Raw genomic sequence first — 122,101 nt, 5'->3', positions numbered from 1 at the left:
AATATTCTAAGCAGAGTTTATTGATTCATTCCGCAATAGATTTTAAATCAGCTGTACAGATTAACTACGTCTGATACAGAAAGACATTGGGGGGGGAAAAGCAGGTGAACTTGCTGTATTGCAGAACCAACTAAACTGGCTCGGTTGTGGGTTAAAGGCCAGACCTGCTTAATGTAGAACATTTTGTACCTTAACAATGACGTATGAAGAATGTGGCTGACAATAACAAAAGGTGCAATTTTGTTTTCTAAAAAAAAAAACAATACCGAATCACAATTACGTTTTGAAATCTTCAACCTTCTAAACATCTACGGATTTTCTAACTTTGATAAAGCATTAATGACATTAAACAATTATTATTACGCAATAATACAAAAAATACAACTAATAATCATGATAATAATAGTAAAAATAAAAGTTATTTATTTCTACTTTTAATTGATTTATTTGACTCTTTTTTTATGATTATTTTCTTGCGTTCTATGTGAAAAAATCGACTCGGCCTGTACTGCAACTACTTTAACAGTGTGACAGATTAAAAACGTGGTTGCCCTTTAACCCACAGGACAGCGTGTTTAGTCTGGACACTTTTTTTCCCCCCAACACAGCACTGTGTCCACCTGTCCACCTCTCTTTCTCCATAATGTCCACTCGACCACCAAATCATCTCCTCCGTCACTAAGTGCAAACAACTGGAATCAGTTAGTCTGAATTCTCAGATGATATATTTTCAACCACTCCAAGAAAAAGGTCAATTTTTCCAAAGTTTTCCTTTACGTCTAGACGTCTGCTCTTCCTTACATCCTGTACACAGCACTCTATGGGCTTCTCCAGATACTGCTGCATTACTCTGAGCAGGGTCTTGAAAACTAAATCTGGAGCGAACAGCAAAAAAGCTTTGGATCACGCCTGAGTCTTGGGCTCTTTTACAACACGTCTACCACGTTCCTCAGAACTCTGGTGTTAGTCTGCACTTTTCCTATCTCCAATTCCATTGAGAATGTGAGGTGTACTGTATGTGTGTACTGTATACTACATACTTGTACGTATTTGACATGTAATTTGCACTTATATATTTTTGCTATACACTATAAGTAATATTTACTTGTATTGCTTTTCATTGTTACTATTTTTTTTTAAAAAGGTGCAGACATTAAAGAGTTTAACAAACATCTAAAAGTAATTGCTTGATAAAAAAAAAAAAAAAGCATTGTTCTATCAGAAGATATTACACAACACAAATCAGTGTCGCATTAATTCCCAGTGTTAATATTGACATAAGCATTGCACTGTACTTTGTGTATCCAGTGAACACTATAATTAAAACACAGGAGTAAAAGTATACAGGTTGGTCGACACACTAAATCGTATTAAAACACACATTTCACGTGTACACCAGCATAGGAACTGATTACTTACAGCAATGCCATGCACGTTTCTTACACATAAAGCACGACAAGCACAAAAGCAGGCGCGAGACACCACACGGAACACGTATTTTCGGAAATCCAAAATATGGGGAGGGAAAAAAGAGATACACCGCCTTTAAGGCTAATCCTGCCGAAATGAAAAACACAAATGAAGCCCTGCTCTTTGTTTTTTAAGCTGCAGTCCGCACCGGAGATGAACAAAGTGGAAAGTATTTCTGGATGAAAAAAAATAAATATGAGCAAAGCGACTGATTGGAGAAATAAAAAAACAAAACAAAAAAAAACCACGACTGGTCCGTGTGAAAAGGAACTCCCGTGTATAACTCGGTATAGTGAATTTGCTGTTGAGGGTTTTATCACGCCAGGCGAATGGACTCAGCATAGCAAATTAGTTCTGAGAATTTTGAGGCTGGGCTTAAACACGCGGGCTACGCCACCGTACTACACCGCGTGGCCCTGCAGCCTTTCACATACTACTTAGTACGATAGTATGCGGCTTTAGACGTCGCCTCCTCGGCTTACGTCGCCAGGCGTTTTAGTCTTTTTTTCTTCGTACCCGGGGTCACGTGACCGTCTGTGTTCGGAAGAGTCCAACTCAGAGGTAGCAAAGCGAAGTACTCGGCGCGTCTTCCTACCAAATTAGTGGGATTTTTTCCAATTTTTGATACGTTGACAGCACAATTAAGACGTCGAAAGACTTAAATCGCTACATATTGTGGAATGAGTTAAAACGTCGTGTCAGTATTCACGAATTAGAAGGCGGTGTAAAAATCACGCACACCCCCGCCCTGTAAAAATGGTACGTCCACAAGCTCAAATTCCGAGAATTGAGCTCGGCTGATTCTTAGAACAGGGGTTCTTAGAAGTGGTGATGCAAGAAGTTTCTAGGAAAGCACTACCAGGTGATGAATTTTTTTTTTTTTTTTATAATTCTTTTTTTTCTTTCTCAATAATGTGCCGCTTGTTCTGTGGTGCTGTTGATCCGCGCCGGTGTTTTATTTAATCAAAAATTTTTCGTAGGATAGTTTTTTATGATTTATTATGATTGTGATTGTGTGTGTTTCATTGCGAAGCTGTTCTGAACTAGTTGAAGTGCGGGGTAGTGTGAGTGGTTGGTGACAGGGGCGCCGCGGTGCTATTTGCCCTTGGCCGATCCGAGCGGGCAGCACGAGACACTGTAACGGCTTGAGCTCGCGCTCTGTGTCGTGGGCTGCGCCGCGAGTTCGTGTGTGTGCGGGCGCGCGCGCTCGCGCGTGAGTGAGTGTGTTTGAACAGGGAGAAAATGTTGACGCGTTGCGTATTCGGCCAGAAGGATTCACTAACTACATTGTGAACTTTCAAATCACTGAAATGTGCAGTGGGGACGGAGTGTCGCACTGCTCTGTTCTGCTTTATGAACTGTTTGAATGGGGGTGGAATGTCTGTTTGAAGGCTTTTTTTTTTTACATGTATTTTCCTTCTCGTTCTGTTTTACAGTAACTCTGCATGTGGTGTGTTTTGTTGTTTGTTTCCAAACACTTTTCTGTGCGTCTGTTTTGTGTTAAATAATGCCTCACGGCGGAGCTGTCAGTGTTGTCTGAAGCGCGTACTAATTTGGTCGCTAGCTCGAAACTCTCCCAGCTAAACAGCGCCGTTCAGCCTTCACCGCCACCATGTTCAGCTTTTTATTTTTTACTCCACTTTCCAGCTCACGCGCCGTAAATACGCCTTTGTGTGTGTGTAAAAGTCAAAAAAAAAAAAAAACCTCTAGTTCAACCTGTTGCATGAAAAAAAAAAAAGCCGTCAGAGAGGATAACTGGTTGTGTAACCACCGGTACCTTTTTTGACACAACAGCTCGCGGTGTTTTCACAAACTTTGCAAGTTCACTTGGTCCGAATCCAACAGCGGCTCGGCGCGCTGCCCTTCTGCCGCGCGCGCGCTGGACCTGACCCCCTGTTCTCGTGCGCGCTCTTATGCCCACTTTGGAGCGCGCGCGCGTTTCGCCGCTTACACGGACATGTGCTTATTTCACTGTGAGAGTGTGTGTGTGTGTTTTGTTTTTTTTGTTGTCCTTATGGCCCGACGTAGATATTTTGTGCGTTTGGGGCTGCGTCGTTATTAACGTAAGACCGAGTCGTTTGTAAAAGCAGGTCGCGCGCTAGACTTTGGCATTTAGCACGAGGGTCATAAATCAGTGTTTTCCGAAGGCGCCGCTCGTGCTCGCTATTTCTGGAGCAGAACTAGCCAAAAATCCGCGACTTGTGTAGTTCAGAGTCGAGTAGAAAAACTCCTCTTCTGCACGCGATCAGTGCGCGCGCGTGCGTCAGTTTCCTAACAAAATTACCGTGCAAACATTTGCTTGCATGGATGAATCGAGGTGCAGAGTCTTGCGCAACCGTTAAATGTTAGAAAAATGACTGGTGCTGTTTCTGATTTATTATTATTACAATTATAATTGTTGCTGTTGTTTTAACCCATAATGAGTTAATTCACAGGTTCCCAGCCCAGAGTTTGCATCTATTAATGTTTTCCCTGAACACACAATCTTCACCTAATTAACAGGTGAAAAAGGGGTGTGTTTGAGCAGGAAGAGAAGAACATCGACATGGACAGAACCTGGGCTGGGAACCTGCGAGTTAATTGCATGGAGTTGATTACTGAGCTGTCAGATCAGTGTTAAAGACCTGGTGACACCTCGTGGTCGCAGAACAGCAGAAGGAGAAGAGAAACACCAGAAAGTGCGCGTGCTGCTTTGAGACACACCGGGTTGACCCCCTGCTCTTTGGGGTTGGAACTAAAGCACCATGACATCAACCTGCCTTTCGGGTTACGTCCCAATCCGCATTTGCTCCCCTCTTAAACGGTCTGTCAAGATAGAATGCTACCTGTGGTTACTATGGTAACGCGTGGTCGCGTTCTGTCTTGGCGATCTACTAAATTACTTTCCTTTTGTTTGCATTAAAAAGGAAGTTGTACTGAGCCAAGGGATTACATGGACTACATAGTGTGCATGCTGGGGGCGCACTAATAAATTTAGATGTATGAAAGGATAAATACTGTGTGTGTGTGTGTGTGTGTGTGTGTGTGTGTGTGTGTGTGTGTGTGTGTGTGTGTGTGTGTGTGTGTGTGTGTGTGTACACAATCTTTAAAGTACAGAGTAAAGTTGAATGAATGTCACTATGCGCAAAAGTACGCTTATGCAGCCTGAGAGGATGTGCATTTCTTATGACAGCGAAGATTCATCGCAGTAAAAAAAAAAAAAATCAAATCCGATAAAGAACATCACGTTCACACTGCTGAAAATCCAGAATAGTCTGAAATACAAGTTAAGCTGGTAGATGTTGTGTGGAATAAGTTTTTGAATTACTGCCACTGTAGTAACAGGTTTTTTTTTTCCTATTCATTTTTTCTGGACAAAAAGAAAACACAACAAGGAAGCAATCAGGACAATCACAATAATTAAACCCAATTTAGTTGGAAGACATGGACTGAGTTCTGCTTGTGTGTTTGGTAGCTGGTAAATAGTCAATATATTTGATGAATTATTTATTTGTAGTGTGTTTAGAAATATGCTATTCTGCATGTTTGATCTCTTGCATTAAAAATATACCTGTTTGATTTTATGCGTGCGTTTTCTCGTCTCTCGCGCACGCGCGTCCCCTCGGAGTTTGAGCGTTGCTAGGATACTAAAGCGGAATTTCTCTTAAAGCGGAAACAAAATGTCTTAAACACGCAACGCTGGTTTACGGCACCGTTTCAAACACTCTGGTTTGTATATACATTTGGTCGATGTTCAATCCTAATTAACTACCACATGTGTTCTTAAACAATAAATCGGAGTTTTCTGACCAAGAAACTTGAAGTAACTTATCGAACTGAAACTGCTGACAGTAAACTTTTCTTCTTTTTTTTTTTTGTAGCGGTTTGTCACGGGTTGGAGCAAATATTTTCTGCATTTAATCCCATTTTTACATCCTAAAAAAATTAAGATTTCGTATCAAATATTGTTGCATTTTGATTTTCGTTTATTCGGTCTGTGGCGCCACCCAGTGGCCATATATAAAAACTACAATTTGGCATAAACATCAATAAAAAACAAAGATTTATTCTATTGAAGTATTTCTTTAGTTTTTATGCAGCTGCAAGATTTTTTTGGAAGTGTTTTGATCAAGAATTAGAGGTAAAAACTAAATGCTTTTGATTTGATTTTGATTATATATGAAAAGGCGATGACTTTGAAATTGGACCATTTCCTCCTAAACAGTGAGATGGGGAAGTAAAAGTTCATATTTTTTAGTTCTCACTGGGCTTGCACTAATCTGTCTACATCCAAATCTATCAATGAAAGGTTAAAATGTTAATTTCATTAATTTCTGTCCAACCATTAGTGGTTATCAGTGGTGCTTTGTGTTTATTCAAGTGTGACATGTTACCTTCATTGTTATTGTCACGTGTTAATGTCAGTTTGCCAGGCTGCTCCCAATTTATGTACGTACAGAAATGAGGCACCAAAACTCATGGCTTGATGTTTCATTCCAGATCTTGACAAAATGTCTTGTGCAGCAGACAGCTGCATCCAGTTCACACGCCATGCCAGCGACGTCCTGCTCAACCTCAACCGGCTGCGCAGCAGAGACATTCTCACAGACGTCACCATTCTGGTCAACAGACAGCAGTTTCGTGCTCACAAGACTGTCCTCATGGCCTGCAGGTACACTAAAGTTATTCATTTTAAACATTTTAATCGTTAGGCACTGAAATTGTCTTTAAAAAAAAATAAAAAAAAATGTATATATCATTATTATCTCTCTATCTAGGGACCCACAGGGAGAATATGTTCTAAATTTGCAAATGTCTTATTTTCACAGTGGGCTCTTTTACTCAATATTTACTGACTCCCTAAAATGCAACATGAACGTCATCAATCTGGACCCGAAGGTTGACCCAGAAGGCTTTGCAGTCCTCCTGGATTTCATGTACACATCCCGTCTCACGCTGAAGGAAAGCCTCATTGTGTCAGTCATGAACACAGCCATCTACCTGCAGATGGATCACGTTGTTGACACCTGCCACAGATTCATTAAGTCCAGGTACGTCTTACAAATGATTTGCCAGGGTCTAAACATGGGTTCAACATTCGTGTAATGTATATAGTGGCGGAAAAAAATATATTTGTCATAGAAATCAGTTTTTACTCTTCTAGGCGTTGCTGTTAGTTTTTAATCAAATTGTACTTGATTAATATTAGTAAATGTATGCTTCTTTACAGTGACTCCTCCACCAAACTGCCCAGAGATGATTTTCTGGTCAGTCCTCTGATTTTACCTCAAGATGTCCATGGTTACAGGCCACATGAGATTGTGGAGAACATGGCAGGACGACCAGGCTCTTTCCGTGACGGAAGGTCTTACGGTGCCATATTTAACGGAGTGAACACTCCCAGCGGCTCCTATCATGTTTATGGCCAGTTCCCTATGCAGCCGTTCCCTTTTTCCATCTGTAAGCCGTCAGACACCAAAAACACTTTCCCTGACTTTGCCAAAGGCGGTGCCATCCTCCAACATAAACACTGCCCGCCAGGCGAAGACTTTGTGCGCGGCTCCAATACCAGCCACTTGAGCTCATGCCACTCGGACTCCTATTCTTCTCGAGTGCTGGGGAGAAACGATGAAATGAAAAGGGAGAACCTGCAAGGCTTGGCTCAGTCCATTGTTACGAGTTCTAGAAAGCATGGCCTCACTAGCCTGGCCCAGGATCATCAGAGAGACATGAACAAAGAGCAGGTTCCTTTGGCTGAAGACGGGCTGAACCAGCAGCCCTACTCTGTTGGTATGGCTACCAGCGGGCGCAAGCCTCTGATTGGCAGCCCACAGAGTCCATTAAAATCTGACTGCCAGCCCAATTCCCCCACAGAATCGAGCAGCAGCAAGAACGCCGCACTCTCACATGCATCTCAGCTTCAGACTCCACAGGGCATGCAAGACCCCAAGGCTCGCAACTGGAAGAAATACAAATTCATCGTGCTTAATCAGAGTACCAAGGAGGAAGAGAGCAGCGCTCACGAACCGGAGATGCGCTCACCACAGAGGCTGGCATTTCATCCCTCATCTGAATCTGAGCAACCAGACATGCAGGCTGCCAGCACAAAGATCACTGATCACGGAGAGGACTTCAGCGTGCCTCAAGCCAGCCGTCTCAACAATATTATTAACAGGTGAGTGCATTAAAACTAAACCTTTTTACACACAGTGGCAAGATCTTAAGCAGGTATGTAGAGTTAAACGATCGGAGACAGAGTTTAAGCAGTGTGTGCTTAGCCCATACAGTCCTTCAACTTTTTCTATAATTTCTTTATTGGATAAATACATTTACTGTATATATGTATGACAATATATGATGCAACAATGGTGTAAAACTGTCGCAGTGTTTGGAGACGCACTTTTATCCTCAGTCTCTACAAACTCGGAATGAATTTTCCTTCAGCACATCCAATGACTGTTTACCTCCTTAGCCAGGATGTGTCAAAGTTAAATGTTTGAAAGTATGACAGTGTCAGAAGTGGCTGTGTGTGTGGGGTAAAAAAAGCAGCAAAAAATGAAAAAAAAAACTTTCTTTGGCAGAAGTCTGGAGGGTTCACAGAGGACTGGTGACAGCCACTCTTCTCTTTATATGAGCCACTTAAAGTGCACATCCTGTGGCTCACAGTCCCCACAACACTCAGACGTTTGTCCCAACACTCCCGGCTCCCACCTTAACGAGGAGATGGCCGAACTGCACTCGGAGTATTCCGACTCCAGCTGTGGTGAGGCGTTCATTTTTTTTTTTGGTTTTTATATTTACTGAAAGTGTTCAGAGAAACAGTTCAGCCAAAACATATACATGACTTTTTTTTTTTTTTTTTTAATATTGTCCTATTATTTAGGATATTAGAAGCCTATAACCTTTGCTCTTGACACAGCCCTAACATTTCACACTCTTTGAAGAAAATATCTAATTTGCTTCATCTGTGTATTTTTGTCTACAGAAAACGGTACCTACTTTTGCAATGAATGCGACTCCAAATTTGCAGAGGAGGAAGTCTTAAAACGCCACATGCTTCAGGTGCACAGCGACAAGCCATACAAATGTGACCGTTGCCAAGCAGCATTTCGTTACAAGGGAAATCTCGCCAGCCACAAGACGGTACACACAGGTAAAGGAGGGAAGGATGAAGGATTCATTTCAATGGACTTTCTCCTGCTGTTAAGACCCATCGCTCTAACGGTCCTGTTCACTTTACAGGAGAGAAGCCGTATCGATGCAACATCTGTGGCGCACAGTTCAATCGACCAGCTAACCTCAAAACCCACACGCGCATCCACTCTGGAGAAAAGCCATACAAGTGTGAGACCTGCGGGGCTCGATTCGTTCAGGTACTTCCTAATACTTCCATGTCCAGATTTAATTTAGATTATATTTAACATCTTTATTTGTGATAAATTTATTTGAACTTTATGTGGAAAAAAAAGTCAGTGTTCAATAAATCTCAATAATAATCGAAAAAAAATGTTGCTGCCAGGAAGTCTAACCGTAAGCTTTGGTTGCTAAGTAATGGACCAGGCAAAGATTATATTATTCCATGAATTGAACAATGAGTTTAAAACTGCACATAAATACAAACCTTAATAATTGTGCTGGACAGAATGCACATGGATTTTATATTGGCGCTACATGTCAATCAGACTTTCAATACGTGTTACAATTGTGTACGTTGTGTTACAGTGCTCGTTTTATGTTGTGTCCAGGTGGCCCACCTGCGTGCCCACGTCCTGATCCACACGGGAGAGAAGCCATATCCCTGCGAAATCTGTGGCACACGATTCCGGCACTTGCAGACGCTCAAGAGTCATCTGCGCATACACACCGGTGAAAAACCTTACCATGTGAGTTCACCAGAGAGAAGTGCCACATAAGCATCATATTTCTACTAGTTGAACTCAACCGTTAAGAAATGCTTTGTTTGCTTTGCAGTGTGAGAAATGCAACTTGCACTTTCGCCATAAGAGCCAGCTCAGGCTCCACCTGCGACAGAAGCACGGCGCCATAACCAACACCAAGATCCAGTACCGTGTGTCCACAGCAGATTTGCCAGGTTTGACCAAGGCCTGCTGAACATGCACACAAACACACAAGGGCCGAACCACAGCATTCTCTGAGCCCTATTTGGACAATCATCTGAAAATGTAGTGCCACACTGTGTTGATCAGACAAGAAGGAAAAAAAAGAAAAAAAGAGGCATTTAATGCCATTCTACGGGTTTTCTCTATATGTGAACATAGAACCACATAAGGTCTCTTGTCACTTTATTGTTTATATTTGCATATAAATATACAGTAATGTTGTGTTTTTACCTTTTTGGTTATTGAAAAAGCTTTATTTTGTTGAGAAAAAAAAAGGAGGATGGAATGTGTTTAAAAAAAAAAAAAAATACAAAAAATTAAAAAAAAAAATTATAAAAAAATTGAAATTCCAGTTTTTGAGAGAACAGTATTTTATATCAAAGTTACTTTTCGGAAAAAGTATTGGGATTTTAATTGAAGGTCGGTATATTTTCTGGCGGTGTAAAGACTTGTGTCCAGAGATTTTTATGTGTGCAGGGTACACTACACTAGAATGGCCTCCTTTTACAAAAAAAAATATCTCAACCTGGCTGTGCCTATAATTGGGTTCGGTTGTATACAAGAATAATGGCTGCTCTCTAACGTGTAAAACAATGCATGAGGCGGGTTGCTACTGGTCGACATTCTTTAAAGTAAGAAACTGTAAAAGTGATATAATGCATAGTTCTATTCCCGAGATTGCTCTCTGCTGGCAGAACCAATCTTTTAATTAAATGTTAAAATATGCATTAAAAGCCGATACTGTTATGGTACAACAGTTATTTCACTTCAATTGTGTTTGTATAGAAATGTGACTATTTCTGTTAGCAAGTGAAGGTTTACATTTTTGTCATTGTTCTAGAAGCTACAGTAAAAGTTATTACTGCGCTTTTTGCCCTCTATGTATACACACTGTGTATTCAAGGTGCCTTTCTCAGTGGTGACTGAATTGCTTTCTGTTACTCTGCTAAGGTACAACTGAAGGACACCACTTGTCCTGTTTGTTTTGTTTTCCATTTCATGTGTATGTTTTTTTACATGCTGTTCACCAGTTAAAATTTCAAAGAGTAAAAAAAAGCAACTTCATTATTGCTTGAGCTGTGCATCTTTAGGACTCTCTTTGGGATCGGGCTTTTTCTAAACATGCATTAAGCTAACTGTATATGTGTATGAATGTAAAATAAAAGTATTGAATTTCTATGTACAACTCTGCAGCAATGTCGTTTTAATTTTTTAAGATCGCTAAATTAAAGAACAGTAGTCTGAACTCTATTCTTACATGAATAGCTCCTGTAACATTGAATAACATGCCTTACAATTTGTAGGTTTGCACTCTTATGTACAAGTAACCTCTGGTGGTAAAATGGTCATAAATCTATACAAAAAAATGACACGCTCACATTTTCTTTATAACCTAAAACTGAAAAGGAAAAAAAAGGAAAGCTTTTAGAATGTAGAATTTCATTTTTTTTTTTTTTTTTTTTTAAAACCCAGGACAGTTTTAAGATGTAACAGAGCATCTTAAAATACACTATGGCCAAATGTTTGGACACCTGCTCATATCTGTTTTTGAACATCCTATTCCATATTTATTCTCATATGCTAATAAACAGTTTTCTGGGAAGATGTTCCACCACATTTTGGAGCATGGTTGTTGAGATTTGGGCTCATTCAGACAAGGGTGTTTAGTATAGTTAGATGTAAGGTGAGGAGTCCTGTGGAGCAGTTACCATACCAGTTCAGCCCAATGACAATAGCTTTAAACATAGGGGCATTGTCATGCTGGAACAGGTTTGGGTCTCATGGTTCACGTGAAAGGAAAATCTAAATGCTACCACATCCTAATACATTTTATACAACTGTCTTAAACTTTGTAGTAATATTTTGTTAAAGAGCCATGTATTGCTGGAAAAGATGGGGGTGTCAGGACATTTGTCCATATGTGTATTTTACATACCAAACATACATTCACTGTCAAAAAGAGGTTTACATGTCATGCAGGAATTGCCAGTTAATCTGATGCAAAACTATTTACAAATAACAAGTTTAAAAATTGAGTTTAGGTCTATTTCCATGCCATGGGTCTACAGCAAGGAGAATCAAGGTATACACAGCTCAGTCAGACAAAGTCTCTTAGAGTAGGACAGAAACCAGAAGCACTACCACAAGTATATGCAACCTGAGACATTAACAGTACAGTACACTTAATTGTCATCCACCCAATCATTCATCTTTCCCAAATCCTTTAATCTTGAAAGGTAGGAGTGTCCTCACCAAAGAAATAGATTAAACAAGCTTAGAAACAAGACTGTTTTGGGGATTCTTTCTATCAAAACAAAAAAAAAAAGTGAGCTTTACATAGATTCTTTAACATGAGAATATTCAGAGCTTTACAGATCACGGCATATTGTAGTCAGTGCATTTATATAAAAAGAATTAAAAACAAGATGACAGATACAAAATATATAAAATCACTACAATTGTTTTATTAAAAAAAAATAGCATATAAAAATAAATCCTTTGACTAGGAAAGTCAAGCCTGAGCCAGTGTACTGTTTAACATTTGTTAAATGAATATGAATCATCACAAAGAAAAGCTTTAGAGTTTAGAGAAACAGGAACACACCAGTGATGTCGAGGACTGCATTTCCCTAAAAAACATTGTCACACATTGTCCACAAATGAGTAATATCAGTAATATCATCTCTGTGCTACTATTTACCTCACACAGCAAAAAATAATCTACTTATTTTATTTATTAAAAATAATCTAGGATGTGAGTATGGACAAAAATAGCAATCCTTTACATATACCTCATGATTCTATAAGCTCAAATACACTAGATTGCATCTCGGAGTAGAACCATGTCAGAGGTGTGGTCCTCCAGGATGGGAGTTTGAGGAAGCAGGACTGAATGGTCACAGAAGTACACGCAATGGAAAAGCCATACGCAGGCAGCAACAATAGTGGAGTTGTTAGAGAGTCACTAAAAAAAGTAAGGAACTAAACCTGCACATTAATGAGGTAGTGAAAACCCATAACAGAAACACTACACCACTAATTTCTCGTTTCCCTTTTACTAACACAGTACTGTTATAGGAAAATGAGCAGTGAGGTGGTGTAATTGTTTTCCAATAACAGCATGTCCTGAAGAGTTCTATGCCACAGCCACCTGCAAAATTTTATAATTTTATTTCTTTTACTTTAAATGGTTTAATTAAGTGACTTTACATTTGCATGCAATTCAAAACAATTAGGATCCTGTGAGCTCTTAATCACTTAAGTTGCAGAAAGATTTCACCATATTGGTTAAAATATGCATATTAATATTAATCCACAACCTCATAGTTAGGGGCATCATTAGAAAAGAAAAAAAAAGACTGCTACAACATGTTCTTAAATCTAAAGGGGGCAAGTAAAATAATAAAATTTTTTTACATCCGAAATACATTCACTCATGATGTGTCATTATTTTAATCTTACTTTACATTCAAGTACAACTTTAGAGGATAAAGATCAGCTGCTAAATGAAATGTCAGATAAAAAAAAAAAAATCTTTCATTTGTATTAATCGATTAAAACGAATCTTTAAAGTAAAAAGAATTGCATATTGAATAATGGATTCAAATAACCGATAGAAGGGAAGCAATGAAAGTGTGAGAAAATGCTGGCCCATGACATAGTTGCCCAATCATAAAAGAATGAATTGAACCATTTTATATCGTGGGTGAATTGATCATTTTCAGTAAGAGGCTTTTTGGCCCTCAGTAGCATATTGTAAGTCCAATGCCGCAAAAGGAACATATCCCTTTCAGCTTACTGTAAGAATAGCTGTGCTGGTTTATATTTCCCCCTTCAGGGCACCACTATTCTTGCCCAAAGTCTTCACTGGAGGAAAAAAACACAAAAATAAATAAATGAATAAAATAAAAAGGTTCTTTAGCATAATAATATCAACAAAAGTAAAACAATACTCAGTAAATATAGTAATCTTAAATAACGCCCAAGCCGTAATATAGAACAAAATTTTTAATTGAATTAAAACATTCCAAGCATGTTTCTAATACATTTATACATTTAGGGTGCAATATGTGCGCCCATATTATTGATATGATTTAGTCATAAGGAATGGTGTCATTTAGGTCTTCAGGGCCAAGTCTCAAGTGCTTCTCTTTCTTTGTTGAAATCTTAAAATAAAAAAATAAAAAAGAATTATTAAGAATACACACACACACACACACACACACACACACACACACACACACACACACAGAATAAACATATATATATTATTAAAAAAAAAAAAAAAACCCTTGCTAAAGCATTGCAAAACATACAGGCATATGACTGGTGACGTTAAAAAGATGGTGTCATTATTCATACCTCTTCATCTGATAGGTCACACACTGAGTAGTCACGCATAGAGCTGTCACTGAAATATCCTTCCTTCTAAAAAATTAAACACATATAGATTAGAGTTCAAATTAATGTTTAATTGGAACAAATAAAATATTTTAAATGTCAAATAGCTTCAGTATAAATGTATTTCATACTGAAGATTTCAAGTATTAAATTATACTGAACATGCCGAATATATATAAATATATATATAATCTTCACAAACCACCTCACTCACCTGGTCGTTGTCCATACTGGTTTCTGACACATACTGAGGATTTTGGATAATGCACTCCATGATTAAACTCTTGTCCAAAAAGATCTCTTCCCTACAATTAAAGATAATAGTATTTTTTAGTCTGACCTTATACCTAATAATTCTTGCACTTCCATACCTCAGGTATGTAAAATGTGGAAAATGTAAGAAAAATCTAAATATACACACACACACACACACACACACACACACACACACACACACATACATATATATATATATATATATATATATATATACACACATCAAGGGCTATTTGACCAAGAAGGAGAGTGATGGGGTGCTGCGCCAGATGACCTGGCCTCCACAGTCAACGGACCTGAACCCAATCGAGATGGTTTAGGGGTAAGCTGGACCACAGAGTGAAGGCAAAAGGGCCAACAAGTGCTAAGCATCTCTCGGGGAACTCCTTCAAGACTGTTAGAAGACCATTTCAGGTGACTACCTCTTGAAGCTCATCAAGAGAATGCCAAGAGTGTGCAAAGCAGTAATCAAAGCAAAAGGTGGCTACTTTGAAGAACCTAGAATGACATTTTTCAGTTGTTTCACACTTTTTTGTTATGTATATAATTCCATATATAATTCCACATGTGTTAATTCATAGTTTTGATGCCTTCAATGTGAATCTACAATTTTCATAGTCATGAAAATAAAGAAAACTCTTTGAATGAGAAGGTGTGTCCAAACTTTTGGTCTGTACTGTACATACATATACACACTATAATATATATATATATATATATATATATATATATATATATATATATATATATATATATATCCTATGTAGATAGTCAGATATATACACAGACCTGCTTCATTACTGTTTGATTTCTGCTTCACTGTTCACTATTCTTTATAATGTTTGTCACACAAACACACCGTTGATATCTTTGTAGAGGTCAACCACATTGTTGAAAATGCAAAGGATGTGTGGTGTAGGTGAATTACCATAAATTAGACAAAGCATGTATCTCCCCTTTCATTAAAAACAAAGCTAGACCTGCTAAACTGTGGCCTGTGGGGAACATAGTCTATAAGAAATTTTACCAAACCTAAACTTTCTGTGCATAATAATAATAATAATAATAATAATAATAATAATAATAATAATAATGTTGGTGAAACCTGAAGTGAAAAAATTTAAAATGTTTGTTCCCAGACTGGGCAACTCTGAACTCCTGAAGAAGGTTTTAAAAGTTTCCCCAGTAACAATGCTAGCTAACATTCAAAAACAAGGCTTTTTGTGAACTGTATAGTTGTGAATGTCATTTAATCAGTGCTAAATGTTAATACATACACATTCATTTCGAAAGAGACACCACAATGTGTTACATGACATCACGTGTTATTTATACTTATACGTTACTCACTGTATATGTTTCACCAGGTGGAAATTAGCCTGTTAGCATTCACCTATAATGGTCCACTTGGTTACCCGCAAAAACATTTAAATAATTAGAAAATAATTATCAGGTGTCAAATTGTTTCTCTGCTTTCACAAAGTCATACTAAGCTCATTAATGAATTATCTAACTAATTGAGTCTGGTGTGTTAAATCAGGGGAAATGTGCACTGGAAGCTCCAGGACTGGAACTAGACAAAACAACCATAGATTGGTGGTTTTGCATACTTTTTATTTTTTCCTGCTTTAACACAACCACTTTAACTTAGGAATCTTTGTTAATTAGCTGATTATTCACACCAGCTATGTTGGGAGCAGGACAGACCCTTAAAGGACACACAAATGCACCATGTTTTGTGTTAAGATGGCATCAGACACACTAAATTGTTAATGTATTAATCATCAATTAATTCATGCTTGTAATGTTTTTCCTCAAAGAGCCAGTGTGCATGCAGGTTTTCATTCCAATCAAGCAAGTCCACACCAAATTCTACCTGTTTCAATCTAATGATGTTTATTTTCAATGACCATCAGGCGTGGCCCTTGATTGGTTGGACTGAAAACCTGAGCCCACCCATGCTCTAACAGCTAGTTATTAGTAAGTGGGAAGAATCTCACATGTTCCCAATATACCAGAATTATAATGTGGCCTATCTAAGACTCCTTGGACAAGAGGGAACCTTTTCTCTGAAAGACCTCTAAATATACCACAAGCTTTTAAAGAAAAAGTGCACATGAAGGGAGCTATGCCGGATATATAAAAAAACAAATTCAGAGCAAACAGATGTCAAAATAGTTTAGACAGAAATTACCACAATTATTCAACATGGTATCGGTTTTATTTTCATTTCAACAAAACAGAAGTGGGACACTACTGTGTCTGATTATGACTAAACATTTTGGGGCTCTTCTTGTTTTCCTGATTGAATAAAAAAAAAAAAAAAAAAAAAACTAAATGTAATAAAATGCATTTAAACATAGAAACATTATACCTAGGTCAATTCTGCATTCACAGGCTGAGTACTACAACTTAATCTGGAAAAAACCCAGGTAACCCCATGTGCCAAGTGAACGTGTACAGAAAAACATCGTCCACTACATTCCTTAGACCAACACAATACAAAATCTGAGCTTAAAAGAAAAGTGTAGTCCGATTTTATTTTTTTTTTTTTTTTTTTCCACCAAGAAGGGAAAAAAAAAATCATTGTTTCTGTTGCATGGCTTCTTTACGCGCTGCATCCTGTAACAGCTGTGTGTCCACCTCATCTGCCGGGAGCTGGACGTACCTCACCACTGACCCCCGGATGAAGCAGTTTTTCACAGACAACTAAAGACAGCAAGGACAGAATTAGATTAAGTAGAATTAACATAATATAAAGAGATTTTTTGGGAGACATATGAACTCTTACTAACCATGTGAGGATACTTTTCAGGGTCAGTGACACTAATATCTGTGAGTTTGATGTTCAGATACTGTGAAAAGAAAACAGCATTACAGTGTATATATGCAATACAGAAACTTACATATATAAATAAATAAATTATATAAATATATAATTATATAAATAACCTCTAGAAAAATACCTGATCTACCGAGTGCAGGGTTCCACATATACTGCAATTCAGACAGACTAAAGTTAGCAAACATCCTGTGGTAGATTTTTCAAGTGGCTCTATGTAAAAGGACCTTGTTGTTTAGTGTTTATTAGTGAAGTCTCTCAATGCATGTACAAATACAAAAAACAAAAAAAAGACACCACACCCACCTCAAGTCATTCTTTAACTCCACCACCACATCTTTACCCACCAAGGATTTGAAGAACGAGTAGAAAAGCTGTTAAACAATGAGAATAAGAACAGAGATAAAGATCAGATAGAGAGACACAAAATATATAATGGTCTTTAACAGGGGCTCTTAACATTTTGTACACTCCTCCCAGAGTAAAATAATATCTTCCGGTTTTATCAGAGTGGAGATTCGTTTTTACACGCAAGTGAAAATTACAGCTTACCACATTAACAGCAATTCCGGGTTAAACATTTTATAGGTAATATTTAGAACTGCCTTTTAGATAAAGCCCATTTTATGTCACCATGCAATTAGGCTCTAAACTAGCATAACTTAAATAAGAACCATATAAACCTGGATACTATTTCCCCCATTTATCTCATAATCAGAATCTGAAACTGGAACACACCCAAGATGGAATCTAAAGGCACAATAAACACACCTTTATTCACAACAAAAAGAATTTTGGAATGGATAATCCAACCGTCAACCTGCACTTCACAATGTGGGAGAGAAATACAAAACCCAGAAGAAACCCATGAGACATAGTGTGTATATCACTTACTGCAAATACAGTAACATTGGGTTTAGGATTGAACCAGAGTCCCTGGAGCTTTGAGGCAGAAAATTGTGCATCGTTGTAGGACATTCTTTCATGTTTGGCTTGGACCATGCCTGTAGCAAGGTGTGGGTACTACTTAATGCTAGCAGACTGTGAGCTCTACTACGGTCTTGTCTGTCCCCTGGATTTCTACACATCACTGTAAATGGTGAGAAGATTCTCAAGCTCAGAACACTAGAGAGTTAAGAGTACTTCCCAGTTCCATCTATCTATCTATCTGTAAATATATTTAGAAAAAATAACAGCTCTGAGCAGTGTAAAAATGTATATATATAATAAGATTGTGCGTGAGATTTGTGTAAGGCACAATAGATGTAGAAAAATATGGGATATAAATAGAGATATACATAAATATAGATGTACAAAAGTCAAGAACTGTGTATCTACAGATAATGTATAGATATGTAGAAGATAATATAGGATATCATATGAGTTTACAATTATATACAGTTAGAATTATCCAGAGATTATTTAGAATTATTTAGTTTAGAACAGAAATGCAGAACTACATGATGATTAATAGCCAGAGGAGGCAAAAGTACACACATCCTTCACTCGAGGTGAAGTGCAGATACTCATGTTTTAAAATATTCTGGTAAAAGTTGAAGTACTGACTATACTTTTTCACTCAAGTTAAAGTAAAGAAGTTTGGGCTCTGACAATGCATTTAAGTAAAAAGTAGCCATTACTACTACCTGTTTTAGTGTCATGCTGGTTACTGGACCTCACATCATATTAATATAAAAGATTCTCAAATGTTGTTATGTACTGAATGTATCCAGGCAATACATCCACCATATAAACACAAGCAGAGAAAAGATGATGATCAGGAATGTCTTTGTTCTCAGTCATGTTTACATCACTGACTCCCTCATCCATGTTAGCTACACTTCTTGTTGTCTTCTGCCCTGCTCATTGTTGGCTTTGTAAACAAGCTTACTTCTGTTGTGTGAGAGAGAGAGCCAGGAAATGATACACCTGTGGTAGATTAAAGAAGCAGCACAATGACAAAAAACATGTTGATGGGCTGAAATTGGTGCACTGAAGAAAAAAATATTGATCATGTGACCAAATATTGGTGGTTTAAAAATGTAAGAAGTAGAAAGTACATATATTTGTGTAAACAATTTAATGAGTAAAAGTAAAAAGTTGTCCGAAAAATAAATAGTGAAGTACTGATGCCAGAAAAATCTACTTAAATACAGTAATGAAGTATTTGTACTTTATTACTTTCGATCTCTGTTAATGACAGTAAAATTAGTAGTAGATCAGTGAGCTATCAGTGTCCTAACGGTGTAGTGTAGAGTTCAGTGAGGTGATGATGGTAGATGGGAAATGCTGATCCTGAACTTGCTGCTTCCTAGAACATTAAACAATTTGTGACCGGGATGTGAAGTCCATAATGATGATGATGATGATGATACTAAGTATCCTTCAAGGCTCTTCTCTGTTCCGAGGTGGTGGAATGAACTTCCCCTAGACATCTGTACAGCAGAGTCCCTGACTATCTTCAAGCGACGATTGAAGACCTACCTCTTCCTGAAACACTTAAATAAGCACTTTCCAAGTTTGCCTTGTAGAATTCAAGAGTTATATTTATATTAAGATTGTAATCTTGTGTACCAGTGTAGATTTATTCATTGCTATATTACAAGCATGCATATTTTATTTTATTTTATTATATATATATATATATATATATATATATATATATATATATATACACACACACACACACACACACACACACACACACACACGTATGTGTATATACACATACACAAACATATATTATATATTATATATATATATATATATATATATATATATATATATATATATATATATACACACACAAAGTCGATAGATCGATAGATGTGCAAAATGCTCTGCCCTATATACTGTATTTATAACACGGTGCGAAGTCCTGCGTGCATTAAGTGTAAGCTAATCAGCTAGCTAGCTACTATAACTTTCCCGAATTATAAATGAAAGAAAGAACTCAATGGACTCCAGAAACGTATAATTATGCCTACAAGGATATCAATCTCAAAATATCAGTGCCCTTCACCCACACGCCCAAAAAATTATGATATTAATACATAAATATAAACATACATAAACTCACCATTTTCACGCGCTGTTTTATGCACACGCTTACGTCATCAAATACGGGCAATAGCAATAAAACTATCTTCCTATTGGTCAACAGCTTCAGGAGGTTTTTATTTATTCTTTCTTTTCATTGGTCCGTACTGTATTCGTCATCATTAGGAGACCGGTGCTATTTGAACGCTTACGATTTCAAACGATTTTTAAACCAAACCCTTTTATCGTCTCAGTGCATCCATACAGCCTTACAATCCACATGTTTCTAAGTTGTTATTGGTATAATGGAAACATTGTAATACAATTGATTTAGGAATTTAATTGTTTGTATGTGCTATAAATGGCTATATGCGCGATGATGAATCCCTGCATTCAAAATAAAGGTCGAACATGTTAGGAACGTGTTTCATCTCTCAGCACTTGATGGCAGCATTTACAAAACAACTGCAAAACCGAACGTGTGGGGTTTCACGGTCAAAGTAAAAGTAGACTCAAAAAGAATGAACAAATATAATTATTTTACAACTAATGTCTTAGATGTCTGTCTGTCTGTCTGTCTGTCTCTCTCTCTCTCTCTCTCTCTCTCTCTCACACACACACACACACACACACACACACAGATCTTCCATATAGAACACACAGTTTAGTTTATAGACGCCTTATTAATCGAGAGATTCACAAAAACTATTTCAGATCAATTGATATGTTCATCCAACTGCCGACACTTTTGACCTGCTGAAACAATAAGGAAACTAATTTTTGTTATGTTAATGACACACATAATTAATGTTTGTTTATACTTAGCAGCTGATCATATAATGTTAAGAAATACAAGACGACACTGTGGCTTTCTGTCTGTATTGCACTGCATTATCCACTGCATATTTGCACAATCCTTAACGTTTTTCAGTGTACTGTATATTCCACCCACATTTATTCTGTATATACTGTATCATAAAAACACTAATATATGTTCATATGTATAAGTTGTTATTTGAGCATGTTATCTTTTTGACATGCCTTATCCTCTGCACAAACTTTGCACAGTATATATATATATATATATATATATATATATATATATATATATATATATATATATATATATATATATATATATATGCATCTTCTGTACATAAATCCCCCTGTACATATGGACCCATACCCATTTAACATATTGCTATTTATTGTAAATAGTCAAGTCAAGTTAATTTCAATAGCGCTTTTCAAAACGGACATTGTCTCAAAACAGCTTTACAGGATTTAAGGGTTAAGGTGGACAATAACTAGACCAATTATGCATAAGTCTTATCAAATCTAAATAATCTTTTAACCAACCTCACATTTTCAATTAAATTCTAATCAATTTCATGAACCTTTCAGTTACATTATTGCCAAATTGAAATTCTAAGAATGAGAAAACATAATATCTCTCTCTCTCTCTCTCTCTCTCTCTTTCTCTCTCTCTCTCACATACACACACACACACAAACACACACACACACACTTGCACACACACACATCCTTATGTCAACACAATAAACTCATAGAACATTCAGTTCAGTTTTAAAATTTTTATTAGAAATGTCATTTTTATTAGAAATTTCTTTCACCAGAGGGACACCTTATTAATCGAAGGATTTACAAAAAACGGTACAAAACAGTCAATATGTTCCTAAAACTGCTGACACTTTTTGACCTGCTGAAACAGGAAGGAACAAAATATGCTAGCGTTCAAGCTCGAGCGCCAATAAAATAGGTTGCCCACTGGCTTCATCAGAATAAACTCATTGCCAATCTCAAATAGTGTTAGTGGTCGAATTATTTATTATACTATTTCTATAAAATTAGCAATTTTTTTGTCATAATACAAATTTGCACATCCGGTCCATGAACATCTGTTGGTTTGGCTACATACTAGAAAATCAGTGTAGGTATTTAATGTTTCGTGTCTTGACAGCTTTTACAGTAAATGTCAGACTGGTCAGACAGTCAGACTGGTCGGGGGTGTAGGAACCATTTATACTGCTTCTCTTAATGTTAGTCAGATGTTAGGATTCAGCTTTAAATCATTTGAAGTGCTCGTTCTTAAAGTTGTACTTTCGGACATACATAGTAAACTCGCTCTGGTCACCGTGTACAGACCCCCAGGACCCTACGCTGATTTTCTTCAAGAGTTTGCTTGTTTTCTATCAGATCTCTTGATCAATTTTGATAAAGTGCTGCTTGTAGGAGACTTTAATATTCATGTAGATGATGTAAACGATGCTCTAGGATTATCATTTGTTGACTTATTAAACTCTTTTGGGGTTAAACAAAACGTCACCAGACCAACTCATCGCTTTAACCACATACTAGACTTAATAATATCACACGGAGCAGACGTCACTGATATAGATATTTTACCTCAGAGTGATGACATCACAGACCATTACCTCATACTGTACACACTACCGGTAGAGCAGATTAGCCGTGTTGCACCACGTTATCGACCTGGTAGGACTATTGTTCCAACCACTAAGGACAGATTCGTAAATAACCTGCCTGATTTATCTCAATTTCTCACTAAACCCATAACTACTATTAATCTTGATGAGATAACTAAGAACATAGACCTTATCCTCACTAGCACATTAGACACCGTTGCCCCTATCCGGTTAAAAAAGGTTAGAGACCAAGCACCTGCATCTTGGTATAATAGTCATACACATGCCCTCAAGAGAACAGCACGTAATCTGAGAGAAAATGGAGGAAAACTAAATTGGAGGTATTTAGAATCGCGTATAAAGACAGTATGCTCAGCTACAGACGGGCGCTAAAAGCTGCTAGAGCTGAACACCTGAGCAAACTTATAGAAAACAACAAAACAATCCCAGGTTCCTTTTCAGTACAGTAGCTAAACTAACTACAAATCAGGGCTCTGAAAATTGTGTTCCATCACAGTTTAGTAGTGAGGACTTTATGATTTTCTTCACTGAAAAATAGATAACATTAGAAAAACAATTGTGGCAGTTCAACCTCTTACAGCATCTCCTGAGACAGTGTTACCTTCAACTCCACAACTCCACTGTTTTACATGTATAGGACAGGAAGAGCTGTATAATGTTATTGCCAAAGCTAAATCGACAACATGTCAGTTAGATCCAATTCCTACTAAATTACTGAAGGAAGTGTTATATACAACTGGTGAGCCTCTTCTAAATATTATTAACTCCTCACTATCTTTAGGTCACGTCCCTAAATCCCTCAAGTTAGCAGTTATTAAGCCCCTCATTAAAAACCTAATCTGGATCCAAACACGTTATCAAATTACAGACCAATTTCAAATCTCCCATTTATGTCTAAGATTTTAGAAAAGATTGTCGCTGCACAGTTATGTTCCTACCTGCAAGAGAACAATATCTTTGAAGAATTTCAGTCAGGTTTTAGGCCCCATCATAGCACAGAAACTGCTCTAGTTAAAATAACTAATGACCTGTTTTTAGCTTCAGACCAAGGCTTCATCTCGCTGTTGGTTTTACTAGATCTTAGTGCTGCATTCGACACTATAGACCATGATCTCCTCCTAGATCGCTTACAAAATTACATCGGCATTCAGGGACAGGCATTAAGCTGGTTTAAATCCTACCTGTCCGATCGTTACCATTTCGTAGATTTGAATGGAGAGCTATCCAGGCTAATGCAAGTAAATTATGGCGTGCCGCAAGGTTCAGTTCTAGGACCCCTGCTCTTCACAATATACATGCTTCCGTTAGGAAATATTATTAGAAGGCATGGAATTAGCTTCCATTGTTATGCTGATGATACTCAGCTATATATTTCATCTAAACCAGGCGATACAGCTCAATTAACCCGGATGACTGAGTGTGTTAAGGAACTAAGAGATTGGATGACCCATAACTTTCTACTTTTAAATTCTGATAAGACTGAGATTTTGCTCATCGGCCCAAAACTGGTATACAGACGCTCCAGCATCTCAACCTGCATTTAGACGGATGTTCTGTAACCACTAGTTCAACGGTAAAAGACCTGGGTGTTATTTTAGACAGCGACTTGTCTTTCAAAAATCACATCAATCAGGTTACAAAACAGCCTTCTTTCACCTTAGAAATATTTCTAAGCTAAGAAATATGTTGTCTATATCCGATGCAGAGAAGCTCGTCCATGCGTTTATGACCTCCAGAATAGACTACTGTAATGCGTTACTAGGTGGATGTCCTGCTTCATTAATAAACAAGCTTCAGTTAGTCCAGAATGCAGCAGCCAGAGTTCTTACAAGGTCAAAAAAATATGATCACATAACCCCGATCTTATCGTCCCTACATTGGCTTCCTGTTAAGTTTCGAATAGACTACAAACTATTACTTCTCACTTATAAAGCACTAAATGGTTTGGCTCCGTGTATCTATCCAGTCTTTTAACACGCTACAATCCGCCACGCCCCTGAGATCTCAAAACTCTGGGCTTCTAGTAGTTCCTAGAATAGCAAAGTCCACTAAAGGTGGTAGAGCATTTTCACATTTAGCTCCTAAACTCTGGAATAGTCTTCCTGACGGTGTTCGGGGCTCAGACACACTCACCCAATTTAAGTGTAGATTAAAACGTATCTTTTAGCAAAGCCTACACATAACACACATCACATCATAACCTTGTGCTCCAGAACATCTGATCACATGCACATTATCAACTTGTGCTGTTAATATCATGAACAGCAGCTACGCTAATTCCTCTCCACTGCTTCTCTTTCTCTCCCCATCCCGAGGCATCCTGAGGTTGCTCCAGCTCCAGTCACCTCCCACCTCGTGATGATTACGGACCTTTAAAGAAGTAGATGCCGAACTCACAAACATCCTGAACCATCTAGAGACGTACCAGTGCCATTTGGATCCCGCTACATGTGTGGAGTTTTGACATTGGACCTCCTGGAGTGTTTAAAGGCTCTGGCATGGAGAAGCTGATGCTGGATCTGTGGTGATCACAAATGCTGAGCTTATAAAACTCGGAGCTACTAACCATATAGACTGTTTAAGACTGCAGAAAGAACATTACTTATAATCTTATACTCCAGTAATCATGTTAGTTCTCACTCTCCAGTGTTCTGTATTGTTGAAAGATTTATGATCAAACTCTTGATGTCACCCAGATGAGGATGGGTTCCCCTTTTGAGTCTGGTTCCTCTCAAGGTTTCTTCCTCATAACATCTAAGGGAGTTTTTCCTTGCCACAGTCGCCACGGCTTGCTCATCAGGGACAAATGCACACCATTCACCATCACTGTTGATTTGTGTAAAGCTGCTTTGAGACAATGTCTGTTGTGAAAAGCGCTATACAAATAAACTTGACTTGACTTGACTTAAATGTTGGATTATTGTATTACTAACCCCTTTCTTTTAAATTCCATAATATTTTTTTTACAGTTTGCATAGGTTGACCTAGACAAATCAATATTTTGCTGTAGAAGACATGCTTCTAGCTGTGGATTTCTGTAGGACTATCCTACTAATTTAAGTTAAATACATCTCTTTGTTTCAGATCATAACTCTAGCATTATCTACAAATTTAAGGTAATGTATCATATGCTAAATCTACAAGCAACAACTAAACTTATCAACAAATGTACAACCTCATGCCTCACTGTACAATAGATATCTATTGTCCTAGTTTTTAGATATGCAAAATCAACATTTGAGGTACAGTTAATTGTAAATGTGCTTCACTTATTACCAGTATTGACAACTGGCATAAACAGAAAGCTGGAAGAAAAAGAGAAATCCAAACACAGCATGGTCAAAGAGACATTTGAGATTTAATGCAAGGGGTTAAATGCACAAGATGAAACTGACTGGCTGATCACAGCTCATCAGAAACAGATGCTCAACACCCATAAATGTAAATGGATGACTGATTACAAACCTCCAGAAATTATGTAAACACTGCAAAATTGTTATCCTTACTACCTTATAATCATTTATTTATTTATTATTCATATTTTTATACTCCCTCATACATTTCTCTCCATTTATCAGCACAGCATCAGGGAAATTAAAGTGTCAATCTAAATGTTTTACTTTAGCCATAAGTTCTATATAGCATGTGATTAAAACAGTAAGCATCCACCGTTCACAAAAGACACCAGTAAAAACATGTCGGTGAGATTTTTTGGGTTTTATCAGATGAATGATCATTACACATAGTCTCTTAATTCTGATAAATTGTGTGCACTGTACATTCATTTGTTTTATAACAAAACAGTTTGTGCCAGACAATGGCACTGTTTCTGTAGGTTTTTTTTTTTTTTTTGCTACACATAAGGCAAAAGCTTGTCAAGCTTTTTAATGCACCCCTTTGGACTTTTGCAAGTATCTGTCAAGGCTCCAGTGTCATGTAGAACTCCAAAAGTGATGGCCAACTGGAGATTTTAAATGCAGGCTCATTTCAGAGAGCGACCTGTCTTTGGGCTTGGTGTTGTCTCAGGATGCACTGAAAAAAGACAAAACAGATGTTTAAGAAAGGAGAGGGAAAAGTCCAATAACAACTAGTAATTATTAAATAAATGTTTCATTACCACTTACTGATCTCAGAGTAAATTCAGAATGATTTTAGTGGGTTTTATGCTTAAATTGGCCAACATCATACCTACATATGCCTTTATATGAAAATATTTTTTTTTTTGGAAAAAAATATAAAGATATATAAAAATAAATAATAAAGATTCCACCCGGAAACATGCATAAATCTGTTAATACAGCATGTGACACTTTTATACAGGTTGTCATGCTATAACTTCCACTTCTACTGAAGGTCTTATACTTTATATTAACAAAAATATGTCATCTGACTAGGTCTTATCTGTTTTTTAAATAAACTTTTATACAAATGTACTTTGAGCACAGTGGGTAGTGTTGGTTGAAACAGCTTCTGAGTTCCCATTTCAATCCTAAGCTCAAGTGTACTCATACTCTGCTCTGTGTCTCTGTGTTTTTTCCAATTTCCTTACCACCTCCAAATACATAAAATTAGATTAGATTTAATTAGATTTGATTAATCATTATTTTAATTGTGCAGAGTACAAGTAAATATCCACTGAAAGGCCTGAAATGCATGTAGGTAGCATTGTGACCATAAACCCAAAGTTTTTCCCATAAAGGGTCAAAAATCAAACTCCATTAAATAAATAATAGAAATTATTATTTTTTTCATATAATTTTTTTTTCTGTTATCTGTGTAACTAATGCCGTTTTAGTTTTGGAGTTCTAATTCAGTGAATCTTATAGTACAGTGAGAAACAATTTATTGTAAACTAGAGTTCAGTGCCTCATACAGCTATTCAGTGACCGCTAATGGGAGACATAAAGCTACTTTTTAAAATTTTTATTTCCAAATGGCTTTTCCTCCTTTCATTTTCCTCGTCACATATGGTGGACCAAATTAAAGATTGGCCCACAGACCCTAGTTTTGGCATCTCTGCTATAAACTGAGTGTGTATGTACACTACCCTAAATTAATAATATTAATAATAATGCAGTTGATACTATATATATATATATATATATATATATATATATATATATATATATATATATATATATATATATATATTTGTATTATAACAATAATTATTATTAATAAACATAAAAACATACACAACAATGCCAGTGGTATAAAAAAAACTAGAGATTGTGTCACTGTGGACCCTCACGCTGTACCGGATTTGTTTTGCGCGTACATGAAACGGCTAAAGAGTCCATAGCCCTAGCGTTAGCTGCTAACCAGGAAGTGGTGGATGGAAGGAATGAAGACATTTGTTAAACTGAAATAAGATTACATATCTTTAGAAAATAAAATGTAACACACACACACACAAATTGTGGAAATTGTACTGAACCGTGACTTAAAACCCGAATATATATATATATATATATATATATATATATATATATATATATATATATATATATATATATATATATTTTTTTTTTTTTTTTTTTTAAGAAATCGAATTTTAGCTCAATTACAAAATAATGATCCCTCAGAAACGTATTAAGTGGCGGACCACAAATTTCTTTAGTCTCCGCCTCACACTTTGAGTGCATTTTTTGTTATTATTAAACTTGAACACCACACAACAATGTCAGGGGTATAAAAAAGAAACTAGAGTTAGCACAGTGTCACTGTGGCTACTCACTCTGTACTGGAAATAAGATTTGTTTTGCGCATACGTAAAAACGCTAAAGAATTCATTAGCCGCTAACCAGGAAGTGGCTAATGCTAGCACTATGGATTCTTTAGCGTTTAATGTCCAGCTTCAAGAATTTCACTTAAAAGAAAAAAATCCTGACAATTTTACATATTGAAGGAGTGAATGAAGGATGGAAGGAATAAAGACATTTGTTAAAGTATGTTAAATAAGTAGAACAGTTAAGTATATCATATGTTTCGAAAATAAAATATTAAATGTAAAAAACACACATTTACCATACACATCTGTGTTAACCAAATTAGGTCTAACAAATGTAAACTATTTAAATTAATGAAACTATTAAAATGTAATTAACTCTATTAATAAATTTTTATTTGATCAATTTAATTTGTGCCAATTTAATTGATTACCCATTTTAATCAATACAATAAAAAGTGTGTTGTATTGATTTATTCTATTTATAAAATATTACTTCTTTATATATTTAAAAAAATGATGTAATTGAACAGAATCGTGACTTAAAAACCGAGGCACATACCGAACCGTGTATTTTGTGTATTGTTACACCCCTAATATATATATATATATATATATATATATATATATATATATATATATATATATATATATATATATAAAACCTTTACCTTGACTAGCAATTTCATAACAGGTCTTTTGTGTTGATCTTAAATATACCAAGTTTGCATTACCATCTTTGTGGAGTGGTTGGCATGTCCTTGCATGAGGCCGCATTTTGCCTGGCAACTCTGAGGAGTCTCTGTAGTCTCTGGGCTTTGAAGGGGGCTCTGGGGTTGGACCTTGGCGAGCTTTTATAGGCAGTGGTGGCTTTCCAGTCATCATCCCGCCTCCTTCAGATCGAGATGGCACCACAGGCTTCTTGCTGAAGGACTGAGGCTGTAGATTGCTACTGCTGCTGTGGTTGTTGCTGCTGCTGGAAGTTGAGGGAGGATTCTGGCCTTTGGACTCAGAGCAAGTGAAGGAGCGAGTGCGAGGAGTAGGGACTGGAGGTGCACGATCAGAGTCAGACTCACAGCCTTTTGGAAATGCAAAAATCTCAGGGATTCCCAATTGCTCCTTTCTGGCAATTTCATGATCCTTGCCACATCCTGACTTCCCCATTGATCCATAAAGTGGGTTGTCAAACATTTCTGCTGGTTGCTCACCTTCCGCTCTAACAAGTAATTTTTCAACACACAAACACCACATATAATTTAATAGTGGCTATCAACTATGTGTAATTCAAATTCTTTTTTAAGATAAAATATACCTTTTATTCATACCACAGTGTGAAAAATCCCGAATTTTTTAATGCTTATAAAATACATTTATTTGCTAAAATTCAATCAAATTAAAGTTAATATATGTGTAAAGTCCATATGTTCACACATATACTGTGTGCCAGTCTGGGGAAATCTTTTACCATCTTTTCCCAGCTTGCCATATACTTTTAGATAGGAACACATAATTCTTAATTGCTGCCCTTTTTTAAAGACTATTATATTTTTTTATATTATTAATTTTTTATATTTTTGACAAGTAGTACAAGCAGTGTGGTAAATGATCCTGATCAGGCAAATCATGTGTTTTTAGTTAATTTGTTATTTTTTTTGTAAATAAATAAATAAATAAATAAACAAATATATAAAATCACATAAAAGTATTTGTTTTTAAAAAAATAATGAAAGAGATTATTGTTAGAGGTCTTGCTTTGAACCTTAAGGAAATAGGTTATAGGTTAAGGTTATTGATTATAGGTTATGGAAATGGGTTATAGGTATGGGTTCTAGGTTTCTAGGTTATAAGTTAGGGAAATATTTAGATGCACTCACTTTGGACTGGACAGCTTTCCAGTGGGGCTGCAAACAGACTGATCATATGCAATCTTTTTAGGTGAGGTGTTGCCAGGAGCTGAGTCTTTAGCCATGTGTCCAGAGGAGGCTCCTGGTCGGTACCCAGTGTAGCTCCAACTTGACTGACTGCTGCTTTTGTAGACAATGTCCATATAATTAGGATTACTAACATCAGAGACCAAAGACCTGCAAGTTATATATTAACCTTAATAAGAATTTGTTTGTTGTTTTAACAATTAATAGAAAACAAACTATAAAATGTCTTGTGGTCGTATTTCCACAGTGTAGTAGCATTAAGTATATTGTAATTAAACTGGACTTTATTTCTGTAACTGCATTCCTTTGCTATATATTATATACTTTTTACATTTTTCAAAAATACTTCACACTAATTGATAGATAAATGAATAATAACAAAAAAGATTTCAAGCCACTGTTAGTTACATTTTACTGAATTATCTATCAAATGCAGGAATGTAAGCATAAAATAAAACGCTTACTTACTTGTTGCTAAAATCTCCTGATTTGACTTTACCAGTTCCTGAGTCATCACTGGTCTTGATGAAATCTGCCGAGAAGAAAACACAGTCTGTTTTTGCATCTCTCTACATGTATATGCATATATACATGTATATACATGTGTATATATATATATATATATATATATATATATATATATATATATATATATATATATATATATATATATAAAACACCCACACTGTGCAGTGTGCAAACGTTTGTGGCATGTGCTTGTCTTACCATATAGTTTCTCTGTCAGTTTTCCTTCTGATGTGCGTAGTTGGATGCCTCCTGATAGAATACCTGTCTGCTCACCATGATGTGTGAGTGGGACATCAAACTCAGTGTAGGCATTCTCTGCACTCCGCAGAGCCACACATGTCTCCCCTGCATGCGATTCAGACAATTAAAGACATTCATAAGTAATTTAATTTTCATTCAAACAGACTAATACAAATTCAATAAAAGTTACATTAATACATTTACCATTAATGCCATTTGGTTAACGTGCTTAGCCAGAGCAACTTAAGGGCTTTAGCAGCTTAATGGTGCTATGATTTTGATTTCTCAACCTTTAAATCATTAGTCCAACATCTTAGTCCCTGAGTCCCACTTGCCAGCTACACTCAAAAATATATAAAAATATTTCTTAAATGCCACATCATGCTTACCAAATTCAAAATGGACCCAAAAAATTGACCCAAACAAAACTCATCAAACCTTGTTTTGTCTCATTGTGGGTATAGTCCTGTTTATGATTACGGGTATAAGTAAATGGAAACCAAAACCTCTACTGGGTCTCTTTATGTCCTTTTCCTCCATATACATATACAAAAACAATGTTACACCCCTTAACCTAGACTTGAAACAGGACTGTAACAGTTGACCAAGTTAAACAAGGGTGCTCAGTTAAAAAAAGGATTTAGCTGACTTCCTCAAATGGTTTAAACTTATCTAAAGAATCAAACACAATGCATCATATTGTTTATAATCAAAGACAGGCTGGCATGATACAGAACAGACCGACAAAGTTACTGTTATCACCACACACTCAACTATAAAGTTGAACCTTGAGGTAAGCAGTATTTTATATCTTTTGTAGTGTGTCCACAACTGCCAATAATTATTATTATTATTATTTTTAATAAACATGACACAATTTTATCCATTTATGGTTGCGTTTAACATTGTAGAACATCTGCAAAGAAGTTCTTTTAACATTTAAATGATAGCTATAAACAGACATTCCCCTATATGCCACATACAGAAAGATTTAGCATATCTATGATCTATGTTTTTTTTTAAGTGGTTTCGTATTTGTGTATAATTAAATTTGGGTTATGTGGAGCAATGATCATATGTGTCCCTTTAAATCAGCTGATGCAAAGGAACACGTATGTTCATTTCCCCACATATCCTAAATTAAACCAAAATGTGTATATAAACATATATAAACTGTTATATAAAAAAAAAAAGTTGTATAACATTTAACAGCGCTGTAGTATAAATTAGTACATGGCAAAATCATATTCGTGTTTTAAAAACACCTACCATATGATTCATCACTGTCTGTGGATGTTATACTGATGAGTATGCTGCTCTAGTAGGTATTCTGGGTCTGAAATGATGGGAGTAAGCTGCAAATAGATAAAAAAAAAAAAATCAAAAACATTTACTATAATGTTCCAGGATTTAGCTTTACATAATGTGAATACGAAGCAGATTACCTCTACATGTGCTGCAAACCGAACCCTTATGGAACCCTCAGTGCTTTCTTGATTATCTATCTCAGAACTCTTGACAAATTCTATGAATTATTTGCAAAAAAAAGAAATCTTTAATCTGTCAACTCAAAACCAAGCAGATTTTTTGTACATTCGAGGGGTGTAATGGTACACGTAGTCATACGGTGCATATGTGTACCGAATGCCATCCTTTTAACATGTAGAACATAGTTAAAATCTGAGTTACCTCAAGAACGTTTAAGTGGTGGACCTCAAGATTGTTTAGTCGTCGCCTCATACTTTGAGTGCATCTTTTAATTATTAAACTTGAAAACATACAAAACAATGTCAGGGGTATAAAAAAGAAACTAGAGTTAGCACAGTGTCACTGTGGCTACTTACTCCATGCCGGAAATAAGATTTGTTTTGTGCATGCACAAAAACGCTAAAGAATCCAAAGTGATAGCATAAGCCGCTAACAAGGAAGTGTCAAGAAGCTAACGCTAGCACCATGGATTCTTTAACGTTTTATGTCCAGCTTCTGTATTACCCAAATGGGGTCAAAAAAAATCTAAACTATTTAATTTAATTTGATTTATTCGATTTTATTTTTATAAAACATTATAAAATATTATTTAATATATTATTTAACCAAGCAGGCATTTTTATTGAAATTGTTTTAAAAATGTAAACTGTTAAAATGTCGATGATCACAAATGTTAATAATAATAAATAATAAAAAAAAAATAACAAGCACTTCTATGTTTTGCATTTCTTTCCCCTAACGTACCGAAATTGAACCGAAACGTGACTTAAAAAACAAGGTACATTCCGAACCATGAATTTTGTGTACTGTTACACCCCTAGTACAGACTGAAATGAACTTACTTTCCAAGCAGCTTGAATGGTATTCAATGAAAAATCGTGTCTTGGATTTGGTCCTAAGTATAGCAACACAGTTCATAAATTTTATTGCACCCTGAGACTCCTTTGTTGGATCTGAAAGGACAGAAAAAAAAATGATCATCCATTAAGCTACAGAGGTGAAATTCCTTTCTTCCTACGAGTCTTCCAAATCGTATAACGTATTAACAAATTAATCAGCTATGATCAGGCTGTTGTTTCTGCTGATTCTCAAATTCCTCTGGACCATATAAATTAAATTTTAACAATACATTGCCAACAATACATTGCATTTTACTGTAGAACATTTTAATCCAAGAATGTTTCAATAAAAAAGGGTGCTTTATACTTTGTCACATGTACATTACAGCACAGTGAATTATCATCTTCGAAAACCCCGTGGTGTTAGGAAGCTAGGGACAGAGCACAGGGTCAACCATAATACAGTGCCACTGGAGCACAGAGGGTTAAAAGCCTTGCTCAAGAATGCAAGTGGCAGCTTGGTGATACTGGGGCTTGAACCACCAACCTTCCAAAAAGTAGCCCAGAGCTTTAACCACTGAGCTACCACTTCCACCATTCAGTATTAATTAATTTAGTATCACCAAATTAATTAATTACAGCAATACATTTTGTATCACTGATTACAATGTGTTAATGAAGTTTAGTAAAGTATTTAATTAAGTAATCCGATTCCCATTGATTCTGGAAAAACAACAAGCATGATACATTTTATAGATTTAGTCTAGATTCTGGAAGCATTGTAGTATCACTACTGGAAAGTATTAACCATTTATTATAAATTTGGCTTTAATTATAAAAGCCAAAAAAATGCAATATGTTGTTCCACGTGGCTCTACATTAGGCCATCTTAAATTCTTACATGAATAGAAATGTGCATCTGATATTGGGTAATCAGTGTTATCGCAGTATAAATGACTGCAAAACTAAAGCTACAGAGAAGTTTTGGCTTGTACTGTTGACCTATTAATTCCCACAATTCTCACAATTTATGTCACATCTAGGTTATTATAAAGGAAAGACTAAATCTGTAACAAAATGTTCAAAAGAACATGCACATGTGAAGGTCATGTTTTCACAAACATTCTACTCTATAGTGTGTACACCATGAATCTAATAGATAAATAGCATTAACAGCATACCATTCTTAGAGACAAACTGTGAAGACACTCCAACATCAAATGTAGCAAAAACAGGACAGTGATCGCTTGTCATGATGTCATTTGTGCATCCTGAAAATGGATAGAAAGAATGCAAATGTTATAATTGATTAAATGTACTGCTGCACAAGTTTCTGCCTTCCAAAATGTTCGACTTTTAAACTCCTTCAACTAACCATATGAGTGACAAGCCACATGAACCTGTGGGTAGGACTTGCGAAGCACACGGTCACACCATGAGGGCAAGTTGTATTTTGTCTGTTGGTGAGATAAGGAGAGGGAAAGTGAATAGCCTTGTATGTTTTAACCACACAAGTTAAGTAAAAACATATGAGAAATAAACCTAAAATGATTGTGTGAAAGAGACCATAGTACTCTTTGGATTTCCTTTTAGAGTAACCTGGAGTTTAGTACATAGGATCAATATACAGTATCTGTCTGTGCAGGGTGACAATGTATATATTGTATTCTTTAAAATGTATGTAGCTAACTTTCTTTAAACTGTCTTTCAAAATTCAATGACAAAAAAAATACCCCTGTGGCTTTGGCTTTGGTATAGACATATCTTTCATGGGTATCTCTCTCAAATCGATATGTTGGGGGAAATGTGATGTCTTCTTCATCTGTAAATGTAAAAAAAACATAGATAGAATAAAAAGTAATTCTTTAAACAACTTGAAATAACATTCTGTAAATCTTTCAAGGTCATCATAGGAAAAAGCATTTGAAAAAGTATTTAACCTAGATAAGCCCTTCATTACAACTGACATAAATAAACATGACGTATTTAATAAGATCTATTGTTCATCAGGTTTTAGCAGTTTATAATTAATTTCACAAACACCAAGTCAAGTGACTAAGATGATTATTAACAACCTACTTAATTAACCTGGAAAGTGTCATAACACATTCTTGTAAAAAAAAAAGATATTTTGTTAACCAAATGCTATATATTCCAGATAAATTAAATATATGACAAAGCAAAAACTGTAATATATACTATCCACATAAAAATCAAGTTACACCATTTTTTGTATTAGTATAGTTACTGAATAGTTTGCCCCAACAAGCATAAATAGTAGTTTTGCAAAGTCATGCAAAGGACAAGGTTTTTGAATAAACTGAAACTCTTGAGTGTATTGGACACTGCTGAGAACTAAAAATATCAGAAACTGCAAATGTGATGGAATTTGGGCGAGAGTTTAACTTCTCATATTATACTATGTATTGTAAATTTCACTTGAGGTCTAGTGTAGAGGGAGATTGGGTCAGAGGTGTTTTTTTTCAAGTTGCATAGTGATGAGTAAACTTGGGCTAGAGTAGAATTTTTCATTTGGTTTAGTAAGATGCTTTAGTCAAAAATAAAATCTGCATAGTGACATAGGCACAAAAATGTAGGGGGGAGGTTTTGGTCCAGGACTGAATTTTACAGGTTGTTTTGTTGTTTTGGTCATGGTCAAGGGTGTAAAGCCAGACTCTCACCATAGTACAGAAAAACCTTTTCATCTGCTCTTTCCATGTTGAGCTGATCTCTGTTTAACAGTTCCTGATACTGCTGTTGTTTGATCTTCATCACAATGTTCTCTGCTTCCTGGAAAATTCAAAACAACAGTACAAAAGCTAGTGTCTCTTCCTGTCTAGTTATGTTAACCTCTTCTGTTTTTAACTGCTCCATTAAATGTGAAACTAAAGGTTTGCAGCCAGGCGAATTATATTTTTAGATTATTAGTTTCTTTTCCATTCTTTTTTTTAAGAAAAATTATAATTTAGGCCTAGCATATTACATTTGATAAAAAAAATCTTACATTTGATATAAAAAAACTATTATAATGTTGTGAACAATGTAAGTTTACTGGACAATAATTTACAGTTAGGATACATATATGAATAATGATTCATTTTTTTCACCCCTGGTGGAAGGTCAATTCGATAGTTGAGATCCCCAAGCCAAAAGAGGTGTGTGAATCGAAGAGTAATGTCAAACGGATTGAGTTTCTTATCTCCTAGGTTCAGAAAGCGCAGGATGCTGACATAGTTCTGATTTCGTCTGGCAAGAATAAAATAAGAAAATAAAATGAATCAAAGAAGTTCATATATACTGTTTAAAATCAATTGCTTTATCATTTTAAATCTTAAGTTATATCACGATGACAGTTTTTTTACGTTCTAGAATGAACTTAAACATTACCTGAGCTTCTTTTCGCTCCCCGAGGTCAAGTGACTGTTAACAAACCCAAACGAGGTGTCATTAAACATAAACGATACTCCCACTGCTCCTTTATTTCCTGAACAATGCAAACACACAAATATAGATTTAAAGAATGTACATATCATGCAACATTAGTCTTGATGAGTAGTGGTTATATTTTTTAGTTGTAGTCAAATGTTAGAGTGGAGATTAACTGACCCAGGGCATTAGCGATTCCAGTCTTAACACTGTCACAGAAGATGTGGGAGATCCGGTTCTCATGTTCCGGCTTAGCAAGAACAATGATTCTTATATTCCACAGTGTCTGAGTGGCAATCTTGTGAGGGATTAGAAAATGGGCATCAAAATTACCAGTCATCAGAAAAAAAAGAGAAGTAAACACTGCAGAGGAGAAAAGCAACTTCTGTAAGCATGTATTATGGAATCCTGGGAAGGATCATCTTTACTGTGGTATTTCATGTAATATTAGTAAAAAATGTCTTAAAACTAAAAAGGACTACGAAACGAAATAGTGATTGTTTTCTTGATGTATTCACACATTCTACTTGGAGAATTTTACTAGAAGACTAAATATGCTTCTTTTTTCACCTCTTTTTTTAAATTCAACCTCAGACCATACTTTCATTCCATAGCCTTTGGGAATGGAAAAATTTGTTTCTTTTGCACATTTTCCCTTGACATCACTGTTCCCATGGCAGTCAAAATTCCACAAATGTATTTTGCTTTTTTCACTTTTCTTTTTTCCTCTGAAATGTCAATGCTTTGTTGTCCAACTGTGTTCACCTGTTCTTTGTTAATCCTTGGTTAGGTTATGTTTATTTGTAGCATTGTACACGTTTGATTATGTTTTCTGTACCAGAAATGTGGTACAGAAAACATAATTGCCTAATAAAGAGTTGGAGAGGAAAAAAGTTGTTTTAAATAACAGAATGTACAGCATGTTGGTCAGTTTTTTTTTTATGCAAATGGTATAGCTGAGTATCGTTTTCACACCTTTAACATTGTTTTACAGTTAGAGTAACATTATATCTTTTATTCCAACACATCAAATGATTAACTTAATCAGTCTTTGATTGTATTGAGTTAATACAGTCTTTGCATTATAAGTAATTATTGGCATTTTCAATAAAAATAACCTCTGTTTTTTGTGTATATTATTCAGGGTACTGTCCTTGTTCAATGACGAAATGTTAACACTCAAAGAAAATTCGCATAGAAATCACATATAAAAATGGATGGATTTAGACATTTTACATGCTATACTTATAATATTTTCTAATGTAATGGACTGTTCACATGTAGTCCACGTTCACATTATTTGTTTATTCCACGTGATTTCTTACACATTCATTTATTTTCACTGGTGGTTTTTGCACTCTTCACTATCACATATTTTACTTGATTTGTTTTTCCCAGTGTAATTACCAGTAACATGAAAAAACACTTACTCCATGTGATTTTTCCATCAGGAAACTATAACTAAAATGTACTATTTTCTAATCTCTTGCCTCACACACAAAAATACAGGTATTATTAGAAAACAAAACAAACTACCCCTTAACACTTATGTTTTCAGTATAAATCAGTTAAATCTTATAATATAAATAAGTAGTGCTGTACCTGTTTAAAGCTGATGTTTGTGATGTCCCTAAGGGTTCCCCTTACAATATCTATCCAATCCTTCTCTCCCATTGCATCTTCCTGTGTTCCAATGACATAGATGTCATGTGGGATCTGACTGGCTGTGTCATCACGAGTCTTTCCTAGTCCCTTGGATTGAAACCATGAGGTAATATTGGGTGGTGGGTTAGCATTTCCTGCGAACAAAAGAGCACATCTAGATGTAAAGTTAAATCCATAGGAACCTTTGCTGGAACTTGAACTGACTTGTCTGTCTTGTAGGTAATACTGTATAGTGGAATTATACTCTTTTCTTTTTTACAGTACTAAGTATGATGAATGTTTGAACATACAGTTGGGTAAAGGCTGTTGAAGTATAAACTTGGTCTGGAGCAATTAATAGTGCAATTTTTAAAACAGTGCTGATGACACACTTACCCATGTTCCATGTGCCAACAAATAAGCTGATCATATCCGGCTCGGCCTTATCTGTATGCTTGTTTTTCATCTGCTGAAGTAATTGACAGAAACCTTCTCGTTTCTGAAAAATTCAGACACAAATATATGTAGATGTATGTGAGAATTTTTATGTGAGAATGTGTGATTTACATGTTGAAAGGAAACAAAAAAATCCCAAATTTGTCATATATATTTATATTAGAAATATATTGAAATCTAATGTTGTCTTAGAGGATATATACATAAGAGAATATATAAATACATTTTTAACATTAAAAAAAAAAACATTTATTCATTGTCATGCTGCACCTTCGTGTCATTAAAGACAAATTCTTTACGCTGAGTCTTCTCCTTCTCAGTCTCCAACACTATCTCCAGTTTGGTGTGCATCTTCTTGGATTTTACCAACTGCAAGACTACATGATGACAAAAATAGACCATTAGTAATTTCTTCCTATTCAAGTTCCAAATTAAGTCATTTGGATGCTTCACACTTCCGTAAATACTCTTTAGGAAATAGTGAGTGTATACAGCATGTTTGCAAATCAAAAAAGTCTTTTGAAAGATCTTTTTTAAAAAATAAATGTTTTTTATATGTCACTGTTATTGAGAGAACTGCATGGGCCAATGAGAAATGACAAGTCATTTCCTTTTTAAAGTTACTAAACACATGTGCCCTTTAACACATTCTATTCTCCTCACAAATGTGCAAAGACGTACTTTTGTTGTGTACAAAGTATTTGTCCTCAGGTCCATCTCTGGATTTCTTGAAGTAAACTTTTCCACTTTCTACATCAACCTTTAGGAACATTTTGTTTGAAATGCCAAGAGAGTCTGATTTTACCTGTTAGAACAGAAACAGAAAACAAAAATAGAAATTTGTCTTATGAAATTTGTCTTATGAAACTACAGAATCAAGTATGAAGAGATTCTGCAGAGAAACAGTGCTTATTTCACAACTACCCAGATGTCACAATACCCCTGCACATTAGGCAAACAGGACTCCCATATTTGCATGTAGCTGTGGAAAGCAAAAAACTAGAGGATCATATGAATGTAACGATGACGTTTATTTATCTACATTTATTTCTATAAAAGTTTTTTTTCTCACTTCAAATGTTACAGGCGGTATGAGTGACTTTCTATGGCCTCCATCATATCCAGCAGATTCAAATACTGTAGTCTTAGCCTGGAATAAAGAATGCATGTTTTATCAATGTTATATTGAAAACAGAATTTTTGTACTATTTAGAGAAAGAAGGGAATAATTAGCAGTGCAAAAATTATAAATACCTTGTCTTCAATTGAATACAAAATCTTGGTCAGTTGCTCAAGCCTAAAACCCATAGACTGGTTGGCATCAAGTGAAAGCTAAAATAAAAAAAGATAAATGTGTAGAAAGGATCAAAAACAGAGATTTTTGTTTAATCTTTAGCTATGAAAGCACACTAACCTGTCCTCGAAGTCTTCCAGCTCCAGGTGACATTGGCTGATCTACAATTTTCTGTAAGGCTTCCAGAGTTGGGAGTGTACGGGAAATTTCACTATGCAAAATAAAAACAAATTTTGGTTAATAGGAAATGGCCTATAAATGCCAGTGTTTCTTCCTATTTTTTAGCATCAAAATATTAGAAAAAAATTTGCTTGATTTATACATGTTGAGGTTCTTGCAGATAGTCTTGAGAAGCTTCTTCAGGTTGGGTAGAGTGGGGTTTCCATTATGTACCTGCTCCACATCCAGACCCACAGCCGAGCTGAAGTAATCCTGGATTGCCTTTTGATGATCTTCAGAGAGGCTGTGTGTTTAACAAGTCAACTGATAACTGATAGAGATGCAGAATAACACTACGCCAGACAAGTAAAACAAAATTAACATGTACTTTTAGACGTGAAACAGATAATCATTATATAGTTAAATTATTCAGTATTGTGAGATATTGCTGTAAAGATGACATGTATAAATGTATAAATCATGCATTACTGTGACATGTCGACAAGTTGCAACCGCTGAAGGTAAGTGTCTTTGATGGACATGCGGCTTGGTTCTATTGTTTTTACAGGCTCAGCATGGCATTCTCTACTTTCGATGAGTGGGAGGTTCCGAGGTGGAAGCTGAGGAGGTAAACTGAATTGCTCTGTGGGAATTAAAATGAACAGACCGGAATGACAAATCATCCACTACTGCATGATTTGCACACAATACATTTTTTTCATACATACATTTATCTAAATCCGAGCCCCAATGCAAACAGAATTTTAACTTTGCTGAAATTTTGTATCTTTATTAATATATGTACTGTAACTCAACAGATTAGATTTTAAAACCTTTTAAAATACTAATTAGGCCATACTGTTGGTGAGTTTTAAATACATACCACCTTCACAAGATACAGAAGGTACAGAACAATGTGCCACCTCACTATTAACCAACAGTACAATTTACTATGTTTTTCTTTCTCACAACGTGTACAAATAATAAATAAACACTTTTAGCAATCCTGTTACCAACCTGGTTCATCCTCTGGCTCCTCCTCCTTCTGCACAGGATACTGCAGATGTGTGACTAAACCCATGTTCTCCTTATAGTAAGCCTCCACCAGCTCTGAGATTCCAGAGAAGAACCGAATGGGGACACCTTCAGATGCCTGAAAGCAATGGGGAAGAGGAGCAAAAGCTTTTTAGTGCATTCACAACAAAGTGCAAAAGTTTACAAACCTTGTTTAAAAAGGTTGTTACTATAAATAACAGTTCAATCATATTGAAAATCAATATATGTTTTAAATCATTTGAAGATTAAAAGAAAATTCTTAGTCCATGTATAGTTATTTCCTGTTTTTCTATAAAATTATAAAAGACAAATAACATCAGTGAGTCAAATTAAGTGCAGAATAATCAGGATAACCAATAAATAAATATATGTTTAAACAACTAATGCTTAAAGAACTAAAATTAGCATTTTGACTAAATTATTATTATTTACTTTTATTTTTAGGCAGAGATTGTATCAAATGTCAAATTATATGTGTTAAGCAAACATTATAGGATGTATACTTAATTATACTTTCTACTATGTACTATTGATACTTCAAGGTTTAATAATCTTAAATATATTTTGTAAAAACCTACTTCTACACTACTGTATATAATGTCCTATTGCTACATTTTTTTTATGTTCATTATTTCTGTAAAAACATCATAATTTAAACAAGTTCAGTTTGAATCAGAAAAGAGAAGAGGAAAAATTAGGTTGTTAGGGCGTGGTTCCTGGTCTCAATGCATGAAAAGTTCTCTCAAGTCGTTGTAGGCAATATGGCATGAAGTATAGCAGTAAATAGTTCAACTACAGTGGAGAACTGCATACACATAGGGGACAAAATAAATTATTAACCAGTAGCTCTGATATGTTGAAAAGATTTTGCTGGACAAATTTGTCCCCTTTACAACAAGTTACCCAACTTATGTCCTGCAGAACCCCCTTATAGCGTGAAAAGAGTGAAAATAATCACATGCCTAGCCTTCACTGTCACCAGATCTCAACAAAACTGAATGCCTCTAGCATTATGAATGCCTGTGGAGTGACAATGCTCTCCACCACCATCATCATAACCAAACTGACAGATTATCTGTTAAAAGAAAAGTCTTCCTCCTTCCAAGACAGATCTTGACTTGTAAAACCTGTGCCAAAATGCATATTAACTGTTGTGGTGGCTTATGAAGGCCCAAAGCCTGACTAAGATGCATATTTGTATTTTCTTTCATTGCCACCCATCAGTAGATAGTTTTTCGGTCTGATAATAGCAAAGAAAAATCTATTCACAATAATGTTCGCTGTAATATTTGACCTAAAACAGTGTTACTTTGGTTGGCGTCCATTTTACTGTTCTTAGTCGCAACATGGCTGTCAGGAGTAGCAATGGCTGCGTTAGTGTTAGAGAGTCTCCCACACACTTTTCACACATTTCAGCATGCCCTGCTAAACCACTTTTTATCAACCCTAATTAGAGATGAAAAACTTGCATTTCAGAAACTTTCCAGTCAGAGCCCAGTGCTAGAAGAACCTGTGGCTTTTCTTACGCCCACGCAAAAGGTTAATTTAAAACTGAAGCACTGCTTTAGTTTAAAACTAAAAGAGGAAGAACTACAAGGCAGACAGATATTAAAGATTATTCTACAGTTTTGCTCATTACAGAGCATCCTCATATCAAATTCCACATAGATCTGAGAATGCTCCTAAGAGCCAAGTAAAAAAATAAACATTACATGCACAAAGTCTATTTTAATACATTTGATTTATGCTTTGTTGGCCGTAAATGTACCTTTTGTAGTCAGTACAGTTTTGCATTGTTTCACACAATGCACAATAAAAGCAACAAGTGGTGTTGCAGCTGCAGTAGTGTGCTGTTAGCTCAGTGTCTGCAGTACAGAGGCAAGAATAGATGCTGCCTAAAGAGACAAGACAACCACACACCAGAGGCAGGGTGTCCACAGCAGCTGAGCTGACAGCTGCCATGAGGCCACACATTCATAGAAAAACTAAAAACACCCTCAACCAAAATCTAAAAAATTTATAGAAGGTTAGATGTCTGATGCTGCTTGCTGTGTTAGTATTAATCGCAGATTTGGGGGAAAAAACAGATTGGAACAGATTTTGGAAAAACATTTAAATAATTTATATATGTATATAAAAATATACAACTTTAGATTAAATCAACTTCATGTGAGGGGAAATCCTAGCCAAATATATGGTTCAAGTTTATAGATTCAGAGGTCAAGTATAAGCATTTTAACAGTCCTAAGATCTAGAATAGACTATGCACTATAGTCTTTTTTTTTTTTTAAAACAACCCACAAATTATTACAATAATACAACAGCTCAGACAGCATGATGATACAATGTTATAAATTTCTTCTGTATTTAATAGAGCCATTCATCAGTGTTGTCCTGTCTGAAATATAATGCACATTGGATAGATAGATAGATAGATAGATAGATAGATAGATAGATAGATAGATAGATAGATAGATAGATAGATAGATAGATAGATAGATAGATAGATGTGTAGTGTATAGCCTGCTATGTATCTCATTAATTTACTTACTATAGACACAATAATGCATTAAGTATGAATTTCTATTTATCTATCTATCTATCTATCTATCTATCTATCTATCTATCTATCTATCTATCTATCTATCTATCTATCTATCTATCTATCTATCTATCTATCTATCTATCTATCCCATGTTTTAAATAATAATATTTTAAAAGAATATGAATATTTCAATTTTATTGAACAAAAGAAAAACTTGACATAACCTCTATGTGCTACTAGACCATTCCTGCATTTTATGCTCATATATTATTGGTTTCAGATTACTTTAAGACCTGAAATCAAACATGTTCTCCTCACAGAGTGATGTTCTTCTGCATTCTCTTACCTGTACAGAAATCTTTTTATCTTCATTGGGTAGAATTCTGTATGTATATACGCAGTTCTGGTACCTGCATATGCACAAACATAATCCTGTTTCAGTAAGGAGCATAAACTAATGAATGGCAGTAATAATGAAAGGTGTGCATGTACAATGCTCTTTTAATCAATTTATATTGTGCATGATTTGGGCTAAACAGGAAATGGTGAACTTTTGTATATGTGCAAGCATTAGCAGTTTACCTCTATGCATAGAGCTTTGAACAGTTACACTGTCAACATTGTCAAAAGTTAACCAAAATTCATATTAGCTCAGTTCTTTATACTCTAGGTTTGCTGGTCTCTATTAGTAAATACTATTTGCAACACATTTCATGTTTGCTGTATATGTAAAACACTGACCTTAAGTGTCATTTGCATGCATTTACATGGCTTTAAAAAGCTACTCCAGTCAGAGAGCAGTTTGGTGTATTCTGTTAGCTAAGACGAAATCTACATGCCATTCCACAAATAAGCAGCTTGCAATGGAACATTTTTTTGTTTGTTTCAGTGTCATTAAAGATCATTGCAATGTCATGGTTGTCATGCATCAGTTCTTTGTTCTACTAGTAGCTGTTGGGTTCTTGTTCAACCTTTCAGCCAGTAGTCTTTCTATCTGAGTAAGACTAAGGTGGTGGACAAAAGGCACTCTAATATACCATTTTACATAACTGTCACAGCATGCAAAAAGCTTAAACTCTCTTTCAATAAATATATGTTGATTTCCTGTTCAAATAGGACAATGATGAAAGTAATCTTACATCTAGTAGTGGGGTGTAAAGAAAGCATTGCTTGTGATATAAACCTAAAAATATGCCCCCACCCTATACCCCCCCAAAAAAAACAGAAAAAGAAAAAAAAGAAAAGCTTATTTTTACTTTTATTCCATGCATGACAGTAATGGAAACAAAGAAGTGACTAAGTCTTTAAATGAAAACACAACAGAAACCTAAAATATTCCATAAACAGACAGAAAACAGAACAAAAACAGACTATGTGATAAAAGGAAATAAGTCAAATGAAGGGTGAAAAACTAAAGTAGAACAAAACAGAAGACTTTCAGACACATTTAAGATTCAACCATAAGCTTGATTAAACAGAATCTTTTTTAAATGATCTGGGTGCTATTTTGTACACATTAGCATTGCTGCATGTTTAGCTGGCCCAGCAAAAATGACCAAGCTTGTTGGCCAGACTGGTGTACTCACAGCACGCAGAGGGCATAAGCTCCTTGTATGGACTCGCTGTCTCTGAGGAGGAAGCTCCCATCCTTGGCATTTTTGGAGAGCAAGTCCTCTGCCATAGAGCGAGTAATATTGCCATGGTACCAAGGCTGATGGGACGACATCCTGTCTAGTGAACCCTTTCTCCCCGATCACTGGTTAAGCTTCAGCAAAACTCGAGGTCAGATTCAGCGTCCCTCCAAGGCCCGTTTCATGGCGTTATTTACGTCAGAGTGCAGCCCGTTCTCTCTCTCTCTCTCTCAAACACACTCTCTCGCATACACACACACATACACACTGGCTCTTTCTGTCTCTCTTCCTGTTAAATAGGCGAAAGCTGCAAAAAGGAAGCTACTACAAACGCAAGGGTGAACTTCCTCATTCTGTGTGCAAGTGAGAGAGAGAAGGGCCAGAGAGCTGACTGGTTAACACAGAAACAGCACTGCAGAAATAAAGACTAGTTTGCCCAAATTGTTATGTACTTTTATACAATCCAATACCTTAAACCTTGCATGCATACTCTGTGTCTACCATGATATTTATTATTTATAATGTAACACAAATGTATTTATAAATACAAATGCACATGGCAGAGATTATGATACTTTTAAGATTGTGATGCAGTTTTGATGGGCTGTGATAATTGCACACAGGCAACAAGGTGATGCAGAACTGCAGAAGGTAGTGAAAGAAGCTAAAGCTGCATATGCAGTGGTTTTTCAGGGCTGTGTGTTTATTTACACAGGTCATGCATAGGCATGCTTGCTTATGATAGTATGATAAGATATCCAGTACAGCTGTGTTTATTTATACAGGCTGAGCTTAAAAGTATAGCATAGAGTGTTCACTTGCACATGTCATGCATAACTGTGTTCTTTCATAATAATATTGTAAGACATGAGCTTTATTTAAAAAATCATATAAATACCTCCCTTGTGACTTGTGTTCATCGGTGTACTCCCATTTTAAATAAGCAATGCATAGAAATGCATTGTTACTCGTTAGATGTTACTCAAAAATCCTTGCTTTTTTGTCATTTTGTGCAATCTTAAGTAACCTGATGGCCACACACACACACACACACACACACACACACACACACACACACACACACACACACGTATACACACACGCCCGCACGCACACACAAACACACACCATTTTTACACTTCCTTTTTAAAAATGGAACTCCCCACAGGTGGTTTTGGGTTTAGGAAATTAGCAGACTTATTGTCATTTATCATTAAATCCAGTCAGCAGCTCAGCAGAAACATAATCATCCTTGAATCCTAAGCTGCTTTTGAGTTAAAGCCAAATAAATTTACTAAAAAAAGGGTCTCAGGAAGGAAAGGGAGGGTCAGTTAGTCAATTTCAGGAGGCTGTAGCAGTTGATAGTAGATATAGTTTAAGGATGATTAAAGGCTTGTAACTATATACTTTACTATATTCTGTGATATTTTAGAATGCTAAACCAAGTTTTGTAAACTCAAGCCAAAATCTTAAATCTTAGCTAATAAAGATAAGAAAGGTCCAGTTAAAACTATGGATTAATAGCGCAATTGTAATGGTACATAGAATAAACAATATTATTGTATTGACCTTTTATTGACAATAACAAAAAGGTGGCTTCCTTAAAAATTAGGTCAATATTATGGTTACAACCATACAGTACTTTTACTACTAAAGACTCATATAGATAGATCTATTAAGGGTAATTGATACTGTATAACAGTGAAATAAATGGACTAGCAGGGCTAACACCTCTTTCTTTCCTGGCATCGTAATGGCTTAAAATAAAAGTTCTACTTTTTATTTTTGAACTGAGAACAACAGCACCACCAATAGTTATTAGTCAAAATATACAGCATGATATAGATGGCTGATTTCTTTCTAGCCCAGACTGTGGAATCATGAAAACTGTGACAGGAAGCCTGAAAGAACATAGATTTGCTATGGATTTGAGTTGATATATTTGTTCATCCTACATATAAACAGCTATTTTCTTGATAGCTGATGTTTCAAAATGCTTGTGGAGGAGAAATTTGAGAATAAGAATTGTTTTATGCCTACAATGAGACCCACAGTCGTGTTTCTAAAATAGTAACAAATTTTGCTGATACATAGTAAACATTTTCTTGTCCTTCCATACAAAATTTTGATCGAGATTGTTCTTTCTTCCGAGTGCTACATATTCTGGTTTTTAACCACAGAGATCCATCCCATGCATTCAAAACCTTATCTGCATTCTCTTATTCGTAATTTGATTTCAAATGCATGTAGGAATCATGAAAGCACAAGATAGGATCATAAGTGAGCGAATCACTCTCCTCAAACTCTAGATACATTCTCTCTATTAGCGGTGACAGGGGAGGATACCTCACTGTGTGAGAAAGTGAGTGAGACGGAAAGAAAGAAAGCAGCTTTCTGCTGACAATCTACAGTTCGAGTCACATGATGTAAAAAGAGAACCCAAGTGCACTTTCTGCATGGGGGTTTCCATACTTCATGCTTCTCTCTTTCTCTCTCTCTCTCTTTCTCTTGCTCTCTTTGTCACACACACACACACACACACACACACACACACACACACACACACACACACACATGCACACATGCACACACACATTCACTTTCTCTCAGCATTCATGGGCACACATTAGCAATAGCCACACTGAAGAATGTGTAAGAGTGCATGTGAAAGCTCACATGCTGTTAATAAACGACCCTGTCTGACGTTTATCTTTCACCTGTTGTAACAATGCATCCTATTTCTACTCTGAAATGGTCACATGGCTCGATCAGGTTAGACACAACAAAAATAGAAAACATTTGATATGTAAAAACTTGTAAGAATCTTCACTGCTGTTTGAAACTCATGTGATACATCTTGCAACCAATATACAATCTCCAAATTGAGTTGGGTAAATATGTACATATAAATGTATTAGCAATAATGTACTTTGCTGTTGTGAATTCCATAAAAAAAAAAACTCTTCAAAAGCAAACCAAAAATAACAGGGTTTAATTTACACATGATTACAAAATGGTGCATCTAGCACGCTTTATACAGCAATATTGAAATATAGTGATATAAGTGCCGAAAACATCACCTCCAATGAAAAGGAACAATAAATAACTTCTTATTCACTGAGACAAAATAAGCACATCAAGGTGATTACATATATCAAATCAAAAGAGGTACAATGTGTTATGTAATGCATATGTACAATTGCAAAGCTACATAAGTACTGCAGAGTATAAAAGGCTTGCTCTAGTACAACAGTATTGCTAAAAACACATTTTGAACAAATATCTGCTCAGATTATATGAAGATCTGTATATGCACATAGTTATTTTCAAAAGCAGCTGTTATGACATTGCAATATCCTTTGCCTTGTGGTGATTTTCTTTACATGACACATGAGTCTTAAACATCAGCAAACATAAAGATAATGAAATAAAAGTAATGGCTAATAACAAATATAAATGCTGGCTAATGAAAGATATATATATACTATGTACCCATTAATTCGATGAGTTAGGTCAGATAAATTTTTTTAATATGTAATGTTTGTCGAACTACAACAGTGTGCTGTGAGCACTACAAAAAGCTGTTTAAATCTTTAAAAATCTTATATTTAATCTTTAAATATAATTTGTCAGCGGATTGTTGTTAGTAAATTAAATGAAATGTTAGATTTAATGTGTCTTCTGATTGCTCACATCTGTTACTTTTATTCGCTCGCTTACTTTTAGAAAGCTATGATGGTCTGGGACACAGTAGATCCAGAGCCTATACTAGAAAATCTGATTATAAAGCTGGATTGTAGATTAAAAAAAAAATATTAAAATGTAACTTTTGATGTTAATGGACAGTATTATGTTACATTTTTCCTTTCTTTTTATTTTTAGGTACAAGTACTTGCAGACAAATTAAAAGAAAAAAAATCAACTGGCTAATGTCTTTGACATTTGCATAACTTCCTCTTTTCATTTCCGGTTAAGAAAAATCACACACCAGCAAAATGAACACTTTTAATTTTGTTCAAATGTCTACAAACCCGAACCCAGTGTCTGAATACTTCATTATATAAAGACCTCAAAAGTATAAAATTAAACAAAACAGTATGTAGCCTGTCTTATAGATAACTGGATATACTGGAATATACATTAAAATGCTGTTTTCTCAGAATTCAGACTTTGCACTTAAGGAACTCTCATGAGTGCCCTTAAGATCTCCACTTGTAGCTGCAGATCCACCTGATTTATCCCTGCACAGGAGTCTTTGTATAGTACCTCTGAATTTCTCTGCTCCAAAAAGGTAGACTAGTGGATCCAGAGCTCCGTTTAGACAGGTAAGGGATGAGGTGAGACGATTAGCGAGGGCAAGACCTCTCTGTGTCTGGCAGGACAAATCAGGATGTCCATAACCCAGGATAAACGTGGCGCGGCTCACATGGTATGGCAGGAAGCACACTACGTAAATTAGCATGACCAGGCCGATTGTACGCAGTGCTCGCACTTTCAGTGCCGGCTCCATCCTCAAACCCTTTCTTAGATTGTTCACTATGAGTACGTAGCACGATAGTGTGGCCAGGAAAGGAGGTGTGAATGCAACAATGAGGGATACTAAGGCTCGTTGGGAAGCTTTCTCTCTATACAACTGCAAGCACACCGTGGTCCCGTTTGCTTCTATGGTCTGCTGGGTCACCAATAGTGGAGCCATGGCTACAATTACAAGACCCCACAGGGCAAAGCTAGTTATATGGGCAAACCGGGCATGGCGAAATTTCAGTGAGCTCACAGCATGTACCACAGCAAGGTATCGATCGCCAGCCACACAAGCCAAAAAGTAAAGACTGGCATACATGTTTACATAGAAAAGGAACCCAGCTAGGCGGCAAGGAACCTCTCCAAATGGCCAATGACCTCCTGTCAAATGGTATGTGGCTCTCAGAGGCAAAATAATAACATAGGAGAGGTCAGCTACAGCAAGATGCATTAAGAAAACATTAGCTGGAGATGAGACTCCTCTCTGACGAGAGAAGATCCATAGGGCAAGGCTATTGCCATTCAGTGCGAGGAGAAAGACTATAATGTAGTAGAGGCCAAAGAAGAGATTCTCCACTGTGTTGTCTACAGGCTCACAACTCTCAGTCGTTTGATTGGACAGCAGTGGGAAAAGCACGGTGGGAAAAGCCTCCATGATCATAACTAGAGGAAAAGAGAAAGAGAAAAAAAAATGGCTGTTTAAACCAATAATTGCTGCAATATATTATAAGGCATTTCATTACCCAAATATATTACAATCTTTACGTCAACCTCATGCAGTTCTGGAAATAAAATTAAACCTGAGACAGTTGAAGTAATAAATAATGAGTTTTCATTAAAATGTCACATTATAGAAAGAGCACTTCTCTAGACTTTCACTTTGAGCACTACATTTCTTATTGTTGTTCTCATTCTTGCTCAAAATCAGTTTTGTAGGTCACACTGATTAAATCTAAAAACAACAGGATTCTCTTCAAGGTCAGAATTATGCTCTAAAGAATCTGTTCTAATGCAAGCATTAGAGTTCACAAGAAGATTTCAAAAGGAGTGAATGTTTTGGTGTTCAATGTGCTTTGCTGAATTTAGGAAGGAGCATGTTTGGGCATTTGGCAGTGATACAGCTCTGAGAAACAGGAGAAGTGGTCTCAGGAGACTGTGCAGATGCAGGCAGATGGTTGTTGGCGTATGGTGGGTTATATATGAAGGCCGCACCTTTGTCTTGAGACTTCAGTGCTACACCCTGCTATTTTTTTTTTATGGTTCCACATAGTCTGTGTCCACACAACCTAATATCATGTAGAACTTACAGTGACAAATTCGTATAACAATTTACTACTGTTAAACTTTTCTTAAGACCTAACATAAATTTTTAATAACGATAGAATTGCATTTTCCAAATTCCAACTAAACTCATGATGCTTTCAGCTCAGGGTATGCTGCAGTGTCCTTTTTTATTATTAATCTAAAACAATTTACAAGATCAAGATGTAGGGATTTAAAAAGCTTATTTTAAAAGTTGTGTTCCAAATTTTGACTTTGGCACTGAAGGACATCAATGCTTTAACAACATTGCAAAATCCGTTTCAGTCACTCTAGATTCATTACATTTTAAAATGTTCTTTTTATTTACATAATAAGTGGAAAATAAATCAAATGGGCTCAAAACAAAGATTTTCATCCAGTAATAAGATTCTTGCCAAGAAACACTTAAAATTGATTTATTGCTGGTTTAAGGAAAAATGGGGAGTCCAAGCATCAATATTATCAAAACTTCCAAAAATTGTGAAATGGGTGTGCATCAAGGAGTGTTTCAAATCTTTAGGGTCTGTGTTGTGAAGATGTTGAAGTGGGTGGTAGTAATTGCGGGGGCGAATATTTAAGATCTAAAACGATATGTAATTGAGACAAATTAAAGCAGACTGTTACAAAACTCTATTGTCAGGAGAATGGTTACACCAGATTGTACTTTTTTTTCCGCCAGCGGAAAGCCTTAGTCTCAGGTAAACAGAGAAGGCTGAGTATGTGAGCTGAGCTCTTTGTGCACGGAGATGGCTCTTGTCCATAAGCACATGATTAAAGGGTCCTAAAGCAATCTGTGGGACTCTGCATTAGGCCATTTTCTCAGGGGAAGATCATGAATGGTGTGCAAAGTACAGTATGCAAGAGTGTGACAGCTGCCTGTCTAAAGAAAACACTCCAAAACAGAACACCTGCCATAATGACCTCTGACCTCTGTTTCTAAGAGTTTCAGAGGGGGAAAAAGCTTTTTAGAACATGATTAAAGGAAGCCAATGAGAACTTTGCCACAGATGTGCAAAACTGTCAGCACAAAAGAAATGGAATGTGTGAGTTGGATTGAGTTGGATTAAGAGATAAAACAATGTTAATCTATAGTAGAGACTATGTGTGCCTAGATATGTTTAAATGAGTTGCTAGCTTTATATGAAAATGAGTTTGAAAAAATACTTATATAAAATAAATAAACAAATCAAGGAAAACAATCATTTGCCTTCTATAATTATAAAACCAGTTATTTTAAAAAGATTTATGAAGAATTTATAAGCAGTCCAGTCTATATAAGTTCAGATTAAATACATTTATGAAAACAGACAAGAGAAACTTAAGGGGCAAATTAATAATTTGTAATCATTTTTCTTTACATTATCTACATATTCATTGTTATATTCAATTTGCATTGTGATCATTTGATGGAAACTATCATTCAGATTCTAATACTTTGAGAAACTAATAGTTCGAGCCAAAAATATCAGATAAAAAAAGAAGCAAACCAAAGGTAAATAAACAATTACACACTACCAGTGAGAAAGAGATCAACACTCACCCGTGTCGGTTCCACTGGACTCTGTTCAGCAGTGCAGTCTAGGGTGAGTGTCGCAGAGAAAAGTACAGAGGGTGTAGTTTGGCTCTGAACATAGGTTTGTTAACAGCTGCTGTGAGAGCAGAAGGGTTATCCAGCAGTTTCTGCTACATGCAGCATTTGTGGAGGAGTAAAGACGAGGTGGAGAACAAGGCAAACGAACGAATGAACTGCTCCGTCCTTGCAATGCAATCTTTTCCAGATATTTTACTGTGGCGCTTTTTGTGCCCGCGACAAATTTGATTACACAAAAGCAAGCCCGATGGGATGGCTCTGACGTGACCTCTGACCTCAGTCTTTTTTCGCAATGCCATTCTCCTCTGAGAGCCACTTGTGCAAGCCACAAAGGCTTGAGTCAGAAGATGCGGTGCATTTTGGCAGAGACAGAATAATGGCATGCCTTTACAATGTGAGGTCGAACACAGTGCCATGGCAACAGAGTCTAGCTTCATGCTCCGAGGTCCCTCTTAAAGCTACTAAAATGCCTTAGTCTACAAGCATATCAATACATTCAAGACAGAGGCAGCATTTGACAGGCCCGTTTATAAATTGAGCTGATGAGATGATCCATTCTTAAACCAGACAGAGAAACACCCCCCCAAGGAGCTCACTTCATGGTAAAGGAATGCCTACAGGCTGAGAGAAAAACAAGATCGCATAGACAAGCTGGGGGCCTTGTTGCTTTGAGGCCTGCTGTGTGTTGGGGGAGAATCAGAGACTGGGGCAGCAGAGTGTAAAAATAATCTCATCACATGATCTTGGGACAGATGTGTAAAGAAGGCCTAATAGTGCTAATAATCTGTCTTTTCTGCTTAAGTGCCACAGCTGTGTAAGGCACACATCGCCTCTTTCTGCTCTAATCAGGCGTGTCCTCATCGATATTCAAATACAGTTCACTCATTGAATGAAGCCACTATATAGGCTCCCTGTCCGCCTCTTGGCTTTGCATAATAATACACTGCCAATTCTTAATTGGTCTACATCCAAGCCTCTGCATTTAACACCCCCCCTCTTTATACTGTGTGTACCCATGTTTTTGCTCTGAAGCAAAACAGTGTGGTGTGACCATTTAAACCGGAATAAAGAATCACACAAAAGCAGAAGAGCCGGCATGTCTACTTTTGGTACACGACAAAACTCCTCAATGTTCTCAGACACTGTTAATAATAAAGTTCTATTTTTGAAGGCACAAAAACTGAAATCAACTCCTCATCACATCACCCATCACTCTGTGTATGATCCTATTAATGAGCACCAGTGTAAGCAAAAAGGACTGAATCATGTTATTTTTATTTGGTATTTTTTACCAAAGCAACTCTCATTAAGATAAACATGCAAATACACTATAATGAAAACTGCTAGTCTGAGAAACAAATGATCGCTACTTCACAGTTTCATAATATTCATGGTATGAGCAAATTCATATGATGTTATATCATCATAATGGGAGTGACAGAAAGTATAGTGATGTTCTATACATTTGCAAATAAATAAATAGACGATCAGAAAAAAGAGCAATAGGCTCACTTTAAACATCTTACCAATAAACAAAAGAAGAAGATAATACTAATCTAAAAGATTTCCTGTGTAATCAGCAAAAAGGTCCTAACTACTCAAATATCCTTAAACATTCAAACCAAGCTTGTTTATCTATATACTGTACGATTGTTTGTGGCAAATATAAAGAAAGAGACTATAATCAAAAGCAGAATAAAAGGATTTCCTCTATTTTCCAGGTTAGGTTAGGATTCAGTTAAAGCGCTGATTCCTGGTTCTTGGGGCTCTCCTCTCGGTCAGATACATGTTGGCATAGGATGTCAACAAATCATCAATTTTGTAGCCCTTAAAAAAAGACAAAATAATCATAATAATTAGTTACAAAATTTACCTTTAGTTAAAATTAGAGAAGTGGTTAAGACGTTGGATTTCTGATCAGAAGGTAATGTGTGCAAATCCCAGCACCACCAAGTTGCCGCTTTAACAAGGCCCTTAACCCTTAACTACTCAGTTGTATAAATGAGATAATTATAAGTTGCTGTGGAAAATGATGCCTGCCAGATGCCATGGATGCAAATGAAGCAAGTGTTTTTATATTACTCACCAGAGAGGTTTCACACAGAATCTTATTTCCTTTGACCAGATTGCCCACAGTCATGTGGAAGTATGTGCTTCCACTGCACCAGTTTGCAATCATGTTCAATGGGTGTCTTGCTAGGACATCCTTAAAAATGAGAAGTAGACAATTATTAACTGATTTATAAAAATCTAAATAAAACAAAATGGAAATAGTACATAATGTCAAATATGTTCTTAAATCATGCAACTATATATAACTATAACTATAACTATAACTATATATATATATATATATATATATATATATATATATATATATATATATATATATATATATATATATATATATATATATATATATATACAGTTGGCTGTTTGAAACCGATCATAGCATGAATGAATTAAATGAAAATACATTTACCTTGGTTTTCGGATGTATGATTGTAACTCCCTGTTTGCTGATGGCAAGCCTCACAATATCAGGGAAGCTAGGTTCAGATGTTTGCTGCATCAAGAGAACATTTTACACAAGATATTAATGCACAAAATTACAATTCTGAACTGGTGCCTGAAATTGGGTCTCGTTTCTTTACCTTCACTTCAAAGAAGGCACAGCCAAATGTGGGCCACTTGAAGATGACCTTCAGGAAGGCCACCATGGCTTCATCCACTGTCATGTTTGCTTGTTTGTTGTACACAGCAACAATGCTCTATAATAGAGGTATTTAAGAACAGCATATTACATCAAATTTGAGCTCAAATTTGTAAACTGAAGACAGATGAAACAGATTTAAATTATAACAACTGGTCATTTCCTCAACAACCAAATAAGACAACAATTCAGTTTATGTTACTGAGAAATAAAGCCCTGAAATCCTGATTTTTCTTCTGTCTTCCTACAAATATTACTGTTACTGGTGACTCCTTCTAACCCTATTTTCATCAAATATTAACAATTAAACATGAACATCCACTAAATCCCTGTATCAGTTGTTACTATACTATAGAAACAATGACATATAATGTAAATGAGTGATTTGGCCTGAACAACACTGAACAAGTGTTATAAAAAATAACCCCATCCGGCCCATCAGTAATGAGCCTTCTGCCCACTGTGGTATAATAGGAGATAATAAGATGCATAATCCCAACATTTCTTACCCTTTTCCAGTCCTCAGCTGACATGGCTTTCAGTTGATCATTGGGCACAAGCTCTTTCAACATCTTCGTGATCATGACAAACTGAGTCCTATCATCTTCCACTTTAATCCTGAAGAGAAGAGCAGCCAGCTGCACCATTTCCTCTTTAGTACAGCGGTGGTATCCACGAAGATACTTGGGCAACTCCTGTGTACAAGAAGAACTAGATTAGAACATTAGATAATGGGTAACATTATCACCCTGTTTGATTCCACAGATCCTAGCCTCCTCAGATTAAAACTAGATTAATCACATGCGTTTGGGATGAAAAAATGAGTTCACCTGAGGATAGTGGAAGATGCGATCTGCTTCCTGATCTCTACCAGGGATTACATTGAACCACAGTTTCCTCATGAAATACACCTGGTATGAAATGCTCACAGGTCCTCCTGCAGTTTATGCGCAAGCATATAAGCACATGGCATAATTACTGCAACTGTACCTGGGAATTGTGCTTTTAATTGAGATTGTGGGAATACTTTTCAGTACAAATAAAGATAAATCAAACACTATACCTAATATATTTATATGGATTATTTCCATGGTAATGTTTTTAAAACCAGGGGTTTATAACTTTTATTTTAGACAATAAAAAATGTTTTATGTGCATTCAGTGTGACGTATTTGTGTACATTAATTACTGTCTTATTTTCAGGATACATAGAAAAAAGTTGTATTGAATTATACTGTAATTACAATTTTTTGTTAAATACAATAGATTCAAAACAGTCATGACAGCTGAGCTGAGCCTTTATTCTACATGAACTTACCATCCTTCACCATCTTAGTTTTTCTGGACCAGTCGGTGATCAGTCTCAGACTATCAAAGAAGTAATCTGTCTCATTCAAACTCAGAACCTGACCAATATGAAGAAAAGCAGCTGGTGATTAACATGGATGCTGAAACTTACACTTTATGAAAGTAGGTAAAACAAGTGACCTTGATGTTAAAACATACCTTGTCTGGTGTTTTTACAAAAATGCTGAAGCCATCATCTGAGATCAGCCTGAGTTTAGTGGCAATGCTTTTGATCAGATCTCGGATCTTGGTGTTAGTTGCAACTTCAAATGACTGTTTAGAAAAGAGGTATCTCATCAATACTCAGTGCCCATGTTTATCTATTTGTTTGTTTATGGAATAATGTGTCTTACCTCCTCTGTGTCATTAGGGAAAAAGATTTTGTGGAAGATCTTAACACGGTTCTGTTGAATGGCATCCAGTTCCACCTGGTGAGGAGGAAGCTTTCTGGGTTCCATTCTAGAGAAAGAATACACATACAGTCCTCATGCGATATGCATTGTAGATAGCGCGTACATAATATCAAACATATAAATATCTGTGTTGTATATTTTGTATTGCTATTTTAGCTTTATATACATGAAATGTTTTACCACAGATTTTTACACTACTAACTAACATGGATTATGCCGTACAATTTCTGAACATTGCACACGAAGAGATTTTGATATGTTCACACAATGATATCAAGTTTAAAGATTGACGAGGCTGAAATGAGTGCTATGGACTCTGATTTTTAATCTAGGTTTTTAATTAAGCTGTATGATTGTGTTTGGGATCAAATTGTAGAATGATTTGGTCACTTTTTTACAATGCATTGGTAGAGGAACATTCCAAACATGCTCTTAGGGATGTAGTCCAGGGCTTTAGTTCTAAGGCCACAGTGTAAAAGATCACAGCCTGAAAGAAGCCTCCATTCACAAGTTTTATAAATTTACTGGTGTGGAATTTAATGGCAAGGTTTGTCACAATCACGTGTTTCCATGACTAATTTAGTTTCTCTGATACATGTATGTACTTGGATGTACTTGACTAGGTATAGCTATTCACCAATCAATATGATCTCATCATGAATTTAACCTAAACCCAAACAGGTCTCCTATACTGTTGATGGTGTGTAATGAAGGTATGAATATTATGCCAGAGGTTGCTGCAAAGTGGGAATTCCACTGCACATGAGACAATAAACTCTTGAATCTTAAATACCTTAGAGCACCCTGCAACCTGCGCAGGCAGTCAGCAGCCAGTGGCTCCCGCCGCCGAGTATCCAGAAAGCGCTGTACATGTTTCAGCAATGAAGTACTAGGGGAGAACAGACCACAACACATCCACAGCAGCTGCCAACCCTGATCCAAGCTGTGCCTAAGAGTCAGAATACATCATACACGTAAATTAAAGTCAATTAACTGCACCTGGTATGATACTAACTACAAAGGCAGACTATTAGTGGCATTGCAGGTTGTCAAATATGTTTAGCCACCAATGCTTCCAAAAAAATAAAATAAATAAAAAATTCAAGATGGAGAAATGTATGACAAAGAGCTGTAGTTGAAATTTGAACCAGGCTAAAGTTTAAAGACGGTTTGTACCAAGAAAGACCCTGGATACAGTCATGATCACTAGGTTGGCGGTCACAGAGCTATTACATAACCATGTGCAACTGTCCCTTTATAACAGCAAATGTGCAATTTCAACAGAAAATATTCAGTCAGTTTGTATACTAAATTTAATGAGACAGTTATAAAAGAGCCACATGTTACATCTTCTTCGTGAACATGTGGTTTTCCTTACCGGTTGTTATTACTTGTCATTTGCTTGATGATCTGGCAGTAGATCTCATCTCTGAGTGCTTCATTCTGAGTGGCTGGTTCAAAGATTTGATCTGTGAGCTCCAGTGGACTCTGAATTTGCCTGGTGGGATAGTCACCCATGTACTTTAGGATTGGTACAGGCAGGATTTGTAAAGGAAATGTATATAACCAGTGCATGATTGTATTATTACACCAATAAATACACAGATTTAGTTCGTGGGAAATTTCAAGCAGCTTTTCCGGAGACAAGAAAACCACATCACGATACTGTGCGAGATTTAACAAATAAATCATGAGAATATTAATGAGTTTCATTAAATGAATATTTTAACATAACCTACTCTATGCAGCCACTGCAGAGGGACTTTTTTAAACGCAGCCTACTAATGCTAATACTATTATAATACTAATACTATAATAATAATTAATGATTTGCTTATTTAATAGGATGTACACTGTAGACCCTGCAAAGTGGTGACTTATAAGACAAGACTTATACGAGATATATAAACTATAATTATTTTTTATGTCAGGTTCATAATAGTTTGCAGGTCTCTGAAGCAAAGGATATCAGTGAAGGCCTGGCAGGCCTGATGGCTGAGCTCTGGGTTCCCCAGCAGTCTCTTAAGCAGGGGTTGTCTTATAGGCTCCCTGGAGTTTGCCCATAGCCTTTCAGGTGCTGCATTTTTTGAGATCACCTGCCTGTTCACATCTTTGGTGGGAGGTCTGAGGACAAACAAACAAAAAAAAAAAAGTACTGAATCAATGTATATTGTAAATGTGATTAATTGGCTGCCCAAAACTGCATGTTAAAAATGTGTAAAAGAATTTCATACTTCAAGGAGGAAATCCTTTGGATTTTTTTTCCAAAAAACTTTGATTTAATTGTATAGAAAAAGAGAATAATAGAGAGAAGTTTATAGATATACCTGAAGTACTCAATGGAGAACTCTTTAAGAGTTGCAAGAGGTACTCTGTCCGCAATGGTTCCTTTGATAGTGTCTTTAATCATATTAGTTCTCTGATCTGGGGACATGCTGAGCAAACTCTGGACAAAAAACAAAACAAAACAATAATCAATAAACAATGTTTAATATATAGTTTGCATGGCAAGAAGACATATAGTCTGCTGATAGTGTTCTTTTCGACTTGAGGCCACTCTGTGCAGCTTGGGACGGTTTCTCATCAACACCTTGGGTGGCTTCATGAAATTCCGGAGTAAGAACGGGCGAGGATGGATTGAACTGTAGTTAATGTCAACAGTCTGCTACATTGACTCAGGACTACTTTTCGCTTCTGATCATCATCACTGTATCCCACAACATCGTATATCTGCTATAAATGGACATTCGGTGCAACCCAGAAGAGGATGGGTTCCCTCTTGATTCTGGTTTCTCTCAAGGTTTCTTGCTTATGCCATCTCGGGGAGTTTTTCCTTGCCACAGTCGCCACCGGCTTGCTCATCAGGGACAAACTTACTTATAAAGAACATATTCACTTTTAATCACCACATTATCTGTGTAAAGCTGCTTTGAGACAATGTTCATTGTATAAAGCGCTATACAAATAAAAATAAATTGAATTGAATTGAATTGATTCCTGTGGAAGATGTTGTAGATTTGTGGTATGTTTGGTGAATGAATCAGTGAATTTTTACCAAGATTTCATTAGTGGGTTTAGTGAAAGTAGGTAGAATGTAGATGGCATCTGTAGGTACTGCCCCCTTTTGTCCAGTTCGCTCATTCTGTCCCTTTACCCAGCCAGGGTTGGAAGAAAATTCACTGTCTTTAATAAGGAGGATAAGATCTGCCTTTTTGAAACTTAGAAAGGTAGGATCATCTGTAAGAGAATATAAAAAAAGCTACTGAATATTTTGCCGCCAAAATATTGCTGCTGCACAATGCTAGGCAATGCTAGTCAGACAGCTAGTTGCTATTATATATAATCTTTATGCACCACTACAATAACAAGTACTTTGAGTACTTTGAGATTTGTAGTTAGTCCATATTCTGGACAGATGCATGAAATCTAGCATATGCGGATAGATTTAGGACATCAGTGACAGTTGGAAGTAACAATTAAAAAAGGTTTTAATTGCATCTTGGAGAAAACTGACCTTGCCTGTTGACCTCCTGCAGAGCTACAGCATACTGAGAGCGCTCTGTTAGACCAGCCTGGAACAGAACTATCAGATCAACAATGTCTCCAGCATTGACTGCACTTAGTGTAAAGTCTCCCCTTAGAGTATGCAGACACACAGCCTGGCTTCTAGAATGAGGAAGAGAAGAAGGCAAAAAAAAAAAACGCCAAGCAAACCAAAATCAAATAAAATCTTAAATATGTTAATTAAAGTGTATTTTTTGTATTTGTCTAATTGTAGTCTAAACTTATATTAGAACAATCTACCTCTTGGTGTTAATGGCGTTCACCATTGGATAGGAGAGTTCTAAAAACTTCCTCTCACGTTCATCCATGAAGGTTATTCCGGTCCAGTTGATAGCCATGATACATTTATTTTTGGGAAAGGATGGACCTGGTGATTTTTAATATCAGTTGTGATGAAAATATACTTTGATGCGCAAGTTTCTTAAAAATAACACATTTTATTTGTAATACTATTTTTTTACCTGATATCCTGGAAACTTCAAAGAACCTTGAGAAGAGCATTGGCCACTTCTGCCGTGCATAGTCCACCACTTCTGCTTTTACATGATCAGCTTTGGTTGAGGAATTTATATATGGACCCTGAGAGACAAAAGTAAAACCTAAGTGGTTACTGTTCTATAGCTAAAACTTCACTTGAGGACTTGCTCAACTTCTTAACAACAAGCAAAATATTATGAGCATTTAAACATCTCCCATACCTGAACGTGTGCTGTGTGGACCATCTGGATCCATTTGGCCTCTGATTTGTCTTCCAGGTATTTGTGATGAACACAATCCTGAACAACACTTAGCCTTTTCCATACTGTCATCTGACCCATACTGCACAAAGAAATGTTTTGCCGCCAACTGGACAACTACATCTTCCTGTAACAAACGGTTTAATATTCTTTTTAAACCGAACTATACACATCAATCAAATATAAAAACATATATCAAGCTTTTCTCCTCCATTTAAACTCTTTAATTAAATCTTAAATAAAAGAAACCATTCTTATAATTTAGACATAAAACTGTAACAAATTTGGTCACTAACCAAGAATGATTTGTGAGTGACTCCACACGAACAAAATGTAATGCTATCACTCCATGTGCCATCAAATGGTGTCAAACCATGCTGACTAGCTCACCTTCTCAAACTGGTACTCTCCATACTTCAGTCCTCTAATGATCTGTCTGTAGATGAGGTCTGTGCTGGTGCTGTCAATGCTGCAGTCATGCCAGGGGGTGAAGATCTCTTTGCGGAAGTAGAGACGCCAAGGGGCGTGCTGCTCCTGTCCACCCTTCCGCCTTACCTCCTGCTCACACTGTGATATGGCATCCATTACATGCTCGTGTCCACTGCCGATAGACCACACCTTGAAGGCACACGAGAGCATTCCTTACTTGAGTAGCCTGGTCAGGATAAAATTATTTATAATATATAATACTATGGTCAAGTTATATAATATACCTTGTCATAAATAGCTACATATAGAGAGAAGCCAAATGTGTCTTGTAGTTTAACTTTCTGTGAGAGAATCTGGCAAACTTCTTTAGAAGTAGATGCTGAGTCCACGGGCAGACTGAGAGTTTGTCCATCCATAAGAGTCACAGAAATTGCCAAGGGTTTCTTAGTCTTGGTTGCCTAATTGAAAATGAAAGAAAAAGTAAAACGTTGATTGTGCTATTCAAAGTAGATTTTCAACTGGGTCATTACAATGTCTCTTAAAGGCTTTTCATCTTTAGCTTAGAGCCTAAAAGGTGTTTATGGCCCAAAATGATGATGAACACACACTCTAGAATAAGTTGTACAGTACATCATGCAAATGCATTCCCACAATGCGATATTAAAATGAATAAATGTTTGAGAAATGACAATAATTGTATAATTTTTAGCAGTATATACAATTTTTAAATGAGATTATTTTACTTCCTGAAAGACATGCATAGATTTAAAATAACATTTTCTAAAAATGCTCCGTTTATTTAATCACAGTGCAGCCAAACATGTCTGAAGAAAACATTAACACCCTTTGCTTATATACAATGCATTTAAATACAGATATACACAATTTGCTAGTGTTACTCTGATTGACAGAAGAAGGCATTGCCTCCCTCTCTGTCCCTAGGGCACTGCCAGTTATGCTTTTTTTGGACAAACCACGGATTATACTGGCATCAACTAGATTTGAACTTTGTCTCCATGTGGCCATTTTCCTTTTCAAAAAACATTTCCAAGAAGAACCATTTGGAAAACTTTTTCATGAACTAGTCACATTCTCTAAGAGAAAATAATTAAAAAAAATACTAATAGAAATATAAATGATAAATCACTATTTACTTGTAGCTCAAGCCAGCTGGGAGGCTCTCCACGCATGCCATTGGCCACAGTGCGCCTCAGTCTTTCTGCACAGTATGGAGCATATCCAGCAGGGCCGAGTCGAATAAAGCTTTGCAGGTACTGAATGTAGAAAAGTAACTAATTAGTTGCTTATGACTTAAGTAAGTTCACTTATCTATGTTATAACTGAGGTGGGAGTGCCTGCCTCACCTTAATGAAGTGTTCAGTGGGAGGGAAGATGCCCAGGCACAGAGAAAGAAGGATCCATCCTCGAGAGAAACTGCTGCGATTCCCATTCTCTTGGAGCTGCTTACAAATCTGACAGTAGATCTCATCTCTAAGAAATAAAATCCCAGTATGTATAAATGTGTCTTTACCAACTCGGTGCTACAGAAGAACCTATACAGTATTTCTGGAAAAGTTGCCCACCTCAGGTCTCGTCTGACAATGCCATATCCTACAATGATGTGCAGCTTTTCAAGAGATGTGAGTGGACGGTCCAGGGTTAGTCCTTCTTCAATCATGTTCTCCTCTTCCTCACTTATAGTTTGTACAGTTGGTAGTTTGGAAACCTCAGAGCCATCCTCTGGCTATTTATACAAAAAAGAATGAGTTAGGACAGTGAATATTATCACATTATTAAGACAGGTGTGATCATTTTCTTAAGGTTATAACTAACTAACTAAAGATCTTAATTAACTTAACAAATTGGTTTTGCATATTAAGAGGTCAATTAAACAGTTTAATGTGCTATACCTCTTCTTCGATGATTGATGGTTTTCGGGAAGCCTTTCTATTTGATGATGACCCTCCATCTAGCATTGTGGATGTCTTTCTATTCCGGTTCAGCAGATCAACAAAGAGAGAGGACTTCCTGTTTTTGGGACCCTCCAGTGTATTGGAGGTAGCCTTCCCAGTTGGTATATGTTCTTCTGTCATGGTTGATGTTTTCCTTTTTCCTGATAGCATATCTGTGAATGTTGAGGGCTTTCTTCTCTGAGGTGGCATTTCTGGGCCTGGAGAATCTTTCTGTATGTTTTTGTTTCTCAACAGTTTCTTAAAGAAACACACACACACACACACACACACACACACACACACACAATATGTTATCTAATGTGTAATCACTGCCCTAGCTATGTACGTTTTCTTTTTTCCGCCACTGGATGTCTGATTAGGAATCTACAATCTTCACCCACATTTCTATAAACTAAAGGAAGGAACTATACAAATGCAAAATAATTGAATTTTGTAATCATCTTTTGTTTCTCAATCACAAATAGAGTTTCTCATTACCTGGTCCAGTCCAACCATGTGGCTGAGACGTCTGTCTTGCCTTGATGCCACATCCTGCAGTAGAGAGTTATCAGCAAATGCTGATCTCCTTGTTGGGACTTTCTGAGCCTTTGGTTCAGGAAGATCTCCCATAAACCTCAAGATGATCCACCACACTGTTAGGGAAGCCTAAAAAGAGCATCTCAATTAAACACATATTTAGATGTTTGCTACACCATGTCCAGCAGCACTCCCAAACTGTTGCCTGATTGATAAACTAAAAAACCTGATTTACCACCACATCATTTTCCTCTTCATGGTACAACAGTGGTTGGCGCAGTCTCTGGCGGATGTGAGTGGGTGTAGCAGCACCCTGGAAGTACATAGATGAAAATTTGGAAAACGAGTACTCATCCAGATCATCATAGTCTTCTTCAGGAAGCTCTTCCACCATTGGAGCATCATCCAGGTCGACTTCCTCCAACACAGTCCGCTTTCCATCTAAATCCTAGTAACAAACATTTGGATTATTTTAGCTTAAAATAGCACTTCACTTATTAAAATGCTAAGATGAACAACACTGTAGTGATTAAAATTAACCAATTAAAAAAAATTAGGAAAACTGTTACACAGGTACAATTCAATCTAAAATATTTTCTTCTGACCTCAAAGCCAGAAGGTGCCTGGCCCTCCTGCCCTCCCACAATGTTGGGCAAGAAGCCAAAGATTGTGTCCACCATTTCCTGATCATTGATTATCATGGACTGTTCAGCAGCTTCCTTCTCTCTCTTTTGGCGGAGAATATTCTCTAGCTTCTTTTGTCTCACCAGAGCAGCCATCTCTTCTGCTCTGCGCTCCTGCAGTGACAAAAAGGCCTACAAACCACAAACATGATGAATGAAATATGACTTTTTCAGTAGTCAGTACTACATAAGAAGAAAACTGATCAGCATGAATTAAGAAGGTGTTGAACACTGCTGTAATGTTAATAACACACATCATTCTTCATCTTCTGAACGGTTTTCCGGGCATGCATCCCTCTGACTTGAGCCTGTAAGAGGATGACAGCTGCTCTCTTTCGCCTCCATTCCTTTCTGGCAAAGTAAGTGTGGATCTGTGCCTGCAAGAGCAAAGTGGCCTTATGCTCCAGTTCATACTGGCGAGATAACTGACGTGAGCGCACAGTGGCCTGAAGACGAGTATATCCCAACTGGACCTGTGCATCAGATCATCAGAATTATCACCACATTGTAGAAATGCTGACAACCTTCACATTTTTTAAACACAACTCTATGATGACCATTTAAGCCCATTTTATGCTCAACCTATGATATCTCACCACTTTATAGAGTTTTCTGCCTTTGTGTCCACGCCAGTATTTCTGCACAACCACAGCTGCTGATCTTTGTTTAAGAAACTGTTTCCTGCATTCAAAAACATTAGCATACTGAGAGAAGGGACTTTAGCATGTATATATACTGTATATATTTGCTTTTGGGTACAGCTTACCTGTGCTTGTATCCTCTCAGGACTTTCTGTATAACGAGTGCTTTCTCATTTAAGGCCTTGTCTCGTTTCAGCTCCAACACAGTATCATGGAAATCCTGTAAAACATTTTGGAAGATTCAAGCATTGGGTAATAAATTGCAATTAACAAAGATTGATCATGACATGTTACATTACCTTACCTTCAAAAACACTTTGGTTTTGCCAATTTTCCAGTCATCGCCAGCACTGAGCGCATTCTTACAAATGCTCTCACTGCATACCCTGGCACTCTCCTAAAAAAAGAGAAATTTATATTATTTTATAACATCAAATAATTATGTTAATGTTATTTTACTTTGTGATATGAAGATTTTAGCTAACAATAAACAATGCTGGTTTAAATAACATTGTACATTTTTCTGCATTTTTTAAACTCTGACCACTAAGATTAAAAACATCCAAGTATTTCTCACCGTTTTTGGGTCACAGGTGGCAGAGTTGAGTAGGACACGATATCGATCCAGAAACTGCTTGAAGGTGTGACGAATTGGGTAACCAGCCTTCCTGATGCGAATGGTCTCCATCATGCCCGAGTAGCGCAGCTGACGCAGACACAGCTCCCTGTCAAACAGCTGGATCAAACAGAAATCAGCATGAAGGAAAACATAATACATTGATTCCATTTTACTAGCAAAACAAAATTTTGTTTCTGTACATTTAAAACAGAAAAAAATTACTAAATTATTTTGTAATGACATTACCATGGGTTTCTTAAAGTCATTCGGTTTAATGCAACGAATGAAGTAAGGCTGGCATGCAGTCAGAGTTTTCATCAGAGAGTCCAGAGACTGACGAAACTGTCCACATAATGTGGGCATGCGCTTCTTATTGTCTGTCATTTGCTGAAAGGGCAATAGCGTTAGCACCAAAGTGGCTATCAATGCATCCTATTAACAGAAATCAACATTAAATCTAATTTAAACTTACCCGCGTGGAGCTCATGGAGCTGATCATCATTTTAGGGTTTCTGCTGCTTTTCCCATTGGTGGAGAGATCATTGTGAAAGATCTGTTTCAGGAGCTGATTGGTAGACGTGTCCACCAGAATAATAAGATCTGAACTGAGAGCATCCCGGTTCTTTTCCAGAAAACCTTGCAGAAGAGAGGAATTAAATAATTTTTAATAATAAAAATATCCAATACAGTTTTACATTATTTGTCATAAATAATAAATTTCCATTTACCTTTTGAGTCATAATAAACTGGCCCAGCAAAATGCTCGATTCCAAATTTTGTTTTATGACTGTGGTTAGGAGCAATGTAGACTTTGTTTTTCCCATGGAACTGAAACATCTTTTGCAGCAAGGTGGCATCTGTGCCCTGGTACAGTACAGTAGAAGCAGTAGAAATTAACACATACAGTACAGTACACAGTTGCAAAGCAAGCCATGTTTAATGTCATTACAATTGAATTAATTGTACATTATAGTGCTGTTACATTCTCAAATCTATTTGGTCTAAAGGTGTTGAAGGAACATTTTTAAACAGCAGCCCTGATAGAATCTCGAGGTTTAATTTATATTTGTTTCCAATTATGCCCTCAATCTAATATGTAATAATCTTTATAGTTACAAATCATTCAAATGAAATTGGATGTGGCAGGTGATCTCTATAAACTGAAGCTAATAATGAATTTATTTTTTTCTTTACTGACAAAGAAAACATATAGTTTATAAGATAATATTTTCTTCCCTAGATATTACAATATAATTGACCATTAATGGAAGGAGACCTGCTTATTAGTGCTACGTATGAGTTAATGTAAATTTTCTGTCATAAACAAGTTTTTAAGAGAGAAGACTTTGTGCTTTCTGATTTATCAGTAACATTACATGTTGAGCTCTTGTATCTGTTTATAGCTGCTGTTGTATAAGTGATAATAAAATTTGTTTTGCTGTCATCACAATATTAAACAGATAAAACGCCATTAAATGTTTGGGAAGCATTACATGTTATTAGATTTTAATACATTTTTAATTAGATTCATTGTAAACCCCACAGGACATGCTGTTTTAAGTAAATAAATAAATAAGTCTGCATTTGATTTAGCACTATCCCATGATTTGTCATTAATTTTTTTACATGCCCCATTATCTTTTATTCCTTCCTTAACTAGCTGAATAATCAACGCCCAGATCAGAAGACACCATCTGTATCTTAAACATCATATAATGTTGCACCTTAGGAAAGTGGCTCTCTTCATCAATAAGAGAAAGAATGTTGAGAGGTTTGTTAGCCAGCACATCGAGGGTACCCTGGTTATCAACAAAGTCGATGTGTTTCCAGACAATGTTCTCTTGGGCGTACTCCTCCTGCTCCATCTTAAAGACATGCTTCACAAAGAACTGCTGGAGCTGCTCATTGGCAAAGTTAATGCACAGCTGTTCAAAGCTGAAAGAAAGAGACCACACAAATAAGAATAAGAGAATATAATACAAGCTGAATATCAGACAAATAGTATCAATGCATGTGTGTCATTTTTCTTTTTACAAAACCTGTTTTGATTGAAGTTTTCAAATCCAAAGATGTCTAGCAAGCCTATAGAGTGACGGGTATCAGTGGACTCCTCAGAGGGTGGCTTGTATATAGCATTGTTGATTTTGTCCACAATCCACACAAACAGTCTTCCATAGATGGCCTGTGCCAAAAGATTTATCATGTGCTTAGCAGTACTGAAAGATTTCTATTAGGTCTAACAGAAAAAGAAACAGATGTGTAATTGAATTACTTCTATTTGATCATTCTTTGGGTCTGTACCTTTACAAAGGCATTCCTGCCATCACTTGCTTGGTCTGAGGAAAGTGGTTTAGATACACTCTCTCTGTTTGTCATGAAGGACCTTTGAGTCAAACTTGTATCTAGAGTCTTTATGTCCACCTACAAAGAAACAAATTAAACCAGTTAACCACAGAAGTTGAATGAGCCCTTTCACTATAATGCATACTTTTAATACAAGTTTGTTTAAGAATTACCTCCAACAACTGAGCAGCCATTTCAAAATGGGTAGAGGTGATAATATCACAACCTTCCAGATTATTTGAAATTGTGGCTGAAATAAAAACCAGAAATTCTGAATATGAATGCTACTGTTCTGGCTTATTTCAGAGAACATTCAGTGATGTTTTTTGTGTGAAATTTTACCCTTGACCACTAAAAACCTCCTTCACCTTCAAACTCCATGTTGCCTAGGTGGAGGATGGCAGCAAGTAGCTTGTGAATTTCCCAGGAATCGCTTTCTGTGAATGTCAAGATCTTCAGGGCTGACCGAAAATGGGCATATTCCTTGATATCATCCCTCCCGTCACAGGAAGTGCACTTGCCCTGATTTTAAAATAGCAATTTCTAGTTATTATTCAAATTATTATATACGCACTCATGAAAACAGTGGTGTGATATCACCATACCATGGTCAGGAACTTGTACTCCACAGCATTACCCAAAGACAAAATCTTCTTCTTTTCAGCCTGCATGCCCATCAGCATGTAGTAGAAGATGTGGTAGTTTCTCTCCTCTTGAGCCTGGGCAGGTTTTTAAATGTAATTTACACAGCTCTGCATTTACTGGCAAAATTTTTAATGTTAATGAATTTTTTCTTGTCATGGTCTACCTGTCGACAGACACGTGATTTCTCCAGTAGGTACTGCTCAATACAGGCTCCTTCAATGGCTCCTCCCTTACGGAACTGGATATCGATATACTTCCCAAAGCGACTTGAGTTATCATTGCGAATGGTTTTTGCATTTCCAAAGGCTAGACACAAAAGATTCTTTTCGGTCCAATAATTTTTTTACTACATTATAAAAAAGCTCAATGGTACATAATAAAAATTTTCTTTATTTTGTTTTTACTAAATCAAGTCTAAAAGGTCAAATGACTACCTTCCAGTATAGGGTTCGCTTCAAGGATCTGTTGCTCTATCCACGATCTCTGCCCACTCACAGCCGCCAAGTATTGCAGCATCAGTTTGGCGCTTTCTGTCTTTCCTGCACCAGACTCCCCACTGGCATACACAAATACACACAATGCATGCTGGGAATATGACACAAATATACAAGATTTACCAGCTCAATTTCAACCAGCTTATTTTTACAGCTGAACAAGGGAGGTGACTTCGATTCTATACACTGGGAAAAAAGGGCCATGGGAGTGTCTCTCACTTTAATATACTCTAATGTATGAGTTCATGTGTCCCAAAATGCATAACAAAGGCAAAAATGTACGGGGAGAATGTATTTGTTCAAAATTATGTCACTTTGCACATGAAGATAATTAACTTAGTACTCATTAATTAATTTTATTTATAATTATCTTTCTTGTCTATAAGATGTTCTATAACCAAATGGGCTTTTAAAAAAATTTTTTTTGCCAAACTCTAATCAGGCCCTCCTGTTTTCAGGCTTACCTCTAAGTTTGTGTAAACCTTCTGTATTTGCTTTAGTGAAGTGAACAAATATTTGATTTGTCCACAATTAACTTCTATAGACCTGACTGTAGTTCCATGGTGCACAGTAAGTAACGTAAAAGTTGACAAGATAGAAAGATACATTTTGCAAATCCCAGACTACTGTTACTTCATAAATGGAGGAATGGAGGTCTCAGTATGCATGTGCAGATGCACTAAAGGATATCCATGTGTAAGACATCACCCTGCTGGTTAAAGGCAGTGAAACAGAACTCCCCATCTGATACCTAAGCAATTTTAAGGATGACTTCAGACTAATGTAGAGATCTGTGTGTGTTTGCCTGACCTGATGATGCAGCACTGGTCTTGGCAGCTACGGCGCATGTTAAAGAAGCAGCTGTCTGCGATGGCGAAGACATGTGGGGGCATTTCACCTAGACGACGGTTTGTGTACAGCTGCACATGATCTGGAGTGTAGATTGGCAGCAGCTGGTATGGGTTCACCGCCACCAGAATAGACCCTGTGTATGTCTAATAAAAGAGCATATATAATACAGTCGTGGGTTTAATTAATGAATACGAGGTAGGATTGCTTGTTCTTTTCTTAAATGTAAATAGACACATTGTCCAATAAAATTACAAATTACACACATGGATTTATAAAAACCATACATGTATTGCTATTTGTTTCAATCATTGCTGATTGAAAGTAAAAATTGTTAGTTTATTATGTTTTAAATGTCGGCTTTGTTTGTCATATTATCGACCACTACTTTATTAAGAAAACTAAAAAAAAAACATTTCCTCTGATCAAAAACATTTTCTAGGACACTCGCTCTCTTGATGGGAACTAAACTACATATAAGGAAGTACTGAAAGTTACAGAGATATGATGCAGTACTCTGGCACAGCCAGTGTGAGTCTCTGAACAAACAAAAGCATATTTGTTCCTATGGAGATGAACAGACCTGCTATTAACCACTGAGGGCAAAGTCTGTGACAAGCAGGCGAGTGGCCTTACACAGACGGAAGAAGTCATTCATTAATTCAATAAACTGTACACTGTGTTTAATTTACTGCATTTTGTTACACTTGTATCTGTCTGTCACTCACATAAATTATTCCCTCCTTATGGCGAATTAGAAGGTTTCTGAGCAGTCCAGCCTCGTTGAGATCACCCAGCCGAATCATGTCATCTACGCCATTAATGGAAGAGGCGTGCATATGCTTCAGGGCGCTGTCCGGTTTCTTGATCTTGTGCTCCTGAGATACATATTATGATATAAAACATTCGGCTTCATCACACAACTGACACAATAGATCTTTTTTGTTGTTGTTGTGTGTAGAGTTTTTGTTGTGTGATATTACCGTTCCTTCATCATCTATAAGCTTAATTTGACCAGATTCTGAAATTCTGACTTCAGCACCGATTGGCACACCTGAGCTGGAGTCCACCCACACATAATCACCCTGAAGCAAAATTAGAAATAAGAGAAAATGTCAAACTATAGAGTGTAGTAGTCATGCAAAGCAACATTAGTCATGTTTCCTTCACATTCATGTGTCATAAAATCCTCTAAAACGTGTCTAAAACTACAAGATTCTTTAATTAGATTAGACTACATTCGATTATTTACATACAAGTAATAATTTCATATTTATCAAACATACTAATTACATTTGAAGGCACTGAATAATTACCTGTCTCAAGACCACCATGACTGAATTGTTTTCTCCCCCTGGCTACAACACATACAAAAAAAAAAAATAAATTACTTCGAATTTAACTCTAAAATATATCCGCAATATGAAATGATCCACACCGACACATCTCCTTGAAATCACAAGACCAGCCCTGCTGTAAACCAAAGCATTTATATATTTGATAAATTAGCCTATACAAATTTTTTACATAACCAGAACCACTACTGTATATCCAAAAGAGCAGAATATGACGAATACGCAAATATCCAATAATATATGGAAAAATGGAATACATATAATTTAGAATAGATCACATTTATAATGAAAACCTTAAAAACACAAGGGAAAAACTAAATTGCATCTTTACCTGTATTTACTGACAGTCTGCCCAAGGGGGGAAAGTCTCTGATCGTTGACTTGTACTCCCAGTGAGAATCAGGTGGTGAGATTAGGCGTTTCCTTTACCAGCAGCAGCTATTTATGACACTTTGACTTTGTTCTCTGTGCATAAAGCTTCCAGTGCAATCGTAATAGATGGTAATAGACAGCAAGAATTTATCCTCTGAATTACATCATTGTAAAAACCTAAAGGTTTTACAATGATGTAAAAACTTATCCTCTTATGTTTTCTCTCTTAGTTGACTGTACATTATATACAGGGTCCTGTACTATAATGCATTTAATAAGAACTCTGTGTATTGTATTTGAAATGTAAAATGCTGAACCTTTGGACTTGTGGATTACAGAAAGTAAACCTCTTGTTAGGTGATGTGGGGATATTAAAGCAACAGATAACCTACCACACAGCATATGTGTCAGAGCTGCTTCAAAGATGGTGCCATGTAAGGTAAAATATAGACTTTTTAAAGTAGTGAAAGCCTTTTTAAATGTTATAAACAAGAAACACCAGCAATAGTGTTTAAATTAAAGAAAAAACATGAACAAAAAAATTTGATAGTGCATCTAAATCATACCAACAGATGGATATATTTATTAACAATATTGCATAATGCACAACTCAGACTTCCTGGAGCAGTGCTCGAAAGCAGAAGATGCCTCTTGTGGAGTGACATGTCAAAGCAGGGGCTGGCTTAACATCCTTAGGCAACAGCAACAGCAAGGTCTGTTTGATTTTGATGAAACGCTGTGATATCATCCAATTCCGTTCAGTTCGATTCAGCTTTATTTATATTTGCCACTTTTAACAATTGACATTGTCCTCTAAGCAGCTTTACAGAGACTAAGAGGTTATGAAGTTGGAATCTATAAGTTTAGTGCTTATTATCCTGAATGTGCAAGCCAGTGGCAATTGTGGTAAGGAAAAAGTCCCTGAGATGATATGAGGAAGAAATCTTGAGAAGAACCAGGCTCAAAAGGAAACCCATCCTCATCCTGATGGCACCGAATGTCCATTCATTATTCATCCAGTTGGTAAAAAAAAAAAAGCATTGATATGACTTTTGAAAAAAGATTTGTCCAGAGGTTTACATTCTATATTTTTACCCAGCATATGCATAGTAGTTGACTGACACCCTGCATGCAGTTATCCTATTCTTATATAGCTGTTATATAAGCTACTAATCATACATTTAGTGATGAAATATAGAGATTTTCATTTATGTAGGAGTTACTTTTACTTCAGTTACTTCAGTTACTTAAGAAAGGCAAACATTTTTGGCGCTGAGTAGTAGAACGTGTCTGTATTTTGACGTGCACAACATTAGCTGAAATGCTTGCACCATTTTGTATGGATGTCCTAATTGAGAACATATAAGGCTAGTGCACTGTAGGCTATATTTGTTTTTTTTTCCACACTGCTGGGGCAAGTCCTTAGTCTGTGCTTTTCAGTGAGAAGCCATGCCTTTGTGCAGGTCTTCTGGCTAAGGATGCCAAAATATTCCAAATGAAAAGTAGATCTTGCCAAGAGAAGTCACCAAGGCATTCTGTACATCAAAGTTATTAAGTAACCCTAAGACCCAAATAAATGTTTTGGCAGACATGGCCTTTGTGATAACTGAGAGAAAAATCAATGTTCACATCAAATATTAGAATGGGGAAAATTATTTTATGAAAAGTTTGTTGATAACATGCCTGCTGATACCAGATGGGCTGATTTGTGTACTTTTAGAATCTGAATTTTCACTTAAAACAGCCTCTAGAATGTACACAATTTTATAAGAAACAAAAAACTGAGCAGCAGGTTCTGTGAGATATTAGAGCAGAATGGCCAGCCTGGTTTCAACTTACAGGAAGGCATTGACCTCACATTTTCCCCATTGTAATTTTTGATGTGAACATTAACTGAAGCTCTTGACCTGTATCTGCAGGGGTACTGTATATGCATTATAATACGCTCACATCACTTGGTCAAAATACACACAATCACAATTGCTCTCTGAGGAACCGTGTCTACTAACAGCCATATAAAGGTCAAATATTATCTTGAGATTATGGATCAGGTGTGGCCTCCCAAGTTATTTACTAGATTTCTTGAGATTTCCTAGACATTAAATTAGTTTACACCACTTCTTCTTCTTCTTCTTTCGGCTGCTCCAATTAGGGGTCACCACAGCGGATCATCCGTCTCCATACCACTCTGTCCCCTACATCTGCCTCTTTCACACCAACTTACCTTCATGTCTTCCCTCACCACATCCATAAACCTCCTTCTTGGCCTTCCTCTTTTCCTCCTTCCTGGTGGCTCCATCCTCAGCATTCTTTTACCAATATAACTCATGTCCCTCCTCTGCACATGTCCAAACCATCTCAATCTCGCCTCCCTCACCTTGTCTCCAAAACGTCCTACATTGGCTGTCCCTCTAATAAACTCGTTTCTAATCCTGTCCATCCTCGTCACTCCCAACAAAAACCTTAACATCTTCAGTTCTGCTACCTCCAGCTCCACCTCCTGTCTTTTACTCAATGCCACTGTCTCTAATCCATACAACATCGCAGGTCTCACCACAGTCCTATAAACTTTCCCTTTCATTCTTGCAGATACTCTTCTATCACAAATCACTCCTGCCACTCTTCTCCACCCACTCCACCCTGCCTGCACTCTTTCCTTCACTTCTCTAACACACTCTCCATTACTATCCAAAATTAGTTTACACCACTAAACAGTATAAAAAACATTACAGTATACTGGACAGTTAAATGTTTAAAACATAGTTGCATCGTTAATAGCTGAAGCAAAGACCTTTTTCACAAAGTGTAAAAAAATTTTTGTCGTTTATGTTATAAAAAATACTAAGAATATTTAATTCAAGCTAGTTCAAGTCTGCCTATAATAAACGGCTGTTAAAATGCCATGTACCCGTTCCCGTATCTCCTCCTCCTTTGCATCTCTGCAGAGTCAGTATAAATCTAAATCTGGATTCAGGAAGAATTTGAGTCTTCTAGGTTCCTTTAACTTATATTTTAGTATTTCTCCAGTTGTTGAATAAAATACATTTACAAAAATATACCATGCATATTGCAAAGCAAAGCCATTAATTTTAAATATTTCAGAATTTGAATTTTAGGTTTAATTTAGTGATCATTTTTTTTTTTTTTTTTTTACTGAAATAGCTTATAGTATACAGATACAAAAGAGAAAAACAAAATGCACAAAAATGTCATAATGATTTACTTTAGGGTGTCAAGAGGGGGAAAAAAAACAGGACACAAAAGTCGTCTCTTCTGCCCAGAATCACTGACAACAATTAAATATTTATTTTTTATTAATATGTATTAAATTATTTTCATTAGTCTATTCTCTTCATTTCATAGCTTTTCTCTCAGTTGCACTGCTTCCAGCATTGTATGCTTATGTATGAGTTTCTACCCAATCATATTTCAGCCATCATGTGTTGCCAGGGTCAAACAAATCTGCCTTGAGGAAATAACATTTGATTGGATGTTCAAAACTAGCAAACCGCTTCTGTAGCAAACTATACAAGCTAGAATATATTTTTGTAAATTAAATTGCTGTTTTTTTGTAGAATATTCACAATAACACACAAGTTGCCTTAATTTTAAATCCCCAGGAAAACCATATTGCCCAGAGTTAACATGGTCAGAGAACTGGGTTATTTTTGTGTGACGTTAATATTGATGGATGTTCTGTAACCACTAGTTCAACAGTAAAAGACCTGGGAGTTATTTTAGACAGCAACTTGTCTTTTAAAAATCATATCAACTAAGTTACAAAAACAGCCTTCTTTCATTTAAGAAATATTGCTAAGCTAAGAATTATGTTGTCTATATCCGATGCAGAGAAGCTCATCCATGCGTTCATGACCTCCAGAATAGACTATTGTAATGCATTACTAGGTGGTTGTCCTGCATCATTAATAAACAAGCTTCAGTTAGTTCAGAATGCGGCAGCAAGAGTTCTTACTAGGTCAAGAAAATATGATCACATAACCCCAATCTTATCGTCCCTGCACTGGCTTCCTGTTAAGTTATAGAATACAAACTACTGCTACTCACTTATAAAGCACTAAATAGTTTGGCTCCCATGTATCTTTCCAGTCTTTTAACACGCTACAATCCGTCATGCTCCCTGAGATCACAAAACTCTCGGCTTCTAGTAGTTCCTAGAATATCAAAGTCCACTTAAGGCGGTAGAGCATTTTCACATTTAGCTCCTAAACTCTGGAATAGTCTTCCTGACAGTGTTCGGGGCTCAGACACACTCACCCAGTTTAAGTGCAGATTAAAAACATATCTTTTTAGCAAAGCCTACACATAACATACATCTCACATCATAACCTTGTGCTCCAGAACATCTGATCACATGCACATTATCAATTTGTGCTGTTAATATCATGAACAGCAGCTACGCTAATTCCTTTCCACTGCTTCTCTTTCTCTCCCCATCCCGAGACTTCCTGAGGTTTGGCCAGCTCCAGTCACGTCCCACCTCATGAAGATTATGGACCTTAAAGAAGTAAATGCCGAACTCACAAACATCCTGAACCATCTAGAGACGAACCACTACATGTGTGGAGTTTTGACATTGGACCGCCTAGAGTGTTTAAAGGCTCTGACATGGAGAAGCTGTTGCTGGATCTGTGATCACAAATGTTGAGCTCAGTAGCTCCTACTTTTATACCAAAGACTGTAGAAAGGACATTTACTTATAATCTTATACTCCAGTGCTCATGTTAGTTCTCACTCTCCAGTGTTCTGTATTGTTGAAAGATTTATGATCAAACTCTTGATGTCATCCAAATGAGGATGGGTTCCCCTTTTGAGTCTGGTTCCTCTCAAGGTTTCTTCCTCATAACATCGAAGAGGGTTTTTACTTGCCACAGTCGCCACGGCTGCTCATCAGGGATAAATGCACACCATTCAGCTTGACTGTTGATTTCTGTAAAGCTGCTTTGAGACAATGTCTGTTGTGAAAAGCGCTATACAAATAAACTTGACTTGACTATTGATGCTTCTGCTAAAAATTATTTTTTGCAGCCGGCGCAGCTGTGGCTGTAGTGAAAGGAGACTTGTTGAATTCTGTTTATTGGGTTTGGCCAAGGTGGCACACCTTCATGTGGATTGGTTCACTGGCACATGATCAACCAGGTGCCAGTTTGTGTGCAACTGCACCTGCTCTGGGGTGCAGATCAACAGCAGCTGGTACAGGTTCACTTGAGCAATTAAGACAGACCATCATCATTATGTGTCTAAAAAGAAATCCTGTTTAATTCATTCGTTTATTTTAATATTTCAATGCATATTATACACAATTTAACTTTACTAGATTCTTAACTGCCACATATATTCAAAATAGTCAAATACTTATTAAACAGTCATATTGCACACAGAGTATATAGTTGAAAATCTAAACAAAACAAATAACCCACCTGCAGCTGTTACCTGTTATTTTATTTATTTTTTCCCCCCAAGGGAAAGAACACATATCTCTGATCCTCACTTTTCTGTAGATCAGCTGGTCAGTTTGTTTCATTTTAAAATAAAAAGTAATTTAAGGCATTTGACTCAGCTGTATTTGACAAAAGATTTACAGAAATGATTGTTCTCTAAATTACTATTTATAGAATATTTCTTTACTTTTTTGCATTTTATTGGAAATTAATTATAGCACAGGTGGTGTAATGAAGAAACTTGATTAACTTTGCGTTGAATAAGTTACACAATAATTATTACAGCGACATTAGACCTGTAAATAAACAAGCTGGTGTAATCCTAAATAATAATATACTGATTATTCTTTGATTAGATCAGATTTTACACCATTATACACCAAGAAATATATATAATAAAATGACTGTTTTAAAATTACTCTCTTACTATTAACCGGAAGTTTTTTATAGGAACTTATATACCTGCGATGATGTTTGGTTTAGAGACAGTGGCATTGAGTAAAAGACAGGAGGTGGAGCTGGAGGAAGCAGAGCTGAAGATGTTGAGGTCTTTGGGAGTGACGAGGATGGACAGGATTAGAAACAAGTTTATTAGAGTGACAGCGCATGTAGGACGTTTTGGAAACAAGATGAAAGAGGTGAGATTGAGATGGTTTGGACATGTACAGAGGAGGGACATGGGGTATATCAGTAGGAGAATGCTGAGGATGGAGCCACCAGGAAGGAGGAAAAGGGGAGGGCCAAAGAGGAGGTTCATGGATTTGGTAAAGGAATACATGCAGGTAGTTGGTTTAAAAGAGGCATAGATCACAGTGTGTATGGAGATGGATGATCCGCTGTGGCGACCCCTAATGGGAGAAGCCGAAAGAAAATAATGATGAAGACTATTAACCGGAAAAAAATTGACCTTAAATAACTGAAAGTTGGAAATTCAACCCTCAAGCATTAAGCATTTATGGGATCAGATCTATGTTTGGATTAAGCTCATTTTAAGTGGAACTGAAAAAATAATTTCAGAAAAATGACCAAAGACAACTTTTCTGCCTTGGCCAATGATAAAACAGATTTAAATCTCAACACATTGGATTTAATGTTAATATTATTTCTGGTTTTCACAGTCTGTCCTTTTTCAAAGTGCTTGCCTTTTTATTTCTCCTGTTATAGAAAACGGCAATGCATAAACAGGAAGAAAAAGATCGTTATTAGTCATTTAATTAATTTTTATTTATATTTATAATAAACTAATTTAAAAAAAAAGGGGGGGGGGGTCTTATTTTATTTTGTGGTCACATGGCTTAAAAAAATGGCAGTGGACAAAAGTTTGTGGACCCTTGACCATAACATTTGGGTGCGTTTGTTGAACATCCCATTCCACATTTTGTTCCCCTTGCTGTTATAACATCCTCCAACGAATTTGCATTCTTGGCAAATAAATTTGCATGTATAATAAAAGGCTGTTAAAACAACAGCTCATACCTGTATCTCCTATGAGCCAGGTATCTCCATAGCTTATTCAGTATAGTTCAAAGACTGAGATCAATGTAAACCTGTTGACCTGCACTTTTATAAAACACCTACAGAAATAGAAAAAGGCACTAAAGAACTCATCTTGGAAATATCCACAGCTTTTGTATGGTGCAACTACTGACTTCCTGCCGGAAGGCATTACGATAATGGAAGAATCAAAAAATGAAAAACCATTGCACTGCTAGAATTTTACATACATTTTCTTTTACTGCAATAACACACAGTATACAGATAACAAAAGAGGAAAGCAAAATGTACAAAAGAGTCAAAATTATTCCTTACTCTAAGTTATAACCACAACATTCACTTTATATTTGTAAAAGAAGAGCCACAATAACAAAACCAGCCTTAAACACAAAAACAGACTTACAGTAAACAGCAAGTCAATCATAATTATACAACTTTCTTCTTCTGAGGTTGAAAATGTAAAATTATCCACACATTCTTATTACACAATTATACTGTTTCATTCAAGTACACACTCTGTGTTGTCCTCAAATGCACTTCAGACCTTTTTAAGCATATCCGCTTTTTTGATGATAAACTAAATCTAAAATAAATGCTGACAATTGGGGATCAGTGAGGCAGAAATATACTGTAGAATATGAAATTTGGGTATTTTTTTAGAACTGATCTGAAAATGCTTCCTTGAGTGTGTTGAATGCAAACAAACAAATCCCACAGCTACACTCATGATAGAAGGCACTGAAACTTGGATTGTATACACACTGTGCTCTAGTGTGTCGGTGTGTGCTGCATACCAAGCTTTATACCTGTACACACTTTCCTTCAGTCGGCTTTGTAAAGATCATAATTAAAGGAGGTACGTCGTCTAGGAGTCACGATTTATCGCTTCATGACGTGATGAAGAAAAAGCATGTGCGAGCTTCAATAGATCTCTATGACCAACACAAAAAGTCTATGAAGAAAACGAAAATGTAAGGCAACTTACTGTTCAAAAATACTCTAAGACTAGTCGGTTGTTTAATCCTAACCTACGGAGACATACAGCCTCAATGAGCAGCAGTTCCTGTGGAGTTTTAATTGGTTGAGACAGACAGAGGGCCCAGTGATGCAACCTCCTTTCTTTGCTCAGACAAATACAGATAGCGTGATGTATATTTAGATCATGTGTGATTGTGCACAGCAACCTGAAAAACCATGACATGGTCCAAACACTGAACCGAAATATTTTCATTTGACCTTGCAGGTGCATAAACAGAGATAAAAAAAAAAAAAAAAAAAAAGAGAGAGCGAGAGAGCGAGAGAGAGATGAAGGAGAATGATAAACCCTAGCTTGTCTAGGTCCGCTCTTTGCGCTTTAACTTCGAGCTCTTCTTGACTGTGCCGTTTTTGTTGAGTAACTTGAGGACTCTGTCTTTATGGTCCAGAACTTTCATCATGGTGTCTCTTGCCTCAGTCACTTGATCCATCACTAGCTTACAGCGCTGCATGTTACCCTAGAGATAATTCACACACAGACATAAATAGAAATCACATAAAATGATTACCAGTGTTTACCTAGCAAACTTAATTCAACTTCAATGACAATTCTATGGTCTTCATTGTTATATTACCGTAAATTCGGGACTATTAAGTGCACCCAAATATAAGCCGCACCCACTGAATTTGACAAAGACTTTTATTTTTAGCATAAAAAGTGCTGTAAGGCGCTATATAAATAAAATTTGACTTGACTTGACTATATATGCCGCAGGTTCCTACATTGAAACTAATAAACTTTACACAGGCTTTAATGAAAGACAGTGTCTGTTACACAGCTTGTATCTAAACAGTAGCCTACCAAGAAAGTCATTGTTCACTGTCTTTCTCCTTCCTTTCACAACTATTTCTCTCGGGAGTTTATCTTTTGGCATCGTCGTGCGTTTAAAAATCACCATCGGTGAAGCTTTTCTCCCGATGCCGTGCAGCTCAGAACACAGGTGAAGTGTGTTTTTTCATGCCTGGTTGTTTTCAGCATGACGAATGATTCACATTTCCTGTAGACAGTCCGAGTGAGCGGCAGGTCAAACGTCAGAGAAACCTCATCCATATTTATGATGTGGTGCGGCCCGATTTAGTGTGAGTGCGTCTGATTTAATATAAAGAGTTTCAATGGTTCACCTGAACCCGTTCTGCAATTTCATTGTCTAATGTTATGGGGCTCAGTTTTTTGGCTTGAAGCTTGTGAAACCGGGAAAAACCCAGGAAGAATCCATAAATTAGCCGCTTCTTTGTTTAAGCCGCGGGGTTCAAAGTGTGGGGAAAAAAGTAGCGGCTTATAATCCGGAAATATGGTAATTCAAATATTAACAATGGCAGAGGAATTGTATTCTTAAAAAAGATGGTGAGAACGGCTGAACCAAAATGCACAGAGCGATATTATTAATACGGTCACTGAAAATGAATGTCATGAACTGCACAAACATACAAATATTCATGCGTGGATTGCAGTGCTCATAGATTTAAGAATCAAACCAAAGAGGGAACCTATTATCTTGTGCAGGACACTGAAAATTGGGATTTTAACCAATCCTCAACTCCAACCTTTGTATTAACTTTGGGTCTGTTTGGGTCCAACACTATTCACAGCATGCGAGTCACTTCATTTGGGGTGATATGGAACAATATCCAGACTGTTAACAAAACACTGGATAGCTGTTGAATGATGTTTTTTGATGTACTGACCTGGATGAGCTCATTGATGCGGTGCAGGTCATCATCAGCTCCTGCTCTTTTCTTCGGGATGAGTCCCTCTTGCAGAGAGGTGAGACGGCTGTACACGTCATGCTCTAGGCTTGTCTACAGCCAGACAAGAACAAATAACTGTCAAATAACTGATTTTGCCCTGTGCATTTAGTACATTTAAGTGTTAATTGCACTGTGATTCATTTGCTATTCTGGCTATAAGCTGTGATTTTTTTTTTTTTTTTTTTTTTGGCCATTTACTCCAAGCCTGTTTCTAACGGTTAGACAAAATTGTACTGTACAGGTTAAATAGAGACCACATTTGGACTCTGTTTCATCTGCCTAAAGCATACTTTGACTTCTCAAATGTAAGAAACATGATATGCAGTGCATCCGGAAATTATTCACAGCGCTTCACTTCCACATTGTTATGTTACAGCCTTCTTCTAAAATGGATGAAATTTATTATTTAAAAAAACAAACAAAATGACATCGTGAAAGAAGTGTGTTTGAAATCTTTTCAATCTCAATCATTTTATACAAATAAAAAAAAAAAAAAAAAAATCACATGTACATAAGTATTCAAAGCCTTTGCTCAATAATTTATCTTTATCAATACATTATCTTGGCTGTGTTGTTTAGGGTCGTTGTCCTGTTGGAAGATGAATCATCGCCCCAGTCTTGAGGTCCAAAGTGCTCTGGAGCATGTTTTCATCAAGGACGTCTCTATAAATTGCTGCATGCATCTTTCCGTAGATCCTGACTAGTCTCCCAGTTTCTGTCACTGAAAAACATCCTTACAGCATGATGCTGCCACCACCATACATGATGGTATTGACCAGGTGATAAGCTGTGCCTGGTTTCCTCCAGTCATGATGCTTGGCATTCAGGCCCAAGAGTTCAAGCTTTGTTTCATCAGGCCAGAGAATTTCATTTCTGATTGTCTGAGAGGCCTTCAGGTGCTTTTTGGCAAACTCCAGGCTGGCTGTTATCTGCCTTTTACTGAGGAGTGGCTTCTGTCTGGCCACTCTAAAACACAGGCCTGATTTTTGGATTGCTGCAGAAATTGAAGTTCTTCTGGAACGTTTTCCTCTTTCCCAAAGAAATGCTGTAGCTCTTTCAGAGTTAATTTCTTCCACGATTGCTCAGTTTGGCCTGGTGGCCCGCTCTAGGAAGAGTTTTGGTGGTTGCAAAATTCTTCCATCACAGATGATGGCGGCTACTGTGCTCACTGAGACCTTCAACGCTGCAGAAATCTTTCTGTTCCCTTCCCCAGATCTGTGCCTCGATACAATACTGTCTCAGAGGTCTACAGACAATTACTTGGATTTCATGGCTTGGTTTGTGCTCTGACGTGCACTGTTAACTGTGGGACTTATATAGGCAGGTGTGTGCCTTTCCAAATCATGTCCAATCAACTGAATTTACCACAGGTGGACTCTAAGTTGTTGAAACAACCGAAGGATGATCAGTAGAAACAGGATGCATCTGACCTCAGTTTTTGTTGTCATGGCAAAGGCTGTGTATACTTATGTACATGTGGTTTGTTTAATTTTTAATAAATTTCAAAGATTTCAAATAAACATCTTTCACATGGTCATTATGGGGTATTATTTGTAGAATGTTGAGGAAAATAATGAATTTAATCCATTTTGGAATAATGCTATAACATAAAATGTGGAAAAAGTGAAGAGCTGTGAATACCGGATGCACTGTATGTTTTAAAAGAATTCCATTAAAAAGGATTTTTGTCACCTTACTGTAGAAAGACAGATTAACAAATGCACTGGTAAAAACAATCCATCTGCCTTAAAATGCTTAAAAAACACTGATTGTGGGCATGTTTATGGTGACCCACCAGCTGCTTAAGCTGTGCAGCACACAAGTGCACCTTCCAGCCTTGGGCACGGCATGCAACCCCCCTCTGATTGGCCACGTCTTGGAGAGAATTCTTTTTCTCCTCTGAAAAAGGCAGCAACAAGTAATACAAAGGTCAAGAGCAAAATATACAAAGCATATAGAGTAAAGGAAGCTGTTCCATCTGCCTTAAAAAATATTAAGCTAATAAAATGGGAATGCAGTCACTGGTTATGTTTTGTAAACACCTAATATAACAAATAAGACTACTATTGTATACTGTGACATGATTACAAATAATTTTCATAAAATGTACAAATATATACTGTCTTTCAGAGGACAAGTGACTGTTTTTTTTTTTTTACCAGAAAGGCACAATACAGTATAACAGACAGTCAAGTGTGTGCACTGTCACACATTCACGTAAGGCACGTGGCATGACTGAGTCAAATGCTTTGCCCAGCATTGGTACTTCATTTCACATGATCTCCGTTAGATACTTCTTTATGTTCTGAAAAGCTGCTTTGTGACTGTCAACATTGAAGAGCAAACAAAAAAATAGTCAGTATGAGAAAATTAGTTGGATGACCCTGCAGATAAATTCTGGCCAGCAGCCAAAACGTGGCTTTTCACCTTTATTTTAAAAAAGAATATATTTTTTCCACCAAAATGCAGATATATATATTTTTTTTAACGTGCCAAGGCTTTCTGTTGCTTTCGAACAATCCTGCGCACAGACGAGCACATGCCCGCATCCACACAATAAATGCTTTGTATAATATTGTTTCTGATTTAGTCTTACACTATACATTGAGTACGGTCTTGCCATCTGATTTCTGCTCACACTGTACCACACTATACTGAAAAATCTCATAAGCAAATGTTCACAATGTAGGATATCACATTCTATATTATGGCTGAAAGCTAAATGCCACTGATTCCAAATTTTAGCTCGGTCTGAAAATGATCTTAAACTGGCAGGGTTTAGTTTTCACAATGTTATGCAAGGAAACCTGGTCATTGTTCAATTATTCAGACCATAAGAGATGTTTTGGAATCTGATTTTTTTTCCCCCCCAAGTAAAACTCTAGTTTGCGATTGGATTAAAAATGAATGAAACATGCTGGTTACTACTGCTTGTAAATATGGTTAATGAGCAGGAACTTCAAATTGAAGATTAAATAATACAAGTAATTAGACTGTAACATGGCTCAAACACTGCATGATGTGCAATTGAACTTTATGATTCATTTCACACGCCTTAGCAATGATTCACAGAATTGCTGGCAACAGCAAAGTAACTTATAAATAGCACCCTGTTTAAGCTCAGTTATATCAAGAGAAGAGGTAGGCAACAGTATTACCACTAACCTTTAACACGGATGTCACTGTATCTCTGGAAATGATGGTATGCAGCTTTCCAGGGGTTTCGGTAATGACGCAGGAGAGTTATTGGTGGTCTGGGACGTACGGGCACATACCGTACACCCTCTTCGTCTGGAAGACACATAAAAAGGTCAGAATCTCTAACGCCACATATGAAAAGTTTGCATACATGATGCATGTAATAGAGCAAAAAACAAAACTAAGACTAAAACCTCAATCGTTTTTATAAATAAATAAATGCTCCAGTTAAGCAAACAACTAGGCATTGCTCTAGGGAATTTATTATTATAAAGAAAAGAATGTGCCTTTATGAACACTTGGTGGCCCTTTGGTCCAAATTAAGCTACTCACCCACATATTCCCTAGGAGGGGACTCTGGTCTCTCTACTTTGCTCCCAGGAGTTCTGCTGCTGGCCCTCTCTTCGTCTGTGCTGTTGGTCTCCATCATTTCACCCTCCTCATTGGAGATAACATGCTGCTGTTTGCGTGGTTTCTTGCGTGGGGAGGCGCCAGGTAGAAGGTCTACAGGCTGAGTAGGCACTGTGAGGCCGGAGGCCTGGGAGGAGAAGACAGAGGCTGGGGCTGTCGAAGAGGGGATGGAAAGAGCTGCAAGACAATTGGTAAAATATTTATATTTTTCATCGTGCTATTTGTTCCATTTACTAGACATTTCTAGTAATGAACACATTGAATTTGCACAGGGTTTTTTAGTAACCTACAGTACATGCACACAAATCTAGTTATATATCAGTAAAGGAAGAATTAATCTAGCTTTCTATTCATTTTAAAACAGATTTCATGCTAAAATGGACTGTAAAGCATGAACAACACTTTACAAGTCTGGCATGTATTGCTATTGTAATGATAAAACATGATTTACAAGCATTTTTAAATACCACTCTAAATAGAAAGGAAAGTCTATTGACCTGGCTGTGATGTGTCCATAGACTCCACCTCCTGTTTTACTTTGACCTCTGAAAGGGCGGAGCTAAGCGCTGCAGTGCTACTGGCAGCTGGTTGAGTTGGAGAAGATACGGCATTGGCCATAGAGGCAGGAACAGGAGGGGTTACAGCCATGGCTGCGGGGAGGGCAGACAGGACTGCCGCAGACTGAGAAGGAGGAGTTGGCATGGGTGAGGCAAGAAGAGCAGGAATGGCCTGCGATAGGTGCTGAGCTGGAGCTGAGAGGGGCTGCTGTTCTCCACCATGTGTAGGCAGGGCCTCCACAGTGGCCATTACTGGAGGTGTCATAGCGACATGAATATCAGGTTTGGGCTTCACTCTAAACAAATAAAGAAAAGAAGTGTATTAAATATCAAAATTTAATTTTAATTTGTCAAGAGCTCTAGGACAACTGCACATGCAATGACGACGGTAAGTGTTGGGAAAAATAATTAGTTTGGTGTCCTTGATATAAATAATGGTGGGGGGAGGGGGGCACCTGGGCTTACCCCGCAGGTCGTGGTGATCCAGCCAGTCGCACGCCACTATCCACTCTTGCAGAACTAGGCTCACTTGGCTGCGCTGGGATCAAAGTTTTACGCACAGCCCTGAAAATACACCCCAAAAACACCAAACTGACACTCCAAACTCAAATACTTCCCACAATTTATGACTACTAGTAAAACTCTGGTTTACTGACACCGTAAATTGTCCCACTATAAGCATGTCTTTCTTGTACTGCTTTAGAATATCGCACTGTGAATTACACCAAAGGAGAACGGTATACACCGATCACGCATAACATTATGACCTGTGAACAACTAATAATAATCTCTTCATCATGGCCACTGTTAGTGGGTGGAATATATTAAGCAGCAAGTGAACATTTTGTGCTCAAAGTTGATGTGTTCAAACCAGGAATAATGGGCAAGCGTGAGAATTTGAGTGAGTTTGACAATAGCCAAAATGGTTTGACAACTGGGTCAGAGCATCCTCTAAAAACTTTGTAGTGGTCAGTATCTATCAAAAGTGGTCCAAGGAAGAATCAGTGGTGAACCGGCGACAGGAGCATGCGTGGCCAATGCTCATTGATGCACATAGAAGGCAGTTCCAATCCAACAGACGATCTACTGTAGCTCTAATTGCTGAATAAGTTAATGCCGTTAATGCTCGACAGGTCAGGACAGTTTTGGCAGCAAAAGGGGACCAATACGATATTATGCAGGTGGTCATAATGTTATGCCTGCTCAGTGCAAGTACATGTACACTCTAATGAACATTTTTAACTGACATCCTGCTGTCTAAGAATCCAAGTCCGCTGACACTCGAGCAGAACTAAAAAAAAAAGAAAACCTAGCAAAAATTATCAGATGTGATCAATCCTAAATATGTTGCATTTTTCTTGCTAGTCTGCTCAGACTTCAAACAGAATGCTCAAGTAGGAATGTAGTTTTAGACAACAACAGGCTTAAGTAATTTGTGAAAGAAAAGATACACCAGCTATACAAAGAAAAAGAGGATTTGGAACAGAATGCAGTGTCCAAAAGATAAATATTATATTTACCATATAGATTTTTGCAACAGAAAGAGTGAAATTGATGGTTATATTTCTGCTCAGAAGATCCGACTGATGTGAGCATAGCCGACTTACCCCTCATTCACAGGTTTCTTGCGCAGGATGCTAGGTCTGGGTGAAGAGACTAGTGTGGGTGCACCTGTGCTTGTCCCCTGGGGGTGTGTCTGTACTACTGTGGTTATAGGCTGTGAAGCACTGAATGTACTGCCAATTGGGTTGGTCACGAACGCAGTGCTCTCAGCCAGAACTACACCTAATGAACACAATCATTTAGTCAAACAGTTTAAAACCTAAATGAGGAAAACTTCAGAAAATTCAGGAAAGAAAACTGCTTTATTTCCTACTTTACCTGATGGTTTTGCTTCGGGCTGTGGCTGTTGTGTGACGACTGGTGTCTGCTGAATACCCTGTGTACTGATTGGTGCAGTGGCATGCAAGCCCTGTACTCCGATTGGTGCAGTCATGGAAGCTGGCTGGATATTTTGAGTACTGATTTGAGCTGACTGCAGGCCAATGCGGTCTACGGCCATCAGCTGCATGGGGTTTAAATGGACAGTGGTGGCTACGCCCACACCAGCTTGAGCAGGAATTGCAGAGCTTGGAGCCGGGGCTGTGACTGGACCAAAAAAAAAAAAAAACGGTATATTCATTAAATTAAAAAAATTATTTTGCAGAATTTACTTTTTTTTTTTATAGGCTCAACTTGTGTAAAGCAGACATTTAATGAAGCTAACAAATACAAATGTTAAAAAAGCAAAGCGGCTATGACTACTCTATAAATGAAACCCATATATAACCACAGTAAAGGCCTCCATTTTTTACACAAAAAAATCAATGTTTACAAAGGAACTGTGTTTACCTGGATAGGGCCGGATGGTAGAAACAGAGCTAGTGATCGGTGTATAGGTATGGGTGAGCGGATAGCCATATGGTGGGTTCGTAGGTAAAAAGTACTGGAATTGGACAGGCACAGTGGGTCTACATGCAAACAGAGAGAAAGAAAGAAGACAAACAGAAAGTGAAAGGTCAGCATGTGTTTAAAAATAGATGGTGTGTTAGACTTAAATTCAAATACCCAATTATTCAAAAACATTGATTTTTATTTACAGTTATTTACAGGACTCACCTATTATCACTGCGAGGCTCCATAGTGACAGGGTTTGGAGAGGAGCGATGGCCAGAGATGGGAATAAGGTTTGTTCTTTCCCCAGTATATTCAGTTTGGATCCGAGGGGAAGTGTGAGCAATTGGTTGAGGAACCACTTTTGCTGGGGTGGGGGGAAATAAATAAACAGCTCATAAGCAAACATACCAGATTTTTGTCAACAACTTATTATTTGAATGCTTTAATGCTATAAAGATCATATGCAGAACATAGAAAAGGAAAGAAAAACAGTAATACATTTTATAGGCTGTTAAGTGTTTGTTGCTTACCAACAGGTATGGCAGAGCTGGTTACAGCTGTGGCATGTGAAGAGTGGGAAGCCATTGTCATGGTGACTATTGTACTGCTGCTCATCTGGGTGTGAGGTGCAGAACCTTTGGATCGTAGGATGGATTAAGAATCAGTTTCTCACAGATGTGCACGTACTGTGATAAGTGAATTCCTGATAATTGGTAAATAAACTAATAGAAATGTTTTACTCTGTACCTGTTGTTGTAGCTGATGGGACAGTATTGGTAGCTAAGATGGGGGCAACAGTTGCCGCAGCAACAGGAGTCACAGTGCTGAATATAGGTTTCTAGAGACAAAAATGTACTCATATTAGAGTCAATATAACACAAAGATAACACTTCTTCCTCTTCTTGTTTAGCTTCTCCCATTAGGGGTCGCCACAGCGAATCATCCGTCTTCATACCCCCTTGTCCTCTACATCTGCCTCTTTTATACTAACTACCTGCATATCTTCCCTCACCACATCCTTGGCCTTCCTCTTTTCCTCCTTCCTGGTAGCTCCATCCTCAGCATTCTCCTATCACTTTCCCTTTCACTCTTGCAGATACCCTTCTATCACAACAGATAACACTTGCAGTCTCTTTACTCAATATGGAAATTATTTTAAAACTACTGTTTGGGAGATTCTCTGTACATTAAATCTATCACTCAGATATTGTTTTTAAACTCAAACAAACAAGGCTGGTGACTGATTTTAAAAAGGAGCCTTACCTGAGTTATGGTGTGTGCAGTCTGGGCCTTTTGAGCTCCCATGGCTGGATGGGAAGGCAATGTGATGCGTGCGCCTGGATCTCTCGGTGTTGGAGGCCTCTGGATACTGATAGTTGAAGAAGGGTGGATTGTAAGCCCTGTCCGCCTAAAATAGCAACAATATTGCACAATGGTTAATATCACTGCAGTTTTAAATGACCTAATGCATGTTGATGAGAAAAGCAGAACTGGATTACACAGAGACTAACCCATACATCTCCGTGTGTGTCTGCACTGGAGAGCTTATAATAGGAGACTGGGTTCTGGCTGTTGAAATGGGGGCAACCACAGTGGGCAGCACAGCAGTCGAAGTGGTGGCTGCAGGTCGAGACTGTAAACATTTCGCAGTTGTAAAAATTACAATATACAAAATAGTGTTATCAATCCACCTGACTTAATGATAAAAAATTTGTTCTAAACAAAAGTACACTGATTAAGGACAATACAAGTACGTTGTAATCTGTTTAATAATGATGCATGTTACAGCCATTGAACAGCCACATTACATGTAAGCAATAAGTTAACATGGCAAAGAAAAGCAGTTGTTTAAAAATATAAAATAAATAATTGGGTAGCATAAAAGCAAAAACAAATATTTAACAGTAAAATGTACCGGAATGGACTGCTGGATAATGTGCTGTACAGCACCCGGTTGACCCGGTGCTGCATTTGCTCCACATGCAGGTCTCAAAACAGTAGGGCCTTTAGTGCTCGACATTACTGCTGCTGCAGCTGCACCTGAGAAACATTTACAATTGCATTACAATCACTTGCTGCAAAAATGTGTTTATTCATGGTGAGTAAGGGTGTAACATTACAAGTATTCGCACTGTACCATTTCAGTACGGGACTTTTGGTACGGTGCACATGTGTACCGAGTGCAATCCTTGTTTTACAAGTGTAACAGAGCTAAAATCTGAGTTTATTTAGTCTCTGCCTTGCACCGGAAACATCATCTGTTCTGTGCATGTGCGAAAACTCGCAGAATTGCTGCCACTTCCTGTAATTGTCAATGTTTCCATATATAATTAACATACACTTGTATACACATCTGTATTATCCAAATCCATCTGTATTCAATCAATTTAATTTGTGCCTATATAATTGATTATTTAAATGAATCAATATAAAATGTTTTTATTTTTATATAGTTTATATTTTATTTAAACCAAGCAGGCATTTTAATAAAATTTGCTTTAAAAATGTAACTATTAATGTTTACAAATATTTATATTAATTAACAATGCTATTAAAAAAAAGACAAGCAGTTTTATGTTTTGCATTTCTTCCCTAAACGGTACCGAAATGTAACCGAACCGTGACTTAAAAAAATGAGATGCGTACTGAACCGTGAAAATGGTATTCAGTTACACCCCTAATGGTGAACAAACATTCCTTTAAGTGACTGGAAAGCAACCTGAAAATCAGCTAGTAGCCTTCTATCTAACAGACAATAAATAACTTCACATTCATAAATATATAAGGTGTGTTCATTTTGAAAGTAAACATAGCATTTACTCAGCTTCTCCATCAACATGATTGCTCTACTCATAAGTTTACAAGTAAACAATTAAACTATCCTCACTACTGGATAATATCATTAAGAGCTTTGTCACTTTAATCAGTCAGTGTATTCATTTTAATGCAAAAACTTCAAAGATTACTAAAATATGTTTATTTTTTCCCCTCCAGTCATCATATTTTATACACGTGCACTGTGACAAATAAGAGACGTCTGGGACGTATCTATATTTGAACTGACCTCTGGGTAGGTGGGAGGTGAACGTGTGAGGAGGAGCAGTAGAAGAACTGATCTGAAGCGCAGGTGGGCTGCCCCTGATGATCTGCAGGTTGGTTGCCATCAGGTGGTGCAGATTACTCTGTCCCTGCCAAAAAGTAAAATAAGGACATTATAGAAGTCACAAAACAAAAATTCCTTAAGCTAGACAAACCCAAGTGTATTGGGCCTACCTGCTGACCACTGATGGTTGCCACAGGGATGGAGGCTGGAGCCATACTGCTTTCCAGGGTAACAGTAATATGACTGGGCACTTTTGCGGAGCCAGAAAGATGCCCCTGACTAACAGCTGGAGCTGGGGCAATTAGTCGACTGGGCATAGTAGATTTTAGACCAGCCTGTGAGAAGACAAAAAATGTTCAGCTCTTTAGTACAACTGCTTGATATATTATTACTTAGCAAAAAAAACGTTTTAAACCTTTCTTTTACAATGTAATACTATTCAAAACAGATGTGCTTTATTCAGTGTACCCTACATCCAACTACATTCTTTCTGCTCCATTTGGAATGTTGTGTAGAACCTACAGGCTCTTTAACATGAGCTACAGTTACCTTGATCGCTCCGTCAGTAAAGGCAGGCTGCTGGCCCATCGCTAGATGAGCTGGTGGTGCAGCTACTGTAGAACTTGTCTGGATAGACATGTGCTGTGCCAAAGCTGGTGGTTGACTCAAAGTCTGTACTTGAGGATAGGGCCTAACCACCACTGTCTCCTGCTTATCGTCCCGGTACTGCATACTCGATCCAGTCCCACCACCACTAGTGAGAGAGTCCTGAGTGTGGTCTGCATCTCTGTTGCCTTCTTCTCCACCTACAGGAAGTTAGTGTACAATACAACTTATTAAAGGCAAACTTTTTATTATAACCATATACATCTAAATAATGTGCAAAGAAAGAAATCCAAGCCAATGACTTGCAATGATGCAACACAGCTGACAATATAAGGTTTCATGTGGAAATTCATAGAATGCCCAGACCAAGCAAAAACTTTAATTAAATAACAGAGCTTTCAAATTCCTTTTATCAGTGTATTTGTTTTTTTATTGTTTGTATACTGCCACAAATTAGATTTTTTATTTATTTGAGCAAGATTTTTTAAGATTTAAATCTACAACACAGTTTAAATCATAAAATGCTGTAAAAATAAAAACTACACCGTCTAGAAATAAATTGCATGGCATTCAAAATAAGACAGAAATAAATTCCAAAATCTTTAGTAGATTGCTATTGACGTCAATTGGTTTAATTTTTTAGTTAGAAAAGTGATGTTTTTTTAAATATGACATGAAAAACAAGCTAATTAGATTTTCACATAAAACACCAAGAAATATTAGTTTCATAGTCTCATAACAGAAGACACGCACAATGTGTCAACCGTGGAGGTTAATGCATATAAGAACAGACTACTTACAAGTAAATAAACATAAAAAAAACATTTTGAATTTTATTTTCAATAAACTGGAGATGAGAATTTACCTGGTTGGCCCCCAGGAATGAGGCTGCTGTTGCCAGGTGGTACTGGGCCTTGTCCCACTACTGCAGGAGGCAAAGGCGCCCGGGGAAACTGCTGAGAACTCATTTTACCCCAACAACCTACAAGCAGAGAAAATCTAATAAGAGAAGCCCTGCAAATGATAACACTTCCAATATCAGAACTCTCTGTTTGTATTAAACCACATCACATTCACTATGCCATGATCTATTTATGAAGTCTAACTTATGACCAGGCACACTTCTAACACTTCTCACTACTTCCTCTCCACAGAAAAGAAATAAAACACCCCATCCGTGTGACTGTTTAATTAATCAATTTATTATTTTTTTTAATTAATTTTTTGTTCACTCTCTACAAGATAAAAAAAACATGAAATTCAATTAAAATAAATTCATTTCTATTCTGATAAACCTCTAGTCCATTTGATTCAAAATCATCCATGTACTCTATTTAGTAAGTTGATATGCTAGAGACCATGATGAATGTCAGAATGCAAATAGACACATGACATCATCCAGTCACCCAGCATGCGTTAGTTACATTCTCTGAGATGAGTGAACTCCAAGTCCATTTGTAAATGTTTAAAACAAAAAGGATATCTGCAGCACTACAGGCTCTCCCTGAGTGAGATGTGGAACCAGAGTTGTTCATTTTCAGTTGGCATTTAAAGAAAAATAAATAAATAAAATAGATTTATATGAAGACACGCTGAAACCCAAAATCCTTAATTCAAGGGAATCACTGTCTCAGTGAATTACGACCGTCTGTCAGAATCGATCCGAGACAACCAGGATGTTCAGATTCACCTCTGACTATGATTATTACCTCATTTGTTCAAAATCACTTGAGAAAAAGAACAAATCTTCATAAACCAAACAGCAAACAGATTAATCAGAGGAAAAAGGCCATTAGAAAACCTCCAGAGCAGAACAGTTCCTGTTGTGGATTTGCTTGACTTCACAGGGATCTGCATGCAGCTTTACAGGCTTTACAAATCTCAGGTTGCAGTCTGCCATCTACAGCAATACACAAGTCCTGTTTCACAATTACTTACTGCTCTGCAATCACATGCACGAGTAAACAACACAGCTGTAGTACACTGCACTGCTCACACAACGCTCCCTCAACACTAACCACACTTAATGCCCACAACACCCTCACAACGCTAACAAACCCTCCACCAACACAACACTCCCACCCAAAACCTTCATAACACAATAACCCCAACTCAACGCTGACACCCAATGCTCATAGCACCCTCACTAAGCCCATAACACCCAACAACACCACTCACCCAACACCCTTACCAAACACTCACTCAATACTAAAATGCAACAATCCTATAAAACCCACCCAAATCTCCCACAATACCATAACCCAACACCTCAACCAGCACCCTAACCCAACAGCCTCAAACAGCACCCTAACCCAACAGCCTCAAACAGCACCCTAACCCAACACCCTCAACCAGCACCCTAACTCAACAGCCTCAAACAGCACCCTAACTCAACACCCACTCAACACTAACACAAAACACTCACAGCACTCTTACAAAACCCACAGAACTCTCCCACAATACCTTAACCCAACAGCCTCAACCAGCACCCTAACTCAACATCCTCAACCAGCACCCAAACCCAACAGCCTCAAACAGCACCCAAGCCCAACAGCCTCAAACAGCACCCTAACCCAACACCTCAACCAAACCCTAACCCAACACTTGCACCAACACTCACCACACCCTCATCCAACACCCACTCAACACTAACACACAACACTCACAGCTTAAACACCCACAGAACTCTCCCACAACATGCTCACGACACCCTACCCCAACACTCGCACCACAGTCACCCAACACTCTCTCAACTTACAACAGTCACCGCCCACAACACTCTCATAACCCTCCTATAAAAGTCACATAGACCCCGCGGTCAACGTTACACTATCTTTCTAGCCGGTTGGCTAATAATTCGCTAACCTACGTACATGAACATCCAGCGGTTTATTGAAACGGCAGTAGCGCAAAAAACACACACCGCCACCTGAGCAGGTGTTGAGCATCATTTATTGAAAATCGAAGGTTCAGTGGATAATAGCGGTGTATCGAGCTAACCCCCGTAGCTACTGCACCTCACAGCGCGCTCAACTCTAAACCAGCAGTAGCGAGAGAAATAGCAGGTCAGGTGTCAACAACAACGTCAACAACAACAACATAACGAATCCCTGAGGCACACATGGGTTCTGGGCAGCGTCCTAACCAACCAAGCTAGCAATGCTAACTAGTGCCAAGCTAGTAAACAGAACGAGTGTTAGCCTGACCTCCTGTATTAATCCCGTGAGCGCTTATAGGGCTGCTAAACCGTGTATAAATCACTCCCGGGATGATTTGTCACAGATTTGTTGCAATTAAAGATAAAACAGAAAACACAATAGAATCCTGCGCTGGCTAACTCCCAGGCTAGTTAGCTGCCTAACAGTTAGCAGCCCGCTAACCGTCCGATCAGTGATATGAGTGTGATAGAGATGTGACTGATATCAGGAGCGTCTTCTTATCAATGCGACACAAAACGCCTGGAAACATCTCCATCACACCGCTCAGAATCCCACAGCACAGTGTACAGACTTACACACACTACCGTCTGTCCGCCATTCAGTCCTGCTCCATTACTCCACCGGGAAACTAACAGCAATGAACATGAGCGGAAATGGAGGTACGGAAGCAGATTTTTTTTTCCATATATGTAATAAAAGTCCAGTTTTAAACCTCTGACATGATTCTTTCTTAATTAAAAATTTAGTCTCTATAATTCTACTAATTTATGTTACAAAGTCAGCGTTTCATATTTTTATTGTAATAAAATCGAAAGCCACACATGTGTTCATTTGTTATTCATTATTATTATTCGGTTTTATGTTTTATTTCTTATTAATCTTTATACTAGAACAGTATTTATGTGATTGTCATGATTTGTTCGTGCTAATCATGATATGATAAAGGATCTTCGTAGGCTGAAAGCCATACAATGTTTACCAATATAATAATAATAAGATGAATTTAAAATAAAACACATTTATGTCAAATGTATTGAAGTGTCAGAGCTTTGTAACTATCAGTTTTCTACTTCAGGGAAAGAGGGAAAATTTTTTCCCCATCAGAAAAAGGGAAATAAAATTTGAGGCCAGTGAAAAAAAAACTCTTTACAGCAAAATTATAAATCAAAATTAGTAGCAGGAACTAACTTATCTTTCAGACATTTCACAATGTACATGTAACTCTATTTACAAAAACCAGTATCCTGAATCCTGAAATTTCCTGGTGACAACACAGTCATTGTCTCATCCAGGATCGTGATGAATTAGCATAAAGACAGGAACCACTTTACACCACTTTCTCTGTGGTGTAGACACAAAAATCCGTGAGTTAACACCAATAAGACAGTGGAGATGACAGTTGGCTTTGTCTGTCTCCAATCTCTATCATGGTTGTACTGTGTCCACACCTTCAAGCTCCTTGGCACAACCAACTCCAAAGACTTGATGTGGGAGAAAAACAGCACTAACATAAGAAAGCACACTTTACCCACCAACTAAAAAAAAGCACAAGGAGCTGCTGTGCAAATTTTACTGGGCCACCACTAAATCCATTCTACTGTATGTGCATCAATCACTGTCTGGTCCGGCTCTGCCACCCAACTGAACAAGTGTCCACTTCAGAGAGTAGTTAGGTTACAAAAGCACATCATCAAGAGCATCCTTCACCCTCTCTCTCCAGACCTGTACTTGTCACTGTGTCAGGAAAAGGGCCAGAAGAATTGCATACACACACTGGATAAAGTCTGTTTTGACTCCTTTTCTCTAGCAGGCGATATAGACTCCACAAAGATTCCAAACACCCACCCAGAGCCCTAATCTATACAGGACATTTTACTGCTCCACTACCTCTGTCTCTTCTAATCCTCATGCAGTATTTGTTCCCCGTCTCTTCCCGTTTTTAATTAACAGGACAATTAGTGCACAGTCAGTTCCTGTCACGGGCCAATGTGTCTCATGTCGTGTCTTTTATGCTTTATCATTTAGTTTAGTCTAGTTGCGTATTTGTTATTGTACTAGTCCTTGTGTTGAACTATGCAATCTGCTTCTTTAACCAGCTGAACAGTCATGTCTATTATGTCATAATAGAATATTATGTCACTTGCTCTCATGGGCTAATACTTGATCAATGCTTGATTATTTGGTTGTGTTGGTTGTAAACATGTTGTATTAGTCTATGTCTTGTTTCAGTCCAGCAGTAAACTCAAAACTGAAAACCAGTTTCATGTATAATCAGGCATAATCGGCCAATAAGGCTTGATACTTTACGCCATAGTTTGCAATACTATAATATAATATAGTTGTTCGATTTTTATCATGCCCAAACAAAACATAATTCTTGGAGAGGTTTTCCATGCGATCTACAATGGTGCCTTTTCTGATCAGGGAAGAATCACACAGCACACAGCATGGCACATATATCCTTCTTCAGTTTATTGCAGATAACAGACGAGTATATATTCACACTGGAAAAAACTTGAGTTAAAACTGTTCCTGATTGGGTAAGAAGACATAATAACCGGAGATGTGTGAGCCCAGATAAAGACTATACCTTTCATACTCACAAGACCCTATAGACACTGAACAGACAACGTAGGAATATGTTTAGAGAACTAGTGTGAGGCTCATCTTAACTCTAACAATAGTATAATATATATAATATTTAATATATTCAAATGTTCGATACGTGGCTGTGAGGAAAAACAAAATCAAAAGGCGTTTTCTCACTTCTGCCACTAGGGGACAGAGCAAGACTGAAGGACATGTCTTAAAAGTTCCAGTGCAACACAATACAAACTGTACACATTTTATTAAATATTAATAAAATATTGATATTATGCTCAACAATGATCTCTTTATAGTTCTCAACTTTATTTATCTGTATAAACAAGAGTTATGTTGCTTTTATGCTTACATTTTAAGCTTATGAGTGTAATAATGTGTACACTTTATAAATATAATATATGATTTATTTAGTATTTATATATACAAGAACATACCAACATAGAAAACCAAGCTAGTCTTAATTATAATAAAAAAGCAAGTAAAGATATCTAGTATAAGTATGAATTTATCAGAAATTTCTTGTTACATGATTATTAAATAACAGCTATGAGTCCAATAAGATTATTTCCATTTTTTTTTTTTACTAATTTCAGACTTAAATTTGTCTTATTTTATTGGCAGACCATTTTTTGCTTATTTTGAGAAATGAATGTTTATTACCTGTCACTACAATTAGACCGTTTCAATCTTTGAATTAGCAAAAGAAAATCCAAAAGAAAAACAGGCCTAGGAATCTTACATTTGTTTCAAAATCTAACAAGGAGAAAATTCTGCATGTCCAAATTGAATATTTGGCTGTTTTCTAAGATATAATTTTTTGCTGTGTATAAAACATGTTTATACATACAACAAAGTAATATAAATAAGCAATAATTAAATAAGTGAATATTATTTATACACCAATGTCTGTTAAACACAGTGCTGGTCAAACTTCTACATTTAAAAGATAAACATTTGGGCTGAACGTCACTGTTTCTAATCTGGCAATCCTTGAGGCACTCTGTTCCTCTTTTTATCCCATGTGACTTTGTTTCCCGTTTTTTTTTTTAGAGCTGTAACACACTTCTGCATTCCACAGCACATTATAACAGGCACAAAGCCTGAGAAGTTCCTGTGGAGCTGAACAGCTATGGCCTTGTTTGTATCTGTTCGAGGTTTACTGTTCACCAGGTTTCTCAACTCATTCTGCATTTTTAAATAGACACAAGAGATTTTGTTTTCTTTGGCTAAAGCCTTTTGATTTCATTTATTATATTTAATAGTTCAATGTAATGAAATGCGTTTTTTGTATTTGGCCCAAAGGAAATCCAGCCTCTTCAGTAGAACAGTGAATACTGGAATTATAAATAATCTCTCTTCTGTATACGATAAAGTAAAACAGTGTGTTGAAAGAATGTAAGGTATGAGCATATTTTGAGTCATAGGATGAGCACAAGACATTCTTTATGCTATAGCTGCACTAAAGTATGTCTAAAGTATGTAGCTGGCATTTTCCACTGAAGTAATACTTTTTTTTGTGTGTGACACAGCTCTTTAGGGTAGCCATACACTGTGGGGCCAAAGTGCATCACTAGTGCAGAAAGCTCCAGGTATAAGACCAGAATAAATCAATCTGCTCTGCAGGATGAGAGGAACCAGCAGAAGCAGTGTGTATCTTCATGTAGCAGGATTTCAGTTACAGTTATATTAAATTTACATTAGCGGCATTTAGCAGACGCCCTTATCCAGAGCGACGTACAAAAGTGCTTTAAATCTCTAGTAATGAAGATATTAATGACCAAAATGCATGTAACTAAGCAATTAAACATTAATTTACTAAACTAAGCTTATGGGTTCAATGATTTGAGGCTGACTTGATGTTAGTGTATATTAACCCTGAAGTGTTTCAGGGCCAATGGTAAGAAACCGTTTCCCAAAATATCTCATATGTTGATTGTCCATGGAAATTCGGATTAGGAGAGCAAATGTTTTAGGGCTTCCTGTCTTACTCCAGTCCAGCTTACATTCCAGGGGCCTCCACTAATATTTACACAAGGCATTCCCCTATATTTCCCATCAAAGTCAGCAGCATTTCTCCTGCTATATCTGTTACCATAAAACCTTCATTCCAGTAAGATGAAAGTGTGTTTGCTTCGCTCGTAATCATGAATTATATCAGTTGTAGAACTATATGTCAAATATGTTTGTGTGTACTATGTATGGCCTTCCCCATGTCTTCGTGTCTATAACAGTTTGTGTTTCATTTACTCAGTACTAGAAATGTCAAAACTTTAGCTTATCTCATATAGTGTCAAATATTTTACTGTCTCTCCAAAGGTAAAAAATCAGACAAATTTCTCTGTAAACAATTATAATAAAGTCAACATGTGAATAAAACACCTAAGAACTGCAGGGGCCATGATGTCAGGTGCATGGCAGGCCATTTTGGAACTGGAAAGGCTCTGATGAATGACAGCAATGTCAGAGCTTTAGCATCAGGTTACTCATACGTTTCATTAGGGGTCATTACATCATCTGGATATCAGGGCAAATTGGCAACCCCAGGATGATGTGTGATCCTAGAAGTTGTAGCTATTTTTCCAGGGGACCAATGTGTTATTTATAGGGATGAGTATGGCATTTGCACCCCCTCCCCTCTCAACCCCCTGAGAAAGGTGCCTCAGCATGATGCATGTGCTGAGGCTACATCTGAATCGAGTCCGTACCATGATTGAAAAGGAAATTAATTCCCTAACATAATTGTGCGCTATGGGTACACATTTTTTCTTTTTACAGTTTTTTATCTAGAGTTTCTATCAAATCAGATTTCAACTGTCACTTCACATGATGCTGGAGTCAGTGGGGTCTTCTGTACGCCCTTCACAGTCAGTACTGTGTCAGTTGGAGCATAAAATCCATGTGTTTTAAAGCTGTTGCTTTAATCAATCAGATCGTGAGCTGCAGTCACCGAGGCCATCTTGATGCCATCTTGATTGGCATTTTCACGTCCTTTGATTGGATGGTCAGAGAGTGCATTCGTCAGAGCTGGCACACTGCATCTTTAGTAAACTGCACAAGCTCATATATTCATGTGAATTTAATAGCAGTTTTTTGCATTTCACACTGGCTGACAAAGGAGAAGAAATTGATTCGGTTGCAGATATACTTACGAGGATATTGACAAGGTGGACTTTTCAAGAAAAGCTCGATACAGTTTTCATGAATCTTTTATTCTTTTGCATTTTTTTACCTGTAGAATTTCCACAAAAACACACAATTTCCCCAGTAAAACTGTAATGCATGGGGAAAAAAGCACAAAAATGCAGGGAAAATCTGAGGTAATTTTATGAGGTTAATAATGATGCTCTTGCTTAAGATAATGTACGCAGGCTCTGCAGCTGTGACTTGTTAAATTGTATTTATTGGGTTTCTTGCTTTAGTAATGGCATTCATTCCAATTGCACGAGATACCTGTCTGTGATGCATTAAGAGATGTCTGTACAGCATTAAGAGGTGGATTGCTGCAGGTAGGACACCACTAAAGGACTATGTGTGAAATGCACGGCCCACCAATGCTATCAGCATAATTTGGACTGCAAAGGAACAAAACGAAAATATTCTCAAAAGGAAAATAAAGTATCCTTTACTATAAAGTGAACAAGAAAACTTTACAAGCTCATACGTGATCTAAAATGTATGATCTTGTGGCCTAACAACGTGGCTTTTATAAATGGCATCTTTTACCTTTATGACGGAGCAGTTAGACAGGCTTGATAAATGTCAGGTTTTCCTAAAGGAATGCTTCTTTGCCCTACATTTGCAGATGGCAACTTATCTATAAATGAATTACTTTCCAGACATGAAAGTGGGAGTGTTTGCTGAACATTAATTTCTTTTTTTTTCTTATGCAATGCCATGCTACATGTTCAAATTCCTAGGAGCTCCACTAGGAGAAATCACCAAACCATTGTGTTACTAATAACTAAGGTCTGACACTGTCCTGTCAATATGTAAATGCTCCAAAGTAAGAAGCCTAGGGTTATTTAAAAAAGGAGGATATTGAGCTGCTTTGTCTTCACTTTGAGGTTTTGCTGAGTTTACTTTATCTCAAGCGAGTATAAATTCTTGTTTCCCACAACTTCCCAAAACAGTCAAGAATGCATTTTCTTGAGTTTAAGCAGGTAGCTTTGAAATGGTCATTGAACCAGTCATTTATGAGGATGTGTGGTGTAGGCTATTCACAATAGAACATACTCAAGTTTTGGGAGGTTGACTTGTATATTAATTAAATATGTTTATTTCAATTCAACAAAGAACAGGATTTGAACATATCCATGTCAATTCTCTTTTTAGCTAGGCGTTTTCAGTATTAATGAGAAGATTCTTCAGCTGAAAAGTTATTCAACTGGGAAAAACATTCCATACTGTATGAGATAAATTATGATGGATGAATATGTAACCTTTATGGCCTTTTGTGCTTCATTTTGTAAAATATTTCAGATTCTCCAAGGGGTTCAGGAAGTTTAAGGTGTGCTTTTGCTGGAAGACACATAAATATCATCAGTGTCTGGCGAGGTTCCTCACACCGCAAGTAAATGCACGTGCACATACCGTTCATGCCTCTGTCCCACACACGGGCCTTTGTCCATATCAGGACTGCGTGTCTCCCTTAAAGCAACAGCACCGATGTTATAAGAAAGCTGCCTCTTCTGTCCCCCAGCCCTACCCAGCTACCCATTGAAAAAGTGTGACCACAAACCCTAAATATGTGGCAGCATGCCTTTGCTCACCTGTCAGTCTGTGGCTTTACCAGAGCTCTTGTGAATGAGACATAGGGAACATTCCTGTGTGGACACAAATTCCTGACCAGTTTATATCTGTGCTCATATAATTAAAGGTGCAAATTAATACGTTTTAAAAAAAAACATGGTTTGAAATGGGTCACTTGATATAAATATATAAACTAGATATTATGATGTTTTTGACCTTTATGATATAGGAATGGCAGAAGTTTCACTGTATGCAGTGAACATCTCAACCAATCTCTGACAGACCAGATGAATAAGGCACTAACACTAGCTGCTGTTCCCCTAAACACTGTATAGGATACAGTATTATAATTGCATAACACTTTTATGCATATTATACACCAAATATAAATGATATTGTAAACGCATTATATTCGTTCCTTTGATTGTCTACCTCAGATTGTCTACATTTATGTTTATTGCCTACATACCTACATCCTTACATATTATATGACCAAATCTGTGGACACACATAATTCTATTTGCCTTCTACACCAAAAACTTTGCTTGGACAACCAAACTGGCCTAAAAAAACCTTTGCATCTACCTACCTACCTACCCACCTACCTACCTACCTACCTACCTACCTACCTACAGTACCTACCTAACCACCCTACCTCATATTACCTACCATTATGACAATGTCCCTGTTCTCATCAAGGTCCAGAAAGACATGGTTGGAGTAAACAAATAGATTGCCGTTCACCCTCTTAACACCTTTCAAGATTAACGTAAATGCTGACGGACATCAGTTTCAGACCTCACTAATGCTCTTGTGGCTGAACGAGCACTAAAACCCCCGGCCATGCTACAAACTCTAGGTATGATGAAAACTAGTGGCATGATTATTAGTTTGTGTGATGGAGATATGAGTGTATAAGGCACAACAGCTATGTTGTTATCACCTTCATTTGACTGATCCACAGTGGATTAACAAGGTAGGTGTGTCTAATAAAATAGCTAAGAGTTGTATAGTGTATAATACTTGAGAGACACTGTTGCACTTAGTACACTTGTAAATCTTCACCGCTACAGCATTGCTAACTGTGAATAATGCTGATATGATGGCGTTTCCCATGGACATTCTAGGTGAAGATAACCACTGTAATTGTACACCTGGTTTTGTGGTCCTGTGTCTCACGCTGTTTCACCAGTATATGGCAGCATGACTCACAATCTGGCTCGGCTTCACACTTCTAAAATATTAGGCTCAGCTTCACATTACCTAGTTGTAACAGCTCAGACAGGAAGGCTTGTAGAACATTGACATTGCCAATTTTTTCCTGCTTTTTTTAAGATTCACTCTCTGTGGTGCAACAGTTTGACTCAGAGTTGCCACACCATACCACTGGGATGTGTAGTTTTGGAGCAAATTAAATGTATTTCAAGGGTTACATGACGCACGCAACGTTTTTTTTAGATTTTCCAAGAACAAGCTAAAACTTTGCGGAAGGGTTTTTTTTTTTTGCCAGTTTGGTTGTCCATGCAGCGTTTTTGGTGTAGTAGGCAAAAACGGTGTTGACAGAGTTGGTCATACAACAAGTAGGTAGGTAGGTAGGTAGGTAGGTGATAGACAGATAGACAAGGATACAGACAATAGGTTGCAGCCAAATAACAGAGGAAGGGGAATTTTTCAGCAGGAGCAGGAAGAGGAGGAGGGGGCAGATACATTCCATGCACAGACCAAGCAGGAAGTTTTAGAATCTCCATGGCAATCAAAGCAAAACACAGGATTTAATGGAGTATATTTTGCCAAAATATTTCTGGCAGAAATCTTGAACAAAATGTATGAGCAAAGGTCAATGTCTTAAGCCAAGGATCTGCTTGTGTTTTGAATTACTGATGTTCATGTGTAACAAAGTAAATTCAGAAGTTTTTGGTTTTTTTACTTACGTACAGCATTTTTATGACCAGATTCTGTATGAGGCATTAATAGTTCAACTTAACATTTTTCTAAACCATGAATACACTGAGCTCTTTCAATGTGAAAGAAGGCAATTTCTCATTAATGAATGTAAAACCACCTCTGTGGTTTGCTTTTCCCTGGAAAACTACAGGCATTTTCAGTATGCATTTGGTTCATGGCCATTCTGCAGGCTTTTAAATCCAAAAGCCAGAAATGAAGTTCCTCACAACAGATCACACAATATTTGCACAAATTTGAATACAAAAAATTACGTAGTTGTTATATGGGTGTCTAAATATTAGTTATTTAATATAAAAAACAATAGCTGAGTACTTCACTGAAAACTGTCAAAGTGAAAAGGTGACCTTGAAGCATGCTGAGACCACCTTGTTCTTCTCAGTGAGACATTCCTCAAGTAGCTTTGCTTTAGTCTCCCCTTCCTGGGTTGTGTAAAGTCACACTCTTATGCCACAAATAAACTCACCACCCAAGAAACCTGCAAAACATTCAAGGAATGCTACATTGCACCTATTGTCAGAAGTGCAGCAGAAACCATAGGATTTCATGTCAAAATCCAGACACATTCATTGAATGTTACCAAATGGAGTAACAGCTTACACGTAAAGCGCGTTAGGCCACAAACATGAAGTCAAGTCATGTCAAGTTACGTGGTTTTATTATCATTTCAACTATATACATCTAGTTTAGTATACAGTGAGAGAAAACAACAGTCCTACAGAACTATGGTGTACATAAAACAACACAGAACTGCATGGGACGACAATGTAGTCTTATGTAGATTGCATTAAGAACCATATGCTCTTTAAGACTCTCAAAATCATCCATCCAGACACACACCTGAACTAAGCTCCTCTCTTGCCTTGTGAATCAACTGTCTGAATTCTTGCGGTGACTATTTCAAAAATGTCCTGAGTGAAGAGTTCTTGAGAGATTAACACTCCAGAAAGAAGCCAAAAAGGGAGGAAAGGTGAAACCTTTCCAGACAGATTGTCATCATTAATCACTGGAGTGGTTTCAACCATCATAAAAAACACACGAACTAGTGCTCTCATAGTGCTGCCTGAGGGGAGCAGTTACAAGCACTAAAATGTAATACAATAAACCTTAACACTGTGGGCTTACTTGATTACTAACCTCAGTTTTCCCCCTTTTACAATGGAACGTTTGAACAGTTTGTGGTATCAAGATAGGTTAAAGCCCAGATGTTCATCTGCCACTTGATAAAATGTATCATTACAAGTGCAAAATTCTTTGTTTTTAATTATATGTGAGCAATGCTTTGTAAAGAAAAATGATGTAGCAGTCATAGTCAAGAGGTCCTCCACCCTGAATATGTAAAATATGTTTGTTTATGGTGTTCTCTGATCCTAACTGCTAGTTTGTGTTGTATTTAAAGTATTCCTGTAAGGGAACAGTTGGCTGTTGCACTAACATCACAGGAGGACACATTTAAAATGGTGTTTAATGGCTGGAAAACAAAAATCAAGAATAACAAGCATGACAGATAACTGAGTTTTCCTTGTTTTGAAGTGCCAGCATTTTTAATGAAATTGATGAAATGTCTATTTAAATTCCGTATATAATAATAATAATAATAATAATAATAATAATAATAAAGTAATAAAACTATAATAATAGTCATTTTAATGAATGGTTATTTTTGGTCACCTCCCTCATTAATCAATATTAGTCACATGGTTATGGTTGGGGGAAAAAGGCGGCTGGAATTGTGATAATTTTTTTCTAATGGAGGTTGGAGAGCTGTCACAAATTAGTCAGAAAGCTGTGAAATTTGGAGGAGACTTCTAAGAAAGTCTCATGCTGTTATATTTATATTATGTTTAATGTGAATGGCATGACATTTTATTTGTGAATCTGCTGTGAATAATTTGTATAACTGGGGAGCATATGGAATTAGCATTAATCTTAAGTACTGTTATTAATACATTGTATACTTAATATCAATCTGATCCAATGTGTTTCAAATTTGAAAAAAAAAGTTTATTTTCCATATGTGAAAATCCTCACAAGTCAAGCATTTTCTTTGTTTTATGAGTCCCATCAGCAGCACAAAAGCCATCTTTGTGTGAACATTCTTGCTAAAGATGAGCAGCATGTTGACTATAGGGGCATGCAAAGCTGGAGCAGTGGACACATTTGCAATTTGCCCACTAGCACCCAAGCAGGTGGCAGAATTGTGTTCCCGTAGTGGAGCTGCTTTTTTCTCGGCGCAATGAAAGATACCATTCATGCCGATGACGAGATTTAGATAAGAGAAGTTTGTACAGACTTGCACTGGTTAAGAAAAAAACTCAGTGGGTCAGAGCACAACAACTCTTCCTCTGTACTGAGTACAATCCAAGCAAGTAAAACAATACAGAATGACAGAACAAGGCAACACAAGGTTTTTGAAAATATATATATTAAAGTTTTATTCAATTAATGAAATGTTAATGGCATACAAAACAAAATCCCATTCCAGAAGTTCACAACAACATCTAAGTATGGGACAACCAGTTTGAGCAAGGGGTCTACACTTGACCTTGCTAGTTCTAATATTCTTATTATATAACTTATTTGTAATGCAATTCTTTGGCATTATGTTCATGTCACTAGATACTATAAAGGCATAATAATATACAAAATATATTAACATCTTTTCTTTTCCAAACAGCCCTTTCTGTAAACAATCCAAGTAAAGAGTAAAAACATATGACTCCCACTACAAATCATTGGCCAGCAAATCATGTGTGTTGGAGACTAAGGGAGAAAAAGTAGCATTCAGTTACAGTAAAGGACATGGTATAATACTGGTTACCCACATTTCCAGTCTGGAGTGAAAATGGCTTTCCACATAGGACAAATATATGTCAACCCTCATTTTTACCACACAAACTCACTAGAAAAGTCACATCACACACTCACGCACGTAGCCACTTTGATCAAAGAAATGCAAGTTAAGACAGTAACAACTTTAGAATACCATATCAACTACCATTTTAGCTGCATTCCATATATAAAAGGTTTGTTATTATTAGTATTATAACAATCAAAATGATGATATAGGGTCTGTATGTAACCATATTATGATTTAAATGTTCATGGTAGAACCTGCTACCATAGTGCAGAGGAAATAAATAGACCCAGAAAGAGAATAATAGCATGAATGCCGGTCATTTCACACAGGCTAGAGGTCAGGCAGCAGAGAGCCTTTTTTTCAACAAGCAGGAACATTCCGGCATGTGAGACTGTAGTTCCAGCTTGTCAGCGAAGGACAGGGGCATGCTGGTAGATGCTGCTAGAGGCCCAAAATGATAATCTGGCATTTAAAACATCAGCCACCCCTCTGCGCCTCAGACGAGTGACATCTCTTAAGTGTCACGAAAAGAAACAAGTACGTGCCCAGCAGCCTAAGTCCACAAAAGGAGGCTTCTCATTCCACTGCTTTAAACAGGGTGAGAGAAGCCCACTGGCAGCCAATTATAATAAGAACGCCAACTGTAATGTTAATTTAGTCAAAGGGAGTGTCAGAGTTCAGTCAATCGGTATTTACACAACTATTCTGGTAAACGGTGTAACCCAAGGCCTGCTGGTTTACGCTATACTTGGCTTCCCGCAAACCTTATCATTCTTTTTTTGGGACATTTAATGGTCAGAATGACCAAAGTGACTGTGTGTTTTATCCAGGAATGCAGGGTATAGTCTTACACAGAAAGCTATACTAAGATGTTTCAGAAACACTGTCTGTAATGTGTCATGGAAAACTGAACATGACAAAACAGTTGGGTGTTAAAAGCAGACATTCCAAAAAGTCGTCTTGCTAAAAGTGTTTCCTACTCACATACAACACTCTTTAAAAGAAACCTCACACATAACTCAGCAGCAATTATCATAAATAGAAAATACATGGCAAAAAAGCTCACAGGTATTCTGTTTTATATGTTCTTGTGCCATTTCACAGCAGCCTCTTGGAGTTCTGCAGAGTTCTGTACAAGTACCTCGGATTCAGAGGTGAGCCAGGGGACACTTCCCAGCACTGTCTGTTTTATTTTAAGAAAAAAAGGGAGCTCAGCTCTCCTCTCTGCGCTGGGCAGAAATCTGGGGTTTCCCCTCTCTTTCTCTCTCTCCTTTAGTTCCTTTAGTCCGTCACAATGCAGACTGGCTTCTCAAGCACCATTAAAGATGAGAAGATTTTGCTTGGCATTTCTCACTCGTTATTCACAGATTCAGACACTGTTGAGCTGAATGCCTTTTCACGCATACCCGAAGCAGAAGCAGACTGGTTCGAGTTATAGTTCCTTTCCAAGGTCTTTAGATGAGAATCTCCACCATGTCATTCTCGACACTCTTGGCAGCGCTAACAGGAGTTTGGTTTTTTTCTGTAGTAGCATCTGCAAAGATACACAGACGGAGAACATACATCACAGACAGTTCACATAATTCTCAAAGGTGTTTGCAGCCAATGGCCACTTTAAGCAACCCTATGTCTAGTGCTCTACAGGTTACTTCACACTATTTAAAAGGGAAAAGGAACTATTTCTGGAAGCAATATATTATGTAGACCAAATAAGCACAAATTACACATATTCTTCTTTAAATTCTGTCCTGAGTGAAATCTGATTTTTTTTTTCAGGTACATACCAGAGCTGGGTGCAAGTGTGTGTTCTAAGACATTTGTTGAAACGGCATGCTCTGTCTGATCATCGCACTGAGTGCTGCAGTCTCGGCTCTGGACATTAGCAAGTGATGCAGAAGGCATCTTCACGGCTGCCGTCTGGTCATCCGAGAGGCTCTTCCCTGTCAAAGCAGACAGAAAAAGGAAGCCGTTTAATTGCTGGCTCCCACACACAAGTTCTCCTCCACCCTTCCTATATGCACATATGCTTCTCTGCAGACATCCCTATCTATTTTGGCAAGTCTATTCCAAAATGGGGAGTTAAAAATGCATTCCGATTCGATCCTATTTGAGGCGCATCAACAGCAGCCCCTGCGACATTATTTTGGATAAGCACATTCTTTCCAGGCCAACTTTACATAGCTGTGTACTGAAGAGTCTACCAGTTGTCAGGATAAAAGTACACACAGTATTGCTTAGGTGTTTGGAAGCCTGGCTTGCTTAAAACTCAAACTCTCACCTTTGGGCCGTGCAGCACTTGTGGTGGTGATGATGTTGATGGAGGGGACAGATCGGGCTGGACGAAGACCTATGAGTTCAGGCCGAGCCTGCTCTCGTCGTGAGCGCTCCTGCAGAACCTTAATCATGGCATCCTTCTCCAAGAGCTTGGCATACAGGGCTCTGATTCTGTTTACAAGAACACAATTAATTAACTTTCATGTTTATGGACAAAAGATTGCACGTGTTGCATAAACTGGGAATTGATGGAAAAATACCTGTTCTCCATCTCCTGATGTCTGTGGTCAGACGAAGGCAGGACTCCATTGAAGCTGTTGTTTGGAGAATGCCGGGGAGAATGGTTAATAATCGTTGTATCCCTGCAACAAAGATGTAATATACGTTACAATCATGAAGAGAACTAGAAAAGGATTTTCTGTAGAAAAATGTGCACCGTATACTGTTGCTCACCTCTGGGCAGCAGCAGTGGCTGCAGCATCCATGGCAAACTGCCGCATTGTGCTCTCCTCCAGATACTTTTGTTCCCAGCGGGTGATGTCAGCCTCCAAAGCTAGGATGCGCTCCTCTCTCTCCCTTAGCCGCTGCTGCAAAGAGGTGACATTCAGACTGGACGTGGATGTACTGATTGCCTGCTGGCCTTGAGACTGCCACTGAAAATGAATGGGAAAAAAATGGTTAGTATGCAAAAAAAAACTCCCAGCCAGTTTGTCGATTTCCAAAAGACGATTGAGGATTTACCTGCTGTGCTCTAAGGCTCTTTAATTCCTGCTCCAGTCGGGTGCGAAGCTTCATCTCCAAAGCCTCTCTTTTCTCACATGCAGCCTGAAGCTGGGCCAAAGCACTTTGTAGCCTCTCCACCTTCTCCACGTATGCCCTCTTCTTACGCAGCTCTTCCTCCAACTGTCTGTTTCGGGTCTGAGCAGACACCAAAGCCTGCTCTAGAACCTCGCGGCGTCTGCCCCACTCCTCTCCGGAAGCTCTCAAGCTCTGCAACTCATGCTCGAGCTTCTCTCGTTCTTGCTGGTGCTCCTCATCTAAACACACAAAGAAAACGACAGAGATTGAGTGCTGTTTCTATTCCATAACACAGATAGATAGATAGATAGATAGATAGATAGATAGATAGATAGATAGATAGATAGATAGATAGATAGATAGATAGATAGATAGATAGATAGATAGATAGATAGATAGATAGATAGATCAATCGATGATAGATAGATGATAGATAGATGGATCTCAACCTGGAATGAACTGAATCACTGTGGCAGAGACACTAAGCATAGTTGTAAAGAGGGCCACAAAATGAATAGTAACACTTAAGTTCTAGGGTGTGCCTAAAGCATTCCCCAGGCCTCTGCTTCATTCTAATGGATCCTTATGAGACAACATTCCCACAGGAGCCTGGAACAAAAGACAAATGCTTGATTTACACACGCCTGTCCAGTCCTCTGACCCAGCATTCCGGAGATCCGGCAGAATTCCCAGACTACAAACTAAACTACAATTTAGTGCACCAAATTCAGCCACTCCAATTAGTACTTAACATGTCTTAGTGCTGAGAGAACACAACTTCACTTCTACTGGCTTGTTTTTTTGGGGGGCCTGAATGTGTTGCAATTAAAAAAAAAAGGAGCGCATTAGTTATTCAACTCTCCCCATTACTCAAGCCCTGATTATATGACCCGAAATGCTGGACAGGAATGGAATGCAGACTTCCTCTTATCCACTTACTCACACAGGCACGTCTTTATTTCCAGTGGCACTCTGGAATGCCTTTGGTCATGTGGTAAACAAGTAAAAGAAAAAGCTCCTCAAGGTCATAGAAGCATTATCGTACCATTGCTTTTACGGTATGAGGCGCTGAATCGCATCTCATCTTGAGCTAACAGCAGATTCTAAAAGTAGATATTCAAATCTGCCGTGTTGAAATATGTCAACACTTGCACATTAGTATTTATATTAGTAGCCATGGTGCTTTTCAGACAAACACCTAGTACTTAAGGGAAAGTATTTTTCATTATATAACAAACTATGGATCACTTCGAGCAGATTGCTTTCCAGCTCAAGGTCCAAATAAGCATTCTTGCGAAAGGGCTGTAATTCTCAAAGGGTCAAATCAAACAGCTTGGCTTGAGCAGTGGGGGAAGCGACATACCAGAACATACCAGAACCCCTTCAGAGATGCCAGTGCCATCAGCAACTGAATACCTTGCTAAATGTTGCACAATACCTGTTTACTCCATGCCCGTTTCTGCATTCTTTAACACCACTATGCCCAAAAAAGGAAAGAAAGTGAGCCAGGTCTTGCTTAAATCTGGACTGGGTATCTTAAGCTTCCACAGAAGGGTGATCTGGGCCTCCTCAATTGAGCTGAGGGGTTAGGGAAGAATTCCAGAAGCACGGAATAGCCCAAAATACCTGAAAACATTTCTGGAATCCAGACCACATTAACTGATGCTGTAAATAAATGGCTGGCTCTCGGTCGGTGAGCAACCCTGAGTTGGATGAGAGCATGTTCTCCCTTCTGTTTGGCCTCAGCTACCACAGACAAGCCACAACTCAACGTGCCACTATAATTTGTCACAGGAGAGCTGGTCTTTGCAATGCTAATGGGCGCGTAATCTTGGAATGTGATTTGTCAAAACAAAAGCTTTCTCAGGAATTACAGCTATCATAAACATGTGGAGGAGTGTTACTAGAGGAATGCTAAGGTATGTACCAGTAATGACAATAAGCCTAAGCTGCTGTAGCAGCCCAGGGTTAAAAAGCAAAATAAAAGAACTATGAGTACAGCTGAATTTTTTACGTACTTTGTTCAGCCAGTTTAGCAAAGACATGCTGGCTGTGGTCTTGATCTTCCATGGATGCTCTCTGTTTATTCGCCATTTCCAGGCGGTCTAAAAAAAAAAAAAGACAGTAATATTTTTATTTTTGGCAAAAATGAGGTGCGCAAAATGTAAAACGATATTAGCGATCTATGAGAACAAGCACACAAAAACAGAACTTACCCCTAAGGTCTCTGTTGAAGTCATGAAGTCTCTTGATTTCACATTCAAGCTTGTTCCTCATGGTTTTCTCAAGGGTCTCCCTCTTTGCGGATCCCCTCATAAGTGTCTCATATGCCTCGGATATCCTTTGAATCTCCTGCTCCAGCTGGGAGGAGAGGAAAGAAAAGAAGCCATTAGTCAAATATTTTTTTTTTTACATTTGATCACAGGAATTCCTCCATGGCCATGTGAATAAGATTAAAGGAAACTCTTTATGTGCTACACCTAAAGGTAATTGAGCTGAGATCAGTGAGAATAAGAGACAGGGAGGTAAACGCTCAGCTTCGAAGCTCATTGTGTTTTTCCTCACGTGAATCAGTCTCTGGCTCTTTAGGGACTGGGAATTGAATCAACATTCCAGAATGAGCACTTATGGGTCCCAGGTGTTTGCACATTCATCTCTTGTGCATGACATGGCAAGTCAAAGGAAGAGGATGCTTTAAAGAAATGCCATTTATTGTACATGTAATACCAATGAGAACAATCACATGTACAGAACAGAAATGCTGCTTTGCCTGCTTTACACACACAGCAAAAAGACAGAGGCTTCCATGTGGGGTCATAATTTAGGGGTGAAAGTGAAAGAGCCCATTCAGTCTGGGAATCCACAGCTGTGACGTTCAGGCGATCAGCTGCAGACAACCCAGAATCCCCTCTGTACTCACAGGGACATTGGGATGAGCTTGGACATCTGCTCCAACCGGCAGACAAAAGAAACCTCAGAACAGCTTAGAAAAACCCCTCCTTTTTGTTCAATTTATGGTCCATTGATCTAGAGGAGCAAGGTCTGCTCTATAGTATCTGCATGATTATAGATAGCTCACTTTTGTTTCAACATCTAAATGGTAGGCAAGGTAAATTACATGTTCCTCCCTCGAATTACCCTGACATACTCAGATTTTGTACTGGCATTATTGTATTACAGAAAAATTGTGAAAATTCCAGTCATGTATAAAGTCATTAATACTTTGGATAGTACAAAAATAATATATTCACTCTATTATTATTAAGATAGAAGGTGTTTTAAAATATATTAAATATCTGGCATTAAACACATAGCTAAAGAGTCAATCTGTATGGAACACAAAAAGCTGGCTGACATTATCACACTGGCTTCTTTTATTTAACACTCTGTTTGCACAACAATAATGTGGAAAGAATAATTGGAAAAGGAAAGAGAAATAGTTTAGGGTAAAAATATTAGAATATAACCAAGCAATTACCTTTTGTAGTCGTGCTGCTTTTTCACTGTAACTTTCCACTTCTCTCTTCAGCCTCTCGTTTTCTTTAATCAGTTGCTCCATTTGAGGATTGGGAGCAGGGATACTATAGCCGCCTACAATGACCTCCTGGCCAGCAGGGGTCAGTGTTGGCAGGGCATTTTGCCGAGCCACCTGTGTTTGGGCCTGAACGTACCTAGTAGAAACACACAGGCATATTTGATTAATTGGTGAAGAATACATTGTGAAATGTGCAGTGTGCCGGGGCTGAATGCTGGCACATTTACCTGTGATGTGAAGACTGGAAAGCAGGAGGCTCCCTGTAATAAAGTCCGTTCTCCTGAGAATGGCTCAGCATATATCCAGGGGCTTTGACCATAAACGGGTACTCTGGAGGTGGCCCACGATGATCAACCCCATCATGTACAGCACCAGCAGCAACACCACTGGACAGCTGTGGGTAGCTGTGTGAGGAGCTCATAGGCACCTGGTCAGGGGCCCCATTCCTCTCCAACGACAGCTGCATGAGGCGCTCGCTCAGTGACCGAGCGTGCTCCCGTTTCAAATCCCACATGCTCTGGTCCTGTTCAAGTCCTGAATCTGGGCTGAGCATCTCTGGACCAGTCTGAAGGCCAATATGACCCCTCTTAGCAGCCAAGTACTGTGAGTGGGCCTTGGCCTCCTCGTAGGTTGGCAGCTCCTCTGTGTGGAGTTGGTAGAGATGACACGCTGAGCTCTCTGAGTACTGGTAGTCACTCTGGTACTCCTGTCCCTGTGGCTCCTGACGCATAGAGGTCTGAAGGAAGTGCGACTCCTCCTGTGTGAGGCTTTCTAGAGATGATCGTGGGCTCCCCGTGCCTCCGCCACTACTGCTGCTACTTCCACGAAGAGCCTGCTGCTGGATAGCCAGGAGAGCTCGTGTGTCCGTAGGGTTTCCGTAGCGTAGATGCTCTTGTATGAGCCGGTGCAGCACCGTGCCTGACGACTCCTCTGCAGTTCTCATCTCAGTCAATTTGTTGCACAATAGCAAAAATTACACCCGACACGTATTAAGAATTCCCCGTTTTGCCCAGTCAATCTGGAATTGAAAAGGGAAAAAAAACATCTAGTTAGCCCTATGCAATAATAATTGTGTACGGAAAGCCTGCTATTATAAAACAAAAATTCATTTCATACTCCATGGTCTTATTGTGCAAAAAAATGTGTTTTAAAATATCCAGGTGGATGTCAGAAGGTGACTAGTGAGTGAGTAACATTATTCTAAACTAGTCATTGCGTCAGTTGTTTCCTGATGCAGACGTTTGCGAATTCTTTCCCATTGCCTCACCTTTTACTACACATCCCGGATTCATGTGGAGAAAAAAAAAAACTAATAATAATTATAGTAATAACAAGATTTATAACTATCCTCTAAAAGCTGTAGAATACACAAGGGCAGCACTTGACTCAGGTTTAAAAGCCGTTCGTCTTTAACTTCAGAACACTGATCATATTAAAGAGCGTTAAAATAAAAAAAATAAAAAAGAAAATAGTAACAAAAAATGAATTAATAATATTTCGGAAGTATTATACTGCTATAAACCATAGTATTCAAAAGCTGAAATTCCACAATGAAAATGTTAAAAAGTCGTATAGGATCCGTTTTTTTATTCATCAAGATTTACAAACCATAATCAAACAAATAAGATGTTGATCCAGATGTTGCACTACAGCCTCTGCAATCGTTTCATTATAAATGATCAGTGACTACAACACATAAGTAAAGATCGCTGGAAGGATTACACGCGTTGGCTTTTGTGAAGCAACACAAGAATAAAAAACTCTATGTTGGAGTTTCTTTTTTTCCATTAAAAAAACAGAACCAAAAAAAAAATCCTTTGGACTTACCGAACTCACAGTCGCATCAACGCAGAGTTAAATACGGTGTTATATCTCAGTTCTTCTAAAGAGTATAATCCTAACCCAAGAGTAAACCAAGAGCATGTATTTCCATTGCTGTTCCCCCGTCGAGCTCCTCTGGTAGAGTGAAGCACTGGAGAGCTGCGTCTCTGATAAAGCGCGAGGCGCGATTGTTCGCCGCGTCTGGAATGCTAGGAATTCGGAGCTGCGCGCGCGCCCCCACCGCTCCAACACGCGGCCTCGGGAGGGGGGGAGGGGCGGAGCGGAGCGGAGCGCGCGCGCTCGCAGAAAGGGGCCTGTTGCAAAATCTGCACTTACTACCTCCCTATAATAATAATAATAATAATAATAATAATAATAATAATAATAATAATAACAACAACAACAACAACAACAACAACAACAACAACAACAATAATAATAATAATAATCTTATTTGATTTAATTACTTTTGTCCGAATTGTACCACTGGAGTGTGTTTTATTGATTTGAAATCAACATATTTTACATCAAATCTGTTTGCTGACATGTATAAAAAAAAAGTTAATGTGTCGATGTCTGACATAATATACATATATAATAATATAAAGTGTATATAAATTATAAAGTGCTGTTTTCAATTCGATTCACGTCCGTTTTATTCCTATGAAGCTTTTAACGATTAACATTAAGCTTTACAGAAATAAATAGGTTGTAAAATATGGATTTATATGTTCCCGTTCTCTGTCGGTGTCCTGTATGGTAATAACCATTGCTTGTGTTTTATTTGTCCAACATTTTATTGCATTTCAAACATGAGTACAACATATGTAAGGAAGTGTCAGAGTACAACAAAAATGCAGTCATTGGTGTTTAAACAAAATTCACTATTTTGAGGACACTATGGAATATGTTTTTGTGTATAAACAAACGTGTGATGTGTCATAAACCATTCAGTCAACCAGCTTTTCTTTTCTTTGTCATGTTTTCAGCAGAGGAAAATATGTATAAATGAATGCCTGTTAGCCCTTATAAATAGAAATTTGCTAGTCTACACAAGAATTTAGAAATCATTCAGTGCACGTTTCATCTCTTACAGTTTATACTCATTCAGTAAGATTTTTTTCCCTTTTCCCTATTGTAACAAAAAAAGCTAAAATTAATGGGTTCTGCACCAAACACCAGGACTGAAAGTATTGGCCTTTGAATGGTAGCAGGCCTTATGTAGGGTCCTGTGCAGTAAATGTTAAATTTGATTACAAAAATGGGTTTTAAACCTTTATGTATGTTGGTGAATTTTTAAATCCTTCCCCATGCCAGTTGATTGCTGAGTGTGGACAGTTAGGGAGGGGTGCATGTGTGTGTGTGTGTGTGTGTGTGTGTGTGTGTGTGTGTGTGTGTGTTCAAGGCATGCTGCCTGCCAGCTGTCCATAGAGTGAAATAGCCCACCCCCTTAATAAGCTTTCAGAAAGATGTATTGTTATCCCCATGACAGACATTACAGCGAGAGGTCTACCATCTGCTCCTGAACCGTCCAACCCCCATTACACCCTGATACGATTTACACAAACATACATCCACAGCATCACTTACGTACATGCACACGTGTATTATTGAAAATGCTGATAAAAAAGCACATACAGACAAACTATTCATCAGGAAAATACACCACCATTTTTGTGAGCTCTTTCTCACAGTACCGAATGTTATCGAAAGAGCGTTTGTTATGATTGCTGATCTCATCTCAGTTATACAGAACATGCCTGAGGGACAGCAAACTCTACCAACAACTACACAGCACCAGCAGGTTCAAATACTGAATGAAAGCACATGGTTTGTGCTTAGTAAAAATTTCTCAGCTGTTCTTGTGCATTTGGCTTGCTGGATGTGTAGATCCACATGGATCCGTCTTTGGATCTGTTTCCAGTCAGCATGCAAAGCTTGATGGAAACACAGAACAAACACAAAACCTTTTCGGGGAAAAAGTAATCAAATGAAAAATACAAATTGAGAAAAAAGCTGTATGTATATGTTTATAAAGCTGTTGCATAGAAAGAATGATAATAATATAATCAGAGCTAGATCTCTAAACATACTTGTGGTGGATTGTTGAGTGCTAAACAGAGCTTAGCTTGTTATATGAAAGTAGTATAACATACGTCGTAATAGCTTAGTTATTTCTGCAGCACAAAAAATCTTAAATGTTTATAGTCATCCGATGTCTGGAATTAAGGTGTCTCTTTAGTTTAGTGTTGTAGTTAAAAGTCTAACATTGATAATAATTAGGGGAGGGCTGTATCTACCAGATTAGCATTGTGTATGTCTAAATGAACACATTTGCTTCAAAATACTTTGTTTTATATCAATAAGAACTATATTATCGCTCAAATCACTGGTATGAATTACTCTTTAGTATTATTGTCTTTGCTCCTTCCTGATAATTTTGCCATGTGAAACAAATCTATGTGGAACAGGATTCTTTCTGTTGTTAAATACTTTTATACAAAAATATAGGGTAAGTTGGTTGTGACAATTTTTTCCGGTTGTTTATTTTAGATTTTGAAGCTCCAATGCAAAAGTAAGGAAGCCAATTCCAAGCAAATTTTGACTGATTGGCTTATATTAGATTTTAAATGAGAACATATGTCAAACACATTCAGTTCATTTTTTTCTCCAAAAAGTAAACACATTACATTGTACATTTGGAGACAAACACATACCATTCAATTTTACTGTCTTGTGAATTACACTTGAATTACTCCTGTGTCAATGATTAACCATAGGTATGTGTGAATCATAGCACAAGTCTGTGAAATAATCCAATCCTCACAGTTTCTCTAATCTTACCAGCAACTAAAAATCAGCATTGTTTAGACATTCTATTTCTTCAGTACTTGGAGGTTGCCAGATTATAATAAACATACTGTGAACCAGCTGATATTGCTATAATAGAAATATGAACAGTAATACACAAGACTTCGTTTGTCCAGCAAAGATCGGTCAGAGGTGAGAGAAAGATGGACCTGACTGCCTCGACCTTGACTCTCTTTGTCTTCCTCCACAGGGAGGAAATGGCTGCATTCCACACATTAGCATGAGCAAAGGGGGCTGGCATGCCAGCTATTATGGCCAGGAAAAGCGGGGGTAAGAAGGGGTGCTCACATTTTCTACTTAATTAGGCTTTTCTCGACAAACAACACTTCTGCACGCTTGAACGCCTGAGCTGCCACATGTACGCCACACAATAGTAGCAGTTTGCGTGTTTGTATTTGTGTGTGTGTGTGTGTGTGTGTGTGTGTGTGTGTATTTATATAGATAATTAACAAAGATTAAATAACAACATTTGCTTCTTTTTGTATGCATGAAATGATCAGATTTATCAATAATTTTTTTTATCTCACATCAGACAAGAATGTATGTGAAATGGCATATTACAATAACCAAAAGAGAAAACAAATGTAAATATAGATTCATTCATTTTATGTAGTTCGCCCTTATTGTTAAAACATGGATTGCTTGTGGGAATGAGCAATTTGTTCAACAAGACATCCAATTCAGAGGACATTCTAACAAATATTCCAGATGTCAAGTCAGATTCCTTGTGGGTGTAAGCATACCTGGTAATAAAGCTATTTCTGATTCTGATTTCTGATTCTGATAACACAATACTGGAACCAAGTGTGGCTTTTATGGTCCTATTTAAATAATAAACACATTCCTGTAACAAATGAGCCAGGAATAAAACTTAATAATAATCAGTACCAGATTCTGTATAAAAAATGTTTTCAGTTCTCAGTTTTCATGCAATGCACTTGAAGTATTATAAATAAAGTTTGTTTTAAGTGGCACAGCAATTGCAAAAGTGTTTAAGAATAAGAAGTAAACAAATGTTTAACCAATCTAATACATTTAAATACAATGGTAAACATGTTTTGAGTACAGTAAATGTTTTCAAGAGTGTGATGAATGGCAGAAGTAGGGCGTTGTTGACTTTCTTAAATGAACACAGAGCTCTTACTGTTTGCGAGGCTTGTAACAGACAAACAGCAAACAGCAGAATGGTGCGAGGAGTGTGTTAAACAACTGGTCTTAAACTGTATTTACACGAGCGTGTGCTGCTGAATAGGCTCGCAGTACACCTGCCTACAGTATGAATGCCTCACCAGAGCACTGAAGACAAACAAATCATCCATTGAATGCTGCTCAAGCAACTCACAGTACAGCTAATGAGCACCCTTTCCACTAGAAAAACATAGTGCTTATTGTATTTATACAGACATTTGATTTAGTTAACTCAGCAGTCAGACGCCAAATCAAAAACACTCACCCACTTAACCTCAATAGCTTTAAAAAAACAAAAAAAAAACTCCAGCTTTTGAGACATTCATAAGTATGCAAAAACTCTAACTTATTCAAAATTATAAACTGCCTGGATTTGCATATTTTCCCTCAATTTCACATCCATTCGTTAGCACAGAGCCACTGCGCCCAGAGGTCATAACTTATCAGGGGTCAGAGTGCAGCTGCTAGAGGAGAGAAGATCTTTATCAGCCATATTTCCCCTAGCCCACTGACCTCTCATTTGCCTAACCAAATTCTTCATTGCCAGAGGGGAAATGTGGCCCACTAATGGCCCAACGAGCCCCCTACCCCCACACACTCATCCACACAAACATGACAGCTGCATGTGTCCTTGAGTCCCACTTAGAAAATTGAAATTGTCTGTGACCATCCTCATCACTGCCTGCCATTGTCCTCTCCTCTCTTTGGGTCAGATAGGTGGTGCTCTCAGCTGTCACTCATGTTTTTCATGTCACATTCAGCATGTGCCATTTTGTTTTTTGCATATCAGATGTTCACATTTTTCACAGGTAGCAGGTTCATAAGCGGCTGTATTACACATTATACCTATATTTAGGTATTATATTATCCTATAATACCTACTGTTAGTGTTAATGCCCATAATTGATTCTCATGTGGATAAAATCTAAACATTATTTTTTCCAGTTATTTTCATAAACTGGACAGGAGAAACTAGCTGTTAGCTACTTCAGATTAAATCTGACTACAACTGATAACTAATGTCATTACAAATATACATGACAACATAAAATTACATTTCCATATTAGCCTTGAGCAAAGAAGAGCAATATTGCTCACACATGGTAGATGAAAACAGTTTTGTAAGTGGCTCTGGATAAGGGCGTCTCCAAAATGTCTTACATGTACATAGTAAGAATAGTTTATACATTACATAATCCACTACTACTAGTATGAGGACTAACACATAAGTAATACAACATAATAAAACCAGGAAATAATCAACTAATGTGAGTTACTTTTACATTCCAAAGTATATTCTTTCAAACATGTTTTACTCTGAGATACCACACACATCTTTTATCCTTTCAAAACATAATTCCGCCAGTATTATGTTTATTTCTGTGAAAGTTCCTCTTATCTCTGTTGTTCCCCTAATCAACTTCTGTTTTTTCTTCTTCCTTGTTTTTAATGATAAAAAATGCAGCCTGCCATGTTACTGAGAAGCTACAAAGCACAAAGCCCTATGCCCTGAAAACTCTTTCTTGTCGGAAACCTTAAAACCTTCTCTGTAACCCTCTTTAACAAAGTACTGAGACTAAAAACTCCTTTCAAACAGGATAAACATGACAAACCCTTGAAGAAGGGTTCACCATATTACACACAACAGCACATCATGTAATATAAGTGTGAGCTAAATTCATGAATATGTTCCAATTAATCCAGTTTTACAGTGTATTTAGTTTCTTTTGTATATGTTTTTATAGTATATTTTATAACATTTTGTTATAAGCCTATACTCTGCTA

The 122,101-nt window shown here is 37.3% G+C and overlaps 7 protein-coding genes across 15 annotated transcripts; 1 reads left to right on the top strand and 6 right to left on the bottom strand.

The window, feature by feature from the left end:
* The first annotated feature begins 2,185 nt into the window (after positions 1–2,185).
* On the top strand, positions 2,186–9,799 carry bcl6aa (BCL6A transcription repressor a). Of its 4 annotated transcripts, none has more exons than XM_046848393.1 (9): positions 2,186–2,332; positions 5,950–6,121; positions 6,279–6,500; positions 6,680–7,624; positions 8,034–8,212; positions 8,435–8,602; positions 8,692–8,822; positions 9,195–9,332; positions 9,421–9,799. In XM_046848393.1, exons 1-9 carry the CDS (start codon positions 2,302–2,304, stop codon positions 9,559–9,561), a joined length of 2,127 nt encoding a protein of 708 aa, XP_046704349.1. In that variant the 5' UTR covers positions 2,186–2,301; the 3' UTR covers positions 9,562–9,799. The 4 variants fall into 4 exon arrangements, with proteins under 4 accessions (XP_046704349.1, XP_046704341.1, XP_046704353.1 ...); XM_046848385.1 differs by having other exon boundaries at positions 8,031–8,212; XM_046848397.1 differs by lacking the exon at positions 2,186–2,332 and adding an exon at positions 2,375–5,178 and having other exon boundaries at positions 8,031–8,212.
* A 3,763-nt stretch (positions 9,800–13,562) lies between these two features.
* Positions 13,563–20,284, bottom strand: smx5. Of its 3 annotated transcripts, XM_046860348.1 has the most exons (8): positions 20,168–20,284; positions 17,395–17,462; positions 17,213–17,243; positions 17,042–17,101; positions 15,597–16,955; positions 14,185–14,275; positions 13,932–13,997; positions 13,563–13,735 (listed from the first exon to the last, which is right to left on the bottom strand). In XM_046860348.1, the coding sequence occupies exons 1-5, from the start codon at positions 20,168–20,170 to the stop codon at positions 16,830–16,832; spliced, it is 288 nt and encodes a 95-aa protein (XP_046716304.1). In that variant the 5' UTR covers positions 20,171–20,284; the 3' UTR covers positions 13,563–13,735; positions 13,932–13,997; positions 14,185–14,275; positions 15,597–16,829. The 3 variants fall into 3 exon arrangements, with proteins under 3 accessions (XP_046716304.1, XP_046716310.1, XP_046716318.1); XM_046860354.1 differs by lacking the exons at positions 15,597–16,955; positions 17,042–17,101; positions 17,213–17,243; positions 17,395–17,462; positions 20,168–20,284 and adding an exon at positions 15,524–15,546; XM_046860362.1 differs by lacking the exons at positions 15,597–16,955; positions 17,042–17,101; positions 17,213–17,243; positions 17,395–17,462; positions 20,168–20,284 and adding an exon at positions 14,468–14,491.
* A 5,650-nt stretch (positions 20,285–25,934) lies between these two features.
* On the bottom strand, positions 25,935–45,858 carry inpp5d (inositol polyphosphate-5-phosphatase D). The gene is given in 28 exon segments (XM_046847544.1): positions 25,935–26,627; positions 29,058–29,539; positions 30,198–30,404; positions 30,723–30,786; positions 30,981–31,127; positions 32,292–32,332; positions 32,334–32,377; positions 32,468–32,547; positions 33,353–33,463; positions 34,531–34,620; positions 34,725–34,806; positions 35,083–35,171; positions 36,031–36,139; positions 36,457–36,595; positions 36,737–36,833; positions 36,956–37,073; positions 38,378–38,574; positions 38,816–38,918; positions 39,146–39,252; positions 39,557–39,680; positions 39,948–40,025; positions 40,130–40,207; positions 40,290–40,380; positions 40,492–40,632; positions 40,818–40,971; positions 41,346–41,481; positions 44,276–44,339; positions 45,516–45,858. Coding segments are annotated over 28 exon segments (3,363 nt in total). The 5' UTR covers positions 45,656–45,858; the 3' UTR covers positions 25,935–26,577.
* A 2,677-nt stretch (positions 45,859–48,535) lies between these two features.
* On the bottom strand, positions 48,536–53,408 carry gpr17 (G protein-coupled receptor 17). Its single transcript, XM_046847556.1, has 2 exons — positions 52,924–53,408; positions 48,536–50,744 (listed from the first exon to the last, which is right to left on the bottom strand). The coding sequence occupies exon 2, from the start codon at positions 50,740–50,742 to the stop codon at positions 49,717–49,719; it is 1,026 nt and encodes a 341-aa protein (XP_046703512.1). The 5' UTR covers positions 50,743–50,744; positions 52,924–53,408; the 3' UTR covers positions 48,536–49,716.
* An 822-nt stretch (positions 53,409–54,230) lies between these two features.
* On the bottom strand, positions 54,231–72,722 carry LOC124392981 (unconventional myosin-VIIa). The gene is given in 49 exon segments (XM_046860313.1): positions 54,231–54,801; positions 55,061–55,180; positions 55,457–55,540; positions 55,629–55,745; positions 56,197–56,382; positions 56,518–56,624; positions 57,006–57,093; positions 57,194–57,307; positions 57,388–57,493; positions 58,241–58,396; positions 58,826–58,979; positions 59,417–59,571; positions 59,775–59,893; positions 60,503–60,684; positions 60,962–61,113; positions 61,252–61,378; positions 61,473–61,590; positions 61,710–61,797; positions 61,799–61,875; positions 62,139–62,366; positions 62,462–62,635; positions 63,332–63,451; positions 63,542–63,668; positions 63,761–63,921; positions 64,088–64,387; positions 64,628–64,795; positions 64,902–65,114; positions 65,272–65,481; positions 65,604–65,822; positions 65,946–66,030; positions 66,116–66,210; positions 66,295–66,387; positions 66,568–66,726; positions 66,856–66,996; positions 67,082–67,245; positions 67,338–67,473; positions 68,334–68,544; positions 68,649–68,791; positions 68,911–69,030; positions 69,126–69,202; positions 69,321–69,474; positions 69,558–69,671; positions 69,761–69,903; positions 70,032–70,153; positions 70,902–71,086; positions 71,669–71,818; positions 71,924–72,025; positions 72,257–72,298; positions 72,627–72,722. Coding segments are annotated over 48 exon segments (6,675 nt in total). The 5' UTR covers positions 72,275–72,298; positions 72,627–72,722; the 3' UTR covers positions 54,231–54,708.
* A 7,118-nt stretch (positions 72,723–79,840) lies between these two features.
* On the bottom strand, positions 79,841–96,320 carry sap130a (Sin3A-associated protein a). Of its 4 annotated transcripts, none has more exons than XM_046854112.1 (21): positions 96,230–96,320; positions 93,581–93,697; positions 92,659–92,915; positions 92,280–92,444; positions 92,071–92,194; positions 90,922–91,046; positions 90,518–90,639; positions 90,270–90,414; positions 89,754–89,844; positions 89,537–89,641; positions 89,229–89,370; positions 88,962–89,080; positions 88,452–88,718; positions 88,178–88,355; positions 87,036–87,134; positions 86,511–86,866; positions 85,936–86,190; positions 85,570–85,695; positions 84,200–84,303; positions 82,342–82,455; positions 79,841–81,113 (listed from the first exon to the last, which is right to left on the bottom strand). In XM_046854112.1, exons 2-21 carry the CDS (start codon positions 93,681–93,683, stop codon positions 80,955–80,957), a joined length of 3,156 nt encoding a protein of 1,051 aa, XP_046710068.1. In that variant the 5' UTR covers positions 93,684–93,697; positions 96,230–96,320; the 3' UTR covers positions 79,841–80,954. The 4 variants fall into 4 exon arrangements, with proteins under 4 accessions (XP_046710068.1, XP_046710084.1, XP_046710075.1 ...); XM_046854128.1 differs by having other exon boundaries at positions 90,524–90,639; XM_046854119.1 differs by having other exon boundaries at positions 96,239–96,262.
* Positions 96,321–107,377: 11,057 nt separating this feature from the next.
* amotl2a (angiomotin like 2a) lies at positions 107,378–116,447 on the bottom strand. The gene is made up of 11 exons (XM_046854855.1): positions 116,264–116,447; positions 114,664–115,454; positions 114,380–114,572; positions 113,118–113,262; positions 112,920–113,006; positions 110,845–111,140; positions 110,557–110,756; positions 110,364–110,465; positions 110,108–110,274; positions 109,614–109,769; positions 107,378–109,363 (listed from the first exon to the last, which is right to left on the bottom strand). The coding sequence occupies exons 2-11, from the start codon at positions 115,377–115,379 to the stop codon at positions 109,284–109,286; spliced, it is 2,142 nt and encodes a 713-aa protein (XP_046710811.1). The 5' UTR covers positions 115,380–115,454; positions 116,264–116,447; the 3' UTR covers positions 107,378–109,283.
* Positions 116,448–122,101: the final 5,654 nt, after the last annotated feature.

The sequence above is a fragment of the Silurus meridionalis genome, chromosome 1 (genome assembly GCF_014805685.1).
Source record: "Silurus meridionalis isolate SWU-2019-XX chromosome 1, ASM1480568v1, whole genome shotgun sequence".
Classification (NCBI taxonomy): Eukaryota; Metazoa; Chordata; class Actinopteri; order Siluriformes; family Siluridae; genus Silurus; species Silurus meridionalis.
Note: the sequence above shows the minus strand (reverse complement) of the source record. Positions and strands in the feature narration are given on the sequence as shown.

What these genes read in the sequence shown, in the direction of transcription:
- smx5 (XM_046860348.1), bottom strand. An exon ending in GAGTTAAAGAATGACTTGAG is followed by an intron (nt 17,244 to 17,394) that starts GTGGGTGTGGTG and finishes TCTGAATTGCAG; the next exon opens with TATATGTGGAACCCTGCACT. An exon ending in CTGAAAAGTATCCTCACATG is followed by an intron (nt 16,956 to 17,041) that starts GTTAGTAAGAGT and finishes TGCTGTCTTTAG; the next exon opens with TTGTCTGTGAAAAACTGCTT.
- bcl6aa (XM_046848385.1), top strand. Translation starts at nt 2,302, where the DNA reads ATGCAAGAAGTTTCTAGGAAAGCACTACCAG. An exon ending in CACAGATTCATTAAGTCCAG is followed by an intron (nt 6,501 to 6,679) that starts GTACGTCTTACA and finishes GCTTCTTTACAG; the next exon opens with TGACTCCTCCACCAAACTGC. An exon ending in CTCAACAATATTATTAACAG is followed by an intron (nt 7,625 to 8,030) that starts GTGAGTGCATTA and finishes TTTCTTTGGCAG; the next exon opens with AAGTCTGGAGGGTTCACAGA.
- gpr17 (XM_046847556.1), bottom strand. Translation starts at nt 50,742, where the DNA reads ATGATCATGGAGGCTTTTCCCACCGTGCTTTTCCCACTGCTGTCCAAT.
- amotl2a (XM_046854855.1), bottom strand. Translation starts at nt 115,379, where the DNA reads ATGAGAACTGCAGAGGAGTCGTCAGGCACGGTGCTGCACCGGCTCATA. An exon ending in CTTCAACAGAGACCTTAGGG is followed by an intron (nt 113,007 to 113,117) that starts GTAAGTTCTGTT and finishes TTTTTTTTTTAG; the next exon opens with ACCGCCTGGAAATGGCGAAT. An exon ending in GCCACTGCTGCTGCCCAGAG is followed by an intron (nt 110,466 to 110,556) that starts GTGAGCAACAGT and finishes TCTTTGTTGCAG; the next exon opens with GGATACAACGATTATTAACC.
- sap130a (XM_046854112.1), bottom strand. Translation starts at nt 93,683, where the DNA reads ATGAGTTCTCAGCAGTTTCCCCGGGCGCCTTTGCCTCCTGCAGTAGTG. An exon ending in CATTCCTGGGGGCCAACCAG is followed by an intron (nt 92,916 to 93,580) that starts GTAAATTCTCAT and finishes AACTTCCTGTAG; the next exon opens with GTGGAGAAGAAGGCAACAGA. An exon ending in CAGTGACATCCGTGTTAAAG is followed by an intron (nt 84,304 to 85,569) that starts GTTAGTGGTAAT and finishes TGCCTTTTTCAG; the next exon opens with AGGAGAAAAAGAATTCTCTC.